Source organism: Saccopteryx bilineata, chromosome 9 (genome assembly GCF_036850765.1).
Source record: "Saccopteryx bilineata isolate mSacBil1 chromosome 9, mSacBil1_pri_phased_curated, whole genome shotgun sequence".
NCBI classification, from domain to species: Eukaryota; Metazoa; Chordata; class Mammalia; order Chiroptera; family Emballonuridae; genus Saccopteryx; species Saccopteryx bilineata.
The window spans coordinates 30,191,480-30,313,375 of record NC_089498.1 but is presented as its reverse complement, the minus strand read 5'-3'; the positions used below and the strand labels follow the sequence as shown (position 1 = coordinate 30,313,375).

At 42.1% G+C, this 121,896-nt stretch overlaps 2 protein-coding genes and 1 pseudogene across 2 annotated transcripts; 2 read left to right on the top strand and 1 right to left on the bottom strand.

Moving 5' to 3' along the window:
* Positions 1 to 230: 230 nt before the first annotated feature.
* Positions 231 to 26,668, bottom strand: CENPN (centromere protein N). Its single transcript, XM_066242473.1, has 11 exons — positions 26,579 to 26,668; positions 21,578 to 21,757; positions 19,639 to 19,684; positions 17,767 to 17,826; positions 16,981 to 17,057; positions 8,586 to 8,762; positions 6,960 to 7,061; positions 4,472 to 4,535; positions 3,477 to 3,589; positions 1,069 to 1,195; positions 231 to 822 (listed from the first exon to the last, which is right to left on the bottom strand). The coding sequence occupies exons 2-11, from the start codon at positions 21,746 to 21,748 to the stop codon at positions 740 to 742; spliced, it is 1,020 nt and encodes a 339-aa protein (XP_066098570.1). The 5' UTR covers positions 21,749 to 21,757; positions 26,579 to 26,668; the 3' UTR covers positions 231 to 739.
* Positions 26,669 to 26,750: 82 nt separating this feature from the next.
* On the top strand, positions 26,751 to 49,119 carry CMC2 (C-X9-C motif containing 2). The gene is made up of 4 exons (XM_066242474.1): positions 26,751 to 27,080; positions 34,961 to 35,076; positions 42,995 to 43,066; positions 48,765 to 49,119. Exons 1-4 carry the CDS (start codon positions 26,912 to 26,914, stop codon positions 48,849 to 48,851), a joined length of 444 nt encoding a protein of 147 aa, XP_066098571.1. The 5' UTR covers positions 26,751 to 26,911; the 3' UTR covers positions 48,852 to 49,119.
* A 55,437-nt stretch (positions 49,120 to 104,556) lies between these two features.
* LOC136313459 (large ribosomal subunit protein uL23-like) lies at positions 104,557 to 105,844 on the top strand (annotated as a pseudogene).
* Positions 105,845 to 121,896: the final 16,052 nt, after the last annotated feature.

Below are 121,896 nucleotides of genomic sequence, written 5' to 3'. Positions count from 1 at the left end.
GACCGTGGGCTTTCAGCAGACTGAGTAACCCCTTGCTGGAGCCAGCGACCTTGGGTCCAAGCTGGTGAGCTTTTTGCTCAAGCCAGATGAGCCAGCACTGGCAACCTTGGGGTCTCAAACCTGGGTCCTTCCGCATCCCAGTCCGACGCTCTATCCACTGCGCCACCACCTGGTCAGGCTATACCAGTTTTTAAATATCTTTATTCACAAATTAGTATACAATTGGTCAATTTAAATATCATCTATGATAAAATAGATTATGAAAAGTTTATTTACAATGAAACTGTTACTTTATATAATGGAATCATCTGGTGTGCTACCTCCTGCATTAGTAACTTAAGGGACCCAAGTCTGATTTTCCTAGAAAGTTTCTCTTTGGATACATACAGTTGCTTGGTGCTTCTTTATGTGATACCAGGCTTAAGAGAAAATTCATGAAAACCAGCAACTGGAACCAGATTTCTCTAGGATCAAGGGGAGACAGGTGCGAGAAAAAGGACATCCTGTTGCTTTTTACAGGCACATAACTGCTATGCTTTGCAGGATATGGGGGAGAGGGAGCACATAGTGGAAGAGGAATGAATCACTCCCAACAATTATACTGAACATTTCTAAACTGTCAATATTAAGAGTTCATGTCTAAAAACACAAGTTTGGACATAGAAGCTATCCAGCCAACCATGACGTGGTGTACGCAGTGTAGTCAGGGAGATGCGATGCTTACAAAACCATATACATCTTATTTATCTTTAATTTTAAAATAATTCATTCTCTTTTTGGGTATGCAAGTGAGCAATGGAGAAAGTGGTGCATCTGCAATACCTGCAATTAAAAAAAGAAAAAGAAAATGAAAATAACCATGGGACAAAGATTTGAGTGAGTTTAAAAATGGCAAAATTACAGTGTGGATCATGGACCTCCATTGAATGCAGAAGCAGATATGCAATACAGGGTATGACAGGACAAGCAGGTTGGCTATGAGAAAGCTCAGAAGTAATTAGTCAGCGAAGAGGTTTGAATGTAGTAATTGTTAATTCTTCTAGCTTGCAAAATAAACTGACTGCTTACCTGCTGGTGCTAAGGATTTCAATGCTTCCAGAAGATTTGGGCTGGAGAACTTTACGAGGCACCGGAGGGGTTCTTTTCTTTCAGCCAAGATGTTACCATTTAAGTCACTTTTGAATTTTGTTTCAAGCTGTCAACAAATATATTTATAAATGACTATTAAATATATCAGTTGGAATGGCAAGATGTAACAAAATTGGGTTACTCATTTCATTAGTTCTTATCAAGAAATATAGGGATTAATGGGTAGGGGAAGCATTAATTTGCTAATTGCACATGTAGAGGGCAACGAGCACATCAAATGACAGCACACGCTAAAGGCCAAGTGTGCACAGCACTGTCATGCAGGGGACCCTAGAGGTCAGCTCCACCCACAGGGGCCCTTTTTTGCATTTTTAATGGAGAATTATCACTATCATTTTTTTTTTAGAAGTTAGTTTGGCATTGAAGGTATTTTTCTTTTCTTATTTTTCTTAAACTCTATTTGTTTTAGAGAGAGAAGGGGGAAGGAGCAGGAAGCATCAACTCCCATATGTACCTTTACCAGGCAAGCCCAGGGTTTTGAACCTGCGACCTTAGTGTTCTAGGTCGAGGCTTTATCCACTGCGCCACCACAGGTCAGGCTATCACTATCTTTTATAACCTGTTATTTCAATATAAAAATGTCATGTCTTTTGAATCACTACCATGACTTCCTTTTTACTTATGATTATGGAAGATTTCAAAAACATACAGAAGTAAGGAGCACAGTATAATGAGTCCCATGGGCATATCATCCAGCTGAAGCAAGGATCAACTCGTGGCCAGTCTGTTTTCTTTTGTGACCCCACCTTCTGTTATGTATAGCCCACCTCCACTGGATTATTCTGAAACATAGCCAGGGACACCAGAGTATTCCGTCTATAAATATTTCAGTATTATATAAAAAAGAAACTAAAAAGTGCTCTTTTTCACCCCCATAACATTATCACCCATAAAAAATTAGTATCATCAAGTATCCAAGTACTGCTACTTCAAGAGGTACACTTGGCTTTTAGATTCTAATTTCAATTTTAATTTATTTTTTAAAGTGATTCTTCACATTTGGAGACAGTATGCTAGACGGTGAGGTGAGTAATGTCTACAATGACCTCAAAATGTTCTGAATAAAGAAAGAAAAAGAAAGCAATTGTGGCAAAATGTAAATAATCAGTGAACTGAGGCAAAGGGGACATGAGTAGTCACTGTAATATTCTTGCAGGTTTTCTGAAGGTTTGACATTTTTCAAAATGTAAAAGGTAGGTTAAAATTAGTAGCAGGTATGAATCAATATATAACTTGACTTAGAGGATAGAGCCATTCTAGGATGTGTGTAAAGGGAACTGTGCAGATTAAATCTCACATACAGGCCTTCAGTAGGTCTTTATCTTTAATATGCAGAATTAGGTACAGGGTTTGTAAAACCAGATGGGTGGGTCCCACCTCCAGAATTCTTGACCCAGTAGGACTAGGGTGGGGCCGAGAATCCACATTTCTTATCCATTCCCAGGTGTTGCTGGTACTGCTGGTCCAGGGACCACAATTTGAGAACCAGAGTCCCACAGTATGAGCTGTTTAAAGGAACTGGGTTAAAATCTGCCATTCAGGGAACCACACCTGAAAGGTGTCAGTCAGCCATTGCCACTAAAAACAGATCAAACCAAATAAGCATTAGGCCTAAGTGAGCTGATCAACAGCAGATTCCAAGTGTGGCCTGTACCTGTAGGGGCACTAAGCAGAGAGACTTACTGGAGGGTTCAGGGGGAGGACAGTGTTGTGACTATGAGTCTACACTGTGAATCTATACTGTGAGTAGAGATTAGGGTGATCATGATGTAACCTTGAGTTCTTTCACGGTGGGCAGTGGGCTTGTCCCCTACCTGGGCCTTCCCGGTGTGCAGTGGCACACTTCTGGAATGAGCTAGGTTCATAGTACTACGAGGCTATTGGTTTTTTTCTCCATGTGATACCAACTGGGCTATACAATGATTTATTTAAGTCTTTATAATGACTTATTTATTAAGTTTTTTATTCAACAAGTCTTTATGAGCACTACTCTTGTTATAAGTATTGTCCTAGGTGTGGATGGACTGGAAAGGTATAGCTTACAATTGTTTTCCCCTCAGAAATATGGAACACAGCCAGTTATACATAATTGAATTCTATAAAAGATGAAATGAAAAGGCAAATTCAAAATTACCAAAGGTCTTTTTCTACTAATAAAGGAAGTTACTAAATTTGACAGAGAAGTCTATTTTAACTCATAAGTTTATTATACAAAATTAAAGTGACAAGTATTTATGAAATTGTTTCTTAGAACCATTTTCTACTTAAAGTTTTTGTTCTTTAAAACAGACATTGATAACTGTAGAGGGTTTACATCGATATACTACCTTATATTGTGCAAATTCTAGTCTTGGTTGAGGATAGTCGCCGAAAATTTCTCGAGTCACTCTTTGGATTCTGTCTTTTTCTATTCTGTTTTCGTGAATGATCCTTGGATCCACTATAGATGAAAGATTTAAAATAAAACAGCTGTTAGGACTATATTTCATCCTTAAAGTATCCTCTTTTCATTTCTAACCTTTCAACTTGCTTGTATAATTTAAAGATAATGTTTACTGTTTTTTCTCCTGATTGTATTAACTTCTTATTGTATAAAAAAGTGGAATGGGCTGATAAAAAGGAAAATAAAAACTACCCATAATTCTCTCATGCAGAAATAAGTCCTGTTAATGTTTTAATATATTCTTGTCTAGCCCCTTTTCCAGTGAATAAAAAGACTTGTATTATTTAAACTGGGATTATTAAATACACACCATTTTCTATCCTGCTTTCTTTATTTAACATAAAATCAATAGCAGTTCCTATGCCACTGGAAAGTCATAAAAATGTTCAGTTCATAATGGCTGTACTATTTCATTTTATTGGCAAAATCACTGCTAAGAGATAGGAAAATTTTCATTTTTAAAATTAAGTTTAATTCTAGGCCCTGGCTAGTTTGCTCAGTGGATAGAGCGTTGGCCCGGCATGCAGACCTCCCAGGTTCAATCCCTGGTGAGGGCACACAGGAGAAGCAACCATCTGCTTCTCTTTTCCTCCCTCTCTCCCTATTCTCCCTCTTCTCCTCGTGCAGCCAGTAGCTGAACTGGTTAGAGCAGCGACCTCAGGTGCTGAGGATAGCTGGTCTGGTCTGAGCATTCGCCACAGGCACTGAGAATAGCTCGGTTGATTCAAGTACCTGCCCATTAGTCCCAGACCGGGTTGCTGGGTGGATCCCGGTAGGGGTGCATGCGGGAGTCCATCTCTCTCTATCTCCCCTCCTCTCACTTAAAAAGACAAAAAAGTGTACTTCCAAATTTCAGTTTTTATTTTAAAACATACATACTATTTATATCTAGCCCAAGGCTTCTTTCTTGTAGAGGTGTAGTCATGTTGTGAGTTTCAAAGGTCTAGGGGAAAAAAAAGAAAAAAGTAAATGTTTTCCTAATATTTTAAAATTGATTTTAGAGAGACGGGGGGGGGGGCAGAGGAGGCAGGAGTGGAGGGATGAGGGGAAGGGGGTAGGGGGAAGGAGGAGGGAGGAGGGAGAAGTGGGGGGGAGGGGGAGAGAGAGAGAAGCTCCACTTAGTTGTGCTCTCATTGGTCGCTTCCCGTGTGTTTGCCCTGATTGGGATTCAATCCGCAATCTTGGTGTTTCTGGATAATGCTCTGACTGAGCTAACCAACCAAGGCCACTAATTTTTTTGTATTTTTCCGAAGTTAGAAGCGGGGAGGCAGACAGACTCCCGTATGCACCCAACCAGGATCCACCCAGCATGCCCCTGATGCCCATCAGGGGGCGATGCTCTGCCCATCTGGGACGTTGCTCTGTTGCGGCTGGAGCCATTCTAGTGCCTGAGGCGGAGGCCATGGAGTCATCCTCAGCACCCAGGCCAACTTTGCTCCAATAGAGCCTTGGCTGTGGGAGAGAGAGAGAGAAAGAGAGAGAGAGAGAGAGAGAGAGAGAGAGAGAGGAAGAAGAGGGTGAGGGTTGGAGAAGCAGATGGGCGCTTCTCTTGTGTGCCCTGACCAAGAATTGAACCCTGGACTTCCACACACCGGGCTGACGCTCTACTGCTGAGCCAACCGGCCAGGGCAAGGCCATTAATTTTAACAACTTGAAGTACAGCTATTAACTGGTTTTGGTACATAAAAGTATGTCAAATTTAACTTTATTTTTTCCAACAAGAAGATATTTGAGGTCATACCCAGGCTGAGCTAAACATTTCCCCTAGCGCAGGATATGGGCAGAGACCGCTAGCGCCAGCAACATGGCTGCTTTGCTTGAGGAGCTCTGTACTTTGTTATCATAAACATGGATGTGGGCCTGACCAGGTGTTGGCGCAGCAGATAGAGCATCGGACTGGGATGCAGAGGACCCAGGTTCGAGACCCTGAGGTTGCCAGCTTGAGCGCAGGCTCATCTGGTTTGAGCAAAGCTCACCAGCTTGGACTCAAGGTCGCTGGCTTGAGCAAGGGGTTACTCAGTCTGCTGAAGGCCTACAGTCAAGGCACATATGAGAAAGCAATCAATGAACAACTAAGGTGTCACAACGAAAAACTAATGATTGATGCTTCTCATCTCTCTCTGTTCCTGTCTGTCCCTATCTATCCCTCTCTCTGACTCACTCTCTGTCTCTGAAAACAAAACAAAACAAAACAAAAAAAACCCAACATGGATGTGGAAGAAATAGATGGTGAGGGCAAAAGCTAGAGAAATCAAGGTAGTATTTGCAATGTGATGTTTCAGCTTTATAGCTATGTCTCTATAACCCTAAAAATCTCACAGATTCCTTTTGGAAAAATACTTTCCCTACTGAAAGTCTAAATTTCTCAAATCCCTTCTCTGCCCTTTCTGCACTAAAGCCAGTTTTCATAACTGTTTGACAATGTGAATTTTCCTAGGAATGCAACTGTCAGAGTAGAACAGTTAATCAGTTGATATTAATATGATGGGAGGCTGGTGGGTAAGAGGGGAAAGGGCTGCTACGGGAGAAAAGATCACTAACCTCTTAATGTTAGATTTTTTTTTCCCTTAAAGAGTGGCTTGCAGAGAGTCACCATGTTTTTCTACTCAGAACAGGTGAAATACCTAATTGCAGGGCGGGGCAAAAGTAGGTTTAGAATTGTGAGTATGCAAAACAGAGTTTATTCTTATATTATTATCTATTAATTATTGTATTATAGTCCATATGAACAACTGTAAACCTACTTTTGCCCTACCCTGTGTACACAAGGGACTAAAGATTTATACACAGATTATTAACGATCCACCAATAGGATCTGAACATACAAACACACCAATGCAACACAGAGGTGCAAGTAACCCTGATCCTGTGGGTAAGGCCAGAGCCGGTATCATTAAAGGGAAATAATGCATTTAAATAATTTTAATAGATATTGTGGGACTTAATAAACCAATGCTTTTTCCTTTATTTCTAACCCCTATATCCCTTGCTTGACTGATGGGACAAAAAATTAATGCTACTTCTCTCTTGCATAATAAAATGATGTAATTAGCTTGAAAAGGCAGTGTTAAGTTATTCTAGAGAGAAAATAAATGCTAATTAAACAGCTGATCTGGAAACTGGGATCTTCAAGATAGTCTCCAAGAACTAATGAGCAGTATAAAACACAAAATACTATTATAAAAAGATGATAGCAAGGCATTACTTGGTTTCATGTCAAATAACTGAAAACTTTCTTTACATTAATATATAATATCTGAAGTGATCTCCTTTTGTTGGAAGTGGACTCTTCCACCTGCTCAGTGGCTCCTAACTCATGTGTAAAGAGAAAACGAAGACTTAACTTTAAAGAGAGTCATCGGCTCACCTGATCATACTGTTTAAAAACAATAGCCTTGAGAGAGTCCAGGTATCGGCTTCTGAAGTCCATTTTCACAATTCGATGGTGTTTGCTAGCAATTGTTAGTGCCTTGAAACAAAAATCAGCAAGACTATTAGGATTATTATGTCTATTTCTGTATTTATAATATTTGTCAAAGTAAAATTAGGAGCTGCTGTAAGTGAATAATTTCCACTTAAGAGTGAAAAGAAATGCAGAAAAATGTAATCTCATGCCCTGTTACTCAGCTTATAAGTAACAGGGCAAACAAATGGCTAATGGCATTAAAATTATCTTAAGTAGGAAGTCTTTTTATACTATTTTTAGAAATGTGATCCTATTTAATATTAGGAATTACAATAAGTTCAGACCTAGGAATAAACAATGGATACTCAAATGTTACCAGTTTAGAATGCCAGCCATCTAATACTACAATGATACTGCCACACAAAAATGCAAATATGTACACTTTAGGACACATATTGAAGAAAAAAGTACACCTTGAAGTGCAATTTATAAAAGCTTCCCATTATCTGGGGAAACAAGGTATAAGGCTGAAACAGAACTGATAAAATATTTACCTGGACTAGAGGGTAGAGATAAGTTTGCCTTAAGAAACACAGTGGAAATAAACAGCTTTGGGGGTAATGTTTAAACTAGCTGTGCAGGGTGGCCTCACTTGGCTGTAAGTGGATGAATGACTGCTATATATTATGGAGAAGAGATCCCGAATGTAAAGAGGCAGATCTAAGTGTGAAAGGGAAGAAGCTGGCAGCCATAGGAATCTTTCTGCCGCTTCAGTCAACACCCAAGGAATTTAAATGACAAGCAAGTCTACCCCCCAGGATCTAAAAGCTGTTGGATGCACAACCTTGGAGTGCACACTCCACTTAGCACTGGAGATGACATGCCAGGATGGTACAGCTGCTCGCCCACAAGCAGCGGGAGTGGCAGCTCTGGCAGCAACTGAGGTGCCATTTTGTTGTGAATATTAACAGAGTGGAAGCATCAGCAGTCGCCAGGCCTATGTAGGGATGGCTTATTCCAGGAAAGACGGTAGGAAGCCAGAGCCCTAACAAGAAGCAGGCTCTGAAGAAAGTCCTTATGTTAAAGCAGTCTTCTCATGTACAGAATGTAGGGGAATGGTTACAAATGAAAATAATGTTCATTACTAGGCAAATTATGCAGTCACAAAAAAAGTAGTGAGATGTAGCATATGGAACCACATGGAAATGTTAAAAAATCAAATGACGGGTGCTGTGTACTACTCTAGTTTTTGTAATAAAACATCTTAAAGGAAGTAACAAAACAGTTAACAGTAGTTACTTTGGGTAGATGGGACTGAGAAAGAGGGTTTGAAGTTTTAAAGGGCTGTTGCTCTTCAGGGACTTCTGTGTTGGTTGAATTTTTACATTAAACATATATTACTTCTAGAGGAACCGACAATAACAGAGCTCCAAACCAGGGCGCACCCCACTTTCCCGTTTGCAGAAGAATCACACTTCCTTATTTCAGGAAGTCAGGAATTACACGTGGTATTTTATATCCAGTGCTAAACATACACCGACCTCTGACAGGGAATGAGGCAGTCTAGCCATAGTCATGGCTCCGTACCTGACCCAGGAGGGGAAGACTGCTCCGTAGCTGGGAGGAGGAGACAAAGGCGTATGGAGTCTGGGAGTAGTACACCACGTAAGTAGGCTTGTACTGGTTTGGCTTTCTGTGCTGTGTTCCCCAGGCGATTCGAATCCATACTGCATTCTCCTCGGCATCTCGGAAGGTGACCGATACCTTATTAAAAAAACAAAACAAAAAAACAAAGCCCCCCTGAGTTTCCTACTTAAAATCTCATGGCAAATAACAGGTGCTTTTTCGGGGTGAAGAATGTCACTGTAACCTTCCCCATAGTCTTTTCTCCTACTTCTTATTATAGCATTTTGGGAATTCTAATTATTTTTATTTATTTATTCATTTCTTTTTAGAGAAGAGAGAGTGATGGGGGGGGGGAGCAGGAAGCATCAACTCTCATATGTGCCTTGACCAGGCAAGCCCAGGGTTTTGAACTGGCGACCTCGGCGTTCCAGGTCGATGCTTGATCCACTGCGCCACCACAGGCCAGGCGCATTTTGGGAATTTTAAGAAAATATTTTGTGGTTGTTCTGTAGACACATAATATGCCTTGCAAAGTCTTGGAAGAAAAAAAATTAAAAACCTACAATCAAGGTATGAAAATCTGTGTTCCTCTACCTGTAAGAGTTTATGAAGCAAGGCCGCCTTACAAATGTTATACTTGTTCTAAAATGGAGCCTTTTTAGAGGTGGAGGCATTAAGCACAGAAAAAAAGGAAGGAAAAGAAACTCATTGACACAGACAACAGCATGGTGGTTAGCAGAGGGAGAGGGGGAGGGGCGACAGAATAAAGGGGGGGTGAGTGGTGGTGGAAGACTTGGGGTGGTGAACACAGTGTAGTATTTATAAATTCAATTAAAACTATACATCTATAATTATATATGTAATATATATTTTTAATAAATTAAAAATAACAATAAATTAAAAATAAGTTCTATAGTACACACTCTGCTAAAAAGACTCCATTTTTATTTAATTTATTGGGGTGACCTTGGTTAATACTTAGATTTCCAGTGTACAATTCTTTAATACATCATCTGTATATTATACTGTGTGTTCACCACCCCAAGTCCTATAAAATTTAGTAGTTACATTTCTGTGTAGTAATAGGCCCAAAAATATACTAATCCTAATGTTTTTATGCATTTAGCTCAGAGGCTAAAAATTAAAGTTATGTAGTGTGAATGTAGGAAATTCTACTTAGTTTCCATTTTATCAATAAAATGTAGACCTTGCTAAACTTTTGAATATGATTACCAGTTGGTCTGGAATTCAGTAGCCCACTCTTAGATTAGTTCCCCCTTGACTCAGTTTCCCCTTGGAGTTCAGACCCTGCAAAGGAGGCACTTGAGGCAAGTGTACTTACCTGGCCCATGTCTCTTTATTTCCTCCCTCTTGTATCTTTTTGTTGTTGTTGTTTATTTATTGAACTTATCGAGAGGAAGGGTGAGAGAGACAGGAGCATCTGTTCCAGTATGTGCCCTGGCCAAGGAATTGAACCAGCAACTTCTGTTCTTTAGGTCAATGCTCTAACCAACCAAGCTATCTGGCCAGGGCACATCTTTCCTTTCTTTTTTTAAAGATTTCATTTATTGATTTTAGAGAGAGGAGAAAGAGAGAGAAGGGTGGGGGAGGAATGGGAAGCATCAGTTCATAGCAGTTGCTTCTCATATGTGCCCTGACTGGGCAAGCCTGGGGTTTTGAACTGGCGACGTCAGCATTCCAGGTCGACGCACTATCCACTGCGCCACCAATGGTCAGGCCACCCTCTTGTATCTTACTCCAGTAAAGCAGATTATTAATGTAGCTGCTGGCATTGAGAAAGCAGTTTCTTTGACTTGGCCTACTCTTTATTTGGCTGCTTTTCCAGATTCCCTTGGTGCATCATCAGATAAGGAACCCTCCCCAGTTCTGGGTGTGGAGCGTGCAGAGCTGTCTGACCTTCCCTGTGTGAGCAGCACAGCGATTGACCCCAACAGGGGGACCACTACTCCCTTGAATGGAAGATAGGGTCTTATTCTGAATAGCCTCTTTGTATCATGCTACCAAAGCAAAAACACCTGTAAAACTGGGATTGAATACAGTATATAGAAGGCACACTTTTATTTATTTATTTTTTCTGAAGTTGGAAATGGGGAGGCAGTCAGACAGACTCCAGCATGTGCCCGACTGGGATCCACCAGGCATGCCCACCAGGGGGCGATGCTCTGCCCATCTAGGGCATTGCTCTGCTGCAACCAGAGCCATTCTAGTGCCTGAGGCAGAGGCCATGGAGCCATCCTCAGCATCTGGGCCAACTTTGCTCCAATGGAGCCTTGGCTGCGGGAGGGGAAGAGAGAGACAGAGAGGAAGGAGAGGGGGAGGGGTGGAGAAGCAGATGGGCGCCTCTCCTGTGTGCCCTGGCTGGGAATTGAACCCGGGACTCCCACACGCCAGGCCAATGCTCTACCACTGAGCCAACTGGCCAAGGCCGAAGGCACACTTTAGAGCAGAGGTCTCAAACTCGGGCCCGCGGGCCGCAGGCGGCCCGCAGGCCCGAGTTTGAGACCCCTGCTTTAGAGGGAGAAAACTGGTAGCACTCAACATATTCAGGTAGTCTCTCTAGGCCAGATTGAGAATCTTTTTAAGTTAGGGCTCATGGAAGGGCTTAAAGAGGCCTGTGAGCTCCATGAAGTGGATGCAGTCAGGTGTATATGTCTCAGTGCCATGCTTTTCTGGGGAGAGGTGCTATATCACTTATCAAAATTTTCAGAGGGATTTACAATCCAAAAAAAAAAGGTTAAAAAAAATCAGTGGGCTAAGAGAAAAGGATGTTCACAGAGTCAATATAATCCTGGCCCAAATGATATTCAGATGTTCCATCTCACATTTTTACAGTAAGATACTCAGAATCCTGAAGAGGTGGGGCCAGTCACAGACTTTTATTATCTTCCAAAGGAACTATCTCAATAGTTGTCATTCTGCAATAACAGGGATAAAGTATTTTCAGAACAACAGCCCAGATTAATAATGCCTGAGCTTAACTAGGTGATTAATCCCGCCAAGGTTCCTAAGTGGTCTGGCTAATCTGGGAGCATACTCTCTAAACTGTCAGTTACTGGCTACCACCCACAGCTACTGAAAGAGATTATTAAAAAGTTTTAGTGTGAGAATCAAATACAGCTTACAGCACATAGAATCGCCACATAACAGACTATCCTTCTTGTACTGATATACAGGTATATAAAGAGTAAATGTGCCATTTACAATTAAAACATTTTTTATTTGCCTCTTCTTTGTAAGTTTTCCAAGAACTTCATATCTTGAGTAGTTTTACCCCTGACCCCCCTTTCACAAAGGCTCTGGATTGGATCCCTGAACCACAGGCTCCATCCATCACTCCCCAGTTAGGTTCCCTGTGCCTTCTCACACCTGCTTCTCTACCCAATTGATTCAAAGGCAGGAGTTCTTAACCTGAAGTCCATAGTTAGAATTCAGGGTATTTATGAACTTGGCGGGGAAAAAATATTACATCTTTATTTGCACTAATTTCTAACTGAAATTTACAATGTCCTTCAATTGGGAAGGTAGGCAACCAAAACAGAATTTCAGGATCAGTTATTTTGTTGTTCATAGAAATACCAAATTTTTTTTTTTACCACATTACAATTGTTGCACATGCCTCAAAAAATCATCTATACCCATTACTACTTTGAAAGTAGTTGTTTGTACACCTGTGAGATTTGTGTTAATAAAGAAGCACATGTATGCATCACTGTATCATAGTTTAGTATTTTACTAGTTTAATGTTAATATAATTGGTTTCCCTTTTAATTCCTTGCATTTTCATAGCATTTTAAAACACTCTTCCGAGAAGTGGTCCATAAGCTTCATTAATGGCTAAAGGTAGTCCTTGGCACAAAAAGGTTAAGACATCTGTCTTAGAAGAGGTGAGTCCCTCTTCAATCCTGAGTACCAGGAGATGCTACTAAGCATGACATTACCATCATCAGCCTGTGGGAAGGTGGGGTTATCCAGTTGTTGGTTAAGTTATGAGGAGGAAAGTGAAGACAAGTTGGGAGTTCTTGGTCAATTGAGAAAAGGGGTTAGGACCTGTGGATCAGCTCTGAGCAGGGAAACTATGGATAGAGAAGACACAAGAGCTTTTACATCCCTAGCTTTTAAAATGTACAGTGTACACAGCATGTAGGTCTCTAGCTGCCCTTTCAAACGGGACAGCCATGTCCTAGAATAAAGTTTCTTTGTTCCTCCAGCTTTTCCCGCCAGTCTGCCTGAAATTCATTCAGGAGACAAAAGCTTTTAAAATACAGCAATGATAAAAAGAGAAGAAATCTAACAACTGCAATACTCAGGCATTCAAGTAGGAGGGTATATGAGCGTTTCAGACTCTTTTCTCCGTGAATGGTGGGGGCAGGAGGCAGGGGGCTCAGAAAAGGGATGTTCTGGTGCCTAGTGGCGCATGGATCGAGCGAGGAGAGGGCTCTTGAAAGGAAGCGGGTGAGCTCGGAGCCGAGCAGAGAGAGCAGCTCTCTAGGAGGTTTCTTGTTTTGGGTGAAGAAGTGTGGGAATGCTGCCAAAAGTGGTTCTCAAAATGAGCTAGCCAGTCATGTTCAGCTGCATAGAGACTGGTTCCAGAAGGGTCCAGACCATAGTCCACAACATTTACAGAGTGCTGGCCAGGGATCCTGTGCCAGTGAGGCTTTGTGTTAACAAACAAAAAAACAAAAACGCAGCTGTGTGTGCCACACCCAAGTGGGATGCTCCTTTCATCTCTGCAAAGTTTATAATTTCACAGTAAGAAAAATGTTCAAATAATATAATAAAAAATAACAACTTAGGTACAAGGTAGAAAAAAAGTACTTATTCATAAAAGAGACGAGAAAAAGAGAGACATACCTTCTCCTGGCTCACAATTATCCTTGAATTAATTTATAAATTAAATGGACCTCCACTCAAAATGCTGAAGATTTTGTCTTATAAATCTGATAAAATGATTCTAAGGTTCATTTTGAAGAACGATCAGGATGTTTTTGGTAAAGAAGAGTAACTGAGGATAGGGGCAGGGTGGATGTGCTTTAATGGTTATTAAGATACTTTAAAAACCACAGCGATGGCCCTGGCCGGTTGGCTCAGCGGTAGAGCGTCGGCCTAGCGTGCGGAGGACCCGGGTTCGATTCCCGGCCAGGGCACACAGGAGAAGCGCCCATTTGCTTCTCCACCCCTCCGCCGCGCTTTCCTCTCTATCTCTCTCTTCCCCTCCCGTGGCCAAGGCTCCATTGGAGCAAAGATGGCCCGGGCGCTGGGGTGGCTCCTTGGCCTCTGCCCCAGGCGCTAGAGTGGCTCTGGTCGCAATATGGCGACGCCCAGGATGGGCAGAGCATCGCCCCCTGGTGGGCGTGCCGGGTGGATCCCGGTCAGGCGCATGCGGGAGTCTGTCTGACTGTCTCTCCCTGTTTCCAGCTTCAGAAAAATGAAAAAAAAAAAAAAAAAAAAAACAACAAAAAAAAACAAAAAAAAAAACCACAGCGATGAAAGGAATGGGGAGTTTGTAAAGAAAGTGTTCAATTCATTTGTTCCCCAGCATCTGTTGCACCCTCACCCTTTCCTGGGTCGGTGGAGAGCAGGGTGATCAGAATTCTGCTGGGAGGAAAACTGACAGTTCAACCTGAAAATGGGAAGAGTATGGTGACAGGAGCACAGGACGGGGGCCACCCAGTCCAGGCAGGGCAGCATTCTCTGAGGGACCACCGTGTAAGTGGAGGTCAAAGGGATAGGGAGGAATGACCTGTGCAAAGGCCAGGTGGTGGAGGTCATTCCAAGGAGAGAGAATAGCCTATGGTAAGTTCAAGAACTCAAAGAAGATTAATTCAGTAGAAGATTAGTTTAGTTTGGCTGAAGTGTAGAGTACAGGCGATGACCCCTCGAGACAGGCAGAGGAAAAAGAGATCAAGAAGTAGAAGAACAAAGCCCTGGCTAGATAGCTTGGTTGGCTGGAGCATCGTCCTGAAGCATGGAGGTTGCCAATTCAATCCCTGGTTAGGGCACATTCAAGAACAGCTTGATGTTTCTGTTTCTTTTTCTCAAAAAAATAAATAAAATAAAATTAAATTAAAAAAAGAGAAAGAAACAGAAGACTGCAGACTCTTAAAGTATGAACAAATCTTAGGATTCCAACAATGATTAACCAGTGGAAAAAGCTGAACTAGCCACCAAATGGTGTTGGGACCAGTCATTAGCTCTTATCATTCTCTGAAAGAGAAATGATAAACGACTCTATTCCCCTCTCCCTCCTTTCTTCCACCAAAGAAAATTTCTGTACCTCATTGGTGGAGGGCCGAGTGCAGAACCTTGTGGGATGCCCTAGTGAAGGGCAGAAGGAGTTCGTCATGGAGACAGTACTGGAGCAGTTTAGGATGGGTAGAAGACAACCAGGAGAAGACATGTTCAAGAACAAGAGGGTGTGACAGCCAATAGTCCAAGAGTGTGACCTTGAGCACAAGAAATGGATGTTTTAAGTCATCCCCAGCATCTGGCACGCGGCAGAGAGTAAGCCGGGAGTCTGCTCAGTGTAGATGTGAAGAGCGTGGTCTGGAAGCCTCCTGTCTAGGTTTAAGCCTTGGGTCTGCTATGTTCAGCTGTGTGACCCAACTTGCTCCATCAGGAGGATGCAGTGAGTTAACAATTGGGAGGGGTTAGAATGGGGCCCAGCACACGCAGGTGTTTGCCATCAGCATGACTGTTGAAAAATAACAGACCACCAGATTTTGTGATAAATATCACTGGCACCCTTCAGCAGGGAGGTCCCCAAACTTGACTGGGCATCAAGAACACCTGGCAGGCTTGGGCGCAGTGCCACAGTGTCAGATTCAGTAGGTCTGGAATGGAACCCCAGTATCTGCAGGTCTAACAAGTTCCCAGGTGATGCTGATCCTGCTGGTCCTGGGGTCACACTCTGAGACCACTGCCCTCACGACTCGAATTCAGTATGGAGGCGAGGGCAGTATCTAGAAGGCAAGGCACTTAAACACGAAGCCAGCAAGGATGGTTTACCCTTTCAAAAGGTTTTTTGGGGAGGTCTTTAAAAGGGAGCAATAAATAACATCCCTCTGCTCTATCTTTCTGGAACAACTAAGGAATAAGATAAAAGAGTTGGCAGGTGGTGGCCAACATATAACTCATATTACCAAGAAATCGGTGACTGGCTCATATCCGCAGGCCAGTGGCCCTCTGGACAATAAAACCCAGAGTCGGGCAGAGTGCCCACGTGGCCGCTGGAAGAGTCACTCCGGGCGCCCTCCCTTGCAGGGGCAGAGCCGGGCCCTGGAGGAACAGACCTGAACAGCTGCTCCCTGCAGGCAGCTGCTCTCACTCAGGTTAAGCCAGTGCTCCTGCTGGAGAAAGGCGAAGGGTGGTGGTAAAGGGACCCCTTCTACATGAGGGACACATCAGCTACAAGAACCATTTCCCTCCAAGAGTTTTATGCTTAAGGATGAGCAAGGAGAATGGATGTACATTTACTGAGACTTGGGCATGTTTATAAGCAGTAGAGTAGGCATCAGCTAATGATGAGACTGAGACGGTCAAAGAGTAGAGAAAAACCACGCGTGTAGGCCCGATGATGATGTAGGAGATGGATTCAGAGCACACAGAAGGGTCATTATAAGAAAGGAGAAGAGAGAGTATGTTCAGTGACAAGCGAATACGTAGATAGAATGACAGAAGTTGCAAAGGATGAGGTAAGGAGACGGAAGGACAGATAAAGGAATCTGTGTATGAAAAAAGAGGGGACACTATTATTCTAGGGAGGATGGTCATAGCATGATGAACATGACAGATTTTTTGGCATGTCTTTATACGTAAGGAGGACTAAGACAGACTAAGGAGGAAAGAGAAAGAAAATGATCACCTGTACCAACGACAAGGTCATAAGGCGGTGCCTGCGGAAACAGAATGGTGGGAAAAAGTTCTGCGGGTGCTCCTGAGCAGCACTGACCAAAGCAGGAGCCACACGGCGCCCACGGCTATTTCACTAAAATTCGTTACAGTGAAGTAAGACCACTGTAGTGCCTCAGTCACACTAGCCACATCTGAGGTGCTCAGCAGCGACACGTGGCGATGAGTGAACTGGACGGTGCCCACACTGAACATTTCGTCCTTGCAGAGAGCTCTACTGGGCGGGGCTGCTCTCGAGAAAAAAGCAGTTGCCCTTGAATTGAGAGACGAGGGAAAAGGAAGTTTTCATAATAACAACTTTGTCTTTGTTATGAACTAAAATAGTACAGAATATTACTAAATTAAAATTCTTACTAATTAGAAAAAAGGTAGTAGCAAATTTTAAGTGCACAGTTGCCATGAAATGGAATTTTATGGAAATTCTTACATTTTTTAATGCTCTCTGAAGAATTTTCTTAAACGAATATTTGAAATGTTTCATATCAAAAGGGTCAATGTCGTCCCCTGTCAAAGTGAAAAGAAAAATCAGGAAAAATTAAGGGAGTTACAATGCCTTCAATGAATACATCTGCAAACACCCTGAGGTGAGCACTTCCTGTGACCTCAAAGAGCAACAATGATCCAATCACACAAATGTACTGCTAGTACTCTGACACAGCATTGTCAAATATATTTTTCATTTTCCTGTACATGAATAATAATCACTTCATTTTGAAAGAAAAGAGATTAAAGAGGAACGTATTGCTATTTCTGCTATTTCTTTTCTTTTTCTTTTTTTTTTTTTTTTGTATTTTTCTGAAGTTGGAAATGGGGAGGCAGTCAGACAGACTCCTGCATGCGCCCGACCGGGATCCACCCGGCACGCCCACCAGAGGCGATGCTCTGCCCCTCCGGGGCATTGCTCTGTTGTAACCAGAGTCACTCTAGCGCCTGAGGCAGAGGCCATGGAGCCATCCTCAGCGGCCGGGCCAACTTTGCTCCAATGGAGCCTTGGCTGTGGGAGGAGAAGAGAGAGACAGAGAGGAAGGAGAGGGGGAGGGGTGGAGAAGCAGATGGGCACTTCTCCTGTGTGCCCTGGCTGGGAATTGAACCCGGGACTCCTGCACACCAGGCCGACGCTCTATTACTGAGCCAAACGGCCAGGGCTGCTATTTCATTTTTAAGTAGCCAAAACAGCAAATACAAATGTTCACTTCAACAGGGAAAATGTTACCTGGTTCTTTAGTCATCTGATAAACATCCCAAACTTTCTGGTGCTGATGAAACTGAGTATCTGAGAGAGGGAGGAAGAGCTTATTGCTTTTATATCATAGAACTTTTAAGTAACATGCTTATGAATACATATTTTTAATAACATGAAAGTGAACAGGTTATATTTTTATTCAAAAATATATAAATTTTACATGGGTGTTAAATTTACTCCAGAGAAACAAAACACATCATAAAGAATTACTCAATCAAGTAGACTTAGCATTTAGTTTTACGTCAGATCATTTATTTTCTTTCCATGCAGAATGCCGCATTTATTGAGCATGCCAGGGATGATGTACTCCCTGAAAATGGTGTGTGCACTGGCTGGCTGTTCCTTTGTCTGGAGCATTCTTCTCCTAGCTTGTTGAACTCTTCATTCCCGCACCTCATCTGGTCTCTACTAAAATGCCACCTATGCAGTGGCCTACCCTGATCACCCTACCCAAACTGACCCTCCATCCTGCTTTAATTTCTTTCACAGTATTTATCATTACCTGACATCACATCATATAATTAGATGGTCATCTGCATACTGCTTGTCTCCTCAACGAGAATCCTGCGGAATACAGGACTTTGCCTTCTTCACTGTTGCGTGATACTTAATGGAATCATTAACAACAAAAACTTTTAATTGGCATGAAACAAGCACTCCAGATATAGTTGATGAATGAATGAAAGATAATGTATGATATAGAAGACACTCTGCAGGAGTTACAGACTTTAGTGAGTGTCTTGGAATTACAATAGACCTAGGAAGTTATTAAGTTCAACCCCACCATATTATCACCCTGGCTTTACTCAGTCTCGGCACTGACCTCTGTCTGCATCCCTGTCTCTTTGCACCTCTGACTTATAAGAGGGGGCTATTTGCCCCACCACTAAAGGGCACTAATTTGCTGTGCTTTTTGTACTTTCTCGTCCTTCCTACAGTTGTGTCTTTTTTTTATTCTTTACTTGTTGCCTTGGTTCCCATCTCCTCCTCTTGCTCCATTTATGGCAATGGCCTGACACTTCTGGATTACCTAAATTTTGTCTAACACAGGTATAATCTGACACTATGTGATGCCTGCTCAAGAGACAGCATCTGAAGGGTTTTTGTCTTTTCTTCTGGGTTCTGTGTTTCAGAGTTAAGATGGCCTGCTAATTGATCTCTGAAGAAGATTGTTATAATAATGACAGAAATTAAAAGTTTTTGTTGTTAATGATTCCATTAAGTATCACGCAAAAGTTTGTAAGTGGCAGACTTAAATATACATGAAGACATTTCCTCAAATAGAATGCATCCTAGACTAATCCATGATGGTGCCAAACTTGGTCCACCTCTGGTGTTCCCTCTCAGCTAGGGGCTCCACTTTCCTTCTAGTTTTACCAATAGATCCCGGAACCATACATGCTTTTCCCACTCAGTCCCCCTGACCACACCATGTGCAAAGTCTAGTCGGTTTTAATCCTTACATTCCTTACAAGAAGCACTATAAGAACAAATTTTCAGAAATATATTTTCAATTCTTTTAATAATAATACAAAGTCTAACAGATATTTACTGTGCTAAGAGCCTCTCAAGCATTATCTTACTTAACTTTCACAAGAATTCTGTGCTATTTTATTATAATATTATATTAATAAATGCTATTATTATTTCCATTTTACTTAGTAGAAGTCTGACACCTAGAAGGGCAATGTGACTTGGCAAAGAACACAAACTGGTAGGTGACAGAGCTGGGATTTTACACACCAGGTCAACCTGACTCTAGAATCTGAGCACTTGCATACAAAATTGCCTCTCTGGTGAAACTGGATTCGTTAAATATAAATACAAATCACCAAAACTTACAAATGATGTCTAAAAGGGCAATGTCATCGACACTCGCATGCTTCTCCTGAAAGAGAAGGTAGGATATTCAGTAAACATGGCTATAGGTTTGATCTACCCCATTTACAGCACATTTTAGAATTGCTCAGAACAGGTAAGAGCACCCTCTCGATACCTGCTGATTCATGTTTCAGTACAGGAGCTCACCACAACTGGTCTCCCACCACCTACTCATTTATCACTTCTAACTTGTTTTTTAACCAAACTTCTAGGCTTCCTCTATAATAGTTTCCTCTAATTTTTTTTTTAAGTGAGGGAAGAAGGGAGGGATGGGGGGGGGAGGGAGAGAGAGAGAGAGAGAGAGGAGGGCAGGGGCGTACAAACAGGAAAGAAGGGAGAAAGATGAGAAGCATCAACTCATATTTGCTGCACCTTAGTTGTTCATTGATTGCTTTTTCATAAATGCCTTAACTGGGGGCACCAGCCAAGCAAGCGTACCTTAGACTAAAGCCAGCGACCTTGGCCTTCAAGCCAGTGACCTTTGGGCTCAATCCAGCAACCATGGGGTCATGTGTATGATCCCATGCTCAAGCTGGCGACTCCACACTAATGCTGGTGAGCCTGCACTCAAGCTAGATGAGCTTGTGCTCAAGCCAGCGAACTTGGGCTTTCCAACCTGGGTCCTCAGCCTCCCAGGCCGATGCTCTGTCCACTGTGCCACCACCTGGTCAGGTTCTTCTAAATTTTTTAAAATTGATTTTTAGAGATAGGAAAAGGGAGAGGGAGGGAGAGAGAGAGGGGGGAGAGAAAGAAAGAGGGAGGGAAGGAGAAAGAGAGAGAGAGAAACATCAATTTGTTGTTCCACTTATTTATGTATTCATTGGTTGATTCTTGTATGGACTCTTACCAGGGACAGGACGTGCAACCTGGGCATAACAGGATAACGCTTTAATCAACTGAGTTACCTAGCCATGCCTTCTACAGGGTTTCTTAATTAGGCACCACTGACATTTTGAGTCAGATAATTCCATGTTGTAGAGCTGTTGTAGGATGTTAAGAAGAGTTCCTGGTCTCTATTTCCTGGAAGCCAGTAGCACCCCATTCCTACAGTTTTGACAACCAAAAATGTCTCCAGACATTTTGTCCTCTGGAAGACAAAATCATCACATCTGAGAACCACTGTTCTGTCCATATATATTTATATGTATGCATAGTGTATAGTTTCTTTCAATGTGGATACAAAGAGTATTCTTTTTAATGGCTGAAGAATATTTTGGTATGTGGATTTATGTTATTTAGCTAACCTTCTGTGTATAGTTGTTTGAATTTCTTTTAAATATTGGTAGTTAACATCTTTATTTACATGTAAGTTTTTACATATTTATGCCTACACATATGCTTATCAATTATATTTATATACGTGTCTTTATTTTTTATGATTCTATCCACAAAATTTCCAGAAGTGGAATTGCTTGGTCATAAAGTATATTTATTTAAATGTGACTAAGGAATGGGTATATTGGAATATGGGAAATCTTTGTACTAGCAACTTCTCTGAAAGTTTGAAAATCAATTTGAAACAAAAAGCAAATAATTAAACAAATATGTGTGTAAGAGTTTCTCTTTCTACACAACTTGACCAACACATTTTTGACTATTATCTTTTCATCTTTGACAATCTGATAGGTAAAAAACAATGTTGCTCATTACTTTAACTTGCATTGATTGTTTTTCTCTCATGATATTCACTTTTTTTGGTAGTGATTTGTAAGAAGTTTTGGTCAGCTGAAAAGCTAATTTAAAAAAAATTAGTGTCTTCTCCACTGTAGTTGTACATAGCCTTATCATTTCATAGCTTAGCAGCGGCCTTAAATCTCCTTTGGACTAAGGAAAGGAAAAAAAGAAAAATACCAAAGAGGTTAGCATGATGTTCAAGATTAATCATTTTGAATATTGTTACCTCGCAAAGCAGAACCAAGTCATGCACCAGAGATTCCTTTCTTTTCCGGAAGTTTACGGTCTGTAGTTGATTTTCAGACAAAAAATCCCAGGCTTGTAGGACTGTCATCATTTCAGTCATTGGGATTTTCGAGATGGTCCTCTTGATAAACTCCACAACAGTTTCATCCATTTCTTTGGACTTTAATAAAAAAATCAGCACAACCAAATATCAACCAAGCATAAAAGTTTAACAGTGAATTTTTCAGCATTTTATTTTTAGTCGGGATTTTGATTCGTAGGTCCAACACCCAAATGTTTATTTTCCCTTTTCTTAGCTGATCTGCAAAATGTTTCAACAAGAGAATTTAATTTTCTCCTTAAGTTGTTATATTTAAATATGTAAAAGCTTTTAAAAATTAGTGTTCTCTCTCCTTTTTTGGCTACAGTATTTGATCTTTTGATGGCAATGGTATGGAGATCACTCATTCATTTCCTGATTCATGTAACAAATTACTGAGCACCTATGTGTGCCAGACACTTTTCTAGGCGCTGAGGATAAATCGGTCTTGAAACAAAAAGACAAAAATCCCTGTCAGTATGAAGCCTCCTTTCTACTTGGGAGAGACAGGCAACAGAAAAATCATAAACTGTCTTAAAAGTGGTAAGTGCTGCAGAGAAAATAGAGTTGTTAGGAAACTAGTCCTAGTGAAAATGGAGCAGTCTGGGAGTGAGATGGGGTAGGAGCAGAGAGAGGCCTCACAGAGAAGGTAACATTTGAGCCAATCCTCAGGAGAGTGAGCCATGTGGCTAGCCAATGGAAGAGCTTTCGAGGCAGAGGGACCACAAATACGAAAGCCTGGGGGCCTTCAAGGAAGAAGGCCCTCAGGGAGGCCAGAAAGAGGAGCACAGAGGAAGAGGTGAGGTCCAGATAACTAAGGGACCTGGGGCCACAGTAAGGATCATGGCCTTTACTCCGACAGAAACCGGCTGCTGGAAGGTTTGGAGAAGAGGCAGGATATGCTCTCACTTAGGTTTTCTCCCAGGATTAATATGGCTACTGGACGGAGAATATAGTAGGAGGGTGGGAGGAAGCAGGAGGTCAGCTAGGGTGTAGCTCAATAACATAGGCTAGAGATGATGGTGGACCAAGGTGGAGGTGGTGAAAGAGGTCAGATTCTGGATACACTTTTAAGAGAGCCCACAGGATTTCCCGATGCATTAGATGCATGGTATAAGAGACAGAAGAATCAAAGATGATACCAAGGTAACCGGAAGAATGGAGCAGCTATTACCTGCGACGGGAAGACTAGTGGGGGCGGTGAGGGGGCAGAGGAATGCTCCAGAATTCTGTCATATTAGAGTGGAGAAGCTGAATAAACAGCTGGATTTATAAGCTTACAAGACAGTAAGAGCTGGAGGTGGAGGGGATTGCAGTCTCTTTCTCTTTTAATGCACTGCTAGTTGACACAGAGCTATTATATCACTTTTCTTGCCCCATGCCGAAGGTGAGATTCAACTGTCCAAGTTTTTTATTTTTTTAAAGATTTTATTTATTGATTTAAAAAAATTATTTATTTATTCATTTTTAGAGAGGAGAGAGAGATGAGAGAGAGAGAGAGAGAGAGAGAGAGAGAGAGGAGAGAGACAGAGAGAGAGAAGGGGGAGAAGCTGGAAGCATCAACTCCCATATGTGCCTTGACCAGGCAAGCCCAGGGTTTTGAACCGGTGACCTCTGCATTTCCAGGTTGACATTTTATCCACTGCGCCACCACAGGTCAGGCTATTTATTGATTTTTAAAGAAAGAGAGAAAGGGGGAGAGGAGTGGGAAGCATCATCTCATAGTAGTTACTGCTCATATGAGCCTTGACCTGGCAAGCCTGGGATTTCGAACCAGCAACCTTAGGTTTCCAGGTTGATGCTCCATCCACTGCACCACAACAGGGCAGGCAAAAGGTGAATTTTTTTTTTTTTTTGAGAAGTAGAGAGAAAGGGAGGAGAGGGGAGGGGAAAACAGAGAGAAGCATTAACTCGTTCCACTTAGTTGTGCCCCCACTGATTGCTTCTCATATGTGCCCTGACCCAGGCACAAACCAATGACCTCGGGGTTGAACTGGTGCCCTTGAGAAATGCTTCAGCGCCCCCCCTGGGCTCAAGCTGGTGACCCTGGTGCTCTGGGATGACACTCTTTCCACTGCACCACTGGCCAGACCAGGGCTGTCCAAAAGGTCTTGAGCCGCATATCTGGTGTAGCTCTCCCAGCAATGGACAGGGTAATTATCTTCCAGAGCATAACTTAGTGGCTCTCAGAGCTGTGGAATAGGGAAGTCCTTTCATTACTTTCTCTGGACAGAGCTGTAGACCAACGGTGACAGCTGATCTCAACTCTGCTACTTCATTTGGGGACACTAATTGGCACCTTGCTTTCTCTCTCAAAATATAGAACATAAAAAGGAGAGAAAGCATGATTTCTAAACAAAGATTATGTAGAATATCCTCAGCCTTTAAATCCTGTAACAGCCTATCTTCTGGGAAAGCGTATACAGATCTTACTGTCTGTGTTTAAGACAAGGGGCAAAGACAGTCAGCCTGTCAATCTCATCTGCTGCCACAACTACAGGATTTCCAAAGACAAAGAGAGGAGTGTCTCTCTACAAGAATCCTGACTGTGGTTTAGTTCTACCCTTTAGGTGTGTGTTTAACACCGCATATAGTTTATTATCAGTGACCACTTCCAAAAAGATATGGAGGTGGACTGTCTTTTAAAAAGATACTAAAAACAAGTTAAAGCAAAAATGAGGAACTATTATGAGTTGTTTAGAAAAACAGGTGAATTAAGAACATGAAAACGATCAGTCTCATGAAAATTCAGCCTGACATTGACTTAACATCAAGACTAAAATCCTCACCATGGTCTATGAGGCCCTGTGTTGTTTGGTATCTTGCCTCTGTCCCCATCACCAACCACTAACTCCATGGTTTTCTGAGCTCTAGCTACATTGGCCTTTTAGCTCCTCTAATACAAAATGATTCCTCCAGCAAGGTCCATTGTATTTGCAGTTACCCATCTAGAAGATTTGTTCTGCATATACTTACATGGGCAACACTCGTAATTCAGAGATGGCTTTTCCGGGAGACTTGTTCTGACCACCCAATCTAAAGTTACTTCCCCAACTTACACTGTTAGTCTGTACAGAACTATCTGAAATTATCTTGCTTATTGATTACTGCTGAACAATATTTTATTGAGCTCCACTAAGGTAGGAACTATATGTTTGTCTTATTCATGGCTATATCCCTAGATGACAAAAACTTGTGGAATGAAGTATTACCTCATGTATAAGACATACCCTCCCCCCCAAAATTTTTTTTAAGAAATTTTTTTTATTCATTTTTAGAGAGGAGAGAGAGAGGGGGAGAGAGAGATAGAGAGGGAGAGAGAGGAGAGAGAGACAGAGAGAGTGAAGGAGGGAGGAGCTAAAAGCATCAACTCCCATATGTGCCTTGACCAGACAAGCCCAGGGTTTCGAACCGGTGACCTCCGCATTTCCAGGTCGACGCTTTATCCACTGCGCTACCACAGGTCAGGCCCCAAAAATTTGAGGTCTAAAAACTGCGTGCATCTTATACAGTGGTTGTAGATATTTTTTACTTGCATTTCCCACATTTTTGCGCAGATAAGGAGTTGTGTGAATTTTATGATGAATAAAACTTGAGTTCAATAACTTTATGTAATACATTTTCTTTTTTCAAATTTCGGGCCCCAAAATTAAGGAAAGTCTTATACATGGGAGTATCTTATACATGGGGAAATATGGTACTTTCCCCTAAGCAGGATGCCTGGAGATAAATAACCTGGGAAGGATTAAGATCCAACAAGCAGCTTGGCCTGTGGTGGCACAGTGGATAAAGCAATGACCTGTTAACGCTGAGGTTGCTGGTTCAAAACCCGGGCTTGCCTGGAAGAGGCACATATGGGAGTTGATGCTTCTTGCTCCTCCCCCGTACTCTCTCTCTCCTTCCCCTCTCTGAAATGAGTAAAAAAAAAATCTTAAAAAAAAAAAAAGAAAAAGATCAACAAGCAGTGAAACATCAAAAACAGAGGTGGGGGCGGGCTTGGTAAAAGGGTATTCCTGGGCCCTATTGATTTAAACTGGGGGTGGGGGGTCACTGGCTAATGCACTTTGGAGTACTTAATTAGATTCTAAATTGGGGGTAAAGTTTGCAGAATACCATCCTAAAGAATATTGGTAGAAAGAGGACACTCAATCTCACCAATGAAGTGGGAAAAGTACTGAATCAACTCTGAATCCCTGTGATATATCTAATTTCTTATTTCCTAGCATTTAGCAGCTCAGTGCCGGGCATATTGAAAGCGCTCAACTCCGGCTGGGTATCTCAGGTGGTTAGAGCTACATGCCAAGGTTGCGGATTCAGTCCCCAGTCAGAGCACATAGAAGGATCACTGAGAAGGAATGCGTAAGTAAGTGGAACAAATCAATGGGTTCTCTCTCTAAAAATCAATCCGTAAAATACTTTTTTAAAAAAGTGCTCAAGATATTTGTTGAATGAACGCATGACAAAGAGGCCTTTTTAGTAACTTTCCTGTAGAGCTACACCGCTGAAAAGCTGCGACAAGTAGCATAAGAATGCGCGAGGCTGCATGCACGAAGAACCAAGGTTAACTGAGAACTCAAAACACCCAAACGTAGGCAAAACTACAATCCAAAGCCCGAGTAGCGTGCCCCAGCACGTGACAATTCGGGGCGGCTCGGTACTGACGCACGCTGACGTAAGACCCCGCCCCAATGCGGGCGGATGTGAGGTCACGACCAAGTATCATTGCCCTCTCTCCCTTAAGCCTCGACTCTAGTCCTGGCCCCTCCGCCTCCAGTAGAGAGACCAAGCGCCAATTTTGTACCTTGGGACTTGCGGCAGTCGCGAAAAAGTCGCCCCAGAAGGTTCCCCTCAGGCTCCCGCCACCCTCTAGGGCCCGATTCCGTACTGCCAGAGGGCTCTTACCGTCCACAACGCCAACCGGCTCACGCCTCAGCAGCCGTTCCCGCCCGTTGAGCCTTCAAAAGCCACCAATTGCGGTTCTCACCGCCCTCGAGCTCCGCCCCTCGGGGAGGGGTCCAAACTTCGGACTGTACCGCCTGGGGGGAGCGGCAAATGTGACACTGGGCGAGTCCTCACGCCACTCTTCCTAGCAGAGAATATTGTGTAAATGTATTTAACATCAGCCACGACCTCTGACTTGTTGGTTCAGCTAGTTCTTTAGACTTTTCCGTGCCTCTGTGGACTCGTTCTTCCTCTCAGCCCCCGAAAAATGGGCCCGTCCAGGCCGGCTGGCGCATGCGCCTCAGAGGCCGCGAGGGGCAGGGGCGGGCTAAGCTGGTCAGCCGTGGAGGGCACCGGAGAGTTCTCCAGCCGGAGTGGCCTGGGCTCAGGCAGGGCGACCTTGGCGTGAGGGACCTTTGCTGGGGAAGACCGCCTCAGCTGTCCTGCTGTGGCCGCGAGTCGGGTGAGTCTCGGGAGTCCGGGGGGACAGGGGAGCTCTCTTTCTGACCGCGGCGTCGGAGAGGCCGCGGGACACCCACCTGTCCCCTTCTCTCGTCCGCTGCGCTCGTGCGCTGCTCGGTGCCGCAGCCTGTCGGGATTGCCTGTCGCCCTGGAGGGTGAAACCTGGAAGGTCCTCGGGGCGACCTCCGCGCCGGGGATTCTGTCCGGGAGGCTGCAGGTGCGTCCTGAGCTGTCCGCCCTCAGACTTTTGTTGGGGACCTGCTGGTGGTGGAGGGCAGGCTCTGGTCTAGATCCCTCGCTCTTTGGTTAGTCTGCCCCGCCACTGTCGAGCCTTGTGACTTTGGGCGGGCTTCTCCCCTCCCTGAGCCTCTACTGCAGGGGTCCCCAAACTTTTTACACAGGGGGCCAGTTCACTGTCCCTCAGACCGTTGGAGGGCTGGACTATATAAAAAACTATGAACAGATCCCTATGCACACTGCACATATCTTACTTTAAAGTAAAAAAACAAAACGGGAACAAATACAATATTTAAAATAAAGAACAAGTAAATTTAAATCAACAAACTGACCAGTATTTCAATGGGAACTATGCTCCTCTCACTGACCACCAATGAAAGAGGTGCCCTTCCGGGAGTGCGGCGGGGGCGGATAAATGGCCTCAGGGGGCCGCATGTGGCCCGTGGGCCGTAGTTTGGGGACCCCTGCTCTACTGCCTCGCCTGTAAAATGGGTATACACCCATCGCATCGGTTGTGAGAAGGGGAGCCCTGAGCTCAGTGTTTGACACGGTGAGCCCTCAGTACATTGTATGATTATTGTTGTTGATGCTGTAGTTTAGGATGTGCGCGTAGAAGACCCGAGCCTGTTAGGGCGCGTCTCAGCGGCCGTGGAAGTTGCCACTAACCCGACTTGGTTTGGGAGAATCCCGCCAGAGAGCCCCAACAGTAGTACCCTTGTCAAGGGATGTAGACGTTCACATCCTTTTTATTCGGCTTAAGGATGACTGGTTTCAGAATAAGGTGCTTCAGTAAATCCGGGTTCTGGAGACCTTCATTTAAAGCGTTAAATGCATAAAAGAACTTTGTGCTGGGAGAGGAATTTTGCTGTGGCCCCTTTTATACCTCCTTTTCTGTACATCCAGGTCGGTGCACTTCTTTCGTTGATAGAAAATGAGCCTCAATTCCATCCCCTAAAAAACAAAACTATGTTGGGCTCTGAAGTAATTTTCAAATCTTTGATAATCCTAAACCCAACATTCAGCACACATGTATCGGGTGTTTACTATGTGCAGTTACAAGAATATTCCCTCATTAGTCTGTGCGTTCTTTGAGGTGTATGGACTGATTTTTTCACCCCGAAATTCATGCGACTTGGCAGAGTGCTTAGCATCTAGGAAGTACTGATAAACTGTTCAGTGAAGTTTACAACTTGGCCCATTCCTTAGGCGGCTATGAGATGGAAGTTAAGCCCTACAGGCTGCCCCATAAAGTCCAGGGCTGTTCTCAGTCACTTAATAGCATCTGTTTAGATTTGGTCACTTTGCAGCTGTGATAAGTAGTCCCCTGTTATTTTCCACCTCTACTGAATATGGTGCATAGTTTAAGATAGTTGGAGAAATACTAATTTACCTAATTCCAGTGCTTTCTGAAATGTAGGCCTTATAAATGTGTTTTAGGCCCTCTCAGATTTGCTCAGTGGATAGAGCATTTGCCTGCATGGGGACGTTCCAGGTTTGATCCTGGGTCAGAACACACATGAGAAGTGACCATCTTTTTCTTTTTCCCTCCCTGTCCCCTTTTCTCACAATAAGAAATGTATGTAAATTTCTTATTGATGCAGCCGCACAATAGCAAAATCTTTATAAAGAAAACAAAAGTGGCATTAAAATATAAGCTTTACCCCCTGTAATTATAGATCTGTTAAACTGTGTTATTGGAAGGCTTACTCCCTTTTCTTTACTAGAGTTACTGTATTGCTTATTCTTGGTTTATTTATTTTCTGAAATTGTGGGTCCTGGCCAGTTGGCTCAGTGGTAGAGCGTGGGCTGGCGTGTGGATGTCCTGGTTCAATTCTGATCAGAGCACACAGGAGAAGCAACCCTCTGCTTCTCCACTCCTCTCTCTCTCCCTTTTCTCTTTCTATCTCTCTTCTACTCCCATAGCCATGGCTTGGTTGGGGCAAATTGGCCCCCTGCGCTGAGGATCTGTGGCCTTGCCTCAGGCACTAAGATAGCTTGGTTGCTGAGCAACGGAGCAACAGCTCTAGATGGGTAGAGCATTGCTCCATAGGGGTCTTGCGAGGTGAATCCAGGTCCAGGTTTATGTGGGAGTCTGTCTCTCTGCCTCCCTGCTTCACATTTAAGAAAAAAAAAAGAAATTATGCCACCTGGTGGTTGAAATAGTCTATTATAGAATACACAATAGGAATATTTTACCTCAGTCTTGGTACAGAGTTAAAAGAGTGAATAAAATAAGACTAGTTTTTATATTGTCAGTCAGAGTACCCTACTGCTTCTACCCTCCCAGCTTACCCCCAAGTGAAAGTTAAAATTGCTTTGTAGGGGCCTATTAGCCAGTTATCAAAACATCAAATCCTCACAGCTGAGCATTTTTAAGAGTTTCAGCTGTTTGTTTTGGTATCAATGTGTGCATACTTGAGGAAGTGGGAAGAGTTGGGGGAGAGAAGTGTAACTGTGACAAGTTAGCCCTTCTGATATTTTCTAAATGCCATTGGACTAAAGTTTTGTGTTTTAACTTAATAATAATGGACTTTATTCCTCTCTTTCTTACTGCAAACAGCCATACATGAAGACTTATCAAATGAATATTCCCGTCACCTTTGCTTCAGTGGTGCAGCTCTGTCCATCCGTACCTTTTGAAATTGTTTTCTGTATTTCTAGTAGTAAAGTGTTTATTATTTGAGTGCGAATTTTGTTTTTGGAAATGGCTTAAAGTTATTTAATTAGCTTAGATTTGAGGAGAAACTTAATGCAATGATAGAATATATTCTGTGACATCCTTAATTGATGAAGCCAGTATTTTGGGGCACTTTTGGAGAGATAACAGAGAGCTTCACATAGCAGCCTCTTTCACTGTTGGATAGCTGCATGAAGGTGACATTTTCCTTTCACTCTTTGCTTTCCAGCCTAGTCTCAGAAACACCTCAGAGTAAATTCAGTTCAACCTTTCCTATTATGTGATAGAGCATTTTAAATATACAAATGATGCTTTACGTATGTTACACACTGTTCACTCTTTCAGAGACTCTCATATATGTTATTTTAAACCTCATGACAACATGGAGATATAGGTTAAGAGTTAATTCCATTTTAGGAAAGAAGAGACTTAGGTCGCAGATCAAGTAAACAAAGTGATATAAGTTCTGAATAGCCGAGTCCACAATTTTGGCCTTCAAACCATCTTCACCCTTCAAATCCATTGTTTGTCCAAGTTAACCAGGTTGTCCCTTTTATCTGTCCCCTCTGTTTTAGGTTCCTGTGAGTTGGTAAATATTACCAGTTTCATGAGTGGTATTCTTTTAAATCTAGTGTCAGAGCCATTACCATCCTGAGCACTCTCCCTAGGAATATTCAAATTGTAAATATTCGGGACATGGCTGATCAGGACAAGTATAGTTTGTTCTTTCTCTTGATGTAGACAGACCCTCCATTTGTAATACTGGATAATATTACATTGACCTCTTTGGAAACTAGACCTAGAGTTAGTGCCTGTTGAACTTGTCACCAACCAGAGGCTCTTTGGGAAATAGGTCGTAGTTTTTTCTGTCTGAATTTATTTCATTCATAAACAACTGGGAAGATAAGTCTTTCTTATTCTGAACATGGGAAAATCTGTCGTGGTGAGAGATTACCTTGGGTAGTAACTTTGCCACTTACTATGTGATTGGGGCTTAGTTTTGCCATGGAAATAGAGATAATGCATATTTTAACCTACAAAAAGGCAATTTATTATGATTCAAGTGAATTTTGAAAGGCACCTACTTCCTATAGTTATTGGGAAGATTATTAGACTTGTGCCTAGCACATAGTAACTGTTTAACGAATTATTTTGCACACATAATATAAACATATGACTTTGAAGAAATTTAAAAAATAAGAATTAGAATGTATATATAGCTTTTCTATAGTTCATAAAAATTACTTTGAGTTATAATAGTGTTATTACAATAGGTTTTTAACCCTTTGAGTAGTACAAATGTTCATGTACGTCCTCGTGCCTCCTGACCATCCAGAGTATGATCGATTTATTTTAAAAATGTTTAAGGCGCCCTGGCCGGTTGGCTCAGCGGTAGAGCATCGGCCTAGCGTGCGGAGGACCCGGGTTCGATTCCCGGCCAGGGCACACAGGAGAAGCGCCCATTTGCTTCTCCACCCCTCCGCCGTGCTTTCCTCTCTGTCTCTCTCTTCCCCTCCCGCAGCCGAGGCTCCATTGGAGCAGGGATGGCCTGGGCGCTGGGGATGGCTCTGTGGCCTCTGCCCCAGGCGCTAGAGTGGCTCTGGTCGCAACATGGCGACACCCAGGATGGGCAGAGCATCGCCCCCTGGTGGGCAGAGCGTCGCCCCTGGTGGGCGTGCCGGGTGGATCCCGGTCGGGCGCATGCGGGAGTCTGTCTGACTGTCTCTCCCTGTTTCCAGCTTCAGAAAAAAGAAAAAAAAAAAAAAAAAGAAAAAAAAAAAGTTTAAGGCAACATTAAAAAAGGCAAATGTATGTTCTTCTTGTTTCCATAAATTGGTTATCAAACAAACATGATTTTAAGTTAATAAAACTGTAACTGAAACTAATTTCTTTTTTTTTTTTTTTTGTATTTTTCTGAAGCTGGAAACGGGGAGAGACAGTCAGACAGACTCCCGCATGCGCCGGACCGGGATCCACCCTACCAGGGGCAAAAATTTCTTAGTGTCTGTTTGCAAATTAATTCCCCACTCTCACCTTCAGCCAGCCAATAATTAGCTTTTTGTTTACAAATTTGCCTTTTCTAAACATTGCATATAATTGGAATCATACAATGTAGTGTTTTGAATCTGGCTTTTTTGATTTAGCTTAGTGCTTTTGAGGTTCATCCATGTTGGCATTTGTTTTAGTTAATTTCTTTTAATTGAGATATAGTATTTCATTGTGTAAATATAAATTTATTTATCCAATTACTTGGTTATTGGATATTTGGATTGTTTCCAGTGTTGGCTATTATGAATAATGCTATGAACATTCACATACATATCTTTGTGTGGTTGTACAGGGTGTGGCAAAAGTAGGTTTATAGTTGTTTGTATAGAAAATACAATAAATAATAATACAAGAATAAACTCACATGTACTTACAACTGTAAACCTACTTTTGCCCACCATGTATGTTTTCATTTCTCTTGAGTAGATTCTTAGGGGTGCAATTTCCAGGTCATAGGTAAGTTTACATTTAACTTCCCAGTTGTCTTCCAAAGTGTCTGTATTGTTTTACATTCTCCATAGCAATGCATAAGGTCCATTTTCTTCACTTTCTAACCAATGCTTGGTATTGTCTGACTTCAAAAAATATATATTGATTTGAGAGAGAGAGGAAGGTGAGGGGAGAGAAATATCAATTCATTGTTCTGCCCATCCATGCAGTCATTGATTTCTGTATGTGCCCTGACTGGGGATCAAACATAGCCAGGGCTTTTTTTTTTTTTTTTTTTTTTTTTAATAGGTGAGAGAGAGAGAGAGAGAGAGGAAGCGGGGAGGGAGAGAGAAAAATAGACATCAGTTTGTTGTTCCCCTTATTTATGCATTCATTGATTGATTCTTGTGTCTGCCCTGACGAGATCAAACCCGCAACCTTGGCATATCAGGACAACACTCTTTTTTATTTTTTTTTGATAATTTCTTTTTTTTAAGACTTATTCAATTTTCAGAGAGGAGAGGGAAAGAAGGAGAGAGAGAAGGGGGAAGAGCAGGAAGCATCAACTCCCATATGTGCCATGACCAGGCAAGCCTGGGGTTTTGAACCGGCGACCTCAGTGTTCCAAATCTATGCTTTATCCCACTGCGCCACCACAGGTCAGGCAGGACAACACTCTTAACCAACTGAATTACCTGGCCAGGGCTTGTCTTGACATTTTGATCCTGCTGGATGTGTAGTGGTATTTCATTGTGGTTTTAATTATGTTTCCCTAATGAAGGTTGGCATCTTTTTATGTGCTGAATTAACCAGTCCTGTTTCATCTTCAGTGAAATATCTATTCAAATCTTTTGTCCATTTTGGGGGTTCATTTTAAACATTATTATGTTTTTTATTTTATTTTATTAAAAAAAAATTTTTTTTTGTATTTTTCTGAAGCTGGAAACAGGGAGAGACAGCCAGACAGACTCCCGCATGCGCCCGACCGGGATCCACCCGGCACGCCCACCAGGGGGCGATGCTCTGCCCCTCCGCAGCGTCGCTCTGCCGCGACCAGAGCCACTCTAGCGCCTGGGGCAGAGGCCAAGGAGCCATCCCCAGCGCCCGGGCCATCCTCGCTCCAATGGAGCCTTGGCTGCGGGAGGGGAAGAGAGAGACAGAGAGGAAGGAGGGGGGGGCGTGGGTGGAGAAGCAAATGGGCGCTTCTCCTGTGTGCCCTGGCCGGGAATCGAATCCGGGTCCCCCACATGCCAGGCCGACGCTCTACCGCCGAGCCAACCGGCCAAGGCATTATTATGTTTTTTATAAGCATTTTTTATGTTATTCCAGATACAAGCTCTTTATCATATATGATTTGCAAATATTTTCTCCTTGTCTGTGGCTTATAGTAGCTACTATTTTTTAAAGCAGTTTCAGGTTTGCAGTCAAATGGAGCAAAAAGTAGAGAGAGCTCACATACCCTCTGCCCCACACACTTACTGCTTCCCTATCAACACCCCTTACCAGAGTGGTATGGTTTCACAGGTGGTGAACCTACCTTGGCACGTCGCCAAAGTGTGGCTTGTCTTTATTTTATAGTGGTGTTTTTTGAATTGGGAAAGTTTTCAATTTTATGAGTTTATATCATTTTTTTTTCTTTTTTGGATTGTGCTTTTTATGTCTCTAAGAACTCTTTGCCTAATCTAGGTTCTAGCTTTCTCCTATATTTTCTTTCTTAGAACTTTTAAAAGATTAAAACAGTTAATTGTTTCTTTCAGGAATCTTTTCTGAGTTAAAAAGAATAGGTTCAAATAGACAGTAAGTGTATAGTGCTATATGACTATAGCATACACCTCAAAATAATGCTTTTTCTTTGTCCTTGGTTGCTAATTTTCTATGGGAATGAACCAGTTAAACCAATTTCAGGGATTTCAGCTTCTTGTTTTCATTGTAGTAATCACATTTTATGGATATATCTGCTAATTTTGAAATATTTATTTTCCATCTGCTTCTTGTTTCTTTTCATTGTTTAGTTAGATTTTCCTAGCCAGATGTTAGGAAGAAAGCAGTCTATATTAATTCACAGTTATGTGAGATGACTAATTTTCCCTTTAACCCTCTCATAGGAATACATTTTTAAAGAATTAATAAGCCAGTTCTCTTAATTGGTAGAATTTCATTTGAACAAAATGAGTTGTAATCAGTTTCAGGAACGTGGGGCTTATTAATATAGGCAAGCTGTTTCTGTTTGAGCACTTATTTTTAGGATCAGGTCTGTGAGGAGTCCTGCGTTTTTCTGAACCTGTATACTTTCTAAACACTCCTGATAAATTGCTGAATTTGTTAAATCATTGGATAAAAAACCTGAGACTCAAGTTTAATAATTTTCCTAAGGTCAACATTCTTTTCTGATAAAGATCACTGAAGGTTCTTACTGAAAATATGAAAATAGTTTTAGGTCACTTTAACAAATACAGTCACACATATTCAAGACACTCTTGTATCCACAGGTTGCTCTGCTGTGTTCCATCACCTTCTCCTAAAGATGCATCCTGACTTATCTCCACACTTGCACACTGAAGAATGCAACGTCTTGATTAACTTACTTAAGGAATGTCACAAAAATGTAAGAGTTCAGAAAAATGACCATAAAGTAAAAATGAAACTTAGGTACAACACACTGATGTAATTTAAATGCTATCTTCACTATTAGAAGGAAATGATAGTGTTTTAGTTTAGTAAAGATTAGTAATTGATGCTTGTGATTTTTCAGAAATGGGATGAAAGTGTGTTAGAGATCTTTTGAAATGATATGTAATAGTTAGAATCCATTTTCTTATAATAAAATACTTTTTTTAATTACAGGGCACTAGAACAATCATTTTGAGCTCTGACTCTTCTCATAGTAAAGGAATTAGTTTAAGATTTTCTGTTCCTTGATATCTATCATTATGTGCTTAAAGGAAATTGAAACATTTTTATAATTAGATGCTAATAAATTTAAATTATGAGTGGCCTAATTTGACAGGTTTTCTTGTTATTGGAATAGAAGTAAAATTCCATGATTAAAGCCAAAATAGAAAGAGATCCATTTTTGCAGTGCATTAAATTGAGCTGAAACTTTTACAGATGTTTAGCTTTTTCTTATATCTGATGTGTGAGACAGTTATAAGGAGTATTTTCATTGTTCTTTAACTTTGCACGATGCATTATTTTCCTCATGATATTCATAATCTGTAGATATATCAAATTATAATAGTAGAAATATAATTTATTTAAAAAGTTTTTCCATTGATTTGAGAGAGAGAGGAAAGGAAGAGGGAGGGAGACAGAGATCTGAAACCGAGAAGCACCAACTCGTTTCACTTAGTTGTTTCATCTAGTTGTGTACTCACTGTGTATGTGGAACCGGTGACCTCTGGTGCATCAAGTTGATGCTTTATCAGCTGAGCCCACCTGTCCAGGGCTAGTAGTGAGTATGATTTTCTTTTTTTTCTTTTTTCTTTTTTAAATGAGAGGAGGAGAGATAGACAGACTCCCACATGAGCCCCAATGGGAATCCACCCAGCAACCCCCATCTGGGGCTGATGCTTGAATCAACCAAGCTATTTTTAGCACCTGACGCTGAGATCAGCTGAGCTATCCTGAGCTGTCCTCAGTGCCCGAGACTGACGCTTGAACCAATCAAGCCACTGGCTCCAAGAGAGCAAGAGAGAGAGAAGTAGGAGAGGTACGGGGAGGGGAAGAGAAGCAGATGGTCTCTTCTCCTGTGTGCCCTGACTGGGAATTAAACAAGGGACATCTTTATGCTGGGCCAACACTCTATCTCAGTGGTTCTCAAATGTTTTGAATTCGGGGCACATTTAAAATCCTACAAATAATTGTAGGCGCACTATAGACAAGTTTCTGAGAAATTTGTTACAATAATTAAGTCAAATATTAAAGAAAAATAAAGTCCAAGCATGCTTTTATGGTAATTCAACGAAATAAATATGACAAAATTAAATTTATTCTGACATTAAAAAAGTTTTATGTTACATTTTTTGTTATGCTTTTTAGAATTTGTATAAAAAGGGGTTAAAAATAAAAAAAACGACAAAAAAGTTATCTTTCTATATATAGAGATACATTCTTAGTAAGATTTAGTAAATTTGGCAGGTTCTGGCGCGAATGTGTTTTTTCAATCTTGTGTTTATGAGAAGCATGAGCCTGATGTGTCCTAGCGATTTTTTCAATGTTTGGGCATATATTTGAAAGGCAGACTCTCATTTCCTCATCAGTACATTGAAGAATTCCTCTTTTTTACTCTTAATTGTGTTGAGGGTAGAAAATCCTAATTCACATAAATAGGATATTGAAAATTGTAGTAAAATGTTCCAAGCTTTTTTAGATATTGCCACATATTCTTCTTTTATGGAAATCCAAAAGACTTCAAGAGACAATTCCTTATGTTTAGTCATCAATCCACGATCAGTGGATATAGCTGCCAGTTCTTCTGTTAATGTTAAACCAAAATCACTTGAAGCTTCCATGAATGGGTTTCTAATCCAACCGTGTTGTTCAGTGTTAAGTGAGGGAAAGTGCTATAAATTAAATTTTGCCCATCAGCCTTCAAGTCCTATTTTATTTACACTTAACTTTTGCTCACTTCCAGACTCGGATTCTTCAATATCATGCTTCTTTTTGAGAAATTTATCCATTTTATTTGGGTGTATTTATCTAAAAATAATATAATGATGTGTTAATAATAAATATAATAATGATGTTTTAACAAAAAGCAGTATTTCCGTAATGAAATGGTATAATAGAGTAACTATCTTTATTTTTATATCTGGGCACATGTTGCAAACCAGCACAGCTAGTAATTCCAGGTCCCAAGTGGGAACAGTGCGAAATTAAGAAAATACGGGGTCAGGAGGGCCCTGTAATTGCTGCTGGCAAGAACAAAGCACGTCCAAAAACCTGCATCTTGTTTTATTTATAGGGCAAAGTGAGGCTATTAGCAAGTCAGTGGTCTCTGATCATGTTTCCAAGGCAACCTAAGAATTTTACCAAGTGCAGAAAACCCCCTCCATACATATCATCTTAACTTTACACTAAAGGATTAGAAGAAACTTGCCTCTAGTCTTTCCTGGGAGCATTGGGGGGGGGGTAGTGTAAACAACAATCCCACATCACAGTTTAGCCTTTTGCAACCTAATCAGGCAAGTGAGGTAGGGGGTTAGGCAGACATGTCAGTTTACAGCCAATTCCCCACACCTCTGTTCCCCCAAAATCTGAACTCCAAAAACGCTGTTGGTTTTTTGGTCCCCAACAGGCACATATTTCTCTGGAATACCATAGAGTGCACCTGGAAATCTAGGGCGCACCAGTGTGCCCTGGCGCACACTTTGAGAACCAGTGCTCTTATCTGCTGAACCAACTGGCCAGGGCTGTAAGTATGATTTAAATGAGCAAAATTTTAAGACTAAAAGTTACATAGTAAGTAAAACACATCACCTGTAAAGTCAGATATTTTTACTGGTTCAAAGAATATTGTTGATGATGATACACTTTAGGCAAACTATTTTCATCATCCATTTAAATCAGGAGTTGATACTGTGAGTCTTTTTTAACTTTAACCATTCTTTGAATTTGTGGCAATATCTTACTTGGTTTTAAATGGTACTTCCTTGATGGCCAATGATTTTGAGTATCTTTTCATGTGCTATTGGCCATTCATATAAAGTCTTTTACCAATATTTAAAAATTGAGTTGTCTTACTGATTTTTCAGAATTACTTTACCAGTCTGATAAGTTTATTGTGAATATTTTCTCCCATTTTGTGCAATCCTTTTGCATTTTCTTAAGGTGTATTTTGAAGAGCAATTTGTAAATTTGATGAAGTCTAATTATCAGTTTTTTCTTTTGTTCCTGATTTTTGTTCTAAGGATCTTGTGTATTTCTTGGTCACAAAGATTTTCTATTTTTTACTTCTGGAAGTTTCATAGTTTTAGCTGTTACATTTAGATCTATGAGTCATTTCAAGTTTTAATTTTTGTGTATGGTGTGAGGTATGAGTCAAGGTTTTCTCTTTAACTATGAATACCCAATTTTTCCACCACCATTTGTTAAAGAGACTCTTCTTTCCCCACTAAATTACCTTGGTGCCTGTGTCAAAAATCAACTGGCCATATATGAGTGGATCTATTTCTGGACTCTCTGGTCTTTTCCATTGATTTATATATGCATGTTGATTTTTTTTTTTTTTTTTTTTTTTTAAGCAAGAGAGACAGAAAAGGAGAGAGATGAGAAGCATCAATTCTTTGTTGTGGCACCTTAGTTGTTCATTAATTGCTTTCTCATATGTGCCTTGACTGGGGAACTCCAGCAGAGCCAGTGACCTCCTGCTCAAGCCAGTGACCTTGGGCTTCAGGCCAGTGACCATGGGGTCATGTCTGTGATCCCACAGTCAAGCCAGGGCCCCTGTGCTCCAGCTGGTGAGCCTGTGCTCAAGCCAGTGACCTCAGAGTTTCGAACTTGGGTGCTCTATCCACTGCACCACCATCTGAGTCAGGATACATATGTATTCTTCTCCCCACCCCCTGAAGTGAGAAGCTGGGAGTGGGGGTGGGGGGAGGCACACAGACAGACTCCCACATGCGCCGGACCAGGATCCACCTGACACCATGCCCACCAGGGGGTGATATTTGGCACATCTGGGGCACTACTCTGCTGCAACCAGAGCCATTCTAGAGCCTGAGGTGGAGGCCATAGAGCTGTCCTCAGCGCCCCGGCCAACTTTACTCCAGTGGATCCTTGGCTGCTGGAGGGGAAGAGAGGAAGGAGAGGGGGAAGGGTGGAGAAACAGATGGGCGGTTCTTCTGTGTGCCCTGGCTGGGAATCGCACCTGGGACTTCCACACGCCAGACCGACACTCTACCACTGAGCCAACCAGCCGGGGCCATTATCTATTCTTAATACCAGTTAATTCTGAAGTTATCTTACTGGAGACAACTGGTCCCCTTGACTATTTTGTCCTCTCCCCTGTCTTTTTTTTTTTTTTTTTTTTCATTTTTCCAAAGCTGGAAATGGGGAGGCAGTCAGACAGACTCCCCCATGCGCCCGACCGGGATCCACTCGCATGCCCACCAGGGGGCGATGCTCTGCCCCTCTGGGATGTCCTGTTGCATCCAGAGCCATTCTAGCGCCTGAGGCAGAGGCCACAGAGCCATCCTCAGCACCCGGCCATCTTTTCTCCAATGGCGGCTGCAGGAGGAGAAGAGAGAGAGAGAGAGGAAGGAGAGGGGGAGGGGTAGAGAAGCAGATGGGTGCCTCTCCTGTGTGCCCTGGCCAGGAATCGAAACCGGGACTCCCGCACACCAGGCCGACGCTCTACCGCTGAGCCAACCGGCCAGGGCTCCCCTGTCTTAATTCACTTTACACACTACATCTAGAATGATCTCTCAAATACAAGTTTAATCATTGTTCACTTTTAATGGCTCCCTTTGTAGAGAATAAAATCTTCATTGTGTTGCAAGACCTTCATGATACTGGCCTTTACTTATCTCTGGGCTTCACCACTGTCCTATACCTCTCTTCTTCCCCTCATTCCTGTGTGCTCTTTTCTGCAGTTGGACGGGAGCATGTTTTTTCTAAGACTTGTGCTTGCTTTTTCCTTTGCTTAACTTAGTCTTTCTTACTACCTTCACTTCCCATTTGCTAGACCATTAATTATCTTCTAGATTTTATTCAGCTTAATTTGTTATTTCCTCTTTCTTTTCTTTTTTCCTGGCCTAGATTCTCTTGGGATAGTTACTCTTCAGGAACACCATACAGAATACATTTCCGCTCTATGGCAGTTGTTCTCAAACTTTCTGGTCTCAGGACTCCTTTGCGAGAACTCCTTTACACTCTTAAAAAAATTATTGAGGACCACAAAAAACTTTGTTAATGTGGCCTATGTCAGTATTTACTGAATTTAGAAATTAAAACAGAAATTAAAAAATAATTTTTTAAAAGAGATAATAACTTGTTATTTTTCATAAAAAGTTCTTATTTTCCAAAACAACAAAATAGAAGAATGGCCTTGCTTTTGCATTTTTACAATTCTCTTTAATATTTGACTTAGTAGAATACGGCTGGTTTCTCATAGCTGCCTCTACATTCAGTATGTTAGAATGTTATACTTCATGTGGGCTCTGGAAGATTTACTGTACCCTATTAGAGAATGGAAAGCAAAACAGGGAAGATCTTGATTATTAGGAAAATTGTTTTTACCTTTTGCTTCTTCTGGAAGGGTCTTGGTAATTCCTTGATGTCCCTGGACTATACTTTGTGAACTGTTGCTTTATAGCAATCACTCTATTATTTGTCTCCTCCCTCTGACTGAGTGCTATGAGAGTAGGGCCCAGGTCCACCTTTCTCACTGCTGTATCCTAGTGCTCAAGACATTGTCTTTCAGACATTGATTGATTGGTTCACTTAGACAATTTAGAGCCCAATTTGGTTCTCTAAAATAGACATCAGGCACTAGCAGTTTATGCTATGTGTATTCAAGAGAATTCAAGTACCTGGGCATGTATGTATTCTACCAATTCCATTGGGCATTTTGGGTTTTTCACATAATGTCACAAGAGTACAATTCTTATTTGGGCTTAATGTTGAGGTAAAAGCAAAAATAAAAATTAGTTTTTATTTTAGATTTTTAAAATAATATGTATGTATGTGAGATAATAGGAATAAATATAAGCACTGAAATATTGCCTTGTATTCTGAAAGTCTTTCTGTTATTTCTACTTGACTAGAAGGTGTGTTAATCTGCATTGTCCCTGGTTATTTGTTTATAAGGAACTAGTTTAGGAAAACAACACAGGAAATATTTATTCTGAAGAGGTCATTAGGTAACTGTAGGAGTTCATAATTGATGTTAAATGCTTGCCAGAAAAAACTGATCATTTATCCAATGTGGACCAGAAAAGTACATTCAAAGTGGTAATGAATCAATAAAAAAACAAATAGCATGATGCATAGCTTACTAATTATGTGTTGCCCAGTTTCCATGAAAGCCTTAATTATTTTTTTTTAAAACCATTTTTTTTTAATTTTATTTATTCATTTTAGAAAGGAGAGAGAGGGGGGGGAGAGAGAGAGGAGAGAGATAGAGAGAGAAGGGGGGAGGAGCAGGAAGCATTCAACTCCCATATGTGCCTTGACCAGGCAAGCCCAGGGTTTTGAACCGGCGACCTCAGCATTTCCAGGTCGACACTTTATCCACTGCGCCACCACAGGTCAGGCGAAAGCCTTAATTATTAAGAAAGGGAAAAGATGTGCTTATTAAAACTACAGGTTCAGCATTGATGGCATCATTATAGGAGATCACCATGCTCTCCAATTCACTCTTAAAAATTTTGACATGCAAACACACTAGATATGGCTCTATAAAATTCAGGTTCTTGACTTTAGTCTTCATCTTAATCTGTTAGAGCATACTTTCTGCCTGATAATAGTCATTGGACTTGAAACCACAGGATTTTATTATTGTTATCATTATTATTATTAAGTGAGAGACAGGAAGGCAGAGAGAGACTCCCACATACACTCCAACTGGGAACCACCTGACAAGCCCCTACCAGGTGATGCTCTGCCCATCTGGTGCCATTGTTCGGTTGCTTGGCAACCAAGCTATTTTAGCAGGTAAGGCCATAGATCCATATTCAGTGCCCGGGGCCAACTTGTTCTAACCAATCAAGCCATGACTGCAGGAAGAGAAGAGGAAGGGGGGGGGGGGGATAGAGAGAGAGAAGGGGAGGGGGAAGGGTGGAGAATCAGAGGGTTGCTTCTCCTGTGTACCCTGACTGGGAATTGAACCCAGGACTTCCACACGCTGGGCTGACACTCTACCACTGAGCCAACTGGCCAGGGCCCACAAAGATGTTTTTATTTTTGTTTTTTAAACAAAGCAGAATGAAATTCAGACTTAGATTTCCTTATATTGTGAATTAGTGGCTTATTTATGCGGCTCATATAGGCCATCTACTAACAGTGTTATGTGTTTCTGCTTTATTTTGGTAACATTTTGGATGGAGGCAAATGAGAAAATGACTTTGGTACCAAGCATTTATTAAGTACCTCTTCTATGGGACAGTGTTTGCTAGTGAAGGAATATCCTCGTGTTAATATGGCCACACTGCTCTTTGCCATTACTCCCTGCAATCGAGGATGGCTTGTGCTGTGATTTTAACATGTCCTTAATGAAAGAGGTATTTGGAAATAAAGTTGTTTACACTTTATCATTATGAGGTTTTGGTAGGTTAGTAGACTTCCTGTTTATCAAGGAAAAAGTTCCTTTTTTAAATGTCTGCCTATAGAGCATTTATCCCTTTTTTTTTAGGAGGACCAGGATAAGTCTGTTTATTTGTATATTTTATACTTGTGATTTAATTCTTTGCTTATTAACAAGGTCACACATTAAATCCATCCTATAGGAATAAGTATTTAAATTCTGTGCACCAGAGACTAGCATATTTTGGGATGAAATATTTTATCATTTTTCTTCCTTTTAGCACAGCCTTCTGAAATTTTTTGGTCATTGCAATGATCTTGATCGGGCGATGAGAAAATGCTTGAAGAATGAGGTAAGAAAAGTGTTAAAGGATGGAAATGGTTCTACACTAGAACAGTACATTTTTGAACGTATCATATATTACTGCCAATATTAAATGTTCCCTAAAATTTTAGTTTAACAGAGAAAAGTTGACTTTATGTATGTATCCCCCTAAAATCTAGGGAGGAAATGAAAACTTTCTGGGGACAGTTTTAGAATATTACTGTTGTTTAGCATGCACATAAATGAAAACAATTTTCTTTTTATAATCTGTGATTCCTCTGGATGAATTTTAAAGTTTGGGAAATTGATTTTATATAGTATATAATTGTCTAAGCACTATGTTGTATACCTGAAACTAATACAAAATAATATTAAATGTAAACTAATTGGAAAAAAAACTAAAAAAAAAATAGTTTCAATGGGAAGAGGATTCTCTTCATAGGGATTTGCTTTGTAGTTGTTTTTTTGTTCAATTTTTTAAAAGTTTGGGCTTTAGGCCCTGGCCAGTTGGCTCAGTGGTAGAGTGTTGGCCGGGAATGTGGAAGTCTCAGGTTTGATTTCTGGCCAGGGCACACAGGAGAGGTGCCCATCTGCTTCTTCACTCTTTCCCCCTTTTCTTACTCTTTCTTTGTCTATCTCTATCTCTCTCTATCTCTATCCCTATCTCTATCTCTATCTCTCTCTATCTCTCTATCTCTATCTCTCTTCCCATCCTGCAGCCAAGGCTCCATTGGAGCAAAGTTGGCCCAGCGCTGAGGATAGCGCCATGGCCTCTGCCTCAGGCGCTAGAATGACTCCGGTTGCAATGGAGCAATGCCCCAGATGGGCAGAGCATCGCCCCCTGGTGGGCTTGCTGGTGGATCCTGGCCGGGTGCATGCGGGAGTCTGTCTCTGCTTCTCTGCTTCTCACTTCAGAAAAATACAAATAAAAGAAAAAAAAAGTTTGAGCATTTAATCTCTTTTTAGCAAAAAAAGACATTTCACATTTCAGTCAGCTGTTGGCTATCGCAGGTACCTAAAACTCTGGGATTCAGCATCTTTACATAACATGGTGAGGATCTGTCTAGCTTTAAAAATTTGAAAGTTCTTTATAATTATGATATGGGTAAACCATAGGGATCTAGTTTGACTTATTTGGAATGACTCATTTCCTGAACCTAATTTTAGGCTAAGACTTTGACTTGGGCAAATAGCCAAAGTACCTGATTCTTTGTCTTTTTACAAGTACTGCAAACCACACAGTGCATTTTAAGTCTGTGAAAAGAAATTTAATTCCATTTCTGTTTGTACATCAGATGATTTTGTATGTGTGTGTGTGTGTGTATGTATGTTTGTGGCAAAGACACAGAGAGAGGAACAGATAGGAACAGACACACAGGAAGAGAGAGAGATGAGAAGCATCAATTTTATGTTGCAGCACCTTAGTTCATCACTGACTGCTTTCTCATATGTACCTTGACCAGGGGCTCCAGCAGAGCAAGTGACCCCTTGCTCAAGCCAGCAACAATGGGGTCATGTCTATTATCCCCACATTCAAGCCAGCAACCCTTCGCTTAAGTTGGTGAGCCCACGCTCAAGCCGGTGACCTTGGGGTTTCGAACCTGGGTCCTCAAGCATCCCAGTCCAACGCTCTATCCACTGTGCCACGACCTGGCCAGGCTACATCAGATGTTTTATGTCCAGAACCTTTAAAAATCTGCCTTCCAGTTTTCTTTCATTTTCTGTGTTTTTGAGTCCCCCCTCCACCCATTAGCCTTACATTGAAAATTTTAGATACAGTATTTGAAGCTCCCTAGCACCTTTCTTCATTTTTATATTCTTCACTTTGGGCTTTTTATTTTTCTTTCTGGAATCCTTTTTCGAAGTGTTTTTATTATTTGTAGAACTTTCCAGAGATCTTAGTAAGGGTGATAAATTTCTTTGTGTGAACACACATGTACATGTATAATTGTTTTCAACTGATTTTTGAAAAGAGTTTTTCCTTATATGCAAAGGCTCATTTAGATTGAAACTAAACTCAAGGCTGTGTTCCTTTTTTAATAAGATTATGGAAAAATAAAGCCCATATGATTTTATTTGGTATAGCTGTTTATTTCTCATATGCTTTCAGTTGTGTAACAGATTTTCCCCTAAGTTTATATTTTTTTCTCCTTACAGTTTAATGATTTTTCCATTGGTTTGGTGATTAGATCATGTGAAATTTTATTCCGAGATAGTCCTGAGCTGTTAATGACTATTTGGTAGAACATTGTAGCTACTCTTATTTTGTCTGAGTTTGTTTTCATATAAATTTCAGATATTCTCTTTGATATATTTTCTAAGTCCTGTGTGTTGTTTTTATGTTGCTTCATTTCCTGATTTATAGACATTTTTTTGTTCTTTCATCCTTCAATCTTCTGAACCTCAGCTCATTTATTTCCTCTCTACTTTTAATGCTTTCTAGTTTACCCATTATTGCTTCTAGTGCTCTCTTCCTACCATTTCCTTGACGTGTCACTTGACTACTTTATTTCTTGAAGCTTTTAACTAGAAAAAGGATCTAGTCAGTTCGGTTGAGACCCTCTTTACTGTTATGCTATTGTTTTTGTTCATTTATTGAAATAATCACTGATATTACTTTCATAGCCTCCTCTTTTGTCCCTCTTTATTTTATTATTATATTTTTTTCTCTTGTGTTTTTAATTGTGTTTTGTTTGGTGTTTGGATAATTGACCTTCCATTTTATTTTAAATGAGAGAGACAGAGATAGAGGGATAGATAGGGACAGACAGACAGGAAGGGAGAGAGCTGAGAAGCATCAGTTCTTTGTTGTGGCACCTTAGTTGTTCATTGATTGCTTTCTCATATGTGCCTTGACCAGGAGGCTCCAGCTGAGCCAGTGACCCCTTGCTTAAACCAGCAACCTTGGGCTTAAGCCAGCGACTTTTGGGTTCAAGCCAGCGACCCTGCACTCAAGCTGGTGAGCCTGCACTCAGGCTGGCAACCTCTGGGTTTCAAACTTGGGTCCTCTGTGCCCCAGGCCAATTCTCTATCCATTGTGCCACTGCCTGGTCAGGCTGACCTTCCATTCTGTTATTCAGTGGAGTTTTGTGAATAACATTATATTCATCATTTTATATTTCTTCTTTATTCAGAGGATATTTTGCCTCCCTTTTGAGATAATTTTAACATTTTAATATAGACCATATTTTAATTTACTCTGACTTATTTTATTGGCCTACTACAAAGTATTATCTTAAGAAGACTTACTCTTAAGACCTTCCTCCCAACATAATTACTGAAAGCAGCATGTGATTAAACAGAGCTATCAAATATTTTCCTTTATCAGGTATCTGTTGTTCTATGTTCTGGAGTAGTGGCTTCCCCCCCCAATTTTTTAAAGCAGTGACACATACTTTTTCCTTAACCCTCTTAAGAGGAAAATTAATATATTACAGATAAAACGAATGGCTTTGGTTAGAGGGACCTGGTACTTCATCTATAATTTGGAGAAACCCTTTGAGGAGGAAGGGAAAAAAATTTTTGAAAACTACTATTCTGGATGATATGTTAGAACCCTTCAATCAAAACTTTAGATTTAGCCTGACCAGGCGGTGGCGCAGTGGATAGAGCGTTGGACTGGGATGCAGAGGACCCAGGTTCGAGACCCCGAGGTCGCCAGCTTGAGCGCCGGCTCATCTGGTTTGAGCAAAAGCCCACCAGCTTGAACCCAAGGTCGCTGGCTCCAGCAAGGGGTTACTTGGTCTGCTGAAGGCCCGCGGTCAAGGCATCTATGAGAGACCAATCAATGAACAACTAAGGTGTTGCAACGCGCAATGAAAAACTAATGATTGATGCTTCTCATCTCTCTCCGTTCCTGTCTGTCTGTCCCTGTCTATCCCTCTCTCTGACTCACTCTCTGTCTCTGTAAAAATAAATAAATAAATAAAATTTAAAAAAACACAAAATTTTAGATTTAACAAATTTATTAAAGACTAGCCAAACTCCTTATATTTGAGGTTGCTGGACTAGAAGATGAAGTAACTTAGCATCAGGAATCTCCATGCCATTGTCTCAACGGGAGGGGAGGGGATCCAGTCCAGTCCCTGGTTAGCTCTCTATCACTAATCTTTTCTTTCTGTGGCCTCTGTCCCTATCTCTGTCTCCTAAGATATTTTGACATCCAGCTGTTCACATATACTAGGTTCTCTCAAGTTGGATTTACTTTTACTTCCCTCCCCTTCTGCCTAGGGACTCTTCTCATTCACCTTTAGAATGTGCTTATATGGTGTGTGTGTTTGTGTGCACCCATGCTCATATATATATATATATATATATATATAGTATTATAAGCCTATACATATGTACATGTAAGAACACTTGTATTCAAGTTTCTCTGCTTTAAGTAAGTGCTTTTCTTAAGTTCCAGGCTCTGTATTTCCTGTTATTTATAACCTATTAATCATATCAGAATAGATTGAAAACTGCTTTCAGATCCAGCTGATTATAGAAACATAAGATTTGGGAAGAATTTGATTCAGTGACTATTCATGATGAAAAAAATCCTGGAAAGTTCAGGTGACTATAAGTTTCTGTATGAACCAATAGGATAATATGGTTGCTGAGACCCAGTTACTCTTTCAGTAATATTATAGAAATGTAATGTGTCCAGGTCATAAGAACTAATAGGCCCATATCTGTCAGACTACTTCTCGAGCATTGTATTTAATTCTGGTTGTGATGTGTTTTTTTTTTTACAAGGGGTATTGATATTAAAGTATTTTACAAAAAGTGCTTTATAGATAAGATATTAGAAGGCAGAAGCCATGTTCTCTGAATAGTTGTGGAAACCAGTGATACTCGGCCTGAAAAAGAGTTGTGATTGGGTTATCTGTAATCAGATATTTGAAAGTTTATAGAAGGCAAGAAGAAACAGAGGGCAGTAAGAAAATTTACTGGGAAATACTTACTGGTTCAACATAAAAAACTTTGGAACAATTACTGTAACAATAATTAAATGGGTAGTGAGCTGGTCATAACTAGACGTGTTCAATCAGAGGTTGTATAATTTGGTAAATTGTGAGCTCCTAGGGAACAGGGACAAAACTCATTCGTCTTAAATATTTACTGAATTCATATTTTTGGAGTAAGTTAATTCATCAAAGATTTGTGTGAGCACCTGTTAGGATGTAGATACTGTACTGTATTGAATGAAATTGTTCTTGATAGCCTCTAAGGTCACTGTTTCCAATCTTGGATTCAGTGAAATAAAAGACAAGGGTTTTGTCAGCAAAAACACTTTTTATTTTGCAAATATTTTAAAATATTTATTTTTTTAAATTTTTTTACAGAGACAGAGAGAGAGTCAGAGAGAGGGATAGATAGGGACAGACAGACAGGAACAGAGAGAGATGAGAAGCATCAATCATCAGTTTTTTGTTGTTACACCTTAGTTGTTCATTGATTGCTTTCTCATATGTGCCTTGACTGGGGGCCTTCAGCAGACCGAGTAACCCCTTGCTCAAGCCAGCGACCTTGGGTCCAAGCTGGTGAGCTTTGCTCAAACCAGATGAGCCTGCGCTCAAGCTGGCGACCTCGGGGTCTCGAACCCAGGTCCTCTGCATCCCAGTCCGATGCTCTATCCACTGCGCCACCGCCTGGTCAGGCAATATTTTAAAATATTTAACTTAATTGATATAAATGGTGATATAATTTGCTCTTTTCTCCCCCTTCCTTTTATTTTCCAGTACGTGGAAAAGAGGACCAGGAGCAGGGAGCACGGCAATGCGATGCGAAAGAGACTTTTGAATCCTCCAGAGGACTCTGAAAAATAAATCACATGTTCACTGCCTGCCTGGGCTGAGAGGAGGCCTGAAGACTCTTAGTTGAGAAACGAAAGCACCCTGTCTTGTTTGGTCTCCAGGATCTTTTGACTAGAAAGGGACCCATGAGAATCCTGCCTGGATTCAGAATATTGGCTGGGTGGAGCCTTTAGTACTGACTCCTTTACCGTCACACCTGACTTTTCATGTGTCTTTCCTTTGCCTACAACCAGTTAACATGTTGGTAACTCATCTCCCTCAATAAAATAATTGACTTTAATCATGTTTTCTCTGTTCTCTTAAGTTCTCCTGGAATTAGGGCAAAATGATCCCATTAGACTTTCCTTTCTGACAATGTGGCAATTTTGGAGCTTAAACATTGAAGATACAAGTTAGGGCAAAAAGAGTTTGAGGAAATTCTGTTATTAACTGCATGTTCCAACTTTATTTATTTTTAAATTTATTCCATTGATTTGAGAGACGGGGAAAAGGAGAGAGAAGCATCAACTTGTTCCACTTAGTTGCGTACTTGATCACTTTTCATGTGTGTCCTGACCAGGCATCGAACCTGTCACCTTAGTGTACTAGGACGATGCTTTATCCACTGAGTTACCCAACCAAGGCCCCAACTTTATTGTTTTTAAAGAGCAATTATCTAAAAGGTTGAATGTTTAACATTGATAAAATTGCTTCTAGTTAGGATTTAAGTCTTGGCAGGCTATGATTCGTGTTTGGTTGGATGTGCCCACCCTGGGTGCCAGGTAACCTTAATGCCAGCATGCCTCCTCCTCTTGCCTGGGTATAGGGTTCTTCCCATACTCATTTTTTGCAGCATTCTTTCTGCCTGCTGTTTTTTAGACCAGTGAGAATCTGAAAGTCAGCAGCTTCCACCCACATGACAGCAGGGCTTGATCTTCCTTTCAGGTATGTGTCAACATACTGTGAACTATGCACTCCTTCTAGTGAATTCTGTGTATATGTTCAGCATGAGGCCTTGATGTCCATGTTTAGTAAGTGATTTCCCCATCACGAGAGGTGTTTAAGAAGCTGGACATTCACTTAGCAAGGTGGATACACAGGATAATAGACATTTGTGAAGGTTTGGAGGAAGAAGCAGAATTCTGAGGTCTCTTTCAAGATTCAGATTTATGAATATTTATTCAGTCATTCCCCCACCCCAAACCCATGATAGGCAGCACAGGTACAGAAATGAGACGTTTTGTCTTTAAAAGCTTGTAGTAAACTGACAAGTTGACTATTACAGTAGTATAGTAAGTGCCATGATTAGGTTAGTGTCAGAAAACACAGAAAGGGCACCCATGCCCAGCCTTCAGGAATAAGGAGCCATTCCAAGAAAGCTAATTAGCACAGGTGACCTTTGACAAATGGAATACATTCTGGGGAACGTTGATTAGCATGACTAGAATACAAGAACTGTTGGTGATCCAGAAATGGCTTTTAATTCTGTTGCAATTTTTTCTGCAATGCTGTAGTGATCAGTTGCAAATTTTAATATGGTGATTTGGGATTTATGGAGCGGGCTAAGGTAGGAGGGTGCTGTGTTTCAATTTGTATTTTTAGTAAGATTTGTGGTTTGGGGTATAAACTGGAAGAGAAAGGACATTACACCCAGGGAGACTTAATTAGATATTGCCCTAATTTAAGTGAAAATTGAGGGTTTGAATTTAAGAAGTGGCTTGGGGATCCAGAGGGGTGACATGATATGAGGGGAATTTGAATATAGAATCAGCATGACTAACAAGATTGTAGGGCTTAAGAAAAGTCTAGGAGGGCCCTGGCCGGTTGGCTTAGCGGTAGAGCATCAGCCCAGTGTGGCAGTCCTGGGTTCAATTCTCGGTCAGGGCACGCAGGAGAAGCGCCTATCCACCCTTCCCCCTCTCCTTCCTCTCTATCTCTCTCTCCCCTCCTACAGCCAAGGCTCCAATGGAACAAAGTTGGCCTGGGTGCTGAGGATGGCTCCATGGCCTCTGCCTCAGGCACTAGAATGGCTCTGGTCGCAAGGGAGCAGCTGCCCAGATGAGCAGAGCATCGCCTCCTGGTGGGCTTTCCTGGTGGATCCTGGTTGGGTGCATGCGGGAGTCTGTCTGTCTGCCTCCCCGCTTCTAACTTTGGAAAAGTACAAAAAAAATTGTCTAGGAGGTCTCAGGCATTGGTTTGTGCCTGCCTGCCGCTGATGCCCTGCCCTGAGGGGAGGGAGTACAGGAGCGCTGTGGGGTGAAATTCTGTTTGCGGTATATGCGTGATCTGGGTGGACATGGCCTTTAGGCTTCTGAGTATTCAGATCGGGAGCTTTTTAAAGTTGCCTGGACTGGAGCAGACTCGGGAGACAGCAGCATGCCATTCAGAACTAATGATCTGTGGTCATTGTTGATAGTGGACTGTGAGTTTTGTAGAGCAGAATAAAATGTTTGGGTCACTTAATTAAAAATTTTTATTATTATTCATTGATTGATTTTAGAGAAGGGAGAGAGGGGGAGAGAGAGAGAGAATTCAATTGTTCCACTTAGTTGTGCATCCATTGGTTGCTTCCTGTATGTGCCCTGACCAGGGATCAAACCCACAACCTTGTCATTTCAGGATGACGCTCTGACTGACTGAGCTAACTGGCCAGAGCCTAATCTTGAAAATTATGTAAGTATCATACTATAGTAGTACTACATTTTTATGAAACATTGAAATAATTTATAAATTTTGCAGAGTAAAAGGAGTCCCTCTTTATACCCCAATATCACAACTTCCCAGAAGTATCTATAATTGACAGCTTGTCAATTAGTGTGGCTTCTAGGCATTCATATTAATATTTCAGGACAAAAGGGGGAGTCCCATTTATGGAGAAGGAGCAAGCATAGAAGTAGAAGGCATACCACAGTGAATGGTATCACAGATTACCAAGAGGGTTGCAGAGGAGGGAGTATCGCTGGATCAGAGTAAGGGCTGAGGGGGCAGTAGATGGGGTTCCTCTGTCACCTGTGACTTCAGAGCTGTCTGGTGTGGTAAGGAGGGGGTGAGTGGAAGCTGAAGTGGAGCTAGAGGATATACAGTGGTCCCTCATCTATTGCGGGGTTAGGTTCCCGAACACCTTGAGATAGGCGAAAATCCGCAAAGTAGCGACCTTATATTTATTTTATTATTTATATATATTTTAAGTCTTTATAAACCCTCCCCACACTCTTATAAACCTTTCCACACTTGTTTATTTTACTGCAAAAATAATTAAGATAATAAATATATAAAAATACCTGTATATGGCAAAATCCCGCGATATAGTGAAAAATCCACAATGCAAAATCAGATATGTGTAATTTAAAAATCCGCGATACAGTGAGATCGTGAAAAGTGAACCGTGATATGGCGAGGGCCAACTGTGTGCCCATTTGAAAAGGCTTGGCTCTGAAGGGAAGGGTGGTGTAGGATCAAGAGAAGGTCTTACAAAATGAAAAAAAAATAGTGAGAGCCTGACCTGTGGTGGCGCAGTGGATAAAGCGTCGACCTGGAAATGCTGAGGTCGCCGGTTCGAAACCCTGGACTTGCCTGGTCAAGGCACATATGGGAGTTGATGCTTCCAGCTCCTCCCCCTTCTCTCTGTCTCCTCTCTCTCTCTCTCTCTCTCTCTCTCTCTCTCTCCCCCTCTCCTCTCTAAAAATTAGTAAATTAAAAAAAAATGGTGAGTGACACTTGGGAATAGGTGTATGTTGAAAGAATGTTAGAAAAGAGGCAGGGATTAATTTATGGAGTGACATCTTTGAGGATGCAGAAATGGATGAAATTTCAGGTAACAGTGATCATGTTTTTCTAGGAAGCAGATCAGAAACCGAAAACTTGAAGCACTGTGGGACATGCAAAGTATTGTTTTCAGAACGTGGTCAGTGCCTATTTGTGCAGGGTGTAAGCTGTTTCTTCTACAAAGAATGAAGACCAAGGCTCTCCTGCTCTGTGAGGACCAAAATCTCAGATATGCTAATACGGTCGCCAGTAACCAGTGATATGCCAGTAAATGTTGAATGACTGGCTCTCAGAAACAAGCACAAATTTGCAGCATTTGCCATTTTCTGTGTTGTAAGTATTCGTGCCATGGCAGCCTTTAGACTACCCAGTGATGTCACTGAAGCTGTAGTTGGGAAGAAGTACAATGCATTTAGGCTCTCCTGAGCTGGTAGCAGCTGACTCCAGCACCCCCCCCCCCCCACTGCTGTGCGGAAAGGACTGCAAAGAATCACCATCACCGTCAATTGCTTGCCCGCTGATTATCACCTTTCCACCTCACGTTTTCTCAGTTGAAGGCACCTGTAATGTAAGATGTACACTGAGACGAATATGGTGACTTCTGCAGCAGAGCAGCTGTCGTTGAGGACTACTGGAGTTCAAAGAGCCTCCAGGGGCGTGTCATTTTGTAGAAGAGCAAATGACCATATGCCAGGTGGATTAGGAAGGAAATGAGACCTGCCTGCGCCATTATGGATAGTTGGATTTGTGTTCTGGCAGCAGAGCTCAAGAACTCAGACACCCTCAACCCTCTATTTTATTTTTTAAAAATATTTTATTGCCATCGATATTTTGTTGGTTCTGTTCTTTTTGTGTGTGTGTGTGTGGCAGAGACAGAGAGTCAGAGGGACAGATAGGGACAAACAGGCAGGGAGAGAGATGAGAAACATCAATTCTTTGTTGTGGCTCCTTAGTTGTTCATTGATTGATTTCTCATATGTGCCTTGACGGGGGGGGGGGGTCTATAGCAGACCGAGTGACCCCTTGCTCAAGCCAGCGACCTTGGGCTCAAGCTGGTGGGCTTTTGCTCAAACCAGATGAGCCCGTGCTTAAGCTGGCGACCTCAGGGTCTCGAACCTGGGTCCTCCGCATCCCAGTCTGACGCTCTATCCACTGCACCACCGCCTGGTCAGGCTCAACCCTCTTCTTTATAATGACATTTCCTTGATAGCCATCTGAAGAACTGTTGAGACCTGCAAAAGTGGGCCTAGGCTGTCTACAGGCTGTTGTTACCTAGTTGTGTGACTTCTGACAGAGTTCTCAGCCTGCATTTCAACTTCATTTTTTAAAACGAGGTTGTTGGACTAGTTTGCTGTTTTGTTTATCTCCGAATCCTTAGTATCTCAGGCCTAAGTACTAAAGAGGCAGTAGGCGATAACTTTGTTTTGCCATAAGACATGCCGTGACAGTAAAGGCAACTGGGCCTGGGTTTTTGTTGTTTTGTGTCATTTTCCCTTTAAATTTCCATCCCATCTTGGTCTCAGCTTCCTATCCTCACTTCTCTTACCACTGTAGGGTGCCACCTTTACCAATGGAAGTGTATCATATCCCTCAAGAGTATTGAGACTAAATCTACAGTCACGAAGGCACTGCTCAGAACCTCTCTCCCTGTTCCTGTGTGGCCTCCTCCAGACACACCCTCACAGTGCAGCCAGGGAAACGCTGCACACTGCTGTGAAGGTCTTACTCTGCATATCCCAGGTGTTCCTAATCCCTGTAGAATAATGTGCCCACCCAGGGCTTTGGCAGTGTGAGGCCAGGCTACCTTTTTAGGTCCCTCTAGGAAGGGAGTTTGAGAGAGAAAAGGCTGTAGAGCTGGAGCATAGGGAGCAAGGGAGATTGGAGTGAGATGAGGGGAGAAAAGTGGGCAAGGGCCTTGGATTCTATCAAGATCTCTGGCTCTGGGTGAATAGTTATGGCTAAACGAATTCAACCCAAGTTTAGTTACTTAAAATTTTTTAAGGCTCAGGTTCCCAATCTGTAAATGACGGATAATGTCAGTACCTACCACATAGGGCAGGGGTCCCCAAACTACGGCCCGAGGGCCGCATGCGGCCCCCTGAGGCCATTTATCCGGCCCCACCGCACTTCCGGAAGGGGCACCTCTTTCATTGGTGGTCAGTGAGAGGAGCATAGTTCCCACTGAAATACTGGTCAGTTTGTTGATTTAAATTTACTTGTTCTTCATTTTAAATATTGTATGTGTTTCCATTTTGTTTTTTTACTTTAAAATAAGATATGTGCAGTGTGCATAGGGATTTGTTCATAGTTATTTTTATAGTCCGGCCCTCCAACGGTCTGAGGGACAGTGAACTGGCCCCTGTGTAAAAAGTTTGGGGACCCCTGACATAGGGTCACTGTGAGGATTAGTTGAGATAATGTATGTAAAGCTATTAGAAAATGAACAAAGTAAAGGCCCACTCAATATTGTTATTCTATAGGAGTTCATCCAAACTGGAGTATTGGAAACATTTCCCTGCATTTGGTAAAATGCACCAAACCATTTGGGGTGGTACCATTTGGTCAGGGCCCCAGCAGAGGGAGTGGGGGATCAAAGGGTTGGGGCTTGGTATGAGGCAAAAAGAGCCAGGCTGCTCCAGCCCCTAGAAACTCATCCCTTTCTGGCTCCCTGTACATTCTGCTTTTTCATAGAATAAGCAAGTCTCATTGCTCGGCTGTCCGCATTTCTTTCCATTGTCACATGACCTGGTTGAGGTACTGTCTCCAGTCTCGCCTGCTTTCCCTGGTCCTCTGTGGATCAGAGTGAAATCTCTCTAGATCAGTTTTCAACTTCTAGAACAAGCACACTTTCCTCCTGGAGATTTGTGTTTGTTTGTTTTTATTGCCACTTGTAATAGAATCCTAGAGGCCGGAGACAGATAGGAGTGGACAGGAGCCGAGGTCCTATGTCCTCTTGCCTTTATCAAGCACCTGGCACTGCACTGGATGCCAGTGATACAGTGATGGACAAGCTGATGACAGTCCAGGTGAGGGCTCATTTCATGAAGGACCACCTACCTAAGTCCTGGTAAGGAGCTGGGTTTTCCTTTTGAGAGTACTGGGAATACATTGTCGGGTCTATGCTGCATATAGAATGAAATGACAAATTTATTTCACTAGTATTGACTTCCAGTGCCTTTGGGTCATAAAGGACCATCTTTTGAAATTGAAGAGCTCAGACCAAATTTAATTTTGCAGAACACCATGAGCCTTGATGTTCTCATCATAACAAATTTATTAATGCTTTGTTGCAAGAAGCACTACACAATTTTATTTAAGATTGAGGATAGAGATGAGCTTTTCCTGACCTTCCTAAATGGAGGTTAATCTCCATGGAGATTTTAGCTCAAAGCACAGAGTTAGTTTTCTGAGAAAGAGTTTGGGCTAAACCAAATAAGTCATGTCATTGGCCTGACAGGTGGACATACCAGAGATCATTTTGTGTTTAGCAAAAGAACAAGTCTCCAAGTCTCAAGTGAGCTGCCTTTCCCACCATACTGAGATGGAAATTGGTGCCCTTTAAATGATATTATACCAAGGGGTTCAGATATGCCAAATCCTGCCTCAATCATTAGTCATGCCTGTCCCCCCACCCCACCCCCTGCCCTGTGAGGCCACAGAAAAAGATGTGTCCATAGTGAAGACTGCAAGGGACAGCAAAGAGATGCTTTACAGATGGAACAAGTGGCAAAGGCTGGAAGCCAGTGGTACAGTTTCCTTCCTGTGAGCTCAAGCCTGATCTCACTGGCAGCTGGCCACACGGGAAGGCAGGAGACTGAAAATGAGACCGATGGTAACAAGAGTGAGAGAAGGGAACTGCTCAGTGTGCCAGCTCTGCCACAACAGAGAGGGTGCTGCACTCACGTGTGTGATCTTTGTTACGCTGATATTAAGACTTTTACCAGTTTATTGTTTTTGGTAAAGGAAATATTTCAAATTTACAGAAAAGTATCTAGAAGAGATGAACACCCACATACCCACTATCTAGCTTATTAATTCTAATCTTTTGACATATTTGGTTTTGTTTCTTTTTTTAAAGAAATAATACCTTACAAATGTGTGTGGCGCCTCCTGTGATTCTCATCCTAATCCCATTCCCATTCTTTCTCAGAGGTAACTACTACTCTGACTTCCATGTATTTCATTCCCATGTATGGTTTTATCCTTCTAATTTTAACATGTCCATAAACTATATTGTTTTGCATGACTAAACATTTTACTTAGAAGTTTTTATGATTCATAACCTTCTGTAGTTTCCTTTTTTCACAAGATATTGATACATGAAGCTCTTTTTAAATTTATTTTAACTTCTATATAATATTCCAGTGTATGCCGGTATTAGTACCAGTTCATCTATGCACTTTCCTGTTGTTGGTCATTTAGATATTGATTTTTTACTACTGTAAAGAGTGCTTTAGCCCTGGCTAGATATCTTGGTTGGTTAGAGCATTGTCCCAAAATGCAGAAGTTGCTGGTTCAATTCCTGGTCAGGCCACATATAGGAACAGATTGATGTTCCTGTCTCTCTCTGTCTCCCTTCCTCTCTAAAATTAAAAAAAAAAAAATTTAAACAAGAGTGCTTTAATTAGTTTTTACATGTCTTCTTGTGCAATTAGTGAGAGTGTCTCTTGGGTGTAAACCTGGGATTTTAATTCTTGAGCTGTAAGGTATGAATCTTCAGTTTTACTAAAAGTTTCTCAATTATACCTCAAATGGTTATAGACATAATTAGTACATCTTAATCATGTTTTTTTCTATGTACATACTATATCTCAATTTTGAATGGTTTAAAATAAATTTTGATGATTTAAAAAGAATTTTATGCATCTTTTGCTAGATTTGTTTCTAAGTGGTGCTTTTAAAATTAGATGTTCTGTTTTATTATTTATTGGTACATAGGAATGCAATTGATTTCCTTATATTGATCCTATATCTAGAAAGCTTGCTGAATTTTACTTATTAATTTTAATAGTTAACAGATTATCTAATATATTTCTATGTAGACAATTATTTCACTTGTGAATGTTAACAGTATTGCTTCTTCCTTCCCAATGTTTATACTTCCTTTTCTTTAAAAAAAAGTACTTAGAGCATCTAGTAAATGCTTAAAAGAAGCATCAGATTTCTCCTGGTACAGATATTAAATCCTAACATATCACTGATAAGTACTATGCTTACTGTGGGACTTGGGAGGACACCTATGTCTGGGTAAGGAAGCTCCTTTCTGTGGTTGATGTAGTGCCTAGCCTTGCTCAACTGCGCTTCGTGTTCCTCCCATACTGCCGAAACTGGAAAGCTAAAACTGCATTTTCTCAGTTTCCCTTACAGTTAAGCTTTCTGATATAAATTAGTATCCATTAGTGAGGCTTAAATTTGAAATTGTCATAAGTTGGGGGACAAGCAGGATATGGTGCTCTCCTGTGGCTTTTGTGTATATTCAATAAATATACGATAGAACTCTTGCTTTCTGAGATTTCTGGGTTTTGTTTTCCTTTTCCATTTTTATCTTAACTTTTACTTCTCCTCACCTCTGTTGTCCCTATCCTGCTCAACTTTTATTCTGTTTCCACCCCAGGGTGGGATTTGGTCCTGGAAGAGAAGCTCAGAAGGGTAGATTAGGGAGTTCATAGAGGCTAAACTGCTCCAGCTTTTCTCACACCTTATGTGGGTCCCTTTTACTCACCGGCTGTTGAAGTAGGCAAAACCCCTCCTAGTTCCAACAGCTGCTTAGTCCAGCTTGGCCTGTCAGGCTTGACAGTGAGTACAAATATTGATCGATTTATGACCTATGCAACTTACGACCATTCGACTTTACGACCACAATCACTAGCTACGACTGCTCTGCGTCTGGCAGCGCAAGCGTTGCCCAGCTGGGTGTACGACAGTGCAGACCAGCTTCAGGCAGCACTACCATCTCCGTGTGCACCATTTCAACTGTTATCCCAGACTCGGTACAGCAATTTGTGTTTTGTGTCTTGGATATTTTTCATCAAACCCCTCCCAAGATGTCTACCAAGAGGAAATTGTCTTTGCAAATATTAAACCAGTTGTACTGGTAATGCAGTGTTTTACTTAAACCTGACGAATATAAAAATAAGAAACAAAATGGTGTAGAAATGATACAAATGGCATAAAATGAACAAAGAAAGTTATGATATATAACAATAATGAAAGAAAATTATGATAAAATATGACTTAAAGATTTTTATAACATCATTTCACAGTACTGTACATATAGCCTACTCAACTTATGATCAAATCGTGTTACGGCTGGTCTGTTGGAACCAGTCGTGGTCGTAAGTCGAGCACTAGCTGTATCTGTTGACTACTTTGAGTTCAGATGCGCCATGGCTTTTCCGTGCTTCCTTCCATGTAGATGCTCATACCTCAGAGGTCTTGTGGCTCTTGATGGTCTGCCCTCACTCACTTGTGCTTTGGGGTTTATGGGTTACCTTTTGACCTAGTTTCATTGTAAGTATTGTCCACCATTTTTTGTTTGTTTTGTTTTGATGTTACCTAGTTTCTGTTTATATTAGGGGACCTGGAAAGATTCAGAAAATTAGCTTCTGTAACTACCATTTTTACAGAATTTCCCACTATTAACTTTTTGACATGTACACTGACTTAACAAAGGCTGGAATCAATATTTTTACCGTTTTTCCTGCGGAGAATGTACTTTAACTACCTTCTTACACCTTATTGTTATTTTCTACTTTAGAGAATTCTCCATTTTTTATCCCTCAGAGTAGTGGTTGTTTTGTTTTATAAATTATATTTTAGGTTTGTCATAGGTTGCTCATCATTCCAGCTTCTATCCCATTCATTCTAGGTTTAATTGCTTTGTCAAAAACAAACTTTAAAAGTTCTTTTAGCCAAAGTCTACTAGTTGTAAATTTTTTAGGATTTGTCTAAGTGTGTCTTAATTTTGTCCCCGCCTTGTATGATATTTTGGCTGCCTAGTTTATTATTTATCTTATCATTTTGAAGAAATTTTCTTATTGTCTTCTAGCTTATTGTTGAAAAGTCTATAGTCATCCTACTTGTTGCTTCTTTAAAGGCTATCCAGTTTTTCTTTGATTACTTTTTAGATCTCTTCATTTTTAATACTCCTCAGTTTCATTATGATTTGTCTTGATGTGGATCTTTAAAATCTTGCTTGAGATTTTTGTTTTCTTTCTGAATATGAGGATTCAAGCCATTCTTTGAAAAATTCTCGGTTCTTTAATGGTTTCTTCCATTCTCATTTTCTTCTTCTTCTTCTTCTTCTTCTTCTTCTTCTTCTTCTTCTTCTTCTTCTTCTTCTTTTTCTTTTTTTGACAGAGACAGAGAGAGGGATAGATAAGGGACAGAGACAGGAAGGGAGAGAGATGGGAGGCATCAATTCTTATTTGTAGCTCCTTAGTTGTTCATTGATTGCTTTCTCATATGTGCCTTGACCATGTGGCTACAGCAGACTGAGTAACCCCCTTGCTCAAGCCAGCGACCTTGGGTCCAAGATGGTGAGCTTCGCTCAAACCAGATGAGCCCACGCTCAAGCTGGCGACTTGGGGTCTTGAACCTGGGTCCTCCACATCCCAGTCCGACACTCTATCCACTGCACCACTGCCTGGTCAGGCCTCATTATTTTCTTCTTATAGAGCCCCTATTATATCATACATATATTGAGCCTTCATAGTCTCTTTTCTGTGTCTCTTAAACTTTTTCAAATTTTCTATCACTTTACCTCTCTGTACTACCTTCTTGATAACTTTCTCTAGTCTGTTTTCCAGTTTATTATCTCTTATGCTGTGTATTCTCTGCTGTTTAACAACCTCTCATGTTTTTACTTTCAATGTCTATAATATTCTCTCCTAGAAGTTCACTTGGTTCATTTTCATATCAACCTATTCTATTTTTGTAAAGATATTTTCAATTCATCCTTTTATGTCCTAAATAGTTTTTTTAATAGTTTTTATCCAGTAGTTCTATTTAAAGGTTTTGATGTCTAATACTTCTGTTTGTGTGCTGTCTCTTCCTGATGGTAGATTGTTTTCTTTTCTTATTTTTTAAGTGAGAGGAGGGGAGATAGACTCCTGCATACTCCCTGACCAGGTTCCCCCCAGCAAACCTGTCTGGGGCCAATGCTCAAATCACCTAAGCTATCCTCAACTCCTGGGCTGATGCTTGAGCTAATCAAGCCACGGCTGTAAGAGGGGATGAGAGAGAGAAGGGGGAGAGGGAGGGGAAGAGAAGCAGATGGTCACTTCTCTTGTGTTCCCTGACCAGGTATCAGACCTCAGATGTCCGCACACTGGGCTGACACTCTATCCCAGTGTTTCCCAACCTTTTTTGTGCCATGCCTCACCTTAACCTTTCTAAAATTTTTATGTCCCCCCTATGTAACATACATAATTTTTAACATTAAAAAATTGATTTGTTCACTTAATAAACATAAATGATAGGTTCTAGGAAGAAATTACTATGAAATTTTTAACAAAACACAGTAAGTAAAATTTCAAAACATATAATGAAAAACAGAAATTTAAATTCCAAATAATTTTAATACAGATTTTTCTATATTAATTTATTATTTTAATTTAGTGTGATCCTTGTACTTGATGCTTGCTGCACAGAGATTTTATATTAGGTTCCAATTTGGTTAGCTTTAGTCTCAAGTCTCCACGTTGTGTTATATCCAGCCGATTTCTTTTTTTTACCAGTAAATCATTTACAGCACTAAATCCACATTCAGCTAAAAATGAAGATGGAAACGGTAGCAATAGTTTTCTTGCACATTTGGTTGAATTTGGGTATTTGATTTCTGTTTCCTCACAAAGCCATGCCATCGCTCCTTTGATATTAAATAAAGCTTTAACTGACTCATCATTTTGCAATTCTGCAAGTTCTTCTTGATACTGCATATTTGATATATCAGACAAATCCACTAACATTGGCTGCATCATCTATGTTGGGAAATCAATTAGTTTTAAATCAGAAAATCTTTCTTTTAAATCAGCCAATAGAATATTCAAATGATTGACAATAACAAGTAAAGCGGTATCAGTTACTTCACATTTTTGGAGCCAATGAAACTGTTTAAAGTTTTTGTTGTTAATATGTTTCTGACATAACTCAATATTGGTAATGAAACCAAATATCTTTGCTTTTGCACCAACAAGAGTTTTATTTGTTCCTTGAAGTTGCTTATTTAATATATTTAGTTTTTCAAAGATATCGGCTAAATAACTCACAAATGCTTTACCATCTATTGTTAACACATACTTCATTTCAGGTTTGTCGCTTAAAAAATCACTAAGTATCAAACAGTTCCATAAATCTTTTCAAACAGTTTCCTTTAGATAGCCATCTTACTTCAGTATGAAGTAAAAGTCTCACATAGTCTTCATTTTGTTCTTCACAAAATAGCTTGAAAAGATGCTCACATTTGGCACTAGCTTTAATAGCATTAACACACTTGATTACTGTATGTAATACTTCATTCAGAACAGGCGAGATGTTTTTAGCTACCAAGTTTTCCCTATGAATAACACAATGCACAAGAATCATTTCTGGATTCGCATCTTTCATCAATTTTAAGCAGCCATTTTTCTTGCCCATCATATTGGGAGCACCATCTGCAGCACAAGATGTTATATTTTTCATTGGTATATCATTGACATCTAAGTAGTTTTTTAGCTTATTATATATATCTTTGGAGGTAGTGGTGCTTTCTAATCTTTTACAGAACAACATTTCTTCAGCAAAATGTCCTTTATCAATATATCTTACGTAAGTTATCAATACTGCCTCACTTTCTCTCAAAGTTGATTCGTCCATTTGGAGGGAGAATTTTCTTGTTTTCAGCTTTTCAATAAGTTGTTTTTCAATATCCTCACTCATTTCGTCTATTCTTCTGCTAACAGTATTGTCACTGAGTGGCATAGCTTTTACATCTTTGTCATCTTTTTCAAGAACCGTTTTAAGAAATGCTGATATTGACGGTTTTATTAAATTCTCTCCTATAGTGTAATTTTCTCCAGTTTTAGCGATAAATAAAGAAATTTGATAACTAGCCTCAAGAACACGATTATTAGTAGAAGTATGAGCAGTAAATAGAGACTTTAATGTTGTTCTTTTTTCAAAATTTTTCTTTAAAGTTTTAAAGTAACTCAAATCTGAATGAGCACTATGTTTTGCCCCCAAATGCGCCTCAAGATGACCTTGTTTCATTGATTCGTTGGTCAAGCATTGCTGGCATAAAAGACAAAAAGGAATCCGCTCATTGTGAACAGCAGGTATGAACCCAAATTTTAAATATTCCTCCAAATATTGACGAGTTTTTTTCTTGCTTGCACCACTCATTTTACTATGGGCTATAAGAAATAAAAATAAGATCAATTAAAAACTAATATTAAAATATGTGCTAAAATATATTCAATGTGACATAGAGTAAACGTATACTAAAAATTCATATTTATTTAAATGTATATAACACATTTACTACACTACCACCGCAAATCAAAAGGTATCTATATTTTTTCCACTTGACAAAATTTTCTGGAAAGTTATGCTTCTAAAATTAAAATTGTCATGCATGCACTATTATAGCCCCAATAATATTTATAAAATATTAGTGCTTTCTAGCCCCAATGCAAGAAGTACTTAATAAAGAGTTTAATATTGATAAAAATAAAATCAAATGCTTACCAATTATATCTATACAATATATATATGTATATTTATTAAATCAACGAGCTTTTACAACAGTTTTGACTGACACATTTCAAATTAACACCAACTGAATGATGTGAAACACTACAGAAGTTGCGATGGGCCAATTAGGTTTAGCAAGTTGTTTTTTTTTAATTTTTTTATTTTTATTTTTATTTATTCATTTTAGAGAGGAGAGAGAGGGGGAGAGAGAGGAAAGAGAGACAGGGGGGAGGAGCTGGAAGCATCAACTCCCATATGTGCCTTGACCAGGCAAGCCCAGGGTTTTGAACCGGTGACCTCAGCATTTCCAGGTCGACGATTTATCCACTGCGCCACCACAGATCAGGCAGCAAGTTTTTTTAAAACATCTGGGGTTCCCCGTGGCAGACGGCACGCTCCGCGGTGAACCCAGGACGAAGTTTACTTGAGGACGCCAATCACCCAGTTGATATTTTGGTCTCGTCAAATGAAATTATACTTAATAATTATTTACTGCAATTATTTAAGAATTGCAGTTTTTGTTAAATTTGGCACCGATATCTAGCATTGCATTTAAATGGCCCGGGGCGAAAGAGTTAAAGTCGTGTCAAGTCCATTTTCAAATTGACCCCCTTAACTATCGAATTGCCCCCCTGTGGGGCGTGGGCCCCACGTTGGGAAACACCGCTCTATCCACTGAGCAAACCAGCCAGGGCCTCCTCGTGTGTTTTTAATTTTTTTTTTCATTTTTCCGAAGCTGGAAATGGGGAGGCAGTCAGACAGACTCCCGCATGCGCTCGACCGGGATCCACCCAGCATGCCCACCAGGGGGCGATGCTCTGCCCATCTGGGGTGTCGCTCTGTTGGGTCCAGAGCCATTCTAGCACCTGAGGCAGAGGCCACAGAGCCATCCCCAGCGCCCCAGCCATCTTTGCTCCAATGGAGCCTCGCTGCGGGAGGGGAAGAGAGAGACAGAGAGGAAGGAGAGGGGGAGGGGTGGAGAAGCAAATGGGCGCCTCTCCTGTGTGCCCTGGCCGGGAATCTACCCCGGACTCCTGCATGCCAGCCCGACGCTCTACCGCTGAGCCAACCGGCCAGGGCCAATGTTTTTTTTTTTTTTTTTGTATTTTTCTGAAGCTGGAAACGGGGAGAGACAGTCAGACAGACTCCTGCATATGCCCGACTGGGATCCACCTGGCACGCCCACCAGGGGGCGATGCTCTGCCCCTCCGGGGCATCACTCTGTTGCGACCAGAGCCACTCCAGCGCCTGGGGTATAGGCCAAGGAGCCATCCCCAGCGCCCGGGCCATCTTTGCTCCAATGGAGCCTTGGCTGCGGGAGGGAAGAGAGAGACAGAGGGGAAGGAGAGGGGGAGGGGTGGAGAATCAGATGGGCGCTTCTCCTGTGTGCCCTGGCCGGGAATCAAACCTGGGACTTCTGCACGCCAGGCCGATGCTCTACCACTGAGCCATCCGGCCAGGGCCAGGGCCAATTTTTTTTTATTGTTATCATACCTTTAACAGTGTTTATTTAACTGAACTTTGTGTGCAGTGTAACTTGAGGGTGTATCTGTACTGAGAGATCTTGTGTTAGCCTCTACAATCTACTTTAGAGATATTACTGACTCAAGCTACCATTCTTTTCTTTTCTTTTTCATTGATTTGAGGGCGGGGATAGGTATGGAGAAAGAGAGAAAGAGAGGGAGAGAAATAGAAAGAAGCATCAACTTGCTGTTCCACTTAGTTGTTCCATTTAGTTGTGCACTCGTTGGTTGCTTCTCATAGGTGCCCTGACTGGGGACCAAACCTGCGACCTTGGTGCGCTGGGTCGATGCTTTATCCACTGAGCCACTTGGACAGGGCTCAGAGCTATTCCTGGACCTCTTGAGTACTAAAATTAATAAAAAAAATACTCAGGTTTGGTAGTAGGAAGACTCATGGTTATGAATTTTAAGTGAAGATTTTTTAAATTTTTTATTTATTTATTCATTTTAGAGAAGAGAGAGAGAGAGAGAGAGAGAGAGAGAGAGAAAGGGGGGAGGAGCAGGAAGCTTCAACTCCCATATGTGCCTTAGACCAGGCAAGTGCAGGGTATTGAACCAGCGACCTCAGCATTCCAGGTCGATGATTTATCCACTGCGCCACCACAGATCAGGCAAGATTTTTTTTTTTTTTTTTTTTTTTGCCCCGAGTCCAAGATGAGTCAGGCTTTCTTGTTTTCCTATAGGCTGAGTGGGTATGTTTTAGTTACCTTGTCATACAGGGGGTACTTTGTGGTGGTCCTAGCACTAAGTGGTGTTCTTCCTTCTCATACTCCTCCTCATACAGACCCAGTATCTCCCATCCTGTTTCCAGTGTGTGAATGGTATCTTCAGTTTCAGATTACTGGACCTGGTCCGGGATGCCCAGCATCTGCTGGTGCTCTTACTTTTCTGGGTTATACCTTTTTGTTTTTTAACCCCCAAGGATTCTCTTTACTTTCTTTATAAGCTCAACTATATCTTAAAATATGAAATATGTTCTCATCTGAAATATGTTCTCTAGTATTTTTAAGTAGCTTTTTACCAGGAAGATTTTCAGATGATATAATCAGCCATATTACTAAAAACAGATGCCCTGTGCATAAAATTTTCACGTGCAGAGACTCGGTTTACTAGGAATGGTTGTATTTTGGACAGTTAGAGGACGGACCTCTGGAGGGTGAGTGGAGAGTGGAAAGGATTGGGAGAATGGGGGGTGCGGTAGGAAGTGCTTGGTGAAGAGGAGTTGTGAGGGAGCAGTCTCTTCCCAGATGCCTTCATCTATCAATACATTAGGACTCTTGCTACGCAAACTGCGGTTCATGGACCAGCAGTTTCAGCCTCACCAGGGAGCTTGTTAGAAATGTAGAGTCCTGGCCGGTTGGCTCAGTGGTAGAGCGTCGGCCTGGTGTGCAGAGGTCCCGGGTTCGATTCCCGGCCAGGGCACACAGGAGAGGCGCCCATCTGCTTCTCCACCCCTCCCCCTCTCCTTCCTCTCTGTCTCTCTTCCCCTCCCGCAGCCGAGGCTCCATTGGAGCAGAGATGGCCCGGGCGCTGGGGATGGCTCCTTGGCCTCTGCCCCAGGCGCTAGAGTGGCTCTGGTCGACAGAGCGACCCCCCAGAGGGGCAGAGCATCGCCCCCTGGTGGGCAGAGCGTGGCCCCTGGTGGGCGTGCCGGGTGGATCCCGCTGGGGCGCATGCGGGAGTTTGTCTGACTGTTTCCCCGTTTCCAGTTTCAGAAAAATACAAAAAAAAAAAAAGAAATGTAGAGTCTCAGGCCTCATCCCAGACTGAGAATCTGCATTTTAATAAAATTTCCAGATACTTTGTATGCGCATAAAAATTTGACTTAGACTTTCCATCATAACTACCATCCATAAATGACCACTACTTTCAGGTTAAAGACCTCCCTGCACTTTTGTCAACCACTTCCCTAGCTGAATCCTTTCTCTCCAGTTCATTTCTTAGCATTTTTAAGCACTTCCCTGAGATGGCTTTGGTACGGAAGCATTTGGGGAAAGTTCCTGTTGGTGATATATTATATTGAGGAAGTTTTGTTAGGTCATATTGTCATATTGAGTGTGGCAGCAAAATCTTAACTCTAGAGCAAAGCAGGGTGGAGAACTCAGAAAATGAGGTGTTCTGTAGAGAGAACTTTAGATCTGGCTGTTTTTCACTGGAGTGTTTGCACACAGAGCATCCTGTTTTCCAACAGTGCAGAAGCGTTCCCTTTTCACCACATCCTTGCCAACACTTTTTATCACTTGTCTTTTTAGTATATGTGCTGCCGAAGCGAGCACAATCACTTGTCTTTTTGATGGTAGCCATTCTAACAGATATCTCATTGTGGTTTTTGATTTGCATTTCTCTGTTGATTAGTGCTGAGCATTTTTTTCATGTACCTTTTGGCCATTTACATGTCTTCTTTGGATAAATGTTCATTCAGTTCTTCTGCCCATATATATTTTTTAATTCTGTTGTTAGTTTGTTTTTGTTCTTCAGTTGTAGGAATTTCTTATATATTTTGTATCCTAACTTCTTTTTTTTTTTTTCTTTTCATTTTTCTGAAGCTGGAAACAGGGAGAGACAGTCAGACAGACTCCCGCATGCGCCCGACCGGGATCCACCCGGCACGCCCACCAGGGGCGAAGCTCTGCCCACCAGGGGGCGATGCTCTGCCCATCCTGGGCGTCGCCATGTTGTGCCCAGAGCCACTCTAGCGCCTGGGGCAGAGGCCACAGAGCCATCCCCAGCGCCCGGGCCATCTTTGCTCCAATGGAGCCTTGGCTGCGGGAGGGGACGAGAGAGACAGAGAGGAAAGTGTGGCGGAGGGGTGGAGAAGCAAATGGGTGCTTCTCCTGTGTGCCCTGGCCAGGAATCGAACCCGGGTCCTCCGCACGCTAGGCCGACGCTCTACCGCTGAGCCAACTGGCCAGGGCGTATCCTAACTTCTTAATAGAGCTATGGTTTGCAAATGTTTTTTTCGCATTCTGCCAATGACCTTTCATTTTGTTGATTGTTTCTTTTGCTGTGCAGAAGCTGTTTAGTTCGGTGTAGTCCCACTTGTTTTTGCTTTTGTTTCTTGTGCTTTTGGTATGATATGCAAAGAATTATTGCCAAGACCGTGTCAAAGAGCTTTTCCTTACATAATTTTTTTTCTAGGAGTTATTTGGTTTTGGATCTTTAAGTTTTAATTCATTTCATGTTCATTTTGTGTCAGAATAAAAGACTTAAGAGACATAAGAATGTATGAATCTTGTTTGGATTCTGATGGGAACAAATCATCTGAAAAAAGACATTTGGAACAATTGGAGAAATTTGAGTATGATTGCGTTTCAGATGATGTTAAGAGATTACTGTAATTTTGTTAAGTGTGATGTGACATTGCCATTATGTTAAGAAAAGATGTCCTTATCAGTTAAGCATGCATTATTGAAGTATTATGGGACAAGTGATAGACGTTTGGGATTTACTCTTTTTTTTCTTCTTTTTTTTCCAAGAGAGAGGAGGGGAGATAGACAGATTCTTGCATGTGTCCTGACTGGGATCCACTTGGCAACCCCAGTCTGGGGTCGATGCTCTGCCCATCTGGGGCCATGCTCACAACCGACATATTTTTAGTGCCCGAGGCAGAGGCTCCACAGAGCCATCCTCAGCACCCAGGCTGATGTGCTCTAACCAATGGAGTCATGGCTGCGGGAGAAGAGGAGAGAGAGAGAGAGAAGGGGGAGAGTGAGGGGTAAAAAAGTAGATGGTCACTTCTCCTGTGTGCCTTGACCGGAATCAAACCCAGGACAGCTACATGCTGGGCCGATGCTACATCACTGAGCCAACTGGCTAGGGCCTGGGATTTACTTTAAAATGCCAGCAAACAAAGTCAGCAAAGGGTAATTAGATGATATAGGATTGACCAGGAGCTGATAGCTATTGAAACTGAAGGATTTCAGTAGGTCCTTAAGGATTTAGTATAATTTTCTATCTTTTTTAATGAATCCTTGAAAGTTTCTGTAATAATTTCTTTTCTTTTTTTCTAGCACTTGCAAGAGAGACAGGGACAGATAGACAGGAAAGGAGAGAGATGAGAAGCAACAACTCATACTTGTGGCACCTTAGTTCTTCATTTATTGCTTCTCATATGTGCCTTTACTGGGGGTAAGGAGACTCCAGCCGAGCCAGAGACCCCTTGCTCAAGCCAGGAAATTGAAGCTGGCTTGGGCTTCAAGCCAGCGACCTTTGGGCTCAAGCCAGTGACCATGGGATCATGTTTATGACCCCACACTCAAGCCAGATGAGCCCGTGCTCAAGTGGATGACCTTGGGGTTTTGAACCTGGGTCCTCAGCATCCCAGGCTGACACTCTATTTACTGTGCCATCACATGGTCAGGAAAAAAAAATTTAAACAGTCCTAGAACCTTAGAATGAAGAAGCAATTTAATGTAGAAATATAACTTGTCGCCTGACTAGGCGGTGGTGCAGTGGATAGAGCATCGGACTGGGATGCAGAGGACCCAGGTTCGAGACCCCGAGGTTGCCAGCTTGAGCGCCGGCTCATCTGGTTTGAGCAAAAGCCCACCAGCTTGAGCCCAAGGTTGCTGGCTCCAGCAAAGGGTTACTCAGTCTGCTGAAGGCCTGCGGTCAAGGCACATATGAGAAAGCAATCAATGAACAACTAAGGTGTTGCAACGCGCAATGAAAAACTAATGATTGATGTTTCTCATCTCTCTTCGTTCCTGTCTGTCTGTCCCTGTCTATCCCTCTCTCTGACTCACTCTCTGTCTCTGTAAAAAAAAATAAAATAAAAATAAATAAATATAACTTGTCATGAATATATACTCTTCTGAGAAGAGGACTCCGAACTATTCGTCCTTTTTTTCCCTAAATGCTTAATATTTATTTTGATTTTTGTGACTCTGAAGGGTTCTGGGTATTTATTTTAAAGACAAAAGGCAACCTTAAAAAAACACATGTTGATAGTGGAAATGCTAGAAGCAGAATAGGAAAAGGTTCAAACTATGATATGTATGCCCACATAGAAACCGACTCATAACTATTTTGAAGGCTTTTTTTTCCTCCTTAGGGTCTTTTTTTCCATGACAAATGCCCATAAATCAAAAATATCTATCTTAGACTTTGTTGAGAATCAGAACACTAGCATGGCCAAGAGTTTGGAATCAGACAGACCTATGTTCAAATATCCCAACACTGTCACCTGTGAGCTGTGGTGATGGAGGACACATTTACTTCAAATCCCAGAACCTAGGTTTCTTTAACCTTGAGGAGCTTATTTTAGTACCTACTTTATAGCGTTATGGTTAGGATTAAATGATTACATATTACATGTGGTGAGATTTAAATTATGTTCTTGGAGTACTGTGAGTATCTGTAGAATCCTAGTTTGTGTGTGTGTGTGTTAGAACACTGCTGGAAACTCAAGAACACGGCCTTATGAAGACAAATGCCTCTTGTCTGCCTTTAAAACCCCTTCTCAATTGTGATGAATAACCACCTGTGTCTGACTAAGGAATCCACTCAACTGAAGCGAATCTATAAAACATTCCTGTATTGTGGAGTTGACCACTCAAAGTGCAATTCCATATATTCGTTTTGTTTCCCTTTGGACTTGATTTATCTTCTTCACCTCCCCACTAGAGGAGAGAGTGAGATGTGAGGAGCAGGCTCAAGGACTATTTGATTGCTTGAGGAGGGTACTGCTAGATATCACTTGGGATACACAGGTGAGCCAGACTTCGCCTGTGTCCTCACCAAGGCCTGGGACATACTGTATAACTTCAGGAAAGAAGGAAGAAGAGGTGATATGAAAGACAGCTTTTAGGTCAGAATTTTTTATCGGAACTTAGGCTTTCCTGCATATCTTTGGCAAACCTACTTTTCTGAACTGGAATTTTCTCAGTTGTAAAACAGGGATCTTTGCTTTACCATTCGCTGTGTGGATCAAAGGAGAACCCATGGCATTACTTTTGAACTGTAAGGGGCCATACAGATATTAGTAGATATTTTCTGGAAAAGGTGTTTCAGACTCCTATGAGAATTCCAAGACACACCAGAACAAGCTGGCAGTGGCCCCTGAAGGCCCTGTAGACTCTCCCAGAGACACGAGATGAATCTAGGGAGGGTCTGAAAGAGGATGGCAGCGCCCTTTGTCTCATCCTTGGCCCACACTGCAGCATTCTCAGAGCACACAGAAAAGCCCTCCTTAGCGAGGAGAAGGTGTGATGGGTCACAGCCCTCGTGTCATCCTGCACCTTCAGACACGTTCTTATGGAATTCCCAAAGCATGCTGGCCAGTGTACTAGGTGTTGGGAACATAGGTTGAACTCACATGGAGTTTGTAAGTCTGATAAGAAGTCTGTTGGGCCTCTACGTGTCTGGTCCAGTACCGTTCAGTAGAACTTACTATGATGGAAATGCTTATGTATCCGTGCTGTGTGATTCAGCAACCATTAGATGTGTGTTGGGCTCTGGAAGTGTGGTTGTGTGACAGAGGGACTGAATTCATTTAAATTAGAATAGCCACATGTGGCTAGTGGCTACCATTTTAGACAGCACTGGAAACATTCTGAGAAAGTTAGAAGGGCACCCAAGCAGGACAAAGACATGACTTCCCTTCTTAAGAAAGAGCTGTGAGACTCAGAAGACCTGGTTCTGGCTCAGCGTCCGCCCTGTGTGTGGATTCACAGCGTTTGGCCTCCCTTGTGTTTAGCTCCCTGATCTGTAAAATGGGAACAGAAGGAGGGTTGGGTTAAATTCTTCCCAATGCTAACTTCTTGACTCTATTGTGAGTTGACTTTTATTTGTGTAAATATTACTACACCTAGTAATATTTAATAATGGTGGGTTTACTTCAAATGATATATCATGGCTGTATAATTGGATGTGTGGAAGTTGCTGCCGGCCCACATGTTCTCCCAGGAAAAATGTTCTTAGCTTTCTGAATGGGGACTAGAGTGTTTGATAAAAAGACTTCTTTCCTGCTCCTACTTTGAATTATTTATGCCAGATATCTTTACTAAACAATTGATTAACTTATGAATATGCCGCATATATATACACAACCAATATTGAAATATTTGCCATAATCACCCCCAGTTTCTAAAACGTGGATTTAAGTCAGGAAAACCCGAATGGTATTGCATGTGAGTGAGAGGAGAGAGAGCATGTGTTGGATCAGCTGGGTAAGTGATGTTTCTCAAGTAGCGTGCTCGTAAATTTGAACATATAAAGGATTGGCCCTGACAAAGCCCAAGAACAGCTTGTAACTCTGATTTGGAATGTCATATTTTACTGTTACTTAATTAAATCTGAGAGCCGTGGTTGGGGAAGTGGGTTTTGTAAATATTGCTCTGAAGCTTTCACATTTCAACAGAAAACAGATGCCAAGTGCTTTCATTATTATCGATGTTCAGAGTTATTGGAAGAGAGCACAAATCTAATCCTTGGGAGAGCGAAGTGCCAGCAGTGGCCCGGGCTGGGTGGTGGGGGCTAGGGGAAGAGAAATGAATTTGTCGAGTTTGAATGAGGAATAAGTTGGCTGGAAGACTTTTTTTTTTCTTCCAGAAGAGGCCTAAAAATGAAATATTTATCAGCAGAGGGATATAGAAACAAAATTATAATTTAATGGGAGTCATAACACCATGTTGTTCAAACAGGGAACAAAATGACTTAGAGGCAGAATAAAATTACTTCATTTTGTGTCTCTGAAGAACACGATGTTCTGTTTGTCTGCTCATGTCTTTGGGTCAAATGGCCAAGTGTCTGTTCTTGTTCCCCAAGTGGTCAGTGGCTTTATTACAGGCTACTTATCTGGGGTTGCTTTTCAAATAATTAACAAAGGTAGTAAGTGTTTATTAAGTGCCAGGCTCTGTGCTTTGTGCTTCACTTGCACCATCTCATTTAGGTTTCACATTATCCTCATCATCCCTAATTTAATAAATGAAGAAACTGAGGCATGGAGAAGTATGGCAATTTACCCAGTCTAGGGATCTGGTCTACTAGGCGTCACAGCTGAGGTTTAAATCCATGATCTCTGATCTAGTGCTCAGCTCGTAATCACCTGCCCTCTCTTCTCCTGGAAAGATTGGCTTGAGAGCTCCCTTCATGTTCCCTTGAAAGCCCGTGTAATTGCTTTGGCAGATTTTGCTCTGCCGTGTTCATTCATGGCCACTGTCATTGGGGAGGATTAAAATGTGTAAGGAGACAGGATTCAACAGCTTTCCCAGGATAGAGAACAAAATATTTCCCCCACATCTAAAGAAAATGTCACTTCTGGGCAGGGAGGATATTTTTTTCTTCAGATCTAGAGTATGTTTATGACTGATGAGTTAACACCCTGGTTTCCAAGGTGTACTTGTAGCAGGCGCTTGAGTTCCTGAGCTGGTGCCACGAAATGCTGCATTCACGCATGCATTCTTGCACTCTGCAAGTATTTATGGACCTCCCAGTTTTTGCCAGGCCCTGAGCTAGGTGCTAGGATATGCTTGTGAACGTGACAGGCCTCACGCTCTGCCTCCCAGCGCCCACAGTGTTTTCAATGAAGGCACTATGGACATTTTAAGCCAGACTGTGCGGATCTGTCCTGCCCATTGCAGGCTGTTCAACATCCCTGGCCCGGGACCCACTTAATTCCCAAGCAGGGAGATGGCTAAAAATGCCACCACACAGTTCCATGTGCCTCCAGAGGGCGCTACTTCCCCTGGTTGAGAACCACTGCAGGGAAGACAGACTCGGAACAAGCCGAAAAAATTTTGATACGGTCTCCAGAGCCTTGGGTGTGGTACAGACTTGTCTTTTTTGAAGAAATTTGACTCATGCTTAGGACAGTAGAAAGAGGTATTTGCAAAAACAGATGTAAAATCAAATCCACTTATCAGCATCCTGCACTGACAAGTTGGTGTGTTTATATGCTCCTCTCTGAGGTGGGACCCGGAAGGCTGCCTTCCTGCTTGTTTTTCATTCCTCCTTCCTGCTTATCCACCCGTACTGCCCCCCCCCCCCGCGCCCCCCAGCTCGGATCTCCACCGATGGGCGGGTGAACCAGATGGACCTGAATGACTGAGCCTGAGTCAGAGGCTAAGGAAGCCCCTGGCCAGGAGGCATAGTGAGGAGTTAAGTGGCCGGAGCAGTGTGGGGGAAGGAGAGGAGAGGACTCCTTGATAAGACTGTAGGTAGGCTGAGGGTAAAGGTGAAGCATTTTTCCCCAATCCTCCAGATCCCGTGAGTGTGCTGATTCAGTTAATAGCAAGATTGCCCCTGTACTTCCCCTCCTTCTTCCTGTTAACAACTTGAATTTGATGAAGTCTAATTTACCGATGTTCTTGTGTATATTTTTTGTGTTCTAAGGATCTTTGTCTATTTCCTGGTCACAAAGATTTTCTCTCTATTTTCTTCTGGAAGTTTTCTAGTTTTAGCTTTTACATTTAGGTCTGTGATTCATTTCGAGTTAATTTTTGTGTAGGTGTGGTATGAGTCAAGGTTTCTTTCTTTCCCTATGGATACCCAGTTTTTCCGTCATCATTTGTTGAAGAGACTATACTTTCTCCACTAAATTACCTTGGTGCTTGTGTCAAAAATCAATTGACCATATGTGAGTGGGTCTACATATTTCTCAGTCTCTAGTCTGTTTTAGTAATTTAGATGCCTTTTTTTGTGTATGTGTGACAGAGACAGAGAGAGGGACAGACAGACAGGAAGAGAGAGAGATGAGAAGCATCAATTCTTCATTGCAGCACCTTAGTTGTTCAGTGATTGCTTTCTCATATGTGCCTTGACCGGGGGCTACAGCAGAGCGAGTGACCCCTTGCGCAAGCCAGTGATCTTGGGCTTCAAGCCAGTGACGAAGGGGTCAAGTCTATGATCCCATGCTCAAGACAGCAACCCCGCGCTCAAGCTGGTGAGCTTGTGCTCAAGCTGGAGGAACCTGTGCCCAAGCCAGCAATCTTGGGGTTTCAAACCTGGGTCCTCCGTGTCCCAGTTCAACGCTCTATCACTGTGCCACTGCCTAGTCAGGCAATGTCATTAAAAAAAAATTTTTTTTCCATTGATTTGAGAGAGAAAGAGAGAGAGAGAGAGAGAAAAGAGACAAGTACCAACTTGTTATTTCACTTAGTTGTTCTATCTAGTTGTGTACTCATTGCTTCTGGTATGTGCCCTAACCGGGGTCAAACCTTGACCTGTGGTGAACCGGGTTGATGCTTTATCCACTGAGCCACTCGGCCGTGGCCTAGATGCCTATTCGTCACATGAGTTAATTCCAAGGTTATATCTTACTGGTGCCACCTGGTCCCCTGACCCTTCTTACTATTAACAATATAGCAAAGTACTTATGCAGAGAAGAGTGAGGCTGGGACCCTGCCCTCTCTGGTGAAACCTATCAAGTGCTAAGCATTGTGTGCGGGATGGGAATGAAGTAAACACAGTCTTTGCCCACATGGAGTTTGGAGACTAGCAAGAGCGACAGACCATTTAAGGAAGATAAAAGTCTAACAAATTTTGTTGTTGGACTCAGCTTACATTGGCAAGTGTGAGAGAGAGGGGGCAGAACTCATACAGCTGATGGAGATATGACTTGCTACAGCCTCTACTGAGAATAACAAAAGTTAAAGCTGTACATACCTTATAACTCAATAACACCACTTCTATTTATATACCCCAAAGAAACTCTCCTAAGAATGCTCAGAGTCCTGGACTGAGAGTGGTCACAGCAGCTCTTTTGTAGTGTTTACCAGAAAAAGTACGTTAACCTAAATGTTCATGAACAGCAGAAGGAATGGCTGCATTCAAACACTAGGAGGCACCTGTGAGAGTGTGTGAACTGGAACGTCACCTGTTCCTGTGGACGTGCATAACAGAGCTGAAGATGAACAATCAAAGCAAGTTGCAGCCTGACCTGAGGTGGCACAGTGGATAAAGCGTCGACCTGGAACACTGAGGTCGCCGGTTCGAAACCCTGGGCTTGCCTGGTCAAGACACATATGAGAGTTGATGCTTCCTGCTCCTCCCCCTTCTCTCTCTTGCTCTCTTTTCCTCTTTCCTTCTCTCTCTCTGAAAAAAAAAAAAAGCAAGTTGCAGAATAGTGTATGGTAGTATCAACCCATTTATATTAAGTTCAAACACATACAAAAGAAGACAACACACTGCTTCGGCATACAAACATATAGTAAAAATAGAATCAAATGGATGGGAATGGTAAACCCTGAATTTAAATTAGGTAACTCTAAGGAGGAAGGGAATATAATTGTACAGGAGAATGCAGGTATCTTCAACCATGGTGGTATTTTATATTTTAAGGTAAATGGGATGGTGGGTACATTGGTATTGTTGCGTTATCATTTATATATAATACCTACTCACCATCTGTTCCCCTCCTTGTCCTTCCTGACAGAACTTCTGTTTTGTGTACTTATCTACCTCCATTGTATGCATCTATGGGGGCCTCTAGGCAGGTGGCCCACCCTCATTGGTTTGAGGGTGATCCATCAGTCTTCTAGTAATTGGTTCAAAAAAGAGCATGTGGTTCAATTTGGGCTAATTAACTTGGAGAGGTCTGCAGAGGTGTTCTGGGAAGCACCTTCTCTAAGGTGAGAGCTATGGGAATATGGGAAACTTCTTCTCTGTCTCTGTCTTTTATTCTCTGACATTCTTCCTGGACCTGCAAGAGGAAGCACGTGGCCCTGCTCGCCTGTGGCAGCTCTCCTCCAACAGTGAGGCTGCTAGCCTTAAAAAGTAACCAACATTGTAAATGGCAGAGCGTAGAGACAATGCAGTCTGTCGGCTGCATCACCCCGGCTCTGAAGCCCAGCCTACATGTGCTCTTCCAGAGTGTGAGCCAGGAAATATTCTTGAGGTTTAAGCTACTTTGGATTGGCTTTTCCATTGCCTTGCAGAGTTCTAACTGTACCATGTAGGTTGGTATGGAAGCATACAGCAATCATTTACTAATTAGCAGGAAATTGAAATGTTTCTTAATCTATGAAAAATTTTCTCCTATTTTTACTTAAACATTTGTAGCCCACCCTGATAGATGGCTATCAATACTAGCAGGGAAATGCACGAACAAGAAGGAAACTAAATATGAATGGGAAAGATCTTAAAGAGGCCAGGGTAGTTAGTGTCAGATTGTTCTTTCCTGCGAACATGTGCTGTTGGCATCATTAAAACCTCTCTACACGTCTCCCTTCTTGTGGCTCTGTGTCTTCACTTCTGTCTCTTATAAGGACACTTGTCATTGGTTTTAGGGCCACTTGGATATCCAGGATGGTATCATCTCAAGATCCTCAATTATATCTGTAAAGACTGGTTTCCCAAATAAGGTCACAGTCACAGTATCTGAGGGTAAGGACATAGACATATCTTTCCTGGGGTTCCAGCATTCAACTCACTACAACATAGTTGCTTTTGTTGTGATCTTATAGTGCAAACAGGTAACATGGCTCTACTTTCAACCTAAAAAGTGGTTCCTAATTTATAAACAGGAATAAATAGGTCAGTATTCACTGGTGCTCTGTGGAAAACATAAGTCTTAGCCAAGTTGGATAATTGCTCAGTTAACACTTGAGAGGTGATTTTTTTTTTTTTTTTTGTATTTTTCTGAAGTTGGAAATGGAGAGGCAGTCAGACAGACTCCCGCATGTGCCCGACCGGGATCCACCCGGCATTCCCACCAAGGGGCGGTGCTCTGCCTGTCTGGGGTGTCGCTCTGTTGCGACCAGAGCCATTCTAGCACCTGAGGCAGAGGCCACAGAGCCATCCTCAGCACCCGGGCCAACTTTGCTCCAATGGAGCCTTGGCTGCGGAAGGGGAAGAGAGAGATATAGAGGAAGGAGAGGGGGAGGGGTGGAGAAGCAGATGGGTGCTTCTCCTGAGTGCCCTGGCTGGGAATCGAACCCAGGACTCCTGCATGCCAGGCCAACGCTCTATCACTGAGCCAACCGGCCAGGGCTGAGAGGTGATTTTTAAAATAGATTGTGGTCCTGGCTTGTTGGCTCAGTGGTAGAGCATCAGCCCAGCATGTGGATGTCCTGGGTTTGATTCCTGGTCAGGGCACACAGGAAAAGCACCTATCTACTTCTCTACCCCTCCTCCTCTCGCTTCTCTCTCTCTCTTCCCTCCTGCAGTCATGGCTTGATTGGAGCAAACTGGTCCCAGGCACTGAGGATGATCTCAGGTGCTAAGAAGAGCTTGGTTGCTGAGCAATGGAGCAACTCCCCATATGGGTGGAGCATTGCCCCCTGGTGGGTTTGCTGGGTGGATCCCAGTCGGGGCACATGTGGGAGTCTGTCTCTCTGTCTCTCTTCCTTTCACTGAATAAAAAAAAAAGATTTTAACACAGGAAATGAAGGTGTATGATGTAAATGTTGGACAACATGTTCTTGAAGTGTAAGTTCCTGGCTCCCTGAGACACAAGCGATGTTCAGGCTCAGATATGTCCCAGGACAAATGTGGACAAAGAGGCCCAGTGGCAGATACAGGTTTGCCAGAAAGGAAAAGTATGAATAAAACTAGCAGTGTGAGAAGGAAAAACTAGTCATGTTTTGAGGCCATTTAATCTCCTCTGAGAGGTGGTAGATAGGTCCCAGAAAGACAGCTGTGGATGTTGGAAAGGAAAGAAAGGATATTGGACTTGGAACCAGAGAGACCAATTCACGTTTCTGACATATTTCCATATGATCCATGGGTCTGTTTTATCTCTCTAAATTTTAGGAAAATTGTACTTCCTGACAGTTTATTTCATAAAAAAGTAGGGATGATGATGGATACCTCTTAGAGTTTTTCTGAGGATACACTGATTTGTCCTCAGTGAGAGAACCTTGTTCATATTTGGGGCCCAGGACATGTCTGTTGATTGAGGATCTGAACTAGAATGTCTTTAGTGAGTGACAGGTTGACAACACCTACAGTGTGTACATGTTATCATAATTGTTCAGATTCATCAAATTCTACAAGGCTTCAACTAGAAATAGAAAGACCAAGATAAACAGTGCACTTCAGTTTCTAGCCATGATGGAGTAACTGGTACGGATTAACCTCTCCACCACAAATGACTCTGAACTTGACAGAGAAACAGGGAGACTTATGTTAGACAGTGGACAACAAGGATAGCAAGACTGTGATCCTTGAGTGACGGGAAAGTCAAGAGTTGAGTTCTATAATTGTCCAGCTCCTTGCCTGAGAACAATATTCCAACTATGGCAGAAAGAACTGGACTTTGAGCAAAGCCCAATGGTCCCACAGATAGAAGGAGGCAGAGATTAGAGCTCAGGGTAACTGAAGAAGCTAGAGTCCGTGGGGCAGGATATTGGGGAGTAAGGAGCTGTACAGAGAGAGCTCTGCATGCAGGTCCCTCTGAGCCTGTGGCTGAGAGACACATGTGCAAACAAGACGACCCAAAGCTCACCAGAGAACAGCTGCTAAAGGTTAGAGAACATCCTTTTAGGCACTAGAGGATGAACAGGGCTGGAGCTCATTGAATTTTCAGCCCTGCAAGAGCGGAGAGATTTCACTAATGGACTTGTTAATACAGTACCCCTGACATCCGGCTGAGATGCTAGAAAAACCACACGTTAGGAGGAAGGATTGTATTCTATCTAGAGCACTGTTTCTCAACATTTGTCCTATTGACATTTGAAAAAAATTTTAATTTAGTTTTTTGGGTGACATTGGGTAAAGCAAAAAAACCAAAAAACAAAAAAAAAAACCCCCACCAAAAACCCAACTTATGGTCATGGTCTTATTAACATTTTGTATGTGAGAGTTCTTTGTTGTGAGGAGCCATCCTGTGCATTGCAGATTATTCAGCAGCATCCCTGACCTCTACCCACCCACTAGATACTAGTACTGCCCTACCACCAACTTGTATCAGTCTAAAATGTCTCTAGACATTGTTAGGTGTCCCCTAGAGGCAGAAATGCCCCTGTTGAGCACCATTGCCCTAGGGTAAGATCTACTTTGGAACCTTCCCGAACAAAACCCAAAATAAGTTACCACAACGTTTGCAATAGAGTTTGGAAGTCGAGTTTTACCAAGTTGAAGGGTCTTGGGAAACATTTCGGGCTTTACACAGATATGCACTAACAAATCATAAAATTGAATCTACATTAGTTCAAAATGACTCACCAGAATTAATACCTTTCAGGAGAGGATAACAAAATCCAGATATGTATATAGTAATGCATACCGTACTATGTATTAATCACAACAGCCAGTTTTTAATCAAGAAACACTAGACAGACAGCATGCAAAGAAACAGAATAATGTGATCTTTAGTTAAGAAAAAAGCAGGTAATGAAAACTAAACCCAAGATGGCCATGATATGAGACTTAGAAAATAAATGCTTTAAAGCAGCGATTATAAATATGTCCAGAGAATTAAAGGAGTGAACAGATAGGTTATCTTGGCCAAAAAAGAAAAAAATGGAGACCACAAATGGAAATTCTAGAAGTGAAAGTAAAAAGTGAATAATACCTGAGGGGATTTAGCAGCAGATTTCAGGTAGCATAAGACAAGGGCAGGAAACTTGAAGGCAGATGAGTAATAATGATCCAAACTGAAGAACAGAGTGAAAAAAATTTAAAAAGTGAACTGAGCCCCAGGGACTTGTGGGACAATGTCAAATAGTTTTATATATGTGTTATTAGAGTCCCAGAGGAAAAGGAGGCTGAGAGAATTTACCTCCAACAGCTCTGGATTACAAAAAAAGCTAAAGGATATCATTCAGACATAAAGGAAATGATACTGAAATATACAGACCAACCCAGGGACCATGTCGTATTAAAGCAACAACAACAAAAACTGTATAATCAAAGCAAAAATAATTCCAAGCCTCACATGCAGTCCCCCAATAATATTCAAGGGACTCAAAGTCACAATCCACAACTATACGCCCTTAAGTCCTGTCAATTGTTTTAGACTATGTTTACAAATTCTTTGACTCTAGTCCCCTTCCAAAGATGGAGTGCTGGGCTTAGTGACTCACTATAGAATATAGTGGAAGTGACGATGAATGATTTCCAAGGCTGATTCATAAAAGGTCTGCAGCCTCCTCGTTCTTTGTCCTGGATCATTCATTCTGGGGAAGTCAGTTGCCACATTGAGAAGACTCTTGGGCAGCCTCTGGAGAGCCCTTGTGGTGAGAAACTGAGGCCTCCTGCCTACAGCCACATGAGCCAGGCATCCCAAAAGTGGGTCGTCAGCCTATCAGGCAGCCGTGGCTAACATCTTAACTGTACCCTCTGACACACGTTGGGCCAGAATACCCCAAATTTCTGACCCACAGAAACAGGTAACAAATCTTTCTTGTTTTGAGCTGCTGATTTTTGGGATAATTTATTAGGCAGCAATAGATAATGGATTCAATCCCTTTCCTTCGTATATCTCAGTCATCACCTCTCACATGATGCAACACCTCCAAAGTATCTCAGACTGTTTTTCATTTTCCATTCTTTTCAAAATGTTCTCAAATAGCCCCATTGTTCAGGCCCACTTCTTCCCCTCCCTTCATGGGAGGAGGAAACTTTGACCAAGTAATGCCAGCTTGGCTTCAATAGAAAAGGAAGGGAATGGCTACAAACACACAAATATCAACCATATTTTCCCCTACTATATCTATTAGTGTTTGTAACCAAAATTTGTTATTTGCTTACTATAGCCAATACTGTGTTAGGAGCTTTAGATGTGTATATTTAATTCTAAAAACATCCCAATGAGGTTGATGCTATTATTATCCCATGTTTCAAGGAGAAAACTAAGGCACAGAGAGGTTATTTGCCCACAGTCACAGAGCCAGTAAGTGACAGAACCAATCTTTAAAGGTCTGTATAACTCCAAAGCCATGGCCTAGGTTAGGTCCCTGTGCATATTACATCAAATTGGGCTCTAATGGGCCTAAACTCATTTTTAACTTTTACAAGACCACAGAGCTGACTTCTCACAGCTCTGATTCAATTCCAGCTAAGACATTAAAAAACTCATGTTGCCCAATCTTCCTTCTTGGGTCAGAAGGAGATCCAGGATCTCCCAATCATTCTGAACACATGGTGGCCTTTTTCTGTCTTCAACCTCAGATGGAATCTGTGAGTGGAAAATTCCTGGAACATTTAGGTTTTGAAAGTGAAGTTCAGTTTGGTCACACACACATAACCTGTGTACAGACATGATGCTGATCACTACCTTTCCATTTGTCAGCCATTGCTGCAGGCAGCAAAACCAATTCCCCCATAGGACAGAACTTACCCTTGGGGCATCATCAAGATATAAATCTTCAACGTGGATCATTCTGGCATTGCAAAGAAATTCTCTGCTGTGCATGCTGTTGAAGCTTCAGGAAGGGCACGTGTGTTAAAAAAAAAAAAAGCAATGCTTTTTTTTTTTTTAATTAAGAAAGTACCACACACAATACATAATAGAAAACAGAAGGGGAAATTATTCACTACCCAATGCTCTGAGAAAATGATTTTCCTGATGACACACCCACCAGGCATCCCCTTGGGCCATTGTATTCTGGCCTTTTGTTAGGTCCCTGTTTGGGCTCCAGATGTTGAAGGCTTTAACTTTTAACACTTTCTGTTTTGACATTGAAACCTGGCCTGTCTGCAGCTGAGACTCTGGCTTTGCTCAATTCAGAAAGTCTGGGAGCTTTGTGTTCTCCCCTCAGCCCAGCCGCAGGGATGCCTGTGATGAAAGGTAGATTTGTCATATGTCCCATTGTCCCAGCACATGCTTGTTTGTCCATATAATTGATTGTGTTATTGTTTGCAACCATCCTCTTCCTTGCTATGAGAGTATTATGCATTCGTACCCTGTGCCATGTGACTTCCAGGAGTGATTCCAGTAAGAAAAATATATTTCTTCCAGTTGTTCCAGTAGGTGGAAATATTGTCAGCCTTTAGCTATGTGACTTGCTTTGGTCAATGGCATGGAAGTGGACATGATTTATGCTATGTTCGAGCAGAAGCTTTTGATGAGATTGCATAGTTTGGCTTCCCTGCCTCTGCCATAAGCTCAGCATGTCCCAGATGGTGGCTGCTCCTTCAGCCTGAGTCCTGGAGTGAGAATGAGAAGACATGTGGAGCACAGCTGAGCAGAGATTCAACTGAGCTGCAAACCTGAGCCCAAGAAATAAACCTATGTCACCAAGATTTTCAGAGTTGTTTGTTACAGCAAAATACTGACTAATACAATGGTTCTCTTGGTAAGCTAGGAATAATTCATTTTCTGGGGCACACAGTCCTCACCGGAAGTATTTAAACTACTTCCAGCTCTCTCCTTAAACAGAGATATAGTATCTCTCTCCTTTTACTGATAAGATTCAAAATTGGCATGCACTTTCATCATGTTGGTGAAAAGCAATGTACAAACTGGTGACTGAGTTGGCGCCCGGCATCCTAAGCTCTGCTCTGCCACTCACCTTGTGTGACCTTGGGCAACTTGCTTAACCATTTTGTTCCTTATTTCTCTCATGTTGGCAAAGAGACTGGAACCTCCCTTACAGTTTGGGCTGAAGAATAAATGCAATGGAAGGTAGCTATGAAGTCTGTTGTTTTTGCACTTCCACCCATTGACTGACTCTATCTGTCCAGATGGTGATGAGAGTTCAGAGAACGCAAAGAACTTCTAGAACTGGAATTGGAAGCCCAGTGCTGCTGGGCTCCTGCTGCCCATCTCTCGTCTCTTCTGGTTTCTGACGGACTTTATTCTCTCCTCTTGAAGATGAGCTTTCTCCAAGATCCGAGAGGCAAAGGGCCTCCTTGCTGGTTCCATTTACACAGTCCAGGGAGGAACTCCGATGGCCCCAACTCGGGTTGTGTTTCCATCCCTAAATCAACCTCTCTGTCCAGGGGGTACCCCAGGAAGCTGTGCCAAGAGTCACATCCCCTTGGCTAGACGTGGAGGCAGGATTCACTGCTAGAACCATTTGAAAGGGTTATCAGGTCAGTAGCACCATAACCAAAGTTACCACAAAGACCAATGTATGGTTATTTCTTGGATATGGTTTGTGGTAGTTGTTGGCAGCATGAAGAACACAAAGTCTTGGCAGTTGTGTGACTTTGAGGAAATTTCTTCACCTCCTATATCAATGAGGATCATAATCTATTCCTCCCTCCCTCCCTCCCTCCCTCCCTCCCTCCCTCCCTCCCTCCCTCCTTTCTTTTTCTTTCTTTCTTTCTTTCTTTCTTTCTTTCTTTCTTTCTTTCTTTCTTTCTTTCTTTCTTTCTTTCTTTCTTTCTTTGACAGAGACAGGGAGACAGAGAAAGGGACAGATAGGGACAGACAGACAGGAAGGGAGAGAGATAAGAAGCATCAATTCTTCGTTGCGGCACCTTAGTTGTTCAGTGATTGCTTTCTCATACGTGCCTTGACTGGTAGGCTACAGCAGAATGAGAAGCTTGCTCAAGCCAGCAACCTTGGGCTTAAGCCAGTGACCGTGGGGTCATGTCTATGATTCCATGCTCAAGCCAGCCACCTCGAGCTCAAGCTGGTGAGCCTGTGATCAAGCCAGATGAGCCCATGCTAAAGCCGGCAACCTCGGGGTTTCAAACCTGGGCCCTCTGCATCCCAGTTCAAAGCTCTATCCACTGTGCTACTGCCTAGTCAGGCAAGAGGTCATAATTTCCGTTTCACAGGATTGTCATGCTTAAATGAGATAACACGAAAGCATCTGGAACACACTTGAAAAATACTAATTATTATTCCCCAGGTTCTGCTACACTTTCATTGGGGCTGCCTTGGACAATGCAGCTCCTCCTTTCCCTAATGTCCTCATTTCTTACTTCACAGTGACAAACACGGTCTCAGAGGATCCAAGCGCCCCTATCAGTTGCTCTCTGCATTTTCTCTCTGGAGGCAAGCCACATGGGAGCGCTGATTATCAGAAGGTAGTGTCCTAAGAAAGAGACAGGAATATTTATTGATTTTAGTGAGAGAGGAAGGGGGAGAGAGGGAGAGGGAGAAAGAAAAAGAGGAACATCAATCTGTTCTTGTCTGTGCCCTGACCAGGGATCGAACCAGCCACCTCTGTGCTTCGGGGCCGTTGTTCTAACCAACCAAGCTATCTGGCCAGGGCGAGACAGGAATATACAAAAGAATTTGAGTGGTTTTAAGAAGAGTTTCTTTGCTGGGATGCCTGAAACACTTTCACTTACTACATTAACAAACCTTCACCTCCTTAGCATAATGAACTCATCAGTGAATCCGAAACTATAGACATTCTTCTGTGAAAGATACACCATTGCACATACAATTTTAGGAGCTTCACAAAACTCTAGGAAGCTCAGCCATGCGACTCCAGGTTCACAGCCACCATAAGATAGGGGATCTTGCCACGGAACTGTGATACTTGGATGGGCACTGCCAACTTTTTCTTCGCTATCCTCCTTTGTCCAGGCACCCGTGTCTGACCAACACTTTCTATGTCAGATCTTAGAGTCTAGGCTCAATGTATGACCTCAACGAGTCTTAGTTCAGTTAGGCTGCAGCCAAGTCTTGCCAGCTACAGGGCCATCTGTCTCTTCAGGTTGATTCTATACTTTTATTTTGATGCATGGCATGTAGACTTTAAAGTTTTTCTCTCGAGGGGTAGTATTACTTCAATGCTTTTTAAGGGTATCAGGGATTTTTTTTTTTTTTTTTTGCTTGCCATGGATGGAAAATCCATGTTAAGAATGGCTTAGGCAAAAAGAGGGAATGGCTTACACAACTGAAAAATTTGAGTGCATCTGACTTCAGGCACAGCTGCATCTAGGGCAGGGGTCCCCAAACTTTTTACACAGGGGGCCAGTTCACTGTCCCTCAGACCATTGGAGGGCCGGACTATAAAAAAAACTATGAACAAATCCCTATGCACACTGCACATATCTTATTTTAAAGTAAAAAAAACACAAAACGGGAACAAATACAATATTTAAAATAAAGAACAAGTATATTTAAATCAACAAACTGACCAGTATTTCAATGGGAACTATGCTCCTCTCACTGACCACCAATGAAAGAGGTGCCCCTTCCATAAGTGCGGCGAGGGCCGGATAAATGGCCTCAGGGGGCCGCATGTGGCCCGTGGGCCGTAGTTTGGGGACCCCTGATCTAGGGAGTCAGATGTCACCATGGGAACTTGGTCTCACTCTACGCACAAATTCTGTCTTCCTTGGTCTGAGGTCCATTCCCAGGCCATGTTTTGCCCATGGAGGCAGCAGGGCTGCCTGCAGTTCCAGGCTGACATCTTATTCACCCTCTCAGAAATGTAAACAAGTTTACACCAAACCAGCTTCCCATGGGAAAAAAACAAAAAAGCCTAAGACTATCTCCTTTTTTCATCTCCTACTGGAATGTACTCATTCGCTCATCCTATTCTGTTTAAGGTGGTGTGGTGGGTAGGGAGGACAGATTGAGACATGACTTGCAGGACAAATGCAAAACAGTAAAATATGTGCTCAGCAGCATCGGGGAATAGGTGAGAGGGGAGGTCAGGAGAAGGAATGGTGCATTTCTGCCTGTGAGGGACAGCAAGCGCCTCCTAGAATAGGGGTGTTTGAGCTTGGTCTTAAAGCATAAGAACAAGTTTTCTCGGTAGAGAAGAAGCTGAAGGGCATTCTAAGTAGGGGAAATAGAATATACAAAGGCTTGGAGGCTCAAAAAGGCAAAGACTGTCCAGGAATCAGTGAAGAATTTGATGTAGTTAGAGGAAGGTGCTTGGGTAGGACTGTTGAGGGATAAGAAGTGGGACAGAGTCACAGGGAATACAAGACCTTGTTTATCGTGAGAAGGAGTCTGGGCTTTACTGAGGGGCAAGGGGCAAGGAGTGGGGTATTGAAGAGATTCAAGCTCCTGACATAACCAGACATAAACATAAGATTTTAGGAAGATCGCCCTGGCTACAACATGGAAGATTGGTTAGAGGAGAAAAGCCTAGAAGCAGGAGGCATCTTCCTGGAGGCAACATCCACAGAAGAAATCAAGTTGATATTAACCATGTGGCATCAGTGGGACTAGATGCCACATGATCCCCAATTGACAAATGTCCACTTAGAACTCCACTGCTTATTTCAGTCTCAGTTTTTCTCCTGAGACGCAGCTTGCTCCCCGCAGGCTAAGAGAGTTATTTCATCTAAAGTTCTGGCACCCTCCATCTGTACCATAGCAATTGCTTTTTAAGTGTTTGTTATTCTTTTTGTACCAATAATCCAAAAACAGTTGTTTAAGTAGTCGGGCATGAAGCCCAACTATTTCATAGAAACTATTTCAGAAAGGAGACATTTCCCCAAGCACTTGGTTACTTCATGTCTCAGGGCATAACTGTGATGGTATAAATCATTTCCGACCAGGTGAGCCTCGAGTGGAGTTAGCAGGCGCCTGGAGCCGTCAGCTGGCGCCCCCTATAAAGCAGCTTCCTCGCCAATGCAGAAAGGAACATATTGAGCACCCGCCGTGTGCCAGGAGCATACAGCATGTGCCTGCTGCCACTTGAAGCACTTTCACACACACTATTTTATTTAATCCTCACCCTGACCGTGAGATGTAGATGACATTTTCTCCATCTTAAAAACAAGAAATATGGGAGACTTGCTCAAGGACACGAGGCGGAGAGTGGCAGAGCTGAGCGGACAACTTGAGCCTGTTGGTCGACCAGTCATGGGCTGATGCCGGGAGGCTGACTTGGACCAAGAAGAGAGAGAGAGAGAGAGAGAGAGAGAGAGAGAGAGAGAGAGAGAGAGAGAGAGGTGTGGTGTGTGTGACCATGTGGGCCTCCTGGCAGCCTGGAGGGACCTGGAGGGGACATCGGTGGAGAGGCGAGGGTCCAGAGTACGAGGGTCTAGTTTTCTCCCAGGGTAAAGAGAGTCTAATTTTTGGCCAGATGTTCCAAGGGGCGCCTAGAGATTAAGAGTGTCTTGGAGAAGGCTGTTCCGGAATCTGCAAAGGGATTCCACCGTCCCCAGGGGAGCAGGAGCGGATGAAACTGACAGCTCACGCGCGCGCGTGCGGAGGAGGAAGCAGTGGCGGGATCCGGGTTGGTTTCCTCCCGAGTCTGTGCGTCTACCCGAAGCAGCAGGCTGTCTCAACAGTAGCTTTGGCAGCAAACAGATCGACCCAAGAAAAGTAGGTCAGCAGGCGGCCAGGCTTCTTCCTCGGCCAAGCAGCGCTGCTGGCTTCTCTCTGCGTCCTGGGGCCCTCCCTTTCTCATCGCGTCCTCCCTCCGCTCCCTTCCCTCCCTTTCCCAGGTTCTCTGCTCTTCCTCCCCCTGCGCTGCCTCACCTGGTCTTCCTGTGTGTCCCTTTCTCTCGTCCCTCCTTCCCCTCCCCTCTGTCTGGACTCTTCCTCCTTTCTCTCCTCTGTTCTCTCTGCCCACCTGACACCCCCCTCCTCTTTTTCCCCTCTCTCCTTTCACATCTTGGCACAGTCACTTCTGGTATCAGTACTTAATCACACAACCCACCTATTGTCTTTTTAAAAAGACAATGTGCTTGCTTTTAAAGAGATCAAAAGGTGGAGAAAAGTTCACACGTGAAAAAAAGAAAAACCCCACCACTCAGAAACAACCATCGTTAGCTCTGGCTGAACACGGTCCCCGATGTAATTTTATTACGTATTATTGTATTATGTATATGTATACAGTTAGAGGATAGCTATAAATATGAGCTGTAAAAGTGAGATACTGTTTTTATTTTAAAATATTCAATTTAATAACTGACTTTTATTTGAATTCAATACAAGACACAGTGAAATGGAAGGAATTGGTGAATTTTAAATAACTGTGTCTTTACCATGAGATATAATAGAATATTTCTTTAAGAAGGGAGAAAGAAGAGGGAGGGAGGGAGCATGGGAATGATAACAAAGTGGTTGGAGATTTTAAAAAGCTACATGTTTCAGTTTTTAGCTTGTATAATGAATTTCTTTTTCTTTTTTTCTTCTGGGATAATTAATTCTTGCTAAGGAAGATAAGTGCATTAACATTTATGCATTTTCTCCTATCACTTCTTTAGTTTCTTATTTTTAAAAGTTACACAGTGATTATTTTTAGTTTTCCAGGTGTACAGAAATCTATTTTCCATAGTTCTTTACTGTTGATTCTCTATTTAAATGAACTCAATGTTCATCATCAACCCTTTTCCCATTTCTTTTACATTCCTGAACCATTTATTTAAGGCCACCCCTCAATTGTCTGAATTTCATTTTGAAGTCATTGTTTCAAGAATGACTTATGGTTTCTATATTGTGAACAACATTTTGAGATGAGTATAGTATTTTTAAGATATGCTTTCTTTTATTTAGAACTTTGTAGACATTATTCCATTGTCTTCTGGCATTGAGTGCTATTATGGAATTGTTTGAGGATAGCTAGATTTTTTTTTCTTGTTAATTTATTTTTGTTCCTGGATGTTGGAAGAATTCTATATCTTTTTAATTTATTTATTATTATTATTATTTTGTATTTTTCTGAAGTGGGAAGCAGGGAGGCAGAGAGACAGACTCCCGCATGCGCCTGGACAGTATTCACCTGGCATGCCCACTAGAAGGCAATGATCTGCCCATCTGGGCTGTTGTTCTGTTGCAACCTGAGCCATTCTAGTGCCTGAGGCGGAGGCCAGGGAGCATTCTAGTGCCTCAGCACTCGGCCAACTTTGCTCCAATGGAGCGTTGGCTGCAGGAGGGTAAGAGAGAGACAGAGAGAAAGGAGAGGGGGAAGGGTGGAGAAGCAGATGGGCGCTTCTCCTGTATGCCCTGGCCAGGAATTGAACCAGACAAACTTTCACATGCCAGGCTGATGCTCTACGGCTAAGCCAACTGACCAGGGCAAGAACTCTATATCTTGATCTATATTGTCCCAGCTTAACTGGGATATATTTGGTATTGAGCATTCTGAAAAACATGTTCCTGCAATGGACTGTGCCCGTTAGAGTTGAAAAGTCATTCTGATTTTTATTTCAGGAAAATTATTTGTATTATGTTTTTTTTTTAATTTTTAAAGAATGTATTTATTCACTTTAGAGAGGAGAGAGAGAGAAAGAGAGAAAGAGAGAGAGAGAAGGGGGAGAAGCAGGAAGCATCAACTCCCATATGTGCCTTGACCAGGCAAACCCAGAGTTTTGAACCGGTGACCTCAGCATTTCCAGGTCAATACTTTAGCCACTGTGCCACCACAGGTCAGGCTGTATTATAGTTTTAAAGGACATCTTCTTAAATCTTTGTTGGGTTATTAATTTAAGGAATCAAGCATCCACATGTTAGATAATTTTTGTCTTCCATATCTATTAGCTTCTGTCCAACAGTTTTAGGATGTTTGTCATTTTAATTGTAGTGCAAACCTTTTATTTCAGTAATTTAATTTTCAGCTCAAGATCTATTTATTCTTTGCTGTCCTGAATTAATAGTTCCATAATACTGTTGTTTTGGTTCTCAATTTGTTTCCTTAGTCCTTCACAGTCTCCATTTAGAAAATCTCTGTTATTTTATTATCTTGTTCAGGGCTTTTGTTTTATCGAGATTCATGCTCTTATATGTTGTTGTACAGTATGAAGTAGTTCAAAGGGATTGCCTTCCCTTTTTTGAATCATGCTTTCTTTTTGGTTGAGTTCTTTGTTTTATATTTTCTTCCTTCTTTCCTCTCTCCCTCTATCCTTTTTCTTTCTTCTTTCCCTTTCTCTCCCTGACTCTTTTCCTCCCTTCTCCTCCCTCCCTCCCTTCCTTCATTTTTTTCTGTCTTTTTTTGCAGTAAGTCTACTTGGTTTCTATGACAATTTTTTTTCATTCTGCTTATTGCGGGGCAGCTCTGACCAGACATTCTATTTGCAGTTCTATAGTATGAATGACTTTTTGACTCTCTTCCTACCCTATCTGAAACCAGATTGTTTCCTCGCCAAGTTATATATTGAAGGCTAGGTGTTTTGTGTTCCATCCACTTATCTGAGGCCTGGGAGAATGATGGAGGGAGAGAGCCAGCAAAAATACTTTCTGCTAGAATTGCCTGGGCCCTATTCTCTCTTCTAAAAGATGCCAAACATTCTGGATCAAGGTTCACACCACTCAGTTGGGGGGTGTATACCCATCACACTGGGGCTTGGATATCCTTGTTTTGTTTTCCAGCTCAGAATATGGGTTTGGAGCCTGCCTTTCTATCTGATCACTTTTCTCTGTTGTTTTCTGCCCTCTCCCTATTTCTTCCCTGCAGCCCTTTCCCCTATTTCTATATCAGGAGAGAAGAAGGTAAGCACTGAGGGAATTAAATAAAACCTCTCTGGATTTTGTTGATTTGTAGGTACAGCTACTGGAGGCTGAGGGTAGCTTGAGAGTCATGCCATGTGAGACTTTTTGCTTTGCTCTAAAAATTCTTTTCTTTCTTTAATTGATCTCTCATTAGTTTACGCTTTGATCTTCTTTTATTGCTGTTGATGACTTTTCATTCCTCCCCCCCCCCCCCCCCCCCCACTGGTTTAACTATTTTGCTCATTGTGTTAGAAGTTAGGGCTGGGAAATTTTGAGATGCAATTTCAATCACCATCTTAACCTGTTAACCTGGAATTTCTGAAGTTGTGTTCTGTCCATGACACCCAGTTTGCCAAAAGCCCACTACTTTGTGTGTGTGTGTGTTTTTTAATTTTTTCTTTTTTTAGATTTTATTTATTCATTTTTAGAGAGACAGGAGAGAGAGAAAGAGAAAGTGGGGAGGAGCAGGAAGCATCAACTCCCATATGTGCCTTGACCGGGCATGCCCAGGGTTTTGAACTGGCGACCTCAGCGTTCTAGGTTGACACTTTATCCACTGCGCCAGCACAGGTCAGGCAAAAGCCCACCAATCTGGTTTTAAAAAGTCCTCCGTGGCCCTTGTCTATAGTCATTCATTTGATCTTTCATTTACTTGTTCAACCAACATTTACTGTACTTTTCCATGTATAAGAAGCACCTTTTTCGAAAAATATGGAGTCTAAAAACTGAGTGCGTCTTATATAGTGGTTGTAGATTTTTTTTTTACTTGCATTTTTTGCTTTTTTGTGCTTGTTTTTGCGCTCATTGTTGAAGACAGTGATTATCATCAGACACACATGAGGACAAGCCAATGGATGGGAATTTTGACAGTGATGGGGAGTTGTATGAATTTTATGATGAATAAAACTTGAGTTCAATAACTTTATGTAACACATTTTTTTTCCAAATTCTGAGCATCTTATACATGGGAGCGTCTTATACATGAGGAGATACAGCATGTGCAAGACACTGGAATCATGTACTGTTTCTTCACTATTGTTTTCTAAGTGCACATACTGTATATCCCCATATCAAATTTATCCAAACAGTTTAACTGAATTGAGAGTATTGACACATCCTATAAAAACTACACCCAGAAATGGAAAATTGAAGAAACTCTTTTCAAGTTAAAAGGTAGCTTGGGGAATAAATTAAGTTATAAACATATTCTTTCAATTTTAAAAACATTTTCAGCAAAGTTCACTTTAAAACCAGTTCATAAACACACACACACACACACATACACACACACACACACTAAAATAAGAAAATAAAAAACACCTGAAATTGTTTAAAATCTTGTCATCAGCCCAGTTATTTATTAGTCTTCCAACTTCCTTTTGAAACATTACCCTAAGTCTTTGCTATTTCCTGGTAATTGAACATTTTGTTTATATGGTACATTATAATTTAGAAAGCGTTTTCACTTACTTTTTTTTTCTAACTTTGTTATTTACTTCCATTTACAAATGAAGGAACCAAAGCTTAGAAGGTGTGACTTTCCTGTGTGGCTGGAAAGGGGAAAGAAACTGAAGAGAAACGGAAATTCAACACAGCCCTATGCTTGTTTTCTAAATATTATTTGCTCCTGCTATGTGTGTGTGTGTGTGTGTGTGTGTGTGTGTGTGTGTGACAGAGACAGAGAGAGGGACAGACAGGAAGGGAGAGAGATGAGATGCATCACTTCTTTGTTGAGGCACCTTAGTTGCTCATTGATTGCTTTCTCATATGTGCCTTGACCGGGGGCTACAGCAGACCGGGTGACCCCTTGCTCAAGCTGGTGAGCCTTGCTCAAACCAGATGAGCGCACGCTCAAGCTGGTGACCTTGGGGTTTTGAACCTGGGTCCTCTGCATCCCAGTCCAATGCTTTATCCACTGTGCCATGGCCTGGGTCAGGCTATTTGCTCCTGCTATCTTGAAATAGATGAGATATTTTTGTTCATAGGAAATACAATTTAGTTCTTGCTTATGTTGAAAATCTACTGTACATCAAATTTTGTCTTTTTAAATTTTTTACCCAAGAAATATTATTAGCATTTTTAATTCACCTCAGTGTTCCAGATGTCATTTTTATGGATATGTCATAATTTATAATGCATTTCTCTAGTGTTGGACATTATTAGATAGTTTCTAGTTGTTATTATCCTATAATAGCTGAGAAAGCAATAGACTATTTGTGACATATAGCCTTTTGCTTTTGTTGAGTTTTTTTTCCTTAGGATAAGTTTCCAAGAATTAAAGTATTGGGAATGTTTTATACTAGGTATTGCTTTTCAAACAGGTTATCTTAATTTATAATGACACCCAAATGAATGAATTTTTAGTTTTTCTCCAACTTTTCCCACATTACCTATTGTTTATTTTGTGAAATTTTGCCAAATTGGGTAGGTTAAAAATGTTATGTCAAGGTTGCTTTAGTCTGCATTAAAATTTAATGGCATGGATTTTTCCTTATGCTCTTTCAGAATTTGTATTGGCCCATGTAAATCTATTTATATCCTTTACTTATCAATCTATTGGGTGTTGAAGTGTCCATATAACTCTGAATTACCTCAGGGCTTAACATTTAATTTAAGTATTTTCCTGGTTTTAAAACACTTAGAGTTTTAAAAATTGAGGTAAAATTTACCTATAGCAAAAGCCCACCACCCTTTTAGGAGTTTTGATAAATGCATCTAGTTGTGTCACCACCACTATAATCAAGAACAATTCTATAACACCCCCCCCACACACACACACACACCCTAAAATGTCACCTGAACGAAACGTGCAGGGAGCCTCTGAGTCTGGCTGCTTTCCTTGGCGCACCCGCACATCCTGTTCTTTCCCATTGCCGAGTCGTATTCCATTGTCCAATGGCAGCAGTTTGTCTATCTGCTCTTCTGCTTTAACCCTTATATTTTTAGTTTTGTGCCATTCCCTCCCCCCTTCATTTGTTTGTGAGAGATAGAGGAGGTAGAGGAGAGAGAGAGAGGATGGCAAAGAGAGAGAAGCATCAACTCATTTGTTCCACTTAGTTGTGTCATTGAGTGCTTTTCATATGTACTCTGACAGGGGCTTGAACCAGTGCCCTTGGGGTCCAGCCCTGACTGTGGCTCAAACTGGAAACCTTGGGGCTGAGCCAGGGGGACCCCAGGCTCGAGCCAGAGACTTTGGGATGGGCTACCCCAGGCTCAAGCCAGGGACCCTGGGCCCTGAGCTGGCAACCCTGATACTCTGGGGTGATGCTCTAGCCACTGTGCCACCAACCATGGCTCCTTTTCTAAAATTTTTGACTCTTAAACATTTAAGTCTATCAGACAATCCTTCTTTTGTTTGTTTGTTTTTTGTTTTTGTTTTGTTTTTTTTTTGCAACCTAAGCAGTTCCTTTGGTAAGTTGGAGAATCCCTAAGAAGCATCACCCATTTGTTTTGTCCATTGTCCTTTCACAGAGTGGCTGGCATTGGTCAACACATCATCTTCCACCTCTGTGGGTCAAATTCTGGGCATCTTGGATAAAGTGACACAATCCGAGAGCTCTCTTGTTGTGAGCTCTCGATTTTAATGGAATTTTAACTGTAGTGGCAGCAATGAAAATGCTGAAAATTTAAAAGGTTGGCCTGGAGACCAGGATGAGTGCCTGGTAGAGGGGGGTGAAGAAGCAAGGTGGCATCTCAGCAGTGGGGATACCTTGGCACACAGAGAGTAATGTAGTTTAAATTCAAAGAAATGGTACCTGACCTGTGGTGGTGCAGTGGATAAAGCATTGGCCTGGAGGGAAACCTGGGACTTGCCTGGTCAAGGCAAATATGGAAGTTGATGCTTCCTGCTCCTCCCCCCTTCTCTCTTTCTCTTTCTCATCTCTAAAATGAATAAATAAAAAAAGAAATCTAAGTAAATTCAAGAAAGTGGTTTGCTTTTATATTAGTCGAATACTCAAGTAATCAAACATTCTTCTTGGCAACTTTTTTTTCCTTTCAATTTTATTTTGTATTGGTTTCAGGTGTACAGCCTACTGCAGGGGTCCCCAAGCTACTGCCGCGGCCGCATGCGGCTCCCTGAGGCCATTTATCCGCCCCGGCCCCACTTCTGGAAGGGGCACCTCTTTCATTGGTGGTCAGTGAGAGGAGCATTGTATGTGGCAGTGCCGCAAAGCGCAGCTCACGTACAGTACTACTTCCGTTGACGCACGCATCACAGCTTCGGAAGTGCGTCATATCACTTGTTACGGCTAGCAGTGACAAATATGGAACCGGACATTGACCATCTCATTAGCCAAAAGCAGGCCCATAGTTCCCATTGAAATACTGGTCAGTTTGTTGATTTAAATCTACTTGTTCTTTTTTTTTCTTTCTTTATTTTTCTGAAGCTGGAAACGGGGAGAGACAGACAGACTCCCGCATGCGCCCGACCGGGATCCACCCGGCACGCCCACCAGGGGCGACGCTCTGCCCACCAGGGGGTGATGCTCTGCCCATCCTGGGCGTCACCATGTTGCGACCAGAGCCACTCTAGCGCCTGGGGCCATCTTTGCTCCAATGGAGCCTTGGCTGCGGAAGGGGAAGAGAGAGACAGAGAGAAAGGAGAGGGGGAGGGGTGGAGAAGCAAATGGGCGCTTCTCCTATGTGCCCTGGCCGGGAATCGAACTCGGGTCCCCCGCACGCCAGGCCGACGCTCGACCGCTGAGCCAACCGGCCAGGGCCTAAATCTACTTGTTCTTTATTTTAAATATTGTATTTGTTCCCGTTTTGTTTATTTACTTTAAAATAAGATATGTGCAGTGTGCATAGGGATTTGTTCATAGTTTTTTTTATAGTCCGGCCCTCCAATGGTCTGAGGGACAATGTTCCCCTTGGTATTTTTATTTATTTTTTTTATTTTTTTTAATAATTTATTTCTCACAGTCTTTTTTTTTTTTTTTTTTTTTTTTACAGAGGCAGAGATAGACAGGGACAGAGACAGGAACGGAGAGAGATGAGAAGCATCAATTATCAGTTTCTCGTTGCGTGTTGCGACTTCTTAGTTGTTCATTGATTGCTTTCTCACATGTGCCTTGACCGTGGGCCTTCAGCAGACCGAGTAACCCCCTGCTAGAGCCAGCTACCTTGGGTCCAAGCTGGTGAGCTCTTTGCTCAAGCCAGATGAGCCCGCGCTCAAGCTGGCGACCTCGGGGTCTCGAACCTGGGTCCTTCCGCATCCCAGTCCGATGCTCTATCCACTGCGCCACCACCTGGTCAGGCCCCCTTGGTATTTTTAGTACCCCAACTGGCACCATGCATAGTTTTTGCAATAATATTGACTATATTTCCTATGCTTTACTTACTTCCCATGAGTATTTTTAACTGCCAATTTGTGCTTAGTTCCTTCACTTCTTTTGCCGGGTCTCCCAACCCCCAAAGAAATTGATAGGTTATTTCCAATTTCTTGTCCAGGCCAGGCCATTATTAGAATGGAGCTTGCATAGCTTCCTTGGAGATATGTGGGAGAAGTAGAATGCTCATGGGGCCTAATTTGTGTAAATACTCTTGCACCCTATGGGAAGGGGAGCATGTGACCAAGAATCTGGGATTTTCCTAGGTATCTGGACATAGCCAGAGACGCATAAGACACTCTTTTCTGTTTCCCTTGATGGAATCCCTCCCTAAACAGGAGCAGCTTCCTTGAGCCCTAGGCTTAATGCCTGTTGCCACAACTAGACTATAACCTTTGTGAGGGCAAGGGCCATGCCTGTTTCTATTACTCTCATATTCTCATAACATGGTGCTTGATCCATATTTTATTAAATGGATGGATGAACTAATGAGCTGAAAGCTTTTCGGTTCATTTTCTGAAACTACAAAGGCGTGCATTATGTATATCCATTCAGAAAACTGGCCATATTTCCCTCCGGGTGCAGTGGGAAATGAGTTAGGAAGGCAGACCTTGAGATGGGAGCAAAGGAGCCACTGAACAGGCTTTTGGGTGTTACATCAAAGGTGCTGAAGATCTGGATGAAAAGTGAACCCGTTCTGCGTTGTGAGACTTTCAGAAATGTCTGGATTCTCCTTGAGGAGTTAACCCCACAAGTCACGGAGGGTCTGCCTACGGTTCATTTTGATGGTCAAGTCTAGAAAGGTGAGGCTCGCTGTGATGGGGGATCTCTCCCAGACTCTGGGGGAGAGGAGATACAAAGGAGCAGACATAGATGGCTAATTGGCCCAAGAAGGTGCTGCTACTGAGCTGTTATTTGAGGAAAACACTGTCAAATCTTCTGAGCCTGTTTCCTGAACACTGATGGCCTTTAGTCTTCCTTTTTCTTTTGTAAAATGTCAGCCACCACCAAGAGCTGAGTCTTTAGCCACCTGTGGAATATTGGGAGGGAGGGAGGGTTGTCTTCATGAATTGTTATTTTCAGCCTAAACTGAGTCACAGTAACTCATCAGGGTGACCTCCTAAATTTCATCAGAATGCCGACCAGATGACATGGGTCCTTTGGCCTCTGGGTTCCTTGGGTGAGGAGAAGGGTCATGTCTTTGGGTTAGCAGATGCTGTGGGTGAGAGCTGAAACACCTATGTGAATCCATTGCTTAGTTTTTGTTTTGAGTGTTGATGCTGTGTAGACAAAACAACAAGTTGTTTAACTTTTTCTCTTTGTAACCATTTGCTTCAGAGTTAGGTAAGGACCAGAGTCCAAAACCCAGTAACCAAACAAAGAAACAGCTAATTAACAACAAGGGGAAGTTTGATAGGGACAGTGCCATGCTGGGAACCTGAACACTAGCCATGAATGACAGAAACACAGACCACGTTCACCTCCCCCTGTTCAGCTCCAGCTGGAGATCCCATAGAAATCTAGAGCTCCATATGTCAAACATTGAACTCATCCTCTTCCCTGGTGTCCTCTCTTAGTGGCAAATACCAGGACTGTACCTACTTGTTTATGGGGAAAACCACAAGTCATCTCCAACTTCTCTCTTCCCTTCACCGCCATATTCAGTCACTCACTGAGACCTGATGATTCTGCCTGCTAAGGGTTTCTTTAACCTATCTCTTCTCACCTTTTCCTCTCTTATAACCTCTAGCCTCTCTGGCCAGGGCTGGTGAGTAAAGAGTCCTCCTAATTGGTCTCCCTGCCTTGAGTATCACTCCTCCTCAAATCAGAGGCAGATTAAGGTCAGTTGAGGCCCTGGGCGCCAAAGAAAATATTGGGCCCATTAAAAAAAAGAGAGAGCCCTGGCCAGTTGGCTCAGCGATAGAGCGTCGGCCCAGCATGTGGAAGTCCTGGGTTTGATTCCTGGCCAGGGCACACAGGAGAAGCTACCATCTGCTTCTCCACCCTTCCCCTTCTCTTTTCTCTCTCTTTCTCTCTCTCTCTCTTCCCCTCCCTCACCCAAGGCTCCATTGGAGAAATTTGGTCTGGGCACTGAGGATGGCTCCATGGCCTCAGGTGCTAGAATGGCTCCAGTTGCAACAGAGCAATGCCCCAGATGGGCAGAGCATTGCCCCCTAGTGGGCATGCTGGGTGGATCCCAGCCTGGCGCATGCAGGAGTCTGTCTCTCTGCCTCCCTGCTTCTCACTTCAGAAAAATACAAAAAAGAGAGAGAGAGAGAGAGAGAGAGAGAGAGAGATAAAGAAAATAAAAATACATGTTAACCATTTTTTTAAAATAGATAAAAATATTATGTATTATTAATGTTAAAATTGCACATATGAAACCAAACTTGGTGTCATTAGAAAAAAGTGTCAAGTGGGGTTTTGCGGGGCCCTTCAGAAGTTGGGGCCCAGGGCACCCACCATTAAATCTGCCTCTGCCTCAAATCCAGTCACACACAGGCCACAGACATTCTGCATTCTCTTGGGATAAAGGTCCTTCATGGTCTTACCCTGATGAGATCCTCGCTACATCCTGGCTCTCCCTTCCTTACAATCTAGGCTCCAGCCACATGAATCTTTTAGTTCCTTCTATATGTGGGCCACTCTCTGCACGTCATCCAACCTGCCCCCAACACCTTATTCCCATGGCTTGGCTAATTCCTAGCTATTCATTAAGTCTAACTAGACATCCCTCCTTGGCCCCACAACCTGGCAGCATTGGAGGCCTTCCCTTGTGTATCTATGGTGCCCTCTGTATTTCCCATCATGGAAGGTGTCACACTGTATCACAATCGCCTATCCATTGTTGTAGTGCCATTGCCTAGTACAGAGCCTGGTGCCTAGTACAGAGCCTGGCACATGGTAGGTTCTTTTTTTTTCTTCTAAGATTTTATTCATTTATTTTAGAGAGGAGGAAAGAGAGAGAGAGAGAGAGAGAGAGAGAGAGAGAGAGAGAAGGGGGAGGAGCAGGAAGCATTAACTCCCACATGTGCCTTGACCAGGCAAGCCCAGGGTTTTGATTAGGCGACCTCAGTGTTCCAGGTCGACACTATATCCACTGTGTCACCACAGGTCAGGCCCATGGTAGGTTATTAATGAATCCTTGCACAATGAATGAATCAACAAAAACAAGAGAGGAAGAGATTGGCTTGGAACCAAGTGAACATATTAAGACCTGCTAGGTAGCCAGGATGTATTAATGAGAAATTATAACTTTCTGGGTAATAATTTTGGTTATTTCTAATTCCTTCCACCTTTTCTTTGCTATCCCTCCTCCTCTTCCTTTGTCTTTTGGCTTATATATTTTCTAAAATTTCTACAATCAACATGTACTTATTCTGTGTTAATATAATAAAAATAGGTTCATTCATTTTATTGTCACAAAGAATGAGTTTTGCATTCTGGATTTGGAATTTTGCATCAGAGATAAGACTTTGAACCTGGGCTTGGCTTTCTGTTCTGGGTGCACTTTTCTTGTTTCACTACATTTCAGCATTCCAAGGATTTTCAGCCAGTTAAGATAGATGTGCTCAGAGGCAATGGCTGAAAACAAAGTCTTTAAAATGCTAAAAGTAGGCAAAATAGCAAATGACATTTAAAAGGAAGCAAAACCACTCTGAAAGGGACAAAATACAACATATCATGGAAAAAGGAATTGATTTTGACCAACGCTGTTACAAATGTGAGATTAAGGTGGACGTGTCCTTGGACGAGTGAATGAGAGTGGAAGTAGGGAAACGAGTCTCTGGCATGTGCGCTGTGCGGGCCGTTTGGGTGATGGCGCTGTGTTCTGTTCATTCCATACGGTCCCTGAGCGTGAGATCCTGCCCGTCCCAGCTGTGGCTAGGTGGCTGCCCCCTGAAGGAGAACGTTCTTCCCCAGTCTGTCACCTGGGTGTGAGGGGGCTCCTCCAATAGGAAAAGGAGGGCTGGAAGTTTTATCTTCAGTGGGGAGAAAGAGCACCCTGTTTGATCCTGGGGCCTTGTTCTTTGCATCTACACTCCAAGGAAGTGAAATGTCTGGGAAAGTGCGTCCACTCTGCTTCCTCCTCCCAGCTCGTTTGTTCTCTACAGACGTTTGTTTTGGTTTCCTAATGCTGCATAACACATTCTCCACAACTTAGTGATGTCACACAAGCATTTAAAAAATTTATGGACCCTGTGGGGGCAGGAATGCAAACAGGACACAACGGGGACGGCTTGTTTCTGTCCTCCAGCGTTGGGGTCCCTGCTGGGGCAGCTCCACAAAGCTGGTGGCAGGAGTCATCTGAAGACTTCTTGACTCATCTCTCTGGCAGCTGATGTGGGCTGTAGGCTGGGGGCCTCAGTTGCTCTTCGTGTGGTTCTCTACCAGAGCTCCTTTGCTCTTCCATACAGCACGACACTAGTATCTCCGGAGAAAGCACTCTGAAAGAGGCTAGTCGAGCAGAGCTGTATCCTTGGGGTGACCTGTCTTCCAGAGTCATGTAGGACCACCTCCACTGGGGAGAACGGTCCCCGCTTCTGCCTTAGGTGGTGGGAACATGGACCTCACCTCTCACTGGGAGTCTTTCCAGGTCACACTGGAAGGACGTATGGGATGGGAGATCCTGTTGCCCCTGCTTAAAGCCCTGTAGGAGCATTCCATGACAAGTCTAGGATAAAGCCCAAACTCCATGTCATATGGCCTGGCCCCCATTCCTTTGTTCACTGAGCAGCCACTGGGGATCGCTTTCTGGTTCTCTTAACACATCAATATCTTCACAGAGAAAACTAGATAGAGGGTGATGGAGGACAATCTGACTCTGGGCGAGGGGTATGCAACATAATTTAATGACAAGATAACCTAGACATGTTTTCTTTGAATATATGTACCCTGATTTATTAATGTCATCCCATTAACATTAATAAAAATTTATTAAAAAAAAAACAACACATCAATATCTTGGTCCACTCAGGGCCCTCACACAGGCTCTCCCCTGCTGGGTACCATCTTTGTTCCAGTTTCCTCTTCAAGTCTCAAGGTGAAAGGCTACCCGCCAAAGAGGTCTTCTCTGGCCACCCTACACAGTCTCTTACATTCTCTATCACCTCACCCTCTTCATTTCCTTTCCTGGCCCATTCCACTATGGGATAAGTATTGATTTCTTGGTTAAGTATAATATCTATGCTTATTTTATTCAAAACATATTCCCATTGCCTCGCACAGTGCCTGGCGCGCGGTATTCACCCAACAGGGATGGGTGACATGCACAAATAAGTGCGAGGAGGTGCCTATGTCAAGAGGCTGGCTAGGAGCCGGATTCCAGGGCTGGCCTAGAACCCCAAGATGATCACATTTCCAATGGGTGTCCGTGTTTAGTTACCCTTTGTTCTCCTCAGTGTTTGCAAACCCTCATTACATGCTTCAGCCTTGATTCCTCTGTGTTAAGGCAGTGGTCCCCAACCTCTTTTGGGCCACGGACCGGTTTAACGTCAGAAAATACTTTCACGGACTGGCCTTTAGGGTGGGACAGATAAAGGCACAAAATAAAATTATGCTACCAGTGTAAAAACTGTGGTATTTTAAAATATAATTGTTGAACTTATGAGACAAGCATCAAGAGTGAGTCTTAGACGGATGTAACAGAGAGAATCTGGTCATTTTAAAAAAATAAAACATCGTTCAGACTTAAATATAAATAAAATGGAAATGATGTATGTTATTTATTCTTTCTCTGCGGACCAGTACCAAATGGCCCACAGACTGGTACCAGTCCGCGGGCCGGGAATTGGGGACCACTGTGTTAAGGGACATTAAAGTAGTACTCTGGTTCCTCATTAAGGTTTGGAGGGCCTTAAGTGGGAAGCAGCGCCCCCTAGCGGCCAGCATGTGGGTGGCTATGACAGATACCAAAAAGAATATGGGTCTCTGGGCACAATAGATATCCAACTGTGCCTTCCCAGGAGGAATTCATGGAGAACCTCATTCATTTGTTCATTTATTTATTTATTTATTCATTCATTCATTCATTTTTCAGTTCCACCCTTGGAGAATGTGGGTTTATTGGTATTAGGAAAGGTCACTTTAGACACTTTAGATTATAATTGGCAATGTAGGGAATGACTCCATCACACAAATAAGCTTATAAAGGGCTACTGTGTCATGTATAAATGTTGCAATCATGGAAAATGTGACTTTTAGGTAGCTGTCACTAGATGAATTGTCTTAGAGCAGCTGTGACTTACCACTGGTTTATAAATTCCATTAATAAACACCATGTAATTATGACCTGACCTCGTTGCTAGTCCTCTTCCCTTCACGCACTCCTTGCTAATCTTCAAACCCATGCAGAAGGCCCTAGTCTAAAGGACTTTGCACATGCTCTTCACTGCCTCAAGTAGTCTTGTCCCAGTGGTTTTCACAGTTCACTTCCTGAGCTCCTTCAAGTCTTTGCTCTAAGAACATCTTCTCCATGAGGCCTTCTCTGACCATCCTATGGAAACTTGCAGCCTTCCTGACAAGGTGAACCCCACACCCTTTCCAAAAAATAACTCATTTAAACACTATGCAATAATAATTATTTTCCACTAATTGTTTAATTGTGTCTTCCAGACCTTAAGATCTAGGAGGGCAGAAGGTTTTGTTTGCTCTCTTTCCTGCTATATCCTCAGCTCTTAGTACTATGCCTGGAACATAGTATGTGCTCAATAAGTATTGTTAAATAAATGAATAAACAACTTGGTTAGCAACCATTCTTTATTCTAGGCATTTTTTTTTAGCAATATGTAATAAACCTCAGTTTAATTTCCCTTCTGCTATTATACTGTAGATCAGGGGTCAGGAACCTATGGCTCATGAGCCAGATGTGGCTCTTTTTTTTTATAAATAAATTTGTATTAATTTTAATGGGGTGACATCAATAAATCAGGGTACATATATTCAAATAAAACATGTCCAGGTTATCTTGTCATTCAATTATGTTGCATACCCATCACCCAAAGTCATATTGTCCTCCGTCACCTTCTATCTAGTTTTCTTTGTGCCCCTCCCCTTCCCCCTCTCCTTCCTTCTCTCCCCCCACCCCTCGTAACCACCACACCCTTGTCCATGTCTCTTAGTCTCGTTTTTATGTCCCACCAATGTATGGAATCCTGCAGTTCTTGTTTTTTTCTGATTTACTTATTTCACTCCGTATAATATTATCAAGATCCCACCATTTTGTTGTAAATGATCCGATGTTATTCTAGGCATTTAACAAATAGTTCTGATAATCAATACCAGCAACCTAAGAAATATTTTTCTTTTTGTGTCTGTTTTAAAGTAGGGGAAACTGAGGGTCAGGGATGTCAAGTAGTTTGCCTTGGGGAACACAGCTACTACTCAGCAGAGTTTGGAATAGAATTCAAGTGAATATGACTTCAAGATCAGTCCTGCATTCTGTACTATTTATGCAAAACCCCCAAAGAAACCCAGCCCCACTCTATGGCCAGGTGAGGATAGACAAGATCAAAGAGGAACATACAATTCCAGGGTTGGGCACTATGGTCTGGACAGAAAGCATCAGAGAGGTGAGCTGTTCAGCTCAAGAGTCCAACGGTCCTGTGCAAGTTTTGGGTGAGAAACTAATGGGTTTTTCTCCCACATTATCCCAGAAAGGTTGCAAACCAGAAGACATGTAAACGAATGTCAAGACCTACCTGCCTGAAGCAGCCTGGCCTGCAGGACTTGGAGAGAGCAATTCCTACAGGTTCCACACTGAGTACATTTCCCAAAGAAACTATGTTCCTGAAGTAGTGGAATTCAAGGAGTTCCATGTCTCATCTTGGTAATCTCAGTTATGGCTGCATGGTGATAAGTATGTGAGTGTGACGGCACAGACCTGTGGTTCTCAAAGCGTGGTTCCTGGCCCAGCAGCACAGCATCACCTTGAACTTGTTAGAAACCCTGTTTCCTACCCAGTGTTGATCTGGGGCCTGGAAACCTGTGTTTCAACAAACCCTACAGGTGGTTCTGAAGTTTGGAATCACTGGCATATATATTAATGCCAAAGGAGGGCCTTGCTGACCTCCTAGTCCTTCAATATTTGTCCCTTCATGGCTGTGCTGTAAGATCTGGAGTCAGATCTGGGTTTGTACACAATAGTAGTTGATTTCTCTGAGTCTCAGTTTTCTTATCTGTAAATGGGGATTAAGAACACAAAGATGGTGTCAGAAGCAAAGACGGAAGTACCCACCCCTCTCCAAGCCAAAGCTAAAGCAAAGGCTTTGAAGGCAAAGAAAGCAGTGCTGAAAGGCAGCTACAGCCTGACCAGGAGGTGGCGCAGTGGATAGAATGTCAGACTGGGTTGCAGAGGATCCAGGTTAGAAACCCCAAGATTGCCGCTTGAGCACGGGCTCACCAGCTTGAGTGTGGGGTTGCTGGCTTGAGTGTGGGATCATAGACATGACCCCATGGTTGCTGGCTTGAACCCAAAGGTTGCTGGCTTGAGCAAGGGGTCACTCTCTCTGCTGTAGCCCGCAGGTCAAGGCACATATGAGAAAGCAATCAGTGAACAACTAAGGAGACTAAGGAGCTGCAACGAAGAATTGATGTTTCTCATCTTTCTCCCTTCCTGTCTGTCTGTCCTTATCTGTCCTTCTCTCTGTCTCTGTCACACACATAGAAAAAGCAGACACACACACACACACACACACACACACACAAAAGATTATCGGCATGTCACCCACCTTCCAGCAGGTAAAGACACTGCAGCTCTTTTTAAATTTTTATTTATTTATTTATTTCCTTTTTTCTGAAGCTGGAAACGGGGAGAGACAGTCAGACAGACTCCCGCATGTGCCCGACTGGGATCCACCTGGCACGCCCACCAGGGGGCGATGCTCTTCCCACCAGGGGGTGATGCTCTGCCCCTCCGGGGCGTCGCTCTGCCGAGACCAGAGCCACTCTAGCGCCTGAGGCAGAGGCCAAGGAGCCATCCCCAGCGCCCGGGCCATCTTCGCTCCAATGGAGCCTTGGCTGCGGGAGGGGAGAGAGAGACAGAGAGGAAGGGGTGGGGGCAGGAGTGGAGAAGCAAATGGGTGCTTCTCCTGTGTGCCCTGGCCGGGAATCGAACTCCGGTCCCCCGCACGCCAGGCCGACGCTCTACCGCTGAGCCAACCGGCCAAGGCCGACACTGCAGCTCTTAAGGCAACCTAAATGCCCTGGGAAGAGCACCCCCAGGAGAAACAAGCCTGACCACTATGTCATCCTCAAGCTCCCCTGGCTACGCAGAGTCAGCCACGAAGAAGATGGAAGACAACAATACACTTGTATCGATCGTGGATGTCAAGGCCAACAAGTACCAGGTCAAACAGGCTGTGAAGAGGCTCTGTGACATTGATGTGGCCAAGGTCAACACCCTGCTCAGGCCTGATAGAAGAAAGCATATATTTTTGACTAGCTCCCAAGTATGAGGCTTTAGATGTTGCCCACAAAATTGGGACCATCTAAACTGAGTCTAGCTGGCTAATTCTAAGTATAAAAACTTTACACTAAAAGGAAAAAAGAATACCTATTTTATAGGGTTTTTATATAAAGTTAAAATTAATTGAGAGAATGTATATGATGTTCCTGGTATTCTGAATTGAGATGTATATGAAGTAGTAGATATTTAATATATTCCTTTGCCTCCTGCTTCCCACCTTCATTAGTCTGGGCTGTGTGTGTGTGTGTGTGTGGTTATGAGCAACAGAAAGCAATTCACAGTAGCTTCAGGGAAAATAAAAACACGATGGCTTTATGGAGGACCTCAAAGACTTGTCCATACTTGCTGCCTCCAGATTTCTGTTATCCCACTCATTCTTGAAACCACAGTCATCAGGATTTTGTACTTCGACCTCCAGGAAGCCCCACTTCTCTTAAGTTTACAGTGACCTACCTCCTTGAGGCTAAATCCAATAGTCCTTTTGCCTTTATCTGACCTGCCTTTATCAGTAGTTGACACAGTTGATCACATTCTCCTTGACACCCTTTCTTCTCTCAGCTTCAGGGACGACCTTCTCTTCTGATTCTCCTCCCATTTCTGGATGGCCTGTTTTCTTGGCTGAGTGCTGGTCATTCTTTAACTCTCTAAAGGTTGAAGTCCCCCAGAGCTCAAACCTTGGACTTCTACCCTTTATCGATCCATATTCGTCCTGGGTGATCTCATCCCCAGCTTGGACCACTCCCCTGAACTCCACTCTGGAATACCCACCTGCCTTCAAAGTGTCTGCACTTAGATGTTGAGCAGGTTTCTCAGATGTAGCCTGCCCAAACAGGGCTCCTGATAGCCACACACACCCCCACCGCCCCACCGTGTGCACCAAAGCCTGACATGCCACAATTTTTTTCCATCTTGATTAATGGCAGTACCAGCATTTGTGTACTTTAGACCAATACCCTGGCTTCATTTGATGCCTAGCCTTCTACTGTATCCCACATTCAACCCGCAGCAGCAGCCAGGCTTGCTGGTGCTAGTTTCTGGATGTATCTGGAATCCAATTCTCAGCATTCCAGGTAGGTCACCATTGTCTGTTGCCTGGATTTTGCAGTGGCCTTCTAAACGCTCATGCCCTTATTCCCCCAACAGGCAATTTCCACAAAGCAATCAGAGAAATCCTGTTAATATGTAAATCAGATCATATCACTCCCATTTCCCAAAGCCTCTAATACACAACGTTTTTCCATTGCCTCTTTGTATTAGTGTCCTAGAGCTGCAGTAACAAAGTGCCATGAACTGGATGGCCTAAAGCAACAGAGTTTTATTGGCTCACAGTTCTGGGGCCAGAAGTCCAAAATCAAAGTGTTGGCAGGATCAGTGGCCTCAGGAGGCTCTGAGGGAGGAACTGTCCCACACATCTGTCCTAGCTTCTGGGGACTCCAGCAATCCTTGGTGTTCCTTGGCTTATGGCTACCTTGTTTCAATCTCTGTCTCCATCCTGACAGGGTCTTCTCCTGTGTGTGTCTCTTCTCTTCCTGCCATAACCCCAGTTATTGGAGTTAGGGCTCACCCTAATTCATCATGGCCTCATCTTAACTAATTATATTCGCAAAGACACTACTTCTAAATGTTCTGAAGTTCTGGGCAGACATGCTATTTTGGGGGGGGGGCGCTGTTCACCCCAATACACTTTTGAGCCTCATATCCTGCTACTCTGTGCCATTTTTTGGGCTTTATCCATAATATTCTCCTCATAGCTCCTTGAACATGCCAGGCATGGTCTCACCCCAAGGCCTTTGCGTTTTCTGTTTTCTTTGTCTAGACTGCTAACTCACTCAGGTTCTTTCTAAAATGTTACCTCCTCAACTGAGACCTTTCCCAGTCACCTTATCTAAAAACCCAACATCTCTCATCAAATTTCACATCTCTTTATTTCAGCTTTACATTTTCCTCTTTGGCATTTTAACACTTTCTAATATACTATATAGTCTTACTAGTTTTTATTTTGTTCACTGTTCTATGCTCAGCATCTAAAACAGTGCCTGGTACATAGTTGGTGCTCAGTAAAACTTTGTTGGAAAATTTTTGCATTAATTAACTGAATAGTCTGGGAGTGGAACAAATTCAGCTATTGAAATTATCATTTAAATTTAAATATAAACATGGTGCCTTTTGGCTTTGCCTTTCTTTCTGTTGGCTTCATTTTCAGGTAGATTCTTCTCTTATTTTGCAAAGGCCACCAACAACTCTAGGTTCACATCTTACCAGCTTGACAAGAATCTTAGTCAGCTATTGTCATAATCACGCTGCATAACAAAACACCCTCAAAGTTAGTGGCTTAGCACAACAAACATTTATTTTTCTGGCTCATGGTTCTGCTAGTTGGAGATTGTCTGGGTTTAGGTCTAGGCTGCTGTTTGGATTTGGGTCCACCCCATATATTTCATTAGTTCATGTAACTGGGAAATGTGGGTGTTTCAGACAAACTAGGTCCAGAGGCTCAAGAGATATCGAAAAGCACCATCTCTCTGTCAGGTTGTTTTCTCTTCAAATATTGGCTTACTGTATGCCCCCATGTATAAGACGCACCTTTTTCCGAAAAAAAAAAAATATGGGGTCTAAAAACTGGCTGTGTCTTATACAGTGGTTGTAGATTGTTTACTTGCATTTCCCAATTTTTTTGTGTGAATGAGGAGTTGTATATAAATTTTATGATGAATAAAACTTGAGTTCAGCCTGACCAGGTCATGGTACAGTGGATAGGACATCAGACTGGGACGTGGAGAACCCATGTTCAAAACCCCGAGGCCACTGGCTTGAGCGCGGGCTCATCTGGTTTGAGCAAGACCACTAGCTTGAGCCCAAGGTCACTGGCTTGAGCAAGGGGTCACTCAGTCTGCTCTAGCCCTCCTGTCAAGGCACACATGAGGGAGCTATCAATGAACAACTAAGGTGCTGCAACGAAGAATAGATGCTTCTCTTCTCTCTTTCTTCCTATCTGTCTGTTCCTATCTGTCCCTCTCTCTGTGTCTGTCACAAAAAAAAAAACCCAGAAAAAAAAACAAAACAGAAAAACACTTGAGTTCAATAACTTGATGTAATACATTTCCCCCAAAATTTTGGGCCCCCAAATTAAGGTGCCTCTTATACATGGGCGTGTCTTATACATGGGGAAATACGATAATTAGGAAGCTAGGCAACCCACTGAGAGCCTAAGGCTCAGTAGTCCAGCCTGACAGTCCCAGCAGGTTAAGGAAATTCTCTCTCCACGTGCTAGATACTAATTCAGAAAAGATTCCTAATTGGTCCTTCTTGGGTCTCAAGCTCATTGCTGGACCAGTTGCTGTTTCTAGGAGATAATGTGTGAGTTTCCTATTGCTGCTATAACAAACTACCACATATGTGGAGGCTTACAACAACATAGATTTATTATGTTAGGGTTCTGTAGTTGAAAATCTGACGCAGGTGCCACCGGCCTAAACTCAAGGTGTGAAATTAATTAACTATACCTTAATTCCTCCTTGCCATGTAAGGTTGTTACTATGTAGTCACAGGTTCCAGAGATTAGGCTGTGGACAATTTTGGAAGGCCAGCATTCTGCCTATCACCAGTAGAAAATATAGTTGGCCCAATCTGGTTCACATGGTACCTTCAGTAGGTAAGCTGGGCAGGGCTCCATGACTGACACATCCACAAACCACATGGGATGGGGGCGGAACCATATCCCAGAGATATATGTAGTGAGTAGGAAGGCAAGAAGAGCATGTGTCCACTACATGTTCCTTCTGAGAGTCCAGCCATGCCCTAGTAAGCCTCTGTTGATGCTGAACAAGACTTTTCTATGTCCTGTTAAAGCTACTTCCAATTAATAGACTTGGATTCCAAAGTGGAAGTTCCCTAATGTGATGGTAATTTTTTTTTAACTTTTTAAAAAAAATTTTTATTTTATTTATTCATTTTAGAGGAGAGAGAGAGGGAAAGAGAGAGAGAGACAGAGAGAGAGAGAGAGAGACAGAGAGGAGAGAGAGACGGGAAGAAGAGCTGGAAGCATCAACTCCCATATGTGTCTTGACCAGGCAAGCCCAGGGTTTCGAACTAGCGACCTCAGGATTTCCAGGTCGACGCTTTATCCACTGTGCCACCACAGGTCAGGCCTGATGATAAATTTTATGAGCATCTGTTTGTCTGGAGAGCCTCGACTAATACACTCATGGAAAGAGTACTGAAATGAGAGTCAGGAGTCCTGCTCCTGCCTCTGTCCCTTGTTAGAAACAAGCTTGAAGGGTCTATCCATCATAGGCTTTCTAGAATCTTTTGGCCTCACTTGGTTGGCATTGGAGAGAAATAATCCTAGAGGGTAGAGTAGCAGGAGGAACTTCTGACTGGCTTTTCATGTGGGGGCAGCAGATTCTCCTGCGTTGGAGGCATTTGTCACCTGTAACAAAAGAGACTGATGGGTCAGAATCAGTCACAGCAGTGCCTTTTATCTCTTGCGTGCAAGAAGCAAACAAGATGACACAGATGTTGGCTGGGAGCCCAGTGTTGCCTAGGGCTTTGCGGAAGAGGCAGACATTACAGCTTCTCCAGAATTTTTCTTTGGCCTGATCTGCACTGGAAGGGGAGTGGCAGGCTCCCAGCTCCAAGTAGATCAGTGTCCCCAGCCCTGTTTGCCCAGGCAGGCACCTGAGAACCTTGAGCTCATGATAATGCTCTGATGTGGAGATAGAGCTGGGCATTGGATTCCGGGCTAAGGGGCCACCCAAGCACAGGTAGAAAGACACTGGCTGCAATGGACTGAATGTTTGTGTCGCCTTGAAATTCATATGTTAAAATCCTAATTTCAGTGCAATCAGATAAGGAGGTGGGGGTCTTTGAGAGGTGATTAGGTCATGAGGGTGAAGCCCTCGTGAATGGGATTAGTGTCCTTAGAAGAAGAGACCAGAGAGCTAGCTAGTTCTTTTTCCTCTGCGTGAGGATCCAAGGAGAAGATAGCTGTCTATGAACCATGAAGCAGGTCCTCACCAGACACTGGATCTGCCAGCACCTTGATCTTGAACTTCCCAGCCTCCAGAACTGTGAGAAATAAACTTGTTTAGACCATCCAATCTATGGTATATTTGCTCAGCCTGACTTAGACAACCCCCTTCATCATAGCTTTCCAGAGCCTGGCAGCGGCAGAGGTCTGACTTATGTACTGACCAGCCAGGGCAACCTCAGCTACTCATTTCCGGGCTTTGGAGTTGGTTAGAGTCCAAATATTAAAGGTTATATATAGCTGTGTTAAGATTTCCTCCTTCTCTTTTTTCTAACCCTGGAGGAAGAATAACCATGGAAATTAGAATTAAGCATGGCATATATATATTTTTTTCCAGAGAGGCTGAAAACAGGTACCAATGTCCACTTGAGTTATTTATAGAGAGAAAAGTTTGGATAGAGCTGTTAAAGAAGTGGTTGATGGAATATTACCTCCAAGATGAAGAACAAGATGTACGCAAGCCTGAGAATGTTCTCAAGCTTCTGGGTGGCTCACGAAGAGAAACTGTTTTTGGTAAATCCCGGGGAAATAAAAATAGGCTAACAACACTGAGACCAATGAACGGCTAGTTGGAAGGGCGGCTGACCAACATGAACGCAGATCTTGAATGTCTTGAAATCTGATCCTGAATGCTGTTTACCTTAGTAAGGATTTTTGTTGTTGTTGTTGTTTTATTTTATTTTATTTTTATTTTATTTTATTTATTCATTTTAGAGAGGAGAGGGAGAGAGAGAGAGAGAGAGAGAGAGAGAGAGAGGAGAGACAGAGAGAGAGAGAAGGGGGGGAGGAGCTGAAAGTATCAACTCTTATATGTACCTTGACTAGGCAAGCCCAGGGTTTCGAACCGGTGACCTCAGCATTTCCAGGTCGACGCTTTATCCACTGCACCACCACAGGTCAGGCTGTTGTTGTTTTGATAAAAATTGAGAGCTTGTAACTATCTTTTTGAAACCTTCCTATTTCTTCATTTCTCCCCCTTTTCACACTAACAATCCCCTTTCTCTGTTTGCTGTGGCCTGTGAACATGCCAGTGTTGCCAAATAGGTCAGTTGAGATGGACGTGGTAGTTTAAATACATGTTATGTCCACTTAATGTACATCAAGGAGATACCACCTCAACTAAGGGGAGTGGATATCACCTATAAGATTAGAAACTGTTTTACTTTGCTGCTTTCATTAATTTTTTTTTTAATATATAATGGAATGGGAATCTAGTGTAAAATTGTACTGAAACTATCTCTGTAGGTTGTTTAAACCAGGATTTCCCCAGCGCCACATACAAATCACCCGGGTAACTCGGTAAACTAGTATGGCCTAGGTTTTACTCTCAGAGATTCTAATTTAGTGGCTCTGGGTGAGGCCTGGGACCTGTGTTTTTAAAAGCCTTCTTCAGGTGAATTGGCTGTGCTGCTGCTCGGCTTGGGAACTACAGGTTCACAGGGTCTGCTGTCATCCAGGCAGCATGTCTGCTTGTGGGAAGCTCACAGCGACACGCAGGAAGAGGAGCCCGGAGGGAAGCCATGGCGTCCTGGCCTTCAGCCCTGTGGAGCCACATCTCTAAAATGTCAGGACTGTTCCAGATGGAGATTGACCATGTGGAAAAGGGAAGAGTGGATGAAAGAGGATTCCATCTGGGAGGTGATGAGGGACCTGCTGATCGTCCACGTGGACATGACCAATGGGCAGGCACAGAGAGGACTCTGAGCATCCAGGCTTAAGCTCACTGATGATGACGCATGATGAAGTGAGAGGCAGGATGGGATTAGCCTGAATGTAAAAGGAACTGACAGAAATGGAGGCAAGACACAGGTGACGTTCCGTATCTCAGGCTCTAAAGGTAGAGAAGAAGTTTCCAGGGGTGACAGAGATATGGGGACTGCGAAATAGGATGGCCTGAGTGATCTTCAAAGGGAAAACTTCAGAAGATTTTAGGGAGAAGAGACCAGAGTCAGAGATACTGCATGCACATGTGTTTAAGAAGGCTAGTGGGGTAAGGAAGGAAGAAATACAATGGTATTTTTAGGAGGTTGAAAGAAGGTCATTTTAGATTTGGGCTCAATGTATTTACAGGAGTCCTTATCAGTTAAAGAGAAAAGCAGGAGAGGGATAGTCAGGGAAGGAGATGTGGTGATGGAAGTAGCCAAGAGCCAAGGAATGCCAGTGACCTCTAGAATTTGGAAGAGGCAAGGTTGTGGAGCCTCCAGAAGGAGCCGGGCCAACTGACACTTTGATTTTAGCTCTTTAAGACTCATTTTGGACTTCTGACCTCTAGAACCATAAGAGAATAAGCCAGTGTTTTTTGAAGCTGATAAGTTTGTGATTATTTGTTATAGGAGGAACAAGAAGTGAATTCAGAAGGGACCCGTGGTGGTGTAGTCCATTGAAGTCAGCTTTTGGGGGCAACTAACAGGACAGAGAAAATGAAATCAGAACAGATGTCAACATCTAGATATTAGATTTCTCAGGTTAGCTATATTCCTTCTGTGGATAATTAGTGTGAGGAGCAGGGGGACTAGTGGATGAGGAAGATATTTTAAAGTGTAAAGAGGGATACCCATGCAAAGCATTGGGTGGATAGCCTTAATCGTGAATATAGTTAGGTGGGTGGAGCCAAAGTTGGAGTGAAGCTGGAATGAGAAGCCAATGCAAGTCCTGGTAAGGGGACCTGCCTGTGCCTGTTTAGAGGGAATTCCCAACATAATTTTTCTACAGTTATCCCTGATTTTTTTTTTGAGGGGGGGAATTCATCTTTTTCCACATCTCACTATAGGGCTCTCATCTTCCTTCCTCCAGTAAAGGGCGTATCTTGTCCTCTTGGCCAAATGATTGGTTGAGGGATGATCATGTGACCCAAGTTGGTCCAATCTGAGTGAAGTCCAGGTCTTGCCCAGGAGATACCTGGAAAAGAATTTCTCTCTTTTCCATTGGGCTTGAACTTGGGAGGATATGAGGACAAAGCCTGTCACAGCAGAAGTGAAGGATGGAGAGAAGCTGATGACATTGTTTAAGCCCCAGAATCCAGCAATGGCCTCAGTCTGCTGTAACCCTGGTCTTGTCTGTTTCATGTCAATCAATTTCCCTTTTTGCTTAACAAGTTTGAGTCGTCTGTAACTGAAATGCTGCCCTCCCGACACCAGGCCTATGTTCTGGATCAACCCTGTTCCTCCCTTGGCCTCTTTTGATCCCATTGTGCATTGAACATTTGCTCCCCTGTGGCTTCCACACCTGTTTAATTTATCAAAGAGGACTGTAGACAAGGTGACAGGTCGTTGATGACAGGTTTTCTGAGTAGAGAAAACTGTTCCTAAAATAGGATACTTTGTGTTCTTTCATTTGAAATGGTTTCACTGGCAAGTCACAAAGGGAGGTTTTGTCCCCTGCATTTTGTCCCCTGCATGTGATATCACAACAAAGACCCAAGAAACAATTTCCCTTTAGGGGGATGAGTAAATATAGAACTAGTTATTGCTAGAAACCAATGTGCTAGATAAATGTATCCTCATAAGAGAATGATTTACCTTATAATTGTGCCAAATTAACAAGCATTTTATAGCACCCTTTGAATTGTCACATATATCATCTGATTGAGTCAACCCACGTTAAAACTACTCCCAAAGGTGGGTATTATCATATCCATTCTATAGATCTGGAAGTTGAAGCTCAGTGAGGTTAAAATGGATCACCCAAGTTCTGTAGCTAATGAAGATCAGGTATGGAATGGGAACCTGGGTCTCTGTGATTTCAGACACCACATGGTGCTGGCAGGACGAGACAGTTTGTGGCAGTGTTGCAGTGTCAAGAGTTAAGAGGTTACTAACCTGGTCTTCCTTTTGCATCTTTCACCAGGTCCTGTTGATTTTGCCTTTTTTTTTTTTAAGATTTTATGTATAAATTTTTTAGAAAGAGCGATAAGAGAGAGAAAGGTGGGTGGGGTGGGAAGTATCAACTCACAGAGGTTGCTTCTTGTATGTACCTTGAATAGGCAAGCCCAGGGCTTCAATCCAGTGACCTCAGCATTCCAGGTCAATGCTCTTTCCACTGTGCCACCACAGGTCAGGCTGATTTTGCTTCTTAAACAGCCCTCAGCTCTATCTAGTCACTTCTTTTCCAAGCACCACCTTTCTTTGCCTGCACCAGAAGTATTGCCTCCTCACAGTTCTCTTTGTTTCCACTCTTGTCAACTTTAACCCATTCTCCAAACTGCATGGGAGTGGAGGAACACAAGTCAAGTTCCTACGTCCTTTCTTTCTTAAGACCTTTCAATGATTCCATCTTCTCTTAAGATAAAACCAAACACCCTACAAAGGCTGTGGGGGCCATGTTTGGTCTGGCCTCTCTGACCCCTCCAGTCCCATAACTCATCTCTTCCCCCCTCACCTCTGAGCTCCAGCCACACTGGCCCTCCCTAAGCTCCCTTCAGTGTCATGATTCCATTAGTGCCACAGCCTGTTCCTCCCCTGAAATGTTCTAAGCAATCCTCCCCTTTGTCTTCTACAGACAACCCCCTTCCTCCTAGTTTACCCTGACCACCCTTTCATCTCAGCCTTCTCTGTTCATACAGACCAGTCCTCCAATAATCTGTCACGATAGCACCCTCTTCATTTCTTTTCTTTTTTTTTTTTTTTTTAAATAAATTTTTATTAATGGTAATGGGATGACATTAATAAATCAGGGTACATATATTCAAAGAAAACATGTCTAGGTTATTTTGTCATCAAATTATGTTGCACACCCCTCGCCCAAAGTCAGATTGTCCTCCGTCACCCTCTATCTAGTTCTCTGTGCCCCTCCCCCTCCCCCTAACTCTCTCCCTCCCTCCCTCCCATGTCCTCCCTCCCCCCCCACCCTTGGTAACCACCACACTCTTGTCCATGTCTCTTAGTCTCATTTTTATGTTCCACCAATGTATGGAATCATGTATTTCTTGTTTTTTTCTGATTTGCTTATTTCACTCCTTATAATGTTATCAAGATCCCACCATTTTGCTGTAAATGATCTGATGTCATCATTTCTTATGGCTGAGTAGTATTCCATAGTGTATATGTGCCACATCTTCTTTATCCAGTCTTCTATTGAAGGGCTTTTTGGTTGTTTCCATGTCTTGGCCACTGTGAACAGTGCTGCAATGAACATGGGGCTACATGTGTCTTCACGTATCAATGTTTCTGAGGTTTTGGGGTATATACCCAGTAGAGGGATTGCTGGGTCATAAGGTAGTTCTATTTGCAGTTTTTTGAGGAACCACCATACTTTCCTCCATAATGGTTGTACTACTTTACAGTCCCACCAACAGTGAATGAGGGTTCCTTTTTCTCCACAGCCTCTCCAACATTTGCTATTACCCGTCTTGTTGATAATAGCTAATCTAACAGGAGTGAGGTGGTATCTCATTGTAGTTTTGATTTGCATTTCTCTAATAACTAATGAAGCTGAGCATCTTTTCATATATCTGTTGGCCATTTGTATCTCTTCCTGGGAGAAGTGTCTGTTCATGTCCTCTTCCCATTTTTTTATTGGATTGTTTGTTTGTTTGTTGTTGAGTTTTATGAGTTCTTTGTAAATTTTGGATATTAGGCCCTTATCTGAGCTGTCGTTTGAAAATATCAGTTCCCATATAGTTGGCTGTCTGTTTATTTTGATATCAGTTTCTCTTGCTGAGCAAAAACTTTTAATTCTGATGTAGTCCCATTCATTTATCTTTGCCTTCACTTCTCTTGCCATTGGAGTCAAGTTCATAAAATGTTCTTTAAAACCCAGGTCCATGATTTTAGTACCTATGTCTTCTTCTATGTACTTTATTGTTTCAGGTCTTATATTTAGGTCTTTGATCCATTTTGAATTAATTTTAGTACACGGGGACAGGCTGTAGTCGAGTTTCATTCTTTTGCATGTGGCTTTCCAGTTTTCCCAACACCATTTGTTGAAGAGGCTTTCTTTTCTCCATTGTGTGTTGTTGGCCCCTTTATCAAAGATTATTTGACCATATATATGTGGTTTTATTTCTGGGCTTTCTATTCTGTTCCATTGGTCTGAGTGTCTATTTTTTTGCCAATACCATGCTGTTTTGATTATCGTGGCCCTATAATATAGTTTAAAGTCAGGTATTGTAATGCCCCCAGCTTCATTCTTTTTCCTTAGGATTGTTTTGGCTATTCGGGGTTTTTTATAGTTCCATATAAATCTGATGATTTTTTGTTCCATTTCTTTAAAAAATCTCATAGGGATTTTGATGGGAATTGCATTAAATTTGTATATTGCTTTGGGTAATATGGCCATTTTGATTATATTTATTCTTCCTATCCAGGAACAAGGAATATTTTTCCATCTCATTGTATCTTTTTCGATTTCCCTTAACAATGCTTTGTAATTTTCATTATATAGGTCCTTTACGTTCTTTGTTATGTTTATTCCTAGGTATTTTATTTTTTTTGTTGCAATCGTGAAGGGGATTATTTTTTTGAGTTCGTTTTCTAATATTTCATTGTTGGCATATAGAAAGGCTATGGACTTTTGTATGTTAATTTTGTATCCTGCGACCTTACTGTATTGGTTTATTGTTTCTAATAATCTTTTTGTGGAGTCCTTCGGGTTTTCGATGTATAGGATCATATCATCAGCAAAAAGTGATAGCTTTACTTCTTCTTTTCCGATATGGATGCCTTTTATTTCTTTGTCTTGTCTGATTGCTCTGGCCAGAACTTCTAGCACCACGTTGAATAAGAGTGGAGAGAGTGGACAACCCTGTCTTGTTCCTGATTTAAGATAGAAAGTCCTCAGTTTTATGCCGTTTAATAGGATGTTGGCTGATGGTTTATCATATATGGCCTTTATCATGTTGAGATATTTTCCTTCTATACCCATTTTGTTGAGAGTCTTAAACATAAAATTGTGTTGTATTTTATCAAAAGCCTTTTCTGCATCTATTGATAAGATCATGTGGTTTTTGTTCTTTGTTTTGTTGATATGGTGTATTACATTAACCGTTTTGCGTATGTTGAACCATCCTTGAGATTCTGGGATGAATCCCACTTGATCATGATGTATTATTTTTTTAATATGTTGTTGTATTCGGTTTGCCAGTATTTTGTTTAGTATTTTAGCATCTGTATTCATTAGAGATATTGGTCTGTAGTTTTCTTTCTTTGTGCCATCCTTGCCAGGTTTTGGTATGAGGGTTATGTTGGCTTCATAAAATGTGTTTGGAAGTATTGCTTCTTCTTCAATTTTTTGGAAGACTTTGAGTAGAATAGGAACCAAGTCTTCTTTGAATGTTTGATAGAATTCACTAGTATAACCGTCTGGGCCTGGACTTTTATTTTTGGGGAGGTTTTTAATAGTTTTTTCTATTTCCTCCCTGCTGATTGGTCTGTTTAGGCTTTCTGCTTCTTCATGACTCAGTCTAGGAAGGTTGTATTGTTCTAGGAATTTATCCATTTCTTCTAGATTGTTGTATTTGGTGGCATATAATTTTTCATAGTATTCTACAATAATTCTTTGTATTTCTATGATGTCTGTGGTGATCTCTCCTCTTTCATTTTGGATTTTATTTATTTGAGTCCTGTGTCTTTTTTCCTTGGTGAGTCTTGCTAAGGGTTTGTCAATTTTGTTGATCTTTTCAAAGAACCAGCTCCTTGTTTTATTGATTTTTTCTATAGTTTTTCTGTTCTCTATTTCATTTATTTCTGCTCTGATTTTTATTATCTCCTTTCTTCGGCTGGTTTTGGGTTGTCTTTGTTCTTCTTTTTCTAGTTCCTTAAGGTGTGAAGTTAAGTGGTTTACTTCGGCTCTCTCTTGTTTGTTCATATAGGCCTGAAGTGATATGAACTTTCCTCTTATTACTGCTTTTGCTGCGTCCCAGAGATTCTGATATGTCGTATTTTCATTTTCATTTGTCTGTATATATCTTTTGATTTCTGCACTTATTTCTTCTTTGACCCATTCATTTTTTAGAAGTATGTTGTTTAGTTTCCACATTTTTGTGGGTTTTTCCCCCTCTTTTTTGCAGTTGAATTCTAGTTTCAAGGCTTTATGATCAGAAAATATGCTTGGTACAATTTCAATTTTTCTAAATTTGCTGATATTGTCTTTGTGGCCCAACATATGGTCAATTCTTGAGAATGTTCCATGTACACTAGAGAAAAATGTATACTCTGTCGCTTTGGGATGAAGTGTCCTGTAGATGTCTATCATATCCAGGTGTTCTAGTATTTCGTTTAAGGCCACTATATCTTTATTGATTCTCTGTTTGGATGACCGATCTAGAGCCATCAGCGGTGTATTGAGGTCTCCAAGTATGATTGTATTTTTGTTAGTTTTTGTTTTAAGGTCAATAAGTAGCTGTCTTATATATTTTGGTGCTCCTTGGTTTGGTGCATATATATTAAGGATTGTTATGTCTTCTTGATTCAACTTCCCCTTAATCATTATGAAATGACCATTTTTGTCTCTGAGTACTTTTTCTGTCTTGTAGTCAGCATTATTAGATATGAGTATTGCTACACCTGCTTTTTTTTGGGTGTTGTTTGCTTGGAGTATTGTTTTCCAGCCTTTCACTTTGAATTTGTTTTTATCCTTGTTGCTTAGATGTGTTTCTTGTAGGCAGCATATAGTTGGATTTTCTTTTTTAATCCATTCTGCTACTCTGTGTCTTTTTATTGGTAAGTTTAATCCATTTACATTTAGTGTAATTATTGATACTTGTGGGTTCCCTACTGCCATTTTATAAATTGCTTTCTGTTAGTTTTGTATCTAGTTTGATTCTTCTCTTTTGTTTTTCTATCATTTGTTTTTGTTTGTTTGTGTTCCATACTTCTTTCCTCTGTTGCTACCTTTTTTAAGTCAAGTGTTTTTGTGGTGGTTTTTTTAAGGGTGGTTACCATTAAGTAATGAAAAGGGTACCTACCATATTCATTGTAGTACCCTATCTTATAAGTATTTCTGCACTTCATCGTCCTTTGCTACTGTTAATCTCCATCCTCTCCCCCCTTTTTTTCCTTTGTTGTCACAGTTTAAGTTTGGTTTTATTGTGTTCTTGGTGGAGCTGTTACTTGTGGTGTTGTTTTCTTTTGTTCTTTGAATCTGGTTGGAAAACCCCCCTTAGTATTTCCTGGAGTGGGGGCTTTCTGTTGATAAATTCTCTCATCTTTTCTGTATTTGTGAATGTTTTTATATCTCCTTCATACTTGAAGGATAGCTTTGATGGGTATAGTATTCTTGGCTGAAAGTTCCTCTCTTTCAGGGCTTTAAATATTGGGGTCCACTCTCTTCTAGCTTGTAGAGTTTCTGCTGAGAAATCTGATGATAATCTAATAGGCCTTCCTTTATATGTTGTACTCTTCTTTTCCCTGGCTGCCTTGAGAATTTTTTCTTTGTCATTGGTTTGTGTCATCTTTATTATGATGTGCCTTGGAGTGGGTTTGTTGGGGTTAAGAAAACTTGGTGTTCTGTTTGCTTCTTGAATTTGAGGCTTTAGTTCCTTCCACAGGCTTGGGAAGTTCTCGTCTATTATTTGTTTGAGTATATTCTCCATTCCATTTTCTTTCTCTTCTCCCTCTGATATACCTATTATTCTTATGTTATTCTTTCTGATGGAGTCAGACAATTCCTGTAGGGCTTTCTCATTTTTTATTATTTTTGAGTCTCTTTCTTCTTCTCTCTGTTGTGCCTCAAGTTGTTTGTCTTCTATTTCACTAATCCTATCTTCAATCTGGGCTGTTCTGTTAGCTAAGCTTGTTACCTCGTTTTTCAGCTCGTGAATTGAGTTTTTCATTTCTGTTTGATTTGTTTTTATAGTTTCAATTTCCTTGGTAATATATTCTTTGTGTTCATTGAGTTGTTTTCTGATCTCCCTATATTGCCTTTCTGTGTTTTCTTGTATATCCCTGAGTATTTTTAAGATTTCTAGTTTAAATTCTCTGTCATTTAGCTCCAAGGCTTCCAATATGTTAAGTCTTTTCTCCATAGATTTTTCCACATCTATTTGTGTTACCTCTCTTTCTTTTGTATCCATAATATTCAATTTCCTCTTTCTTATCGGCATCTGAGGGTAGTCTTATTGATAGCACGCAGGCGCACTCCCTGGCGGCTTGAATGAGCGTCGCTGTGGTAGCTTCCTCCACACCCTCGTCTCTCAGATTCAAGTGATAACAGTCCTTTTGCTTTCAGTTTGTGTGGAACTCCAGAATGCTCCGAGGATAAATTTTTCTGTTTCTAGTTGATAAATTTGTTGTGATTTAGGGGAGAGCTGTCGGACGCGCTTCTCACGGCGCCATTTCCGTGACGTCACTCCATTTCTTTTCTTTGTAGCACTTGCCACAGTTTGTAATGATATGTTTGCATAGTCATTAATCACTCTCACCTCAATAAGACTATAAGGTCCGTGAAGTCAGGAAATGTGTTTGTTGGCTGCTTCTAGGGGATACTGGAGGCCTGCTCTCCCCATTTCTCTAAACCTAAGAGATCCATGCTTTCTTTTGTGGAATCAATTCTACTCTGTTGTGTAACAAATATGGCCAAACAAAAATTTGAGGGCGAGCTGGTAATGGAATCTCATTCTTTTGCGTGTGAGTGTGTGTGTGTGTGTGTGTGTGTCAGAAACAGAGAGAGAGAGAGACAGAGAGAGGGACAGATAGGGACAGACAGGCAGGAAGGGAGAGAGATGAGAAGCCTCAATTCTTCGTTGAGGCACCTTAGTTGTTCATTGATTGATTTCTCATATGTGCCTTGACCGGGGGTCTACAGCAGACTGAGTGACCCCTTGCTCAAGGCAGTGACCTCAGGGTTTCAAACCTGGGTTCTCTGTGTCCCAGTCCGACACTCTATCCATTGTGCCACTGCCTGGTCAGGCTGGAATCTTATTCTTGCTATAATGATTGGTACTTGGAGGGGAGTAATACAACCCAAAGCTAGTCCACACATGTCATTCTCCTACCCGCATTTGGTTTGCCTTTTCAGCAGGCACTGTTGAACCATTATAGAATGATGGGGGGGGTGCCATCTTGCTACCTTGAAGGTGACTTGCTTGAGGACAAATACAAAGCTGACATTCGG

Bases quoted from the DNA above. Each gene is read 5' to 3' on its own strand.
- CMC2 (XM_066242474.1), top strand. From the start codon at position 26,912: ATGCGCCTCAGAGGCCGCGAGGGGCAGGGGCGGGCTAAGCTGGTCAGC. The intron at 27,081-34,960 runs GTGAGTCTCGGG...TTGTATCCACAG, and splicing joins CTGCTGTGGCCGCGAGTCGG to GTTGCTCTGCTGTGTTCCAT. The intron at 43,067-48,764 runs GTAAGAAAAGTG...TTTATTTTCCAG, and splicing joins GAAAATGCTTGAAGAATGAG to TACGTGGAAAAGAGGACCAG.
- CENPN (XM_066242473.1), bottom strand. From the start codon at position 21,748: ATGGATGAAACTGTTGTGGAGTTTATCAAGAGGACCATCTCGAAAATC. The intron at 8,763-16,980 runs GTAAGAATTTCC...TTTTTTAATAAG, and splicing joins TTCAGAGAGCATTAAAAAAT to GTATCGGTCACCTTCCGAGA. The intron at 823-1,068 runs GTAAGCAGTCAG...TTTTAATTGCAG, and splicing joins GAAATCCTTAGCACCAGCAG to GTATTGCAGATGCACCACTT.